General features: G+C 41.0%; 1 protein-coding gene and 13 non-coding genes across 14 annotated transcripts; 5 read left to right on the forward strand and 9 right to left on the reverse strand.

The window, feature by feature from the left end:
* Positions 1–54,664: 54,664 nt before the first annotated feature.
* On the forward strand, positions 54,665–54,735 carry TRNAG-GCC (transfer RNA glycine (anticodon GCC)). The gene has a single exon. It is a non-coding gene; the product is annotated as a tRNA-Gly (tRNA).
* Positions 54,736–60,892: 6,157 nt separating this feature from the next.
* TRNAG-GCC (transfer RNA glycine (anticodon GCC)) lies at positions 60,893–60,963 on the reverse strand. The gene has a single exon. It is a non-coding gene; the product is annotated as a tRNA-Gly (tRNA).
* Positions 60,964–64,630: 3,667 nt separating this feature from the next.
* TRNAQ-UUG (transfer RNA glutamine (anticodon UUG)) lies at positions 64,631–64,702 on the reverse strand. The gene has a single exon. It is a non-coding gene; the product is annotated as a tRNA-Gln (tRNA).
* Positions 64,703–65,732: 1,030 nt separating this feature from the next.
* Positions 65,733–65,803, reverse strand: TRNAG-GCC (transfer RNA glycine (anticodon GCC)). The gene has a single exon. It is a non-coding gene; the product is annotated as a tRNA-Gly (tRNA).
* A 9,765-nt stretch (positions 65,804–75,568) lies between these two features.
* On the forward strand, positions 75,569–75,639 carry TRNAG-GCC (transfer RNA glycine (anticodon GCC)). Its single transcript has one exon. It is a non-coding gene; the product is annotated as a tRNA-Gly (tRNA).
* A 3,937-nt stretch (positions 75,640–79,576) lies between these two features.
* On the reverse strand, positions 79,577–79,648 carry TRNAQ-UUG (transfer RNA glutamine (anticodon UUG)). Its single transcript has one exon. It is a non-coding gene; the product is annotated as a tRNA-Gln (tRNA).
* Positions 79,649–80,577: 929 nt separating this feature from the next.
* Positions 80,578–80,648, reverse strand: TRNAG-GCC (transfer RNA glycine (anticodon GCC)). Its single transcript has one exon. It is a non-coding gene; the product is annotated as a tRNA-Gly (tRNA).
* Positions 80,649–83,463: 2,815 nt separating this feature from the next.
* Positions 83,464–83,535, forward strand: TRNAQ-UUG (transfer RNA glutamine (anticodon UUG)). Its single transcript has one exon. It is a non-coding gene; the product is annotated as a tRNA-Gln (tRNA).
* Positions 83,536–87,384: 3,849 nt separating this feature from the next.
* TRNAG-GCC (transfer RNA glycine (anticodon GCC)) lies at positions 87,385–87,455 on the reverse strand. Its single transcript has one exon. It is a non-coding gene; the product is annotated as a tRNA-Gly (tRNA).
* A 1,348-nt stretch (positions 87,456–88,803) lies between these two features.
* TRNAG-GCC (transfer RNA glycine (anticodon GCC)) lies at positions 88,804–88,874 on the forward strand. Its single transcript has one exon. It is a non-coding gene; the product is annotated as a tRNA-Gly (tRNA).
* An 8,048-nt stretch (positions 88,875–96,922) lies between these two features.
* Positions 96,923–96,993, reverse strand: TRNAG-GCC (transfer RNA glycine (anticodon GCC)). The gene has a single exon. It is a non-coding gene; the product is annotated as a tRNA-Gly (tRNA).
* A 6,163-nt stretch (positions 96,994–103,156) lies between these two features.
* LOC139696512 (uncharacterized) lies at positions 103,157–107,876 on the reverse strand. Its single transcript, XM_071595302.1, has 2 exons — positions 107,761–107,876; positions 103,157–104,708 (listed from the first exon to the last, which is right to left on the reverse strand). The coding sequence occupies exons 1-2, from the start codon at positions 107,766–107,768 to the stop codon at positions 104,162–104,164; spliced, it is 555 nt and encodes a 184-aa protein (XP_071451403.1). The 5' UTR covers positions 107,769–107,876; the 3' UTR covers positions 103,157–104,161.
* Positions 107,877–110,276: 2,400 nt separating this feature from the next.
* TRNAG-GCC (transfer RNA glycine (anticodon GCC)) lies at positions 110,277–110,347 on the reverse strand. The gene has a single exon. It is a non-coding gene; the product is annotated as a tRNA-Gly (tRNA).
* A 2,844-nt stretch (positions 110,348–113,191) lies between these two features.
* On the forward strand, positions 113,192–113,262 carry TRNAG-GCC (transfer RNA glycine (anticodon GCC)). The gene has a single exon. It is a non-coding gene; the product is annotated as a tRNA-Gly (tRNA).
* Positions 113,263–123,874: the final 10,612 nt, after the last annotated feature.

The following is a 123,874-nucleotide window of genomic DNA, read 5'->3' on the forward strand; positions in this document are numbered from 1 at the left end:
TGGGCCTAATTAGAATATTCAAAAATTACTTCAAATCATGCAAGTCATTTAAAAATCGGATGCAAGGTCCACGTTAAAAATAGGGGATGGTAAAGTTTTTGCAAGCATTCATTTTTTGCTTATTTAAGCTTCCAAAGATTAATACTCTAGCTGTTACAAGTAAAATATTAGAAATGGAACAACATATTCTGAGTATCAATTTTTTAGTTCAAGTGCCTATTAATGGCATTTAGCAATAAACATGTCAATCAGTACACAAATTAAAAAGAATGTACCGGTCAGTTTTAAACATGCTAGGTTTCATTTGACGGATTGCAGGAAAATGTAATGAAAAAGTAAGACAGAGGTGTTACTTTGCTTTAGTTACGCTGCATTTAAAAAATGCAACAATCGTCAGGAATTTATGGGAGAAAACGTAAATTAAGAAATTGGACGAGGATTCTAGAAAAATGAACTAGAATTGTGTAAGACTTGCTGCGAGGAAAGAGTAAATGTGACGGGTATTCTGGAGGAATTATTTAGAGAACCTTTTGATTCACTGAGAAAGTATGGCATGCTTTTATGTGTACGTAGACGATGCCTAATTTTTCTTGCGGCACCAAAAGAAACGAAATGGCACCACAATACACAATAATAACAAAGTCGAACCCGTGTGCCCTAATATATTTAATTGAAGACTAATACTTATATATTATTTGAACAATACTCTATACCTGGTGCAAATAATCATGTATTTGTATACCCGACTGTTTAGTATATTAGTTGATGTACAATATATATATAATGTATGAAGTTACATTTCTGCATGCATAGCTGCCCTCCTAATTCTCCCTGCCACGCACCATTGCGGCCGTTACAAAGGGTTTTGGGTGCATCTATTTTTTTAATCTACAATATTTGGTTCAACTCCACAGTCATAAGAAAATCATGGAAAATAATAGAGATAAATGGACAGAGATACGAGATACACAAGGATTGCATAAAAAGTATCCGTAACATTTTTTTCCCGGCATTTGCACACCATTATCACTGAAAATTTGGCGATGCGAACGATCTGCGACTATCTTGTCCTACCGAAGTTATATGGACGGACTACCAAGAGCAGAGTAGACTGTCTACTTGCGAAGACCTGCTATGGCATCGCGTTGATTCCCCAGCCACCTTAATTTGAACAAACTTGGCACCAGCAAACAATTTCCCATTCCCAAAGGGAAATCATCACTCAAAGGACACCACTATGGGACCCTTAGTGCCGTCAAGGAAGTTCGCACGCCTACCCTTAAGAACCTTCCGGAATCGGCCTCACAGGAACCTACCAGTAAAGGAAAAGCCGCTGGTAAAAGTGTGTCAACGTTCAAAGGATGTACTTTGAAGAATTTTGAGATATTGTAGCAATATCTTAAATAATGACATTTATCCGAATGTTTTTTATAGATACCATGTCTTCATGATTCGTTTCGTTCTTCGTTTCTTGGATTCGTTTGTCAAGGGTCGTTTTCTAATATCTAAAAATGGCGGATTAGAAAAGATGTACAGCATACGCAAGCAGAGCTATCTATCGTGGTTTCATCGTGACTGTACAAGTCAATGAGTCATCTTAGCACATGAAGGAATGACGAAGGATTAAACTTAAGAATGTAACACTCACATCTGTGCATGCGTATCTTTTGGCAGATATGATGCAAAAATTAATGTTAATTCCTTTTGTAATGTGTTCCAAAATTATGTTTCATCTAGTTTAGTTTTTAGGGTCCCACTCGTTTCTTCCCCTAGTTCTTTGAGCAAAGCAGTTTGGTTTGAAAAGTTTCTTTTATATCAGCCCTTTTAGGGCTTGAAGTGCGTGAATTTTTTTATTTAAGGTAAGGAATTAGTAATGCCTTACGATAGGAAGGCTACGCTAATTATAAGTCTAAATGACTTTAAAAAAAGCGCTACCGCCGTAGAGGTCCACCGGTCCATCGGTGTCGAGTTCGGGCTTAAATTGGAAGAGTTGATGGCTATACAGTTCGCAATAACTAGGAAATTTGTCTATATTAAGGTAATTAACGAAGAATTGGTGGAAAACATTTTGAGGTCGAAAGGGAGGCCCATTGACTTTCCATCAGTATCCGAAAAGCTTGGAACGGCGACCCTGGAGTCGGCTTCTAGCAGGGCAACCTTTGTTAAGGTGCTTTCACTCCCTCCCGAAGTCCCTAGATTTGAGGTATAAATGGCGCTGGGGAAATACGGCAAGGTGGTCTCCTACACGGACAACCAGTGGATCGGACAAGGTCTATACAAAATTAGTACAGGCACTAGAACAATCAAGATGTATATAAAGAGCCCCATCCCATCATATATACCTATAGCCGGGCATAGAGCCGTAATACATTACGACGGGCAAAAGCAAACATGTTCCAGGTGCGGGAGTGAGGAACACCTAAGAGTCAAATGCACAATGATGAGGACGAGCACAGCATATTTTTGGATCGACAGAGACAGAGAGACAGATCGGAGATCACACAGAGACAGACAGAGAGGACAGGCAGGACAGGACAGGTTTTCTCTGATCTGGACCGAGGGTTATTCGTAACCATTCTCCCCTTTTCCCGTAAGGGAAATTGGTAAGAGTTCACTCAGGAATTCCTAATCCCAGCTGGTGAGAGAAACTGAGAAATCGCAATTTTAGTGAAACATTTCACGGAACAAGGAGTCTCTAAATACGGACCGTTTGCGCTTGGGGGGGAAGGCTAACTTAGTCCCTTCTTCTCACCCCTGAGTGGTGTTTCGGTACGCCCCATAGGTTGTCTCGTGTTCGTAAACCTGAGAGGAGGGACCTCCCTCATTGCACTCTCAGGGGACCGGCACGGGTCCACTTCTTAGGGAATAGAGAGTAGGATAGGGAGGAACAGGCTTAGACCTGCTGTGCCCGTTCAGCTTGCTGGACGGATCGGCGGGATTCGCCAAGTTTCCTCAATTGAGAACCCCCCCCCCCCCACTAGGTGGAGACTCCTTGCACGAAATTACGCCCCTTTGGGGTGAACATAAAGAGGATGTTTCGATCCCCCGTGAAAAGTACAAGGGTCATCCGGAAAGTAGTACCCGTTCGTGAAATAAAGACACAAAAGTAAATATTAACAAACATAAAAAATTTTATTTGAAAGAGGATACTTTAAACTACTTCTCAACATAATCTCCAAGCAAATTAAGGCATTTGTCATAACGTGTGACAAGTTTCTGTATTCCTGCTGCATAGTCCTTCGCCGCCAGCTCATTGAGATACGCGAGGGACCCATCTTGCACAAATTTTTGCATAATGCAGATGGTGTTTAACAATTTCATGAACAATTGTTCGAGAAACATTGGGAAAATGCTCACAGATGTCATCAATTGTGACGCGCCGATCGTTCCTCACGAATTCGTCAACTGAGCTCACCAGTTGGTCTGTAATGACAGACGGTCTCTCCGAACGCTCATCGTCGTGTGTGTTCCCCCTCCCCATGTTGAAGTTGCGACACCACCGCCGAACAGACGACTCGTCCATTACATTGTCTCCATACACCTCCTTTAATTGGCGATGAATATCACATGGGCGAACGTTTCTTGCATTGAGGAATTTAATCACTGCCCTCACTTCACAACTGGCGGCGTTCTCAATTTTTTTAAACATTGTAAACAATCACAGAAACAACACAGGCAATGCTAGCGTCACGCAACTTGGCTCAGAGAAGGCAGACAAGCCACTGAAGCTATCTGACCTCGTCCAGCGGCTACTCGCGTCGTCAGCACTTCATGCGGCACGAACGGGTACTACTTTCCGGATGACCCTCGTAATACGACTCTCGGGCACGATTCGACAAAAAGAATCCCGATCCCGGAAAGCATTACCTCCATACTCTGCCAGAAGGCAACGAAGGAAGCAGGTATTGAAAAACGTAATAAAGACCTTAACCCGGAGCCAGGCTGCTCGAAGATGACTGCCAATGTAATTCCTGCCGCTAAAATCGACGCCCGCTTGACCGAAGCCTCCTCCGACATGGAATACGATGATTCCTCTTCAGAGGGCGAAACCGGAGGAATCTTCACGACAGTTGAGGAGAAAAAAAGGAAGAGGGCAAAGAAGATCCAGCGCCTAGGACCGGCGGCACCTGCCGCGACAAAGAACCGGTTTGACCCGCTCCTGTCGGAGCATGACATGACTACTGCTACCGAGACGACGGCTTGCACAAGTAAGCCAAAAGAGAGGCGCCCGCCACCTATACTGGTTTACGATGTTAAGGACCAGATGGCGTTTGTGAAGGCCATCAGAGAGAAGGCCAAGGACCAAGGCTTCTCACTGAAGAAAACCGGCGAAGGCTGCCGCATACAGATGACTAACGGAGACGATTACGCCTCAATTAAGTCGTTCCTGACAAACGCCGGCGCCCAAATTTCGACCTGGGCAACAAGAGAAAATAGGGTACAAAAATACCTTATCCACGGGTTAGACAAGGGGATGGATGTGGCATTCATCGTCGAGGACCTGAAGGCGAAGGGCATCCCCGCTTTGACAGCGCGCCCAATGACGAATCGTGGCGACCTGTACACCGTGAGCGTCCAAATGGGAGGAGGTTTTGCGGCAAAAACAATTGGAGAGATTAAATCCGTCTGCCACTACCGGGCGAGACTGACCGTCTTCAAATACCAAGGGCCACAGATGTGCTACAGATGTAACCGGTTCGGACATGGTTCCTGGGGATGTACGGCGGCTCCTCGATGCTACATATGCGCCGAAACCCACGAGGGGCGAGACTGCCCCCTGAAGAAAACGGAGAAACCGAAATGCTGCAACTGCGGTGGAGAGCACGTTTCCTTCGCCAAGAGCTGCCCAGTCTACCAAGAGAAAGCGAAGGCACTCGAAGGAAGAAGGAAACCATTCAAAAGACCACTCCCCCCTGCCCCTTCTAGGCAGACAACCCCTCAGGACAGCGCCCCCCCGAAGGAGAACGTCTGGGAGATCCGAGCACAGGCCGCCAAAAGCGCCGCTGCCCCCGCCGAAGTACAGGTAGTACCCCAGCCACCGGTCAATCAGGAAACGAGTCAGCAGAGCCCACAAGGAGGAATGGAGGATGAACTTCGTTCAATGTTGCGTGCAGTAACGAACGTCATGTCGACCTTGCAGACGCAGATGACGGCAATTCTTACTCTCCTCTTGCGGGCTTTCCCTGAGCAACCATAATGGCTCACACAACCGCCTGTAATGGGACTGCGATCATCGCCTGGAATGCCAACGGCGGACTTCGGGACAAACTTCCTGAGCTTCTAGATAGCCTAGAAAAAACAAATAGCACCGTTTGCCTCCTGAGTGAAACTCACCTCCTCCCGGGTAGCAGAATTTCAACCCCCGGCTGGTCACTCCTCCGAAGTGACAGAGAAGTGCCCCCAGGTCACCCAGGGAAAGGAGGAGTTGCGGTGTTAGTACGGGACGGCGTCCGCTACAGCCCCTTGCCACCGCCAGATACAAAAGATCTAGAAGCTGCTGGCATCCAACTTGATTCCCCCGGCGTGAACATCTTCAGCTGCTATGTGCCACCTTCAAGGGAGCTTCTAGAATCGGACTTGGACTCACTCTTTAACTCCAATGAACCCGCGCTGGCCGCCGGAGATTTCAATGCAAAAAGCTGTCACTGGCACTGCATTAAGGAAAACACCAAGGGGAAAAGACTGAGTCGCTGGGCGAATAACAACGGTGCACAGATCTCCGCGCCCACTGAACCAACACGGCCAGTACCAGGACGCAGAGGAGCAGTAATCGATCTCGCCATCACTCGCCGGCTAACCACTCCCGTCAAGGCAGTAACCATCCTCGGGCCACCAAGTGACCACCTTCCAATCCTCCTCCGACTGGGGTCCGGACCTTGTCTCCCACCCCCTACGGAGCCGAGAATGATTTACGGACTGGCGGATTGGGCGGCTTTCCGGGAGAGAGTCACCTCCTCCCTACCAAATAATCCAGTGCCAGCCAACAGCACGCGCCAGCTCGACGCTATGGCCACGAAACTCTCCGCGGCAATCAAAAAAGCTGCTGAAGCAGCCATCCCCAAGAAATGTCCAAGACCGGCGAACTTCCTAGCTGTCCCACCGGAGATTGCCGCACTTATATCAGAGAGAAACCGGGCACGAAGGCTTCACCTAAGATATGGCACGGCGACGCTCAGGCGAGAGGCAAACCTCCTGCAAAAGAAGGTCCGTGACGCCTTTAGGACTTTAAGGCGGCAAAGATGGGAGGACAAACTTACATCCCTCAGCCTGACGGATGGAAGTGTTTGGAAGCTGGCTCGCAGTTTACGATCAGCGCCGAAAACAGATCCACCGATAGTAACACAGGATCGGAAAAAGAAAATCTACTGCGCCCAAGAAAAAGCTGACCACCTAGCTGAATACCTCAAAGGAGTCTTTTCACCCAATCCGGGAACGGAGGAAGCTGGGAAAACCAATGAACACCTGGAGGATGAGGGAGCCCTCCCCCGGATCTCTCTAACCGATGTTGCAGCCGTCATCAGCGCTCTTCCTACGCGAAAGGCGCCTGGACCTGACGGAATCCCAAACGAGATATTGAAACGCCTCCCTGTGGCGGCCGGCGACTTCCTGGCCTGTCTTGCGACGTCGTCCATCCAGCTAGGACACTTCCCGGACCCATGGAAGACGGCGACGGTGAGATGCATCCCGAAATGTGGACTCCGCGCCTACACGGCAGACAAACTCCGCCCAATATCCCTGCTGTCCGGCCTTGGAAAGACTCTAGAGAGGCTGATTCTCCCCCACCTGCAAAAGATGGTGAAGTTAAAAAACGTGCTCCCCCCGGAGCAATTCGGATTCCGGGAAAAAAGGGGCACGGAACAACAACTGCACAGGGTGGTTGAGTTCGTCGCGGACGGATTCAACAAGAAAGCTCACTCGGCCGCAGCGTTCTTCGACATTTCAAAGGCGTTCGACCGAGTATGGCACGAGGGCATCCTGGGAAAGATGTCCGCGGCGGGCTTTCCTCCTTGGCTGGTCCGTTGGACGCGCTCGTATCTCACAGGCAGGAAATTTCACGTGGACTGCAGAGGCAGAAAGAGCAGCGATCATCCTATCACGGCAGGCGTCCCCCAAGGATCGGTCCTAGGACCTATCCTATTTAACATCTTCACAGCGGATATCCCGAGACCCGAGGGGGACTGGCATACGATTATCGCCCTATATGCCGATGACGCAGCGATAATATGTCGAAGCGTGAAAGCATCTCTGGCCGTGAAGTACCTGCAAAGAGCAACCACCCGACTGGCAGATTGGTACGACAGGTGGCGAATCGCTCTCAACCCAGCGAAGACGCAGGCTGTCTTATTCTCTAGAACAGTCAAGAGAAGCAAATCCCCAGGAAATCTCTACATTAAAGGAGAGAAAATCGAGTGGAGTGAAGCTGCCACCTACCTGGGCGTCACACTGGATAGGAGACTGTCCTTCACCGTCCACTCTAGAAAGACGGTCTTAAAAGCAGCAGGGGCAAGAGCAGCACTAGCACCCATACTAAGGTCAACGGACGTCGACAAACTGACAAAAATAAGAATATATACGGCTTGTATCCGCCCAATAATCACATACGCCTGCCCCGTGTGGACGGGAATGACGACGAAATTCGCCATCGAGAGGATCAGCGGCCTCGAGAGGCGATGTCTCCGGGCCATCCTATGCCCACGCCCAAGGTGCCGCGTTAACGTATATGAAAAGACAGGTGTTGACAACATCCTGTCATTCATGCAAAAACGCTCCCGAGACTTTTTTAAAAAAGAAGGAGAACATGAAGACGACGTAATTAGACGACTGGGCGAACACACTGTGTGCTTCGCCTATGATATTCACAAGAGACCACGCTCATCCACGGGCGAACTGACTGACCTACCTCAGCCCAAGAGGCCGAGGCAAAACTAACATCCCGGTGGATGACCGGGAAAAGAGGAGCGGCTAAGCCGCGAAGAGCGACAAGAGGATAAGCCCCGATGGAGGCAAAACCTCGATTTAGTACATTGATCACACAGCACAGCATACTACCTTGATCAAAAAGTTCCCGGAATAACCACCGTGTGGCGCACCCATCGTTCCGATTTGAGTTCTGTTTTTTTTTGTTAAATTGGTACATCTGTTGTTGATATTCCCTTTAAATCTTAGTGTCATAACTTGACATTTGCAAACGTTACGTAGCCAAGAGTACATCTATCTCTGTGTGTGTTGGCGATTTTTTACAATTTCAGAAATGGATTTAAATTTGCAACAACGAACTTGTATTAAATTTTGCGTAAAAAACGGATTTAGTGGCGCACGGACGTTGGAAATGTTGGAAAAGTGTTTCGGCAACGATTCTCTAAAAAAAACGGTCGTTTACCAGTGGCACGAGCGGTTCAGAAGTGGTCGTGAGTCAATCGAAGATGATGAACGCAGTGGCAGACCATCGACATCGAAAGTCGGTGAAAAAATTGATAAAGTAAAAGAAATGTTGGTCAATAACCGCAAAATAACCATCAGAGAAATAGCGGAGGACTTGAACATTGCCTATGGATCCGCCCAAGACATTGTGGTTAATGATTTGGGTTTCCGTCGTGTAGCAGCAAAGTTGGTGCCAAAAGACCTCGATTTCATGCAAAAAAGAGACCGTGTTGACGTCGCAAAAGACATGATTTGCGAGGCTGAATCCGATCCCACATTCATCAAAAGGATCATTACTGGAGACGAGACGTGGGTTTATGAGTACGACACGCAATCCAGACATCAGGCAAGTGAATGGCGTTCACCAAATGAGCCGAGACCAAAAAAACCACGTCGTTTTCAGTCAAAAAAGAAGGCAATGCTGACGGTTTTCATGGATTACAACGGTGTAGTGCATCATGAATTTTTGCCAGAAGGCCAGACGGTAAACAAAGAGTATTATTTGGGCGTTATGAGACGTTTGCGTGAAGCAATTTGCCGAAAGAGACCAGAAATGTGGGCAGAAAACTCGTGGATTTTGCACCATGATACCGCACCGTCGCACAGTGCTATCATTATTCGTAATTTTTTGACGAAAAATGCAACAAATACCATCCAACAGCCACCGAATTCACCTGATTTGGCTCCCTGTGACTTCTTTCTGTTCAATCGAGTTAAAAAACCATTACGGGGAACGCGTTTTAGCAGCCGAGAGGAAGTAATGGAAAAATCGCAGGAAGCACTGATGGACATACCGAAAACCGAATATAAAAAATGTTTCGAGGATTGGATCAAGCGCTGGCATAAGTGTGTTGCAGTCGATGGGGATTACTTTGAAGGGGACAATATAGATTTAGATGAATAAACTTGTATTTTTAATTTTCTGAATAAATTCCGGGAAATTTTTGATCAAGGTAGTATGCGGATGCATTACAAGGGAAGAAGTTAAACACGAAGGAGGATATTCCGCTGTTGCAAATTCCGGAAGAAGACGTGGATGCTGATGCAATCATGGAGAATAAACGGGCAGAGGATTCTTTTTAAGAGGAAAAGCGGCGAGAACCACGAAAGGGTCCCCGGCGACACTCCCCGACGAGCGAAGAAGATGACTCATGCAGTGACGGACCGGCAGAGGCTAACGGAATCGGTAGGAAGCGGAGGAAGGGGTCAAAGAACAGGGGGCGGGGTAAAAGGATTTCGACATCAGGTACCCTTATGAATCCAATGGCGGCCACCGGCGAGGGAGGGGAAGCCGGCAGAGGGAATCGAGAGGAGAGGGGGAACAGCGAGGCCGGGAATACGGAGATGGACATTCAGGAGGAGGTGGGAGAAGGAAGTGAGGAAATGTTGAAAGACAAACCGAGTGATGAAAAAATGGAATGGAATGAGGAGCACAGGGCAGCTGAGCCAGTCGGAGGGAATGAGAGGGGACCGCCGGGCGACCGTGGAACCCCCGGGAGGAGAAATGGCTCCAGGGCTGACCAGCAGGGATACATCGCACGGCGAGGCGGAAGAGCCGGAGGCAAGCGGGTCCAGGCAGAAAGCAGAGGGAATAGCAGCGGACCACGGACTGAAGAGGGCGGAGGCAGGAGCGAGCAGTGAATTCACCGCGGGGGCGGATCGGCCGAGCCGGCGGGGAAAGGAAAGCGGCAAGAAGAAAGGGGTGTTGCGCGGGAGCGGTACTGAGGGGGAGCAAGGAGAAGAGGCTAGGGGCAGCACCAGTGAGAGCAGTGTTGCGGACGGCCCGGCGGAGAGCACCAGCCGATTCTGGAGAGGGTGTAAAAAGGCGGCGGCAGAGCAGAAGAGGACGAGACGGCCTAGAGGGGACTGCGGCAGCTCTGGGCCAAGTCCGGCAATGGCGGAATGGGCCGAAAAGTTTGCTTATGTTAAAGAAGCTAAATTCAAACCCACGAATAGGGAATTGAATAATTTGAAAAAAGAATAAGCCGTTTCTCACTTAAAGTAAACAGATAGATTGAAGAAAACAGCTAAAACAATGGTGACACAATCTAATACGTTAAAGATAGGGACACTAAATGTCTGCGGAGTAGGGAAAAGAAGCAGAATAAGGAAAATACTCTCGCTCTTCGTCGAATTAGACCTTGACGTACTTTTTCTCCAAGAAGTAGTGGGCACCTATTACTGGGAGGATGGCCCGGGGAATAAAGAATAATATGTATGTTTAATATGTTTTTTAACTAAAATGGCCGCCCCTCCGGAGAGGGGCGGCCATTTTAGTTAAAAAACATATTAAAACCGCAAATATAACAATGCACCCTTCCGGAAGGGCGATAAGTCTAAACACCCATGGCTTAGGTCTGATTAACGTATACGGCCTCTCGGGCACAAGAAAAAGCCAGGAAAGGAAGGATTTTATCACAAGGGATATCCTTCCCATGCTGGAAACATCAAAAAGGGAATGTGATAAAATGGTGTAAAAAACCCGGCACCCAGGACCACAGAGCATTTCAATGCACATCGGAAAAGATAAGATGGGATAAAATTAAAAACATATACTGGAAAATCAACAATTTCGGCGAAGCGGGAATAGGAGATAGAAATCCCATGGTCTTAGATTTTAAACTGTTTCCAAAGGCGAAAATGGAACTTATGATGCGGATAGCAGCGCAACATCTGGCACTAGTCCTCGAAGGAAATAGAGAACCATGGGAGTCTTGGTGGTTAAGGACAAAAAGGGAAGTAAACAACTTACCGGGGAGAGTGAAACCATACTGGCTGGCTGTGAAACAAATAATAGGAAATGGAGACTCAGTGCTGAATATTGCTAAAGTGTAAGTAAATTTAAAAAAATTGTTAATAAGGAGTCATGTGACAAAAATAATAAAATTGTTTTCATATAGATGGAAACATGAGATGTATTAACAACCCATATGCATGCATTGACAAAACAATAATGTATATAACTATGTACAAAAAAAAGAGAAGGGCCTAAGACTATTTTGTGACCACTATCGATTTCAAGTTATAATGTGGATAGTGGTGAAACTTTTGAGAAAATAAGATCGCAAAAAAGCAAAGACCCGTGAGGATTATTGGTGGGTAAATATAAAAAGGTAAGGGAAGAAAAGATTAAGAACCGTGTAACCCGCCGACCCCGGTGGCGGCGGGGTAACGTCCTCGTCTGCCATTCCAAGGGTCGCGGGTTCGATTCCCGCCTGGGTGAGTTTCCCTCCATCTAGGGCTTGGGTGTTTGTAAATGTGACCATTGTTATCGTTGTTAACAGTTCGATGTAAAGGCCAAAATGCGTTTTCGCTGAATAAAATAAATAAAAATAAAAAATAGTAAAGTTACAGTGGGTGAGTGTAAAACTAAAGCTGGTAAAAAATAAATGCCAAGTGCCTGGCATTGTAAAAGCCTAAATTAAAGATTTGTGAAGGAACTTCTTTATGTAAAGAATATTAAAAACAAATGGTAAAAAAACAATTACCTTTATTTAATATCAATGAGAAACTATTATGTTTTATCCAACTCATATTTATTTAATGAGTAAACAAGCATGTAAAATTTTATGTTTAAAAAATTATTAATCATTTTTTAATTGCGAAGAGTAAAAAAATTAATTAAATAAAGAGATTTTATAAATGAAAAAAATGGTGTAATGCTTAGCACTGTGGACTTTGAATTTACATCTACATCTACATAATACCCCGCAAGCCGCCGCAAGGGCGTGTGGCGGGGGGTGTTAGGTCACCAACCGTAAAAAGGAAAAATACCACATGCAAAAAAACAACACGGAAAATTACACCCACAGCAGCGCACACACTCATGCAAAAATCCCTTCATCCAATACTCATGCAAACACATATACCGCAAAACAACTAAAAAACTGCACCCCATGATGCAGCACGAAAGCCATCCTACAACACGGAAGCCAGGACACAACAATCAAGAACGTGAAACTCCAATACCACATGAACAAGCACCAAAAAACACCCCACCCCCAAAGAGTCTGTAAAAGGCAGGGAATGCGACCCAACGTTGCAGGTAGCAGGAATTTGCCCCCGCGGAGAGGGACGAGGGATTGAAAGGGAAACTTAAAAACAGATGAACAGAACATGAATGAGGTCATTCGGAAAGAATGGGTTATTATAGCAAAACACATAAGGTTAGTGGAAAAGCATGCATTTATCCAGCGATCCGAGTTGAAATCTCGGTGGGATCTGTGACATTTTTTTTTAAATTGTAGGTGCGAAATGTAATCATGTCTTGCCAAAAAAACTCTGTCATGTCTGAAAAAATGGCGCGTTACTCACAATAACATACATACTTGTACGTAATTGCTAACCACAGTCTAGCTTGACAATTCGACGAGTGTATGGACTTTCTCATCCAGCGCATCCTTGAATACTTCCTCCGGCCATCGAGTCTTGGAACTCCGGGAGACGAGTAGCTCGTTTCCCCCAAGTGTACGCAGAGGTGCGGCTAAGTGCGCGTGAGAAAAGTGACTTCATTTTAATTGTAGCCGTTCGGTACGGCTGCAATTCAGTGTATTGGTGTACTTAGCGGAAACGCCATACGAGAGGAAAGCCGCTCTCTTGATAGGACTTAATCACTTAAAAGAATTCCCGTCCGCCATTCACGTCCATCGGTTCATAAGTTGCCGAGCTGGGAGTACAGCTTGAATACTTGGTGACAATACAATTCGGTGCTTAGAGAACGTATTTTGATCTACATCTACATCTACATAATACCCCGCAAGCCGCCGCAAGGGCGTGTGGCGGGGGGTGTTAGGTCACCAACCGTAAAAAGGAAAAATACCACATGCAAAAAAACAACACGGAAAATTACATTTCGATGGTGAAGAATGCGGAAAATGTCGAAATCTTAATGAAAGGGAAGGGGACTCGCTTTGCTTTCCATCGGCGGAGGACGAACGCGGCACGGTGACCTTGGACTTGCATCAAGTAGAGCCTTATAGGTAGGTCAAGGTGGTGTCGCTCCCTCCCGAAGGACCGAAATTCTTGCTGGAAGCTGCGCTTGGGAAATATGGAAGGATGGTGTCCTACTCCGAGAATCAGTGGATATGACAGGGATTATTGACAATAAGTACCGGGACTAGGACAGTAAAAATGGGACAGGGTATTGATTCACTCTGACGGACAACGCCAAACATGCTCTAGGTGTGGGAGCGAGGATCGTTTGCGATTGAAATATACAACGCCAAATACATTTGCCAGTGAGTCATTTTAGAAACATTAAAAATATTTAACTCACAAGTCGGAACAAAATTAAACATTGCAAAGATATCGGGTATATTTGTAGGTGCATGTGCATGTTAGTTGGTAGTTTGAGTGTTTGCATGTGTGTGGGTTGTAAGGGGATTTTGCATGAATGTATACAATGTTTTGTTTGTGGATGGTATTCATTTGCGGCTATAGCATGCGGTTTTTTTATTAATTACGAGTGGTGCCCTAAAAACCCCCGCCGCAAGCCCTTACGGTGGCTTGCGGGATATTAAGTAGATGTAGATTACAGCGGAATCGTTCGCGTAAAAACACACTTTGCTTTGTACAGTTCGAACGTAGATCAATGAACTTCAATTACGAGAATTAAAGGGTTTAAGAGTTGATATTCATTCAAATTGATACGAATGGAGTACCAATGACAATCGGCATAATATGAGGACATACTAATCATATAATATTGTTTAGCAACAAAATACTAATGATAATGAGTCATCTTCTTTGATTGATATAAAAATATGTCACACTAACTTGACATATACTTGTATGAAAATAATTTTGGTGCATGTTTACAAGCGCAATTATAAAAAAAACAGGATGGCGAAATAAATCAAGAGAATTTCTAATTCCAACGCTGTTTCTGCATAGCATTTATACGTTCTGAGCCTCACTTAACGGCGTGTGTAAATGCATTCGCTCTGAGGGAAATTGACAGTGAATAAGCGTCCATCACGCCAATTCGGGCTGACAAGAACATCATCCAGCGATTATTTAAATTGAGTATAATTAGTATGCAAGTCAAAGGCGAACGATTTTGTTATCTTAATTTACTATTCACAAAGATTGCGAATTAATTAAATTATAAGTGTTTGAGTGTATGTGCAATGAACGGAGGTCATAGCTCGTAGTTAGTCAATCCACAAGCAATTTACTCGCCGTCACGCCAACACACAGCATGCGATCATTCCATCAAAGCGACATAACTGCCCGTTGCAAATTGAAGAGCGTGATGACACATGGCGACCCTGTTTCCCCGCTCGAAATTCGATCGGGCGGCTTATTCCGCGCCCGCGCACCCCCAAAACGCCTCGTCCCACCCCCACAAACAAACCCCCGTCGGCTTGGCGACCTGCAATCAAATTCTCGACCACAACAGGTGGTTTTGATCAAAGGAAATTTTTATTTCTTTTATATATTCACTTAACCTCGCATACATATTATGTTTGCCCCTAAATATAACCCTCCATGCTTAATTAATACTATTGTGAGGTAATCTACCGGTTAAGGTAGGTTTGGATGGACACGACTACCAAATAAATAAGTATATTGTGACTCTTAACAAAACACAATCAAACATCCCACTCCCTTCATCACGTCCGACGCCCCTGTACCCTATTCCTGCCCTTTCCTTGTTTGCCTAGTATTCTCCCCTCTATTACAGTCTTCAACATCCAACTACCGATCAATACGCCCGTCATCCATTTTTCCTGTCTCCATAGGATTTCTCCCAACAAACCCCTCTCCTCGCCCACCATACCAAGTACTTCCTCGTTTGTTTTCCTTTCGGTCCATTTCACCTTCTCCATTCTCCAGGTACAAATGAAACAACCATGAGGCAAAAAAGCAATGAAACTTGTAAAAAGAGGCATTGAACACGGAAAGGTGTGTGGAGGAAATAAATAGACGACTAACCTATGTACAAAAATATGATTTCTGCGAAAATAGGTTAACAGGAATTGACTTTCCGAATATCGGTATGTACCTGTTGCTGGTACATGTTGTTGCATTGGTCCCATGGTGTAATGGTTAGCACTCTGGACTCTGAATCCAGCGATCCTTGTTCAAATCTCGGTGGGACCTCAATTTTTTCTTCTAGACATTTGCCAAAAGTCAGCCATCATTCCCATTTTCATCAACTTTCTCCCTACCTTTTTAGGTCCTTTTTCTTAGGAATGGCAATAGTAATGTGTAATGTCGTCACATGGCAGTGATCCAACTAACATGAACACTGCAGGCTAAACAACGATTGAGAAGCGTAATTTTTCTTCCTTATCTTGTGAAATCTGTGATGAAATCAATTGCTAGGAGAATTTAAAGATAAGAAACCCGTTTGGATTGCGTGTATTAAGATAGCAGTTCAGTTAGGTAACACCCTTGTGCCCTTCGCATTAGAAGTTGTCCCCTTCATGGAATTGAGTTTCTAGTGAACGTTGATGTGGTTTAAGAGCCATTTATGATAGTAAAAGCTCGTTGAGCTTAACAACTCAAGATAGGACGCGAAACCGAGCCATAAGCGGAATTTCCAAGATGCAACCCTCTCGAGACTCGAGCCTTTGCGAGATTCAGCCAGAAAAGAATAGATTAAACTATGTTGTTTCAGTAGAGCTGAGCCTAGAAGAAAGTTATTTTAAATTTGCACACTTCCATATCTTTAGTTGTAGCTAATAGAATATGCCAGTGTACCTAACAAATTATTATCTTGAAAATATCAAAAGAAAATAATACGCGGAAGTTTTACGGAAAAATCTGATGGGATAAAGTGACCAATGGTCGTCACGAGTTAAATAATTCTACATCTACATCTACTTAATACCCCGAAAGGCGCCGCAAGAGCGTTTACTTTTCGCGTTTTCTTTTCTCCTTTTTCGCGTTTACTTCTCCAATGACTAAACTGTAACCGTTCTGAATACAATGATTCCAATTTAAGTACCAGTCAAATAAAATATAGGTATTATTAAATATAAAAATTATTTTACTTACCATTGTTAGATAGTTTTAGCTTGCTGATTTTCTGAGAGTCAGTTCTTCAAACTGATCGTACGGACCCATAGCCAAACCTGCGGAAATAAATAAAATTTCCCATCAGTCTTACATGACTGAGATATTTCTGACTGGCAAAACAGAAACGCCACTCATTGTATGATATTCGTTGAGCCGAAGTATTTTTAATTTAAACCGATTGTAGAATTAGGATTACGGTGGTTATGCCTTACAATCGTGCCAAAACATACGCGTTTACTTACAGTTAAATGTCTAACTTTGCTGCTGTTGAGACCCACGACCTTGATGGTTTTCCATACAAGAGTTAAATATTGCAATGAATCTTTCATCATAACGGTCCCATGGTGTAATGGTTAGAACTCTGGACTTTGAATCCAGCGATCCGATTTCAAATCTCGGTGGGACCTATATTTTCCCTTATTTTATTTGGTCCTAGATTACCCAATATTCTATTAGTGAATTTATTCTATTACTAAGGTTTGCCTGGGGAATCACGACATGAATATATCGAATGCGTAATAGCATGTCGTGTTTTTTTATTTGAGCGTCCCTCCGGACGTCCGTAAGGTGAAGGCACTGTGTGCTTTGATTCCAGATGAAAGAATTCAATTCTCCTAGGTACTTATATTATCCACGTTGCAGTCACTCCTACCATACATCTACATCTACATCTACATAATACCCCGCAAGCCGCCGCAAGGGCGTGTGGCGGGGGGTGTTAGGTCACCAACCGTAAAAAGGAAAAATACCACATGCAAAAAAACAACACGGAAAATTACACCCACAGCAGCGCACACACTCATGCAAAAATCCCTTCATCCAATACTCATGCAAACACATATACCACAAAACAACTAAAAAACTGCACCCCATGATGCAGCACGAAAGCCATCCTACAACACGGAAGCCAGGACACAACAAGCAAGAAATTGAAACATCACTACCACATGAAAATGCACCACAAAACACTCTACCCCCAAAGAGTCTGTAAAAGGCAGGGAATGCGACCCAACGTTGCAGGTAGCAGGAATTTTCCCCCGCGGAGAGGGACGAGGGACTGAAAGGGAAACTTAAAAACAGATGAACAGAACACGAATGAGGTCATTCGGAAAGAATGGGTTGTTATAAATTACCATATGTCTAATAACATGCTTTTCGTCTTATGTAAATAATCTCGAGGAATTCATATGCTCCATTCCTGACTGATTTTGAAACTTCGAAGTATCTGGAACAACCACATCTATATGACCTTCCTCTTGTCAAGGAAGGACGTGCTCGAGCTGGGAGGGAGGGAATGGTAGTAATAGGTAGTTTAAAGGTCCGCCGTATAATGATTCCATTGAGGGAAAGAGCGCGCCGCGGAGGCGTCGATCAACGGGTGACTGCGTGGTGTATACCAGGCGGAGAAGTCCCTCAGGTGACGATGGCGTTCGAGGCGGCGGGCAAAGGCACGAAGTGCTCTAGGTTACAGGTCGTGACCCATGTGGGCACCGATGACGTCACGGACCGTGGATCCGAGGAGGTCCTCCGTTCCCTTAGGGAACTGAGCTCCGAGGTGAAGCGCGTCCAGGGCATCGAGGGGGTTCGGCTGGGACTAACGGTCTGCAGCATCGTTCCGAGGGAGGATCGCGGGTCTCTGGTTTGGAGCCGAGTGGAAGGCATAAACCAGAGACTATCGAGATTCTGCTCGGACATAGGAGCCTCCTTCGTCGACCTCAGACCAACCCTCCGATCTTGCAGGACTCCCCTTAACCGATCTGGGGTCCATTACACGGCGGAAGCGGCGAGTAAGGTAGCGGATAGGATACTCGAACACTATAGGCCTAATGAAAACTTCGTTGCAATTTTCCACAGTTAAAACTTTATTGCCGACCATGGTTTCGATACACTGTATCATCATCAGGTGAGGAAAAGTACAAGGAGAAGGGATATATATTCTCCTTGTACTTTTCCTCACCTGATGATGATACAGTGTATCGAAACCATGGTCGGCAATAAAGTTTTAACTGTGGAAAATTGCAACGAAGTTTTCATTATGTCTCGATTCCACAACATCACGCCTGACTCTTCACTTTTCGTACTATAGGCCTTTTTTAGGATAGAGGGCAGGTCATTTAGTGTGTCGGTAATATTGGTGGGTGGGACTAGCACAGTTAAAATCATTAATAAGCATATGAAGGTGACGAATACCACTCACATGGATGTAGAAGGACATTTGACGCGCACTTCTCCACAAATGCGTCCTAAATTACTGTCAGATATAAATACGGGCGTCATTCAACATAAAAATAATCTATCTTGTACTAAATTGCAGAAGTCTCAAAAATAAAACAGCGGTTTTGAGTATAGTATATCCAATGTTCCCTCCCAGGACTACAACCTTAACGTGGTGGAAGGGCTTGTGCGTTCCGATGACCCCTAGAGCTGTGCTGGCGGGAGTAATAAAAATTGCTCCTGGTGGGGTCACCCATGCCATATAGGTCGAAGGTTAGGAGCCAGACGAAAGGTAGTCCACGCAGCGTCTGTTCCTCAGTGAGGCGGCTGCAATGGCGTCTGACCCCAGTGGGGCGGCCAGTAAGTGATGGTGTCACGTTAAAAACACTATTGAGGAATGAGACAAAAAACCACCTAAATTATCATTCCCAACATTTAAATGATGGAAAATACAGAGATTTTGAGTCCTGGCAACTATGGGGCTCGGCCCAATCAGCCGTGTGTCGTGCCCGGGAGCGGGGGAGGCAAGGCTTCCGCGGTCGTCATCCCACGAAACCCTTGCAAGGGAAAACCAGCAGCAGCAGGACAGAAGACGCAGGAGAAGAAGACAACATTAGTTAGAATAGGAACGTGGAATGCTAGGACAATGATGAGGACAGGGAAATTGGAGAATGTTAAGCGAGAGATGGAAAGGGGAAATATAGATATTTTAGGTCTATGCGAGGTGAGATGGAAGGATAGCGGGGATTACTGGAGTGATCAGTAGAGAATAATACACAGCGGCGGGGACGAGAGCCAAAGAGAGGTTGTCATAATATTAAATGAAGAGGTAGGAAGAAGCTAGTCAACATAGAGCAGGTAACGGATAGAATACTACTAGTGGAGATAACAGCAGAACCGACGAACTTAGTTATTATTCAGGCATACATGCCACCGAGCAACCATAAGGAAGAATAGGTCGATAGGATATACGATCATTTAGAGGACATGATCGCGTGTGTTCCTGCAGGGAAACATTAGATAGTGATGGGGGATTGGAATGCGACCACATGGAGGAGATGATTACAAAGATGGATGAGCGGAGAAAATGGAAGAATGTAAATGCAGAATTAGGCGAATTGAAGTACAAAATATTAAACAATAAATTGAGGTGGGCAACAAATAAAGCAAAAGAAGCATGGTGGAAGACGCAGTGCGAGGATATGGAAAGTCTGCAGAGGAAAGGTGAAATCGGTGCGCTGTACAGCAAAGTTAAATCTCTATCGGGAAGTAAGAAAGGAAGATCTATGATAGCAGTTAAAGATAAGGCGAGTAAGGTAACAGTTAACGCAGGAAAGATCCAAGAGAGATGGAAGGAATATATAGAAGGACTGTATGGTAAGGAACTTAGACTAACAAAGTTAGACATTGAAAAGGAACATGACGTAGAGGAAGACAGCTTAGGTCCAGGCATACTAGACAATGAGATAGAAAGGGCATTAAGGGAGATGAAACTAAATAAGGCCGTGGGGGTGGATAACATTCCCGCGGAACTTTTAAAAGGCTTAGGAAAATGCGGGAGGAAGAGGCTATATGGGCTGATCCGTAGTATTTACGAGGAAGGAATCTAGCCGGAAGACTTTGTGAGAGCAGTTTTAGTTCCTATTCCGAAAAAGGTAAAGGCTACATCATGTGAGGACTATGGGACAATAAGTTTGATATCCCACGCAGCTAAAGATTTTCTCAGGATTATAAAATAAAGTAAAGAGAGTAGGGCAAATGATTACTTAGGAGATGATCAGTTTGGGTTTAGGAAGGGGAGAGGTACGCGTGATGCCATTGCAGTAATGAGATCATTAATCGAGAGGAATGTAGAATACAACCAGGAGGTATTTGCCTGTTTCGTAGATTTCGAAAAAGCGTTTGATAGAGTGAACTGGGAAAAACTAATGAGTATATTGCAGGAAATAGGAATAGATTGGAGGGAAAGGAGGCTAATCCGCAACCTGTACATGTCTTAGACTGCTCAGGTGCGAGTGGGGAACGGGGAGTCAGGATGGGCAGTGTTAGGAAGGGGTGTAAGGCAGGGTTGCCCATTATCACCGTTGCTGTTCAACCTGTATGCAGAGGAAATGATCAAAGAGGCATGGGAAGAACTCGAGGTAGGAATGAAAGTGGGCGGGGAATTCGTAAAATCAGTTAGGTTTGCTGATGACCAAGCTTTAGTTTGTCAGTCAGCCAAGGGGCTGCAAGCATTGCTTAGTGAATTGGAAATTCAGTGCGACAGGTATGGGATGAGAATCAATATTAATAAAACAACAGTTATGCGATTCTCTAGAAAGAAAAAGGCTAAGCTTAACATTAAAATAGGAGGGCAAAAACTGGATCAGGTGGAGCGGTTTACGTATCTCAGTAGTGTTTTGGTAGGGACGTAAGGAGAAGAATTGCGCTAGGCAAAGAGGCTTTCACAAGGAGAAGGGAGTTGATGACGGGGACGTTGAGTAAGGATGTTAAGAAAAGACTCGTAAAAACTTTGATATGGAGCGTAGCTATGTACGGTGCGGAAACGTGGTCATTGAAGCAGGAGGATAGACGTAGATTGGAGGCTTTTGAAATGTGGGTGTGGAGAAGAATGTAGGAGGTGAAATGGACAGAGAAGAAAACAAATGAGGGAGTACTTGGTATGGTTGGCGAAGATAGGGGTTTGTTGGGAGCAATCCTATGGAGGCAGGAAAAGTGGATGAAGGGGGTGTTGACCGGCAGTGGGATGTTGAAGACTGTGATAGAGGGTAGAATGTTGGGCAAAAGAGGAAAGGGAAGGAACAGGATAGGGATGTAGAGTAGGATGTTGTGTTTTGCTATGGACCACAAATTATTTAATTAGTAATTACGTCCTTCCAGAAACCTACCTTAACCGGTAGATTACCTAAATAAATAATAATATTTGACGTGTTAATTTGCATGCGTGTGAGTTGGATGGATTTTGGCAGGAATGTGTCCACCGCTGTGGGTACGGGTTTGCATATATTTGTTGATTTTGCGTGTGATTTTATTCCCTTTCACGGGTGGTGGCCTAACACCCCCCACCCCACGCCCTTGCAACGGCTTGCGGGGTGTTGTGTAGATGTTGTGTGTGTAGATGAATCACCATGATTCGGGCCGTGGGTCCAAGGATCGCTAGAGTGATGGGACTAGGACGATTGGCCATCCAGTGTGGGAGAGCCCAGGGTATTGACCCGGAGCGATATCCGAAAGTGGTTGGATGAGGATAACGTTCGTGGGTCAAAGGGGATGATGGCTCAGCAGTCGGTGACTGGTAGACGCTAGGGGCGGAGGTCCACCGCATGAATCTTTTTCTTCTCGGGAGTTACGTCGGAATTTGTATTCCTCATTTCCCCACTGTACCACTAAACGGGGTATAAAAACTACCAATCGCTAGACGATCCCCTCTCGCCGCTCGAGCACGGCAACTCTGGGCATTCATCATTGTTTAAAATTCACGTGTCTCATCTTCAAGTGCGGGTATTGATCTTTTTAAGCCCCTTTTTTACAAGAATGTTTAAATATATTCCTCCTGAAGATTACTTCCGATGTAATTTTTTATTTGTTTAAATATTATTTAAATTATTTATTAAATATTAAAGTCAATATAACATTCCTCGTCTAATGGTAAAATGGGAGGAAGAGAAATTAATATTCTGACCCAACTCCCGAGAGCAGTAATCCTCCCGGGTTAAACAAATACGGGGAATATGTGGACAAGCTAACAAAAAAAATAAGAGTTATTAAAAGAGTAGTGGGTTGAATGTGATGAAAAGGTAAAAGATCAATTTTATCTTTCGCTGGTTAGGCCTCATTTAGAATATGCTCTAAATCATAGGATCCTCACGAAGCTGAATTAATTGCTAAAATGGATCGCGTGCAGCGTAGAGGAGCTACGTAGATTTGTGAAACGTCGTTATGATAAGCTTCGTAGCTTATCCAAAATATTAGAGCAGTTGAGCTGGGAATCACTCACGGAGAAAATGTTGAATTACAGATTTAGTCTCTTGCATAAACCAGTACGACGTCAAGCAGTGATGTTGAAAATGTAGCATATTATTACCCCAATCGTACTACGGTAGGAGAGATCATGTAAATAAAATTAGTGAGATCGAAACTAGGACAGACACATATACGTTTTCATTGTTTTCACGAAAGATAAGGGATTAGAATAACATTGTCCGACCTAGGTAGGGTCTCATTCGGGCCAAAATTAGTCTAATGTGTATTTACATCCTGCCACACACCCGAGCGGTGGCTCGTAGGATACTAAAATAAATGCAAAAATCCTTCATCTATCTGAGTAGCAGTGTAATATCTTGGGATTGAATAAAACCTAGAGCTAATTTTTAATAAATGTGTTTCAATAACTTTTTGGAGGGAGTATATTTTACACGAAAACACTGTCGCTATACTGGGAACCGACATAACCCACGAAGGATCTATAAAATACTCGGATGTAATGAGAACTAAGTATATGTCCTGGAGAGAACACATTCATGAAATTTGCAGAATAGCAAATATAAAATTAGGATTCATAAAAAATACTTGGGAATTGTAACTATAGGGTCAAGGAACTTGGTTATTTCACGTTACCCCAATTTGAGCATGCTGTAAGTGTATGGGATCCTCATGAAATAGCCTTAATTTTGGAACGAGATCGAGTGCAATGTAGAACAGCTACGTTTGTGAAAAGTTGTTATGAAGAATGTAGAAGTGTCACGACACTATTGGAAGAATTAGGATGTGAGCCACTAGTTGGCCGTAGCATCAAATATAGGCTAAATTTACTGCCTAACTTTGAGGAAGGTTACTTATCTGAGAATGTTAAGGAGATGTTGCAAGCCACCACTTACAATAGTAGATCAGATCACCGAAGTAAAATCATGGAGCTTTATTGTAGAACGGATAGATTCAATATGTCTTTCGTTCCTCATACCATTACAGATCAAAATATATATCTACACATCTGCATAATTCCCCACAAGCCTCCGCAAGGGTGTGTGGCGGGGGGTGTTAGGCCACCTGTAAAAGAGGACAAACCACATGCAAAATCAACAAATCGGTGCAAACCTATGCCCACAGTGGCGTATAGATTCAGGCGAATACCTTTTTAACTTACACGTGTGCTTAATACGTATACTATCAATTAACATACATATACACCTTGACATGGCTTTAGTCGCATTGGAGATAATTGAAATTGGTAGTGCATATATTTTTCGACACCCTGCATGTTATTATTTGATTAAATGGACCCATCTTTTTAATAGTTCTAGGGCATGATTTGAATTTACATTTCCTGCTATTGAATTTTATGCCAGGCAAATACTTTCTATCGTGTGATTAAAATTTATTAAGTGCATGTTCGAACTTATATTTGTTTTGAGGTAACATGATTTTGTTTGTGCATGGATCGTTGGTGACGGAACACCCCCCGCCACACACCCTGTCTTAGATTTGCGGGGTAATGCGTAGATGTAGATGCAGAAGAATCAACCTTCAAGGCTGCTGCATTGGATAATTTAGGGAAGAGTACATCGTCCCAAATGCACTGAATATGAAATAGCTGGCCATCTCTGAGAACCGTGAGTTATTCGCATGCATAAATCTCTTGCGAATAACGCAATTCGAGCCGCCATGAAATTCAAATGAAGTTTAAGGTGAAGTAAGAGAAGATCCGCGCTGCGTCCTCTCCGGTTGAAATTTCCATCTTCCATTACTCTCGAAACTGCGCCCATAGATGGTGCATCATCAACTCTGGAAAATATTTGGGCAAACCAAGGAGAGGAACTAATAAGGTCCCGAAATAAATACAATGTACGCAAACTCCATCTTTGGATACTGAACCAGGTGGTGTACTCGAAGAAAAGATAGCTATTGACCATCTTTCCGAGAGTCTAATTTTCAATTACCTTGTTGTTAAATATGACTTAGGTGACAATGAAAACATTGTGCACTCCTCCCAAGGAAGGTACGAGTTAGCACTTTTAACAAATTAATTCACAAAATAATTAATAAGAAACGGAAAGGGTGAATGTTAGGGAATGATTGGAAACAATTCGTGAAAATGTGAAAAAAGAGTACGTAAAGTATAAATACAAGGGTTCTGAGATAAATATATTATTTTATAGATTCATATGATAGAGAATCTGAAATTAAAGTTAAAATAGAATTTCGCAAAACACAATGCCTATATTTATATCGTTTTTAAAACGAGTCAATGAGCATGACAAGAAATCACACTAGTATGGTGATGTAAAATTCACTTTGAAATGAATCAACTTGGATTCGAATGGAGTGATAAGGGTTTTCAATTTTTGCATCAAATTTTGCTGCGAATTTCCATCATTTCCAGCCAACCGAGGGTTGTGCACGCAATATTTGAATAGGCACCCAGGAAAGTATACATTTCCTACCTGTGCCCTGGGGGAGGAGGCCGTTATATGTCACATCTCCATGTGGCAGTGGAATTTCGCCTTCTTACTTTTCAAACTCTAGCTTGCACCTTATTGGATATATTTCTTACTACGGGCTAAGGTGCAATTATTTGTTAGATGATAGAATATATATTTGCATGCGTGTAGAATGAAAGAATTTTTGCATGAAGATATACGGCACTGCGGGTATATTTTTGCATGTATCTATTGATTATTAATGAGGTTTTGTTCCTTTTTACGGGTGGGTGACCTAACACCCCCCGCCACACGCCCTTGCGGCGAGTTGTGGGGTATTATCTAGATGGAGATGAAAGTACCTAAAGAGTGTATTGAGGAGTAGATTTTCTTCGGTTTATCTATGTTTAAAGCTGTAGTTTGGAGACTCAGTTTATGAAGAAAGTTTACAGCAATTCTAGCCTCGTTACTATTGCTAAATCTTGGAAACAGGGGCAGACAGAATTAGCATGCCTTGTGTAGCATCATTAAGTATGTTAACTATCGTCTATCACCTCCACAAAGTTATCCAAATGGAATTAGATCAATATTCTAATAGCATGACATCTTCAGGATAATTTAATGCCTTCTGCGTGGACATTTGCCTAGTCATAGTCAAATAGATGTATGCGCTCATTCTTTACTCACTTAAAGTACAGTTCCTTGCAAAAATAAGGAGTAATTTAGCAATAAAAGAAGTACTTAATGACATTTCTCCACTTAGTTAACCCAACTGTTATTAGAACGAATAAAAACTAGGCCAGTGAAACAAAAAAAACGGATACTTTCTCCTGAAATCAATCCTTCCAAATTGCTAACTACATCCTCCTTAGATGTATACACATTGCATTAATAAAAGGTTTTCCTCCTTTCCACTCAAATACTCATTTAGTCGTTTCTCACTGATCTACTCATTGCCACTTCCAGTAACGTTTACCAGGTACTTATTTCGTTCATCATAAAAGTTAAAATATTTTAAACAAAAATTCTCCACGGAAAGGCATGCCGAGTTTTTATGAACTCCACTTAATTTTATGGAGAAAAATCACCGTCAGTTGAAATATTAACTAGTAACATGTAAACCAAACTTCCAGCCATTAGATAAGATTGGTGTAAAAATATTTCATCATTAAAATAATACCATAACGTCAAAAAATCTTTGAGTACAACGTATATATACTTAATAAATGGATGGCAATTTACACTATAATCTCAGGTCAATAGAATGAGCTAAGAGCAAATATATGATGGCAAATTTATCAGTTGCAAGCGTTGCATCTTAAGAAAACCTCTGCCTTAATCACGTAATGTTTTTTTCTCAATTAGTTCCAATCATCTGCATATCATTGTGTGCATAAATCAAACACGGGGAGAGGATAATATTGATCGAAATTTTAACTGCTTTTCCCGCAGCAGTTTCATCGCTATAGAATGTGGAGCGCATTGCCATTAACCTGTCGCGTGGGATGATGTCTACGCGACATAACTCAGCTGCATTGGCCACGCTTTCGCGTTTCCATCAAGCGGATGCACTCTTCTTTCTTGATTATCTTAACCATGCAGGAGACACGGACGGAATGCATTAACTTATTTGGCGACACAACGACTCTTTCGGATTAAGTCAGGACTTTGATCGATTGCCTCCTGCATTTGAAAAATCACCATCATCAGTGACATCAGTATTTCAATCCTACGATTGGTGTACTTCAGCCCTCCATTCCAATCTATTCAATGTCAATACCCTCAATCCTTGATTCCCTCTCTGTTCTACGTCCTTCTTAATTTGTCCTATGTCCTCTTGGTCTTCCTCTTTGAATCCCGTTCCCTTCTATTTTTCCTTCTACTATGTTCCTAATCAATCCATTGAAGGGGGAACCTCCGGCTACCTGCAGCGTTGGGTCACATTCTCTCTTTGGGGAGGAGACCGTTTTATGTCGCATGTCCATGTGGTGATGGAATTTCGCCTTCCTACTTTTCAAATTACACGTTATTGGATAAATTTCTTACTGCATCCTAGGGTGCCATTGTTTATTAGATGGTGGTGTATGTATTTGCAAGCGTGTTGAATGAAGGGATTTTTGCATGAATGCATATGCCAGTGTGGGTATGGTTTTGCATATACAGGGTTCGTCCGGAAAATAAGTGTACTGAGCTCAGGAAAAAAAATTTACTACACTTGTACATATCTTAAGCTAATATTCCTCAAAATAGGACCCTTGTGAGTCGATACACTTGTTCCAGCGGCGTTCCCATTCCTGGAACGCTCCCGCGAAGGCATCATCGGGAACCTCTCGAAGACACGTCGTCACGGCCTCTTTGACGGCGTCCAAAGTCCCCTATCGTGTTCCTTTCAAACTCCTCTTTATCTTCGGGAACTGAACAGTTCTCTAAAAAATGTGGATCATTTTTGCAGTGATCCGCAAGTTGTGTCGCGATTTCCAAACGATTGAGTCTTTGATCATCACTGAGCACTTTCGGCACCAACTTTGCACAAATTTTTCGCATCTGTAATTGCTCCCTAATAATCTCGTGCACTATTGTTTTTGGCACATTACACTGCTCTGCTATCATCCGAACACTAAGACGACGATCAGAGTTCAGTACATCGCGAATTTTTCGCACATTTTCGTCGGTGAGTGTCGTTGATGGGCGTCCAGGCCGTGGTTCGTCGTCGTCCTCTTCTCTGCCCTCCACGAACATCTTGTGCCACAGAAAGATCATGTTTCTGGACATGGCTGACTCCCCGTAAGCCTGGTTAATCATACCGACAGTTTCGGTAGACGATTTCCCAAGCTTTACCGCAAATGTGATGGAATAACGCTGCTCCAAAAACTTCGGCATCGCGTTCCGTGACGTGGGTCGAGCGTGGAGGTTCGCGTTAACAGAGCTCCTCACTACACCACAGCTCAGAGCCGACTGCCTTTTTCAGCGTCGCTTGCCAACATACCCCCCTCTAATCGCAGCCCGTCAGAGCGGTGCTGGGTGCGCCTGGAGCGGCGGGAAAAAATCAGTACACTTATTTTCCGGACGAACCCTGTATGTGTTGATTTTGCATGTGGTTGTGTTCCTTTTTACTTGTGACCTAACAACCCCCGCCACAAAAACTTTCGGCGGCTTGCGAGGTATTATGCAGATGTAGATTTACCTCAATGTAAGCCCAACCCATCTATTTCTTCTTGGCCGTATAATTCTCCATATGGTCCTATCCTCTTCTGCTCTTCTATATAATTTTTCGTTCCTTATTTTGTCTGTCCATTTAATCACCAGCATTCTCCTCCAGCACCAAGTTTCTAGTGCTTCTTTCTTCGCGGATTCACGTTTCCAAAGTTCCAGGTCTCGGAACCATAGAGCGCCATAAGCTTTTTTTAAAAGCAATAGGCTTTTAATTAAGCCATCTTCTAGTTGTTTGGGAGATTGATAAAGTACTTCAATGTCTTCTTTCCATCTATTCCCAATGTCATCATCATCTATTGGTATTTTTTCACTAGCGGCTCGGATATTTTGCGATTTTGTTTTTCTTTCCCCGCATTGCCTCTTAACTAATTTATAAGCCATCTCGATATTTACCTTTTTCATGTTGTCATTAATTCCCTCCCAGCAGCTTTCCATCCATTCTTCCTTTGCCTTCTTGCACTCTCGTAAGACCTGGTTCTGCAACTGTTTGCAGAGTTCTTCTTCACTTTCATTTTCTGGATTCTTGTATTTTCTTCTTTCGTCTATGAGACCCTTTATTTGAGCCGTTATCCATGGTTTCTTAGATATTTCCGCCTTACCCACAAGGAGCCCATCTGCAGATTTGGTAATTATATTCTTCATTACTTTCCATCGAACGTCAGTGCTGGTATTTTAATGATTTCCTTATAAATCCCTTTTGATGGCCGTGGTGAACTTTTGTCATGCGCTCTTTTCTTCCAGTATCTTTGTGTTTCATCTGGGTTGTTGTGTCTCTTTCTTCATCTTCTTGTATCGCAGTCTGCTGTCCAGGATCAACAGGTTGTGATCGCTATTTATATATGCGTCGGGGTAGCTCTTACACTTCTTAACTTGGTTCTTATATATCTTCCTTACAAGGATGTAGCCGATTTGGTATCGTGCTTAGTTTCTAGGTATCTTCCATGTGTATCTTCTTCTCGGATGTTGATCGAAGATGGCTTTGAGGTTGTCCTTCCCTTTAACTGTTCCTAGAACCTCTTCCAGTTGTTCGTATACTTCCCCTATTTCCTCACCTGAATGACAGGACATCGGCATATGTACCTGTAGCTACACTGTATCCGTAGGTTCAGACTCTAACCTTATCATCAGTAACCTTTCATTGTATTGTCAACACGATATTAGTTTCTTTGTCAATTTCTTTTTGTGAGTATGATGCCTACTCCTGCAATTTTCTGACTGCCTCACTAGGATATCACCCTGCAGCCGTCGCTCCAGAAGTCGCTCGCCCACCAAATTTCGCTCACTCCCAAGATATCTTTCCCCAGCCTATCCAACCCCATTTTTGCACTGTCTAATTAACCGCACACCCCTAATGGCCTTACGTTCCATATTCCTATTCTGCATTTATCCACCTTGACTAATGTTCCCCTCCCAGTAGTCCCCACTCGGAGTTCCGATTGGGGGACTAGTTTACCTCCGGAATATTTTACCAGGAGGAAAGCCATCTTGTCCTCTTGTCATATTTTAATGCAAGGCTGCATATTCTAGGGAGAAGAACGTGGTTGTTTCCCGTTGCCTTCCACATCGCAGTACTGCGGCCGATACCATGAACTTCACTCTCGCCCACTCAGTCGAGAGTGAAGGGCCGACCCTGCGCCACCAGTGCCTAATGGTAAAACTGCTGCCTTTCACTATGGGTTCAGGGTAGCTCTTTAGTAGGAGTCCATTTTTTTCGATGTCTCTTTCCGAAATACCATTACTGTGTTTTTCCAGTTAGTATATGGTTACCTCGTTCCGAAAAACCATTTATTCGCATCAAATCTGGGCATACGCAGCAAGAAACTAGCCAAAACGCACGAGATTAAAAAATGTTTCAAAAATAAAAATTAGTTATTTCACTCCCACCCTCTAAAATGGAAAGCATTTTAGAAATTTTATGTTTTATTTTATATAATTTAATAATTTTATAATGCGGAAAATTGATCAGGAACAAAGCATTACGGTGTCGGGAGCTTTAATTTTGAGTTTCAGTGCACTAAAATCGTCAGAATGGCGCGTTCGTCAACTTATTAACGTGTTCTCCGATTGGTTTCCCTTGCGTGGCTTTGGTCGTTTCCCCCAACAACCCGCTATCGGTTTACCGAGCGCAAAAATACTTGCAGGCTCATGTACGATGACCGACATTATTTTCTCCCCGCCATTCTGTTTACATTGTCAGGGATCTTCCTCGATGAGAATGAAAGGATGGACAGTACAAGAGCACCCATCTATGTAAACCCTCTGCGGCCGAATTTACGACGTCACGGAATTGCTTGAGCATTCCGGGAAGGGCACAGGAAATTGAGGACGGCGCAAACGGCGACTCTGCCCTAACGCTGGACCACGTCCTTCGCTCATTGGAGACGTCATTTACAGTGCTCACGGCGAGGCGGGGGAGGGGTGGAATCGGTGGGTCAAGGCGGTGAGGGAGGGTGAGGGTGACGTGGGACCACAGCTAATGATATCTCCCTTAAAATTAAAGGCGATTGGGAATGAAACACACACGAGGAATCCATGGGGAAAAGCGTTAGTTACGGAATTATATAAGGTCAAGATGAAATCCGATACATTTATTAGATTCCACCCATTTAAATCCTAATTCTAACAATATTATCGGAATTAAAAAGGTTGTACAGGGTGCGGTAACGTAACTTCCTTTTTTGATAGCGTTTTGCGTTTGAAAAAAGGAAGTTATTTTGCCGCATCCATTACAATGCTACGAGGATACATCTACATCTACATAATACCCCGCAAGACGCCGCAAGGGCATGTGGCGGGGGGTGTTAGGCCACCACCCATAAATAGGAACAATACCACATGCAAAATCAACAACATGAAAAACTACACCCACAGCGGCGTACACACTCGTACAAAAATCCCTTCATCCAACACTCATGCAAACACATATACCATAAACCAACCAAAAACTGCACCCCAGGGTGCAACACGAAAGCCATCCAACAAAAGGCAAGCCAGGACACAACAAGCAAGAATGCGAAACTCAACCACCACATGAGCAATCAACGCAAAACGCTCTGCCCCCCGAGGTGACTGTGAAAGGCGGGGAATGCGACCCAACGTTTTTTGGGATAGAGAGGAGATCATTTAGTGGGTCGGTAACATCTGGGGCTAGCGCGTATAATAATATTAATAAAAATATAAAAGTCACCGACAACACTGGCATTGATTTAGAAAGACATGTGACACGCACTTCCCCACAAAGGCGTCCTAAATTACAGTCAGTCACAAATAAGGACGTTATTCGAAATAAATATAATTTAACTATACTTGTGACCCCAGGTGGTACAATAAAGACGTTGGAAAAGCCCTTCGAAAGCAGAGAATGCTACACTCTAGGGTAAAGAGGGCAGGCGTTAACACATCATCCCCTGAGAATAAACAATTATGGGACACATATAGATCCTCTAAAATTGAAACCAAAACAAAATTACGTAGCGCTTTACTGGACTTTAAACGCAAAGTACTTTGCGAGCACTTGGACACTGACCCCAAAGCTTTCTGGTCATATGTTAGGGAAGTAAATGGGAGTAAACAAACCGTGGCTTGCTTAAGGGATTGTAGCAATATAATTCATACAGACAGTGAGGGTAAAGCTAACATCTTAAATTCATTCTTCCAAAGCGTTTTCTCGAATGATGTTGCCACCGCATATCTCCAAGAAACAATACATACTCCACCCATGGAAAAAATAACAGTGGACCAACAAGGAATTCTAAAATTGCTTAACGAGATTAAACCCAACAAATCCCCGGGTCCCGAAAATATACCAGCTAGGGTGATAAAACATTTAACTCCAAGCATTGCCCCGTACCTTGAGTTTATATTTAAAAAATCCCTCACAGAGTGCAAAGTACCTAAGATTTGGAAAACCGCGCAAATAACGCCTATTTTTAAAGGTGGTGACAGGGAGGATCCCAGTAATTACAGACCTATATCTCTCACTTCTATCTGTTGCAAAATCTTAGAGCACATAATTGTCAGTACAATAATGAGACACCTTGAAAATATTAACTTTTTAAGTGACAATCAACACGGATTCAGGAAAACCCGCTCCTGCGAGACCCAATTAGGATTATTTACACATGATTTACTTTTATCGGGTGAGAGAGGTAGGCAAGTGGATGCCATCTTCTTAGATTTTCAAAAGGCATTTGATAAGGTCCCACATGGTAAACTCATTCATAAATTAAAGGTCGCGGGTATAAACAAGGGCGCCATAAGTTGGGTTAAAGATTTTCTTTCAGAGCGGGAACAGAGGGTAGTCCTTGATGGCGCTAGTTCCGACAGCATTCGAGTCACGTCGGGTGTACCTCAGGGAAGTGTGATCGGGCCGTTGCTTTTCTTGATTTTTGTTAACGATTTGAACCGCGAAGTGAAAAGTAAAATTAGGATGTTCGCGGATGACACGGTGATCTATCGGGAGATATCTGGGGATGAGGATCGTTTTATTCTAGAGCAGGATTTAGATTGCATTATTAATGGTGTTCTAACTGGAGATTGACTCTAAATTATAAAAAATGTTCAGTGGTAAATTTCTTTAAAAGATCAACGGGATTTGCTTACAAATTAGCTGGAGGTGACCTAGCAGTAGTTGATACGGTAAAATACCTAGGTGTCACATTCACAAGAGACTTAACTTGGGGGACTCACATACGTAAAGTCTGCGGTCAAGCATATAAAAAATTGGGATTCATTGGACGCATTGTCGGCAAAAGTGACTCGAAGGTCAAGGAACGTTGTTACCACGCTCTTGTAAGGCCTCATTTAGAATACGCATGCAGCGTGTGGGATCCGAGTGAAAAAGGTCTCATTCGGGAAATTGAGAAGGTTCAACGCCGGGCAGCCCGTTTTGTAAAAAATTCCTACGATAAAACGCAAAGCGTCACCGAAATTCTCATGGATATGGGGTGGGAATCATTGGCAGAGAGACGATTCAATGCAAGATTGAAATTATTAAATAAATTCAGATCCGCTTGTTTCAGCACCGAGGTTTGTAAATTATTCGTACTCCTACATACATTGGTCGCTTGGATCATGCATATAAAATTCGGGAAATAGATGCCAGAACTAGCCGACTCAAGGACTCCTTCTTCCCACGGACAATACGGGATAGCAACTGCAGGGTTATAGATGGCAAAAATTCCACTTGCCACCCTCAGCGTCTAAAAAATAATTAGTTCTATTTAAATGCATGCTCTTCCACTAACCTTATGTGTTTTGCTATAATAACCCATTCTTTCCGAATGACCTCATTCGTGTTCCGTTCATCTGTTTTTAAGTTTCCCTTACAATCCCTCGTCCCTCTCCGCGAGGGGAAATTCCTGCTACCTGCAACGTTGGGTCGCATTCCCTGCCTTTTACAGACTCTTTGGGGGTGGGGTGTTTTTTGGTGCTTGTTCATGTGGTATTGGAGTTTCACGTTCTTGATTGTTGTGTCCTGGCTTCCGTGTTGTAGGATGGCTTTCGTGCTGCATCATGGGGTGCAGTTTTTTAGTTGTTTTGCGGTATATGTGTTTGCATGAGTATTGGATGAAGGGATTTTTGCATGAGTGTGTGCGCTGCTGTGGGTGTAATTTTCCGTGTTGTTTTTTTGCATGTGGTATTTTTCCTTTTTACGGTTGGTGACCTAACACCCCCCGCCACACGCCCTTGCGGCGGCTTGCGGGGTATTATGTAGATGTAGATGTAGATGTTATAAAATGTAGAAGCCTCAAAAACAAATGAGCGGATCTCGAAAACATAATCCAAACTTATTCCGCTGATATAGTATTAGGGACAGAGAGTTGGCTGTGCAATGACATAAATGACCAAGAAATTTCCCAATATATTTCAAAGTTTACCGACACGATAGAGATACAAGACACGGAGGAGGGGTTTTCGTGCCAGTGAAAAGTCATTTTGAAAGCAGGCAAGTTTCATTTAAAAATAATAACATAGAAAGTGCTTTGTGCACCTTAATACGGACCAATCAACCCAACATAAATTTAGGCTCTTTCTACGGACCTCCAGACTCAGATTTGAAAACGCTTCATACCCTCAATGATCAAATTTACAATTTTACACGTAAATATAATAACAGCATCAACATAATTGGTGGCGACTTTAACCTCCCTGGTATAGATTGGGACAACAATATCGTTAAATCTGGGACCCGCGATCGCGAATCATGCAATTCCATGATAAAATTTGTTCAAAGAAATCCCTCCATCAAGCAGTACGCATGCCCACCCGTGGAAAGAACATATTGGATCTATTTCTTACAAACACGCCTGAACGTATTATTAGTGTATCAACTGATGAGGGCTTGAGTGACCATAAAGTAGTTAATGTCCACTTCGACATAGAAATAAAAAAGATTGTTAAACCAAAAAGAAAAATTTATAATTACCATAAAGCAGACTTTGAAACTTTTGCCAATCAATTAAACTCTTCACTACCCGAGTTCAAAACCCGCTTAAGTCATGTCAACGTGGAAGAAACTTGGACAGAATTTGTCATTATCAAGCAAAAAGGAATCGTAGATTTCATACCTAAAAGATACGTTAAAGCAAATCGCGACCCCAAGTGGTACAATACAGACGTTAGAAAAGCCCTTCGAAAGCAGAGAATGCTACACTCTAGGGTAAAGAGGGCAGACGTGAACACATCATCCCCTGAGAATAAACGATGTGTCCCATAATTGTGCTTTGGGATCAGTGTCCAATTGCTCGCAAAGTACTTTGCGTTTAAAGTCCACTAAGGCCCTACGTAATTGTGTTTTGGTTTCAATTTTAGAGGATCTATATTGACCTGGCTTGCGTGTTGTTGGATGGCTTTCGTGCTGCATCCTGGGGTGCAGTTTTTTGTTGGTTTGTGGTATATATGTTTTCATGAGTGTTGGATGAAGGCATGAGTGTGTGCGCTGCTGTGGTGTAATTTTCCATGTTGTTGTCTTGCATGTGGTATTGTTCCTTTTTACGGTTGATGACCTAACACCCCCCACCACACGCCCTTGCGGCGGCTTGCGGGGTATTATGTAGATGTAGATGTACAGGTAGCGGGCGGTTTCCCCCGCGTAGAGGGATGAGGAGGAGGGATGGATAGGCATTAGAGCAACCGTGACGGATACGTTGAAGAAATTGGGTAGCAACTAGATTCATGAAGAGAGCATCCAACACTTGAGACCTTAAGAGAGGTCGGTCATGTGAGATTTCTTGCGACACAGAGGTGTAATTATTATGACTCCAAATAACAAACTTAGATTCGACAGCAACCACAAAACACAGATTCAAGTTCTCATACTTCCTATGCACGACACCCAAACATAACAAAATCAAACCCAAGAAACCAAATGCATAGTATATGCACTTAAAAGTAAAAATTTAATGTTTTAGTTAATTATTGCATGATTTAGGCTTCATGCATGTTTTTATGCGCTAAACAGGAGCATTTTTGTACATCTACAGCTACGTAACACCCCATAAGCCGTCGCTAGGGCGTGTGGCGTGGGGAGTCCGTGCTCCACCCGTAATTAAGAAAAAAACCGCATGCAAAAGCCGCAAATTTCTACAGTCCGCAAACAAAACATGACATGCATTCATTCAAAAACCCTGAACACCTAAACACATGCAAACACTCAGACTACCAAACAACATGCACATGCACCTAGAAATATATCTGATGCATTTGCAATTTTTAACTTTATTCCAACTTTTAAATTAAGTGTTTATTATCAGGAGGCGTGGGATTGTATGTAATGTAAGTGCAGCGGTACTGAAGAATCTTGAGGATTAAGTATCCTGTAAGCCACCACTAATGAGTAGGTGGAGTGCGATTGCATACCAGATATACTGTATCTAAATGAAATATTACTCAAGTACAAGTTACCAATAAATATGTGGGAGAATTCAAATAATTGAAATAATGTTATCTACGTCTATGCATACACTACCTCGCAAGGACGTGAGGCAGGGGTTATTAGGTCAGCAGCCATATTACACCTAATGTACCTGCGGATGATTACCTAACATCCCCCGCCATACGCCCTTGCGACGGCTTGCGTGGTATTATGTAGATGAGATGATTTCAATACTTTCACCAACACAATTTGCACAGATGTAAACAACGTTGAATCTGAATGCAGAATAATTCTGAAAATAAGCCACTAGAAGGAAGAACAGTAATATAATTGTAAGGTGAAATAATGACGAACCTAATAGGCTACTTAGAACTATTATTCCCTTAGCGCCTTCATTTGCAGTAATTTCGATACTTCTCCGTTTAGCGAGAAAAAAATGGCATCATAAATCTTTCGATCCCAGGCTTAATCTCAATAATCTTACTGCCATGATCTCACCTGAATTACAAAAATTAAATTTTGATGTTTCATCATCCCCCTGCCAAATACTCTGCCGTTGACTTGTAAGGTATAGAAATGCATGCTCTTCCACTAACCTTATGTGTTTTGCTATAATAACCCATTCTTTCCGAATGACCTCATTCGTGTTCCGTTCATCTGTTTTTAAGTCTCTTTCCTTTCAATCCCTCGTCCCTCTCCGCGGGGGAAAATTCCTGCTACCTGCAACGTTGGGTCGCATTCCATTCCCTTTACAGACTCTTTGGGGGGTAGAGTGTTTCGTGGTGCATTTTCATGTGGTGTTTCAATTTCTTGCTTGTTGTTTCCTGGCTTCCGTGTTGTAGGATGGCTTTCGTGCTGCATCATGGGGTGCAGTTTTTTAGTTGTTTTGCGATATATGTGTTTGCATGAGTATTGGATGAAGGGATTTTTGCATGAGTGTGTGCGCTGCTGTGGGTGTAATTTTCCGTGTTGTTTTTTTGCATGTGGTATTTTTCCTTTTTACGGTTGGTGACCTAACACCCCCCGCCACACGCCCTTGCGGCGGCTTGCGGGGTATTATGTAGATGTGGATGTAGAGATGTAGATGCTGTGAAGCCACCAGCCTTAAAAATCAGGCGAGCCCTATACCATCAATCCAACAGTTAAAGAGTCAATGCCTTGCAATTTTAAATGAGAAAACCCAGATCCTAGATTGCAATTCGCTGAATTGCTGAAAACATTGACGCCTCAAAGGGTGGCCCACGTAAATTTGAAAAAATTCCGGGAGAATTTCCATGCAATGTACTAGCCTAGAAGTACCAATAAAACTCTCAAAAATGCTGTAGCCATAGATGCGAAAGGATTTTGGATAATGCCGAGCGATTTGGAAAGTAAAATTGCAGGGGACTCAATGGACGAAAAACATAAATCATTGATCCATAAGTTTAAATTGTTATGGAGTTAAATCGTCGTGGGTTAGCCCTCAACTCGCGCGTCGAAATGAGGCCTCTCTCCAAAAGTCATTTTCACCACATCGCCAGGAGCTTAAGGGTTATTTGAGGTAGAATCTCAAAAGGGTCACGTACCTGGGAAGTCAAGCTTTGGACGGTCGCGACGATAATCTATATAATCTCTTGTTGGAATCTGCGAATGGGAAGTCCTGCTAGCGCTCATTCCAACTTCCCTCCAACCCCACCGATAACCTATTTGTGGGACCAATGCCATTTACCCTCTCTTTTCCTAGAATTTATTCTCCCATTCCCTGAAATATCCTGGCAGTCGGCCATGGCGGGATCCCAAGGTTGGGGCCTCCCCGAAACATTGACCCAGCCCTCCGGAACCCGCTTGAGTTGTCAAACCTTCGCAAGGAGATGAATATCTCTACCAAGATGTCATTGTTCCCTTGCTTACGTAACCTTGGCCGCTACAGAGAGCCTTACCCAGTTTCGTGAAACTCGCACGGCTGCCAATCTACACACTCTGACCGCCTTAAACCTTATTGTTCCCTCGTGTTTTCAAGCTATATAAAAATCTTTTAAAGGTCGGGGAAAGTGAAAAGTGATTTGTTTCCTTAGGGTCTTAAAACCTCCTCTGTCAGGTCAACTCACACCAAATCTCTTTCTTTTTGCTATGGCGGCGAGAAAAACAAACGCTGATCCTTTTCGTGGGAAACATTGGTCAAGTAGAGAAGCGAATTGTGGAGGGACATGGAGCAATAGGGTCAGAAACACCAATTTGCTCATTGGAATGTACTCATTTCTTAGTTTTACTGACCACTTCACAATTATATTCATAAGAAGGGAATACAAGTCTCAATCTCGCTCGACCAATTCGAAATAAATAAATATATTAAAATAAAAAAATAAGATATCAGGTACATTCTGAAAATATGTCGAAATTTCTGAATGAAAAATTGTCTAGTACTTGACTAGACTTTCATCTACATCTACACTACATTTACATATGCATAATGCCCCGCAGCCGCCAAAAGGGCGTGTGGCGGGGGGTGTTTGGTGCAAAAGTACGTACTGGGCATTCACCCTGCAAACCACACGCAAAATCAATGCGTCCATGCAAACCATGACCACAGTGGTGTATACATTCATGCAAAAATCCTTTCCACTTCCACGCATACAAATACATATACTATCAACTAACAAACAATTTCACCTTAGACTGCAGTAAACAATGTATCCAATAGCGTGCCAGATAGAATTTGACATGTAAAAAGACGAAATTCCACTGCCACATGGACATGCAACGTTCAACGGTCTGCTACCCAATTTTATTAATTGTACTTGGCTTTAATATCGGCATTAAGAAGGCAGGGAGGGTACAGTTAGATGTTAAAAAGAGTTTAAAAAGTGACGATTTAGTTTATGTGAATACGAGTAGATCTTACGAAACACAATAAGGTCTTTTCATTCACGATATACTTAGATCTGGAGAAACCACACACAAGTCGATGCAGTATTCCTAGATTTCAAAAAAACTTTCAATAAAGTCCTACACATTAAATTGTTACACAACTTATATGCTATGGATTCAATGGCACCACGGAGCAGATGTTCTCTTCCCTTCTTGGTCAGTGTTATATCACTTTTGTGTTCCCCGGTTGGGTGTGGAGGATCGTTTTGCGCGTTTGTCTTTATTGTACACGCTCTGGAAAAATTCTTTAAAATATCTGCCTTTTTCACGCTATCTATAATAACTTCCCCGTTTTCCGTCTTCAAAGAATGTAGAGTTTACCCTATATTTCCCTAACATAGGACCAGAATGACTTTGGATATTCCTCAATATATTCGCTTAGCATATTAGATTTAAAAGAGTGTAGTGCTACGCGCATGATACTCATTTGACGGCGAAATTCATCTAGTTTCTGTTTGGAAGTATTCACATAAACTTTATCGTCACTTTTTAAACTCATTTAACAATTTAAATGTAGCCTTCTTTGCCATTTTAATGCCGATCTGACTTCCTCGTTGTTCCATCTAGGTTCCTTACGGTCGCATTTAAGTTTGCATGGGATATACGCCTTCATTCATTCGCGTAAAATATTTTCAAGTGTTCTCTATACATATATATAGATGTAGGTGTATACCGGTTGTCTGTGCTTTTGTCTTGTATTATGGTAATTCTTTGTTGAAATATTCTCGTAATCCGTTAACATTTGCCATGTGGAATAAGTATATTTTACTCTTTTTTGTTTATTTTCACGAACTTAGTTTTTAACTCTACATAAAGGAAATAACGACATTTTAAAATATCCGATCTACAATAAATCTCCCTTATTTTACATTACTGATCTGATCTACCATATTAAGTGGTGGCCTGTAATATTTTCTTAACTCTTTGAGATAATTGACCTGCCTCAAATTTACGCAGTAAATGTAACCTGTATTTAATCCTACGGTCAACTAGTGGCTCCCACCATAATTTTTCCAATAATGTCGTGACACTGCTGCCTTTTCCATAACAACTTATCACAAACCTAGCTGCTCTTCGTTGCACTCGATCCAGTTCCAAAATTAAGCCTACTCCATGAGGATCCCAAACACTATACCCCGCAAGCCACCGCAAGAGCGCATGAGGGGGGGGGGGTTGGGTCACCATCCGCAAAGCAGGGCAAAACCACATGCAAAACTCATGCCAATTCACACCAACAAATGCATACCATTGCTGCAGAAACCATTTTAACTTATACACATGCAAATACATATTCGAGGGTAATCCAGAGAAAAACCTCCGCTTTTGTTTAGCTTGAGAACTAGTGGAGGGAGCCGAATGGTCGCTGAATTGACCCACAGAATAGTAGGTCAGCACGCCTCGAGCTGCAGTGGTTGGAAGGACGCGCCGCTTGTTATTTGTTTAAAATAGCAAATCGAAATGAACAATGCAACTGAAATTCCCACCAAATTTGAAGCTCGTTACGTGATAAGGTTTTTACTGATAAAAAAACTTCAAAACTGCTGAAATCCATCGGAAAAGTATTGCTCTCTATGCGGGCCATATGTGATGAGTGACCAGAGTTGCGCGTCAGTGTTGTCGTTCGTTTAAGAGTGAATCCAAATCTCCATGATGGCCTGTGGTGAACAATGAACTGCACCTGAAAATTGATGAAAAAGTTCGTGAAAATCGTTTCAAAACTGCTGAAATCCATCGGAAAAGTATTGCTCTCTGTGCGGGCCATATGTGATGAGTGACCAGAGTTGCGCGTCAGTGTTGTCGTTCGTTTAAGAGTGAATCCAAATCTCCATGATGGCCTGTGGTGAACAATGAACTGCACCTGAAAATTGATGAAAAAGTTCGTGAAAATCGTTTCAAAACTGCTGAAATCCATCGGAAAAGTATTGCTCTCTGTGCGGGCCATATGTGATGAGTGACCAGAGTTGCGCGTCAGTGTTGTCGTTCGTTTAAGAGTGAATCCAAATCTCCATGATGGCCTGTGGTGAACAATGAACTGCACCTGAAAATTGATGAAAAAGTTCGTGAAAATCGTTTTGCGATAACTAAATTCTTTAAAGAGTTTTCCACAGATTACTAGGACTCTTTTGCATGGGAACACGACTGAAAAGTTAGGCTACTACGTATCTTATACAACGGAGTTGACTTTCTGGACGGTTCACTTTGGCGCGAATTATAATTGCGTTGTTCATTTTCACTCGCTATTAAATGAGCAAACAGCAAGCGGCAATGCGACCTTCCAACCACTGCAGCTCGAGGCGTACTGACTTTCCGTGTGTGTCAATACAGTGACCAATCGGATCCCACCACTAATTCTCACGCTGCACGAGAACGGAGGGTACTTTCTGAACAGCCCTCTCAGTAGCAACTAGCAAACACATGTACATGCGAAATGGATGGGTTTGATGTAGATGGGTGTGGTGGGAGGAGATTAGGGAAGAGGGGACTCCACTCCCCTCCCCCTCCCATGGTCCCTCCTCCATAGTTTATTTGTGTGGGTCGGAGAATTCGAGTCGAGAGAGAAGGAGGAATACAAATGAAGGCGTCAAAGGTGTCGAATCCAGTCGGGGAAGGGGAGAGCATTGCGTGGGTGGTGAAACACGTTTGGGATGAAAAAAGTTGACTTCGAAGAAAGCGAAAGGTGTTTCAAAGGTTGAGATGAAAGCGAGACATTGAAAAGGGACTAGGGAGGAAGTGAATGGGGCCTCTAATATTACGTGAGATAGAAAAGAGCAAGGAACGATCCAGGAATTTAAAGACGTCAGCGAACCCACAAGGAAAGAAATACGCATGGTATGCTTGCGAATGGGAGTCACAGAACAAGTGCGGACGCGAATGACATAGAACGAATGGCATTAAAAGAACGCTCTCGTGGTGAATTAATTTTTATTTTTTTGAAGCCGACATTTCGCCATTAGTCTAGAGAAGACCTTTATGAAGGGCGCATTGCAGAGAGAAACAATTATTGAAATCTTGCTCATTAAAATGATTTTGTTTCGTGCATGGAAATTAATCCCTGTAATTACTTCATTTGAACGTAATACCCGAGGAAACCCTGCATGTCCCCACTATCCTGTGAGGCAGGTAATAATTCAACATCATATTAAAGGCTTGCTTAAATGCTAGATACAATTTACACGCATTAGAATTTAAAAAAATGGAGATAACAATAACTACAGGTGTATACACTACTGTACCTCAGTGTGAATACTTCTCACATCCTAAACGAACTACTAAAAACAAGGACAATCAAGAATGCTAGGTAAACTAATGACAGCATACTTGGCTACTTACGGGAATGGCTAATGATAAAATCATATCTTTCCCTTAGCCCTGTCCCTTACAGTTATCCTGGTCTATTATCATTTTTGAGCGCAATGACATTTTGCATCAGTTGGTTCTACATTGATCTGTCTAAACTTACTGTCTTAATCTCAGGCAGTATGGCAGCCTAGATAAAAAGAGAGAGAGCGTGCCGCAACTAGTATCTGCATTTACATCTACATAATACCCCGCAAGGGCGCGTGACGGGGGATGATAGGTCACCACCCGTGATAAGGTAAAATACCACATGCAAAATGAACAGTAACAGGCAAAACTACACCCACAGCGGCGTACACACTCATGCAAAACTCCCTTCATCCAGCACACAAGAAAGGACAGATACCATAAACCAACAAATTATTGCACCCCCGGATACAGCGTGAAATCCATCCAACGACGTGGAAACCAGAATATGAAAAGTAAGAAGCCGAAATTCCGCTACCATATGAACATGCAACATAAAAAGCTCTCTTCCCCGAGGATAACGGTAGGAAACCTAAATCTGTAATCGGCATCTATTGTTTATTGGATGATAGTGTATGTGTTTCCATGCGTGTTGAATGAAGGGATTTCCGCATGAGTGTTCTACATCTACATCTACATAATACCCCGCAAGCCGCCGCAAGGGCGTGTGGCGGGGGGTGTTAGGTCACCAACCGTAAAAACGAAAAATACCACATGCAAAAAAAATCCACGGAAAATTACACCCACAGCAGCGCACACCCTCATGCAAAAATCCCTTCATCCAACACTCATGCAAACACATATACCGCAAAACAACTAAAAACTGCACCCCATGATGCAGCACGAAAGCCATCCTACAACACGGAAGCCAGGACACAACAAGCAAGAAATTGAAACATCATTACCACATGAAAATGCACCACAAAACACTCTACCCCCTAAAGAGTCTGTAAAAGGCAGGGAATGCGACCCAACGTTGCAGGTAGCAGGAATTTCCCCTCGCGGAGAGGGACGAGGGATTGTAAGGGAAACTTAAAAACAGACGAACAGAACATGAATGAGGTCATTCGGAAAGAATGGGTTATTATAACAAAACACATAAGGTTAGTGGAAGAGCATGCATTTAAGTATAACTAATTATTTTTTAGACGCTGAGGGTGGCAAGTGGAATTTTTGCCATCTATAACCCTGCAGTTGCTATCCCGTATTGTCCGTGGGAAGAAGGAGTCCTTGAGTCGGCTAGTTCTGGCATCTATTTCCCGAATTTTATATGCATGATCCAAGCGACCAATGTATGTAAGAGTACGAATAATTTGCGAGACCTCGGTGCTGAAACACGCGGATCTGAATTTATTTAATAATTTCAAGTGTTTACGCCAATGTGGGTACAGTTTTTCATGTATTTGTTGATTTTCGAAGTGGCATCGTTCCTATTTACGGGTGGTGACCTAACATCCCCCGCCACACGCCTTTGCGGCCTTGCGGATGTAGATGAGGGTGAGGATATTATCCCCCCCCCGCACGGTCTATACCGTCCGGGCCCTATTGTGTACTTCACCACACGCGGGGGGGGGGGGGACAAGGGGGTTTGGGTTTAACGCCGGGTGAATGTGTCGGCGTCGTAGCGGCGCTGTAATTGCAACGGAGAAAAGGCTTCGGCTTAGCTTGTGGCAGGTCCGGAAACTGGAGCGGGCTGAACATGATGGACAGTCAAAGCCATTGCAACGGAGCGCACGATATTACCCGCGGACTCGATTAAGTACCCGCGTAATAATTTGCTAGAGCATCGATGGAAAAATGAGAGGTCATCAACCAAAATGATTCGTTCATTAATCCGGCCAGCGTTGTTTACACCTCACTTTGGATACGCGCCAAGCATTCAACGCCTTTACCCTCAGCGTCTTTACCCTCAGCGATTAAAATATCGTAAATAGTGCTTATCACTTTAACTAATCTCGTGTGATTCGTTGTCAAAATCCCCTCCCACGTGACAGCATTTGAATTCCATTAAATAATTCAGAGTTCGTCAGAGTATAGCTTACTCTGCCTTTTCTGTTTTTAAAATTCCCCTTCCATCCCTCGTCTCTCTCTGTTGGGGACCCTCCCGCCAACTGCAGCGTTGGGTCACATTCCCTACCTGTGTCTTTAGGGGGAGGAGACCGTTGAATGCTGCACGTCCATGTGAGAGTGCAATTTCGCAATACTGCTTTTCAAATTCTAGCTTGCAAGTTATTGGACTAAATTTACTGCACCCTAAGGTACAATTGTTGGTAAATTGATAGTATATGTAGTTGCATGCGTGTAAGTTGAAAGGGTTTTTGCATGAATGAGCACGCCACTGTGGGCATAGGCTTGAATGGATGTGTTGATTTCGCATGTGATTTTGTTCTAGTTTTTGAGTGTTGACCGAACGCCCCCCGCTACACGGCCCTTTTGGTGGCTAGCGGGGTATTCTACATCTACATCCACTTAATATCCCGCAAGCCGCCGCAAGGGCGTGTGGCAGGGGATGGTAGGGCACCAGCCGTAATTAAGTAAATAAAACCGCATGCATGCATTTTGTGGATGTAGATGGTAATCTGTTCTCCATAGTAAGCATGATCGATACGTACCCACAGATAGGTGTTTGCATGAGTATTGGATGGAGGGATTTTTGCATGAGTATGTGCGCTGCTGGGGTGTAATTTTCCGTGTTGTTTTTTGCATGTGGTATTTTTCGTTTTTACGGTTGGTGACATAACACCCCCCGCCACACGCCCTTGCTGCGGCTTGCGGGGTATTATGTAGATGTAGATAGAAGTTGACTATTTAGTGAAAACACCGTCACAAACAAACAGTGATCATCAATTTATTATTCACAGGTCAGGTCGCACGCAAACTGGAAGTACGCATATCACATCCACGACTTAAGGTATTATGTGAATTCAATACAATAGAGTTTGAAGGTGACCCACGGGGGGAAAATGTATGGAAAATGCATGGTCATGCATGGCCATGCATCTCATTGTTACTTTCCTGTTCTGCATAAACCGTCTTTGAAAGCTTGAGGTATATTTGCATGGCAGAGGTTTATTAGGGTCAAAAAGAAGAAGGGATCTTGTGGTCTCAATTTTGCTCGAATGAAGACGGTTGTCTAACCATCTATCGTATTAATGGTCGTTCTTCTTTTTTATTTCCTCCTTTCTCGCAAGCAGAAGGAAATTTTAACTGGCTGAAATCAACGCTTGCTTGGAAATAGGATTTCCGCTAGCATGAATACAGATTCGAGCGTCTTTTTTTGTTTAAATGAATGTTTTTCCCTTTTCTTGACCCTTCAACCACCCTTCCTCTCCCTTATACTTTCCCCATTCCAATTGGTTCTTTCATGGCCCCCTACCACACGCATTTTAGGTGGATCGCGAGGTATTTACGTAGGTTTAGATGCAGTAAATGTTAATAGTCACCAATTACGCTAACTTAATTTCTGCTGGTCGTTGACATAACAAAACCCGTCACGCGTTCTCGACTGATGCGGTAGCTCGTCCACTAGTTTCCGTAAGAGAAGATCCAGATTCGATTCCTGGTCTTCCCAGAATGCTCCAGAGGTATCCCAATCCCCACTTAAGGTTCAACGGTGGATTGAAAGCACTTAGATCGGAATACGTCGTCCGTTGTATCGGACATCAATGTGTGTGACCCATAGGCGCCTTTTTCATTCGAGTCGGCCAAAGCCGACGCTGCGTTTCTCTCAACATCTTTCCATCTCACCTCGCATAGACCTAAAATACCTATTTTTCCCCTTGCCATCTCTCGCTTAACATTCTCCAATTTCCCTGTCCTCATCATTGTCCTAACATTCCACGTTCCTATTCTAACTAATTTGGTCTTCTCCTGTGTCTTCTGTCCTGCTGCTGCTGGTTTTCCCTTGCAAAGGTTACGTGGGATGACGACCGCGGAAGCCTTGCCTCCCCTGCTGCCGGGCACGACACACGGCCGATTGAGCCGAGCCCCGTAGTTGCCAGGACTCAAGATCTCTGTATAGTCCATCATGTTAATCTTGTGAATGATAATTGAGATGGTTTCCCGTTGCCTTCCTCAATAGTGTTTTTAACGTGACACCATCACTTAATGGCCGCCCTACTGGGGTCAGACGCCTTCGCAGCCGCCTCACTGAGGAACAGACGCTGCGTGGACTACCTTTCGTCTGGCTCCTAACCTTCGACCTATCTAAAAATAGAAGATGTGGAGCTATTGGCTGTTGAAGAAATTGTCACAAGAAGAGAGTCCTATAGCCAATAAAAATAATTAAGAAGAACTCCAATACTGGTATTTCGGTCACCTGGTGACCATCTACGGGGAGAATCAAATGGGGCCTTGAATTTGGAAGCATGTGCACTGGGCACTGTCCAAAGTCAAGTGGGTGTTCAGGTCGGGGGGTGGGGTATATATACCCGGAGGGACAAGGGGGGAGGGGGTAAGTGATGGTCGGTAGGTGGGGGGGAGTTTGTTGAGGTCACGTGGCAAGGAGTGGGGGAAGAGTGGTGGCTATTAGGAGGGGGCCGCCTATTTTTGAATTGCCTAACGAAGTTAAAAAGTGAACTTTTGATGATGCCTGGTTCATTGTTCATAAGTTTATTCTTGTTTTAGTGAATGTGTTAACTCTCACATGCATCGAGTTTACAGTGCTGTATCGGTTTTAATAATGTTAAGTCGTTTGGAGTGATGGAGTGTTCAGTTTCAAATATGTGTTTGGCGACAGCTGATCTTTCGAAACGTCCGTTCTTAAAGTGTGCTATGTGTTCCTTAAATAAGATTTTGGGATTACGTTTCGTCTGTCGAATGTTGGAGAGTTGGCAGTGCGAGCAAGTTATTTCGCAAATACCCGATTTGTCTAAATGTGGTGTTATGTCTTTCGGGTTCCCTAAACACGTAAGAAGAGTGTTACGGTTCGAGTAAGTGACTTTGGTGCCAATTTGTTTAAAGACCTTATCAATGCCTCGGGTTAATATGGGGTACAAAGGTAATGCGATAAATTTATTACTGTTGCCTTCCCGCTGTGGTAGGAGTGTTGTATGTTTATCGGCAAGTTTTCTTTTTTTGTTTCTAACTAATTTGTCTATAATTTGGGGTGTGTATCCGTTGTTAATGGCTATTTGTTTGATGTTTTCAAACTCTTTGAATAACGTTGTTTGTTGAGTGGTGTCGTCAGTAATCTATGTATGAGAAAATTAAAAGCTGCCATTTTTTGTTGAAAGGGTTGGTGTGAATCTGCTTTGATGTAGTTGTCGGTGTGGGTCTGTTTTCTAAAAATGTCAAACTCTAAGACCTCTTGGTTTCTAATCACTAGTATGTCCAAGAAAGGCAGTGAGTTGTGTTGTTTGACTTCAAATGTAAATTTTATGGAATCTTGTTTTTTTGTTCAGCCAGTCCAATAAGTCATTTATGTCACACTTGCTGGTGTCAAAAATGGCAAAAATGTCGTCTACGTACTTCAGTGTGGAGCCAATCTGCGATGTTGTCAAGGGCAATATCAATGGGTACGCTCGGGAAGAGTTGTTCCATGTCAAAAGAGACAAGAATCTCATGGGGCTGGATACATTACACCCATTGAAATTAAAGAATACGTTACCCTTACTAAAACTTGCATGGACATAACATACTTTAAATTCAACCAAAAATTTTACAAACAAACGCAAGGCACAGCTATGGGAAATCCTCTTTCCTGCTTTGTCGCTAACATCTTCCAACATTACTTTGAAAAAGACTAGACACACGTTTGACTATTTCCCTAACACTTAGATACGTACGAGGAGACGTACGCGTGATGCCATTGCAGTAATGAGATTATTAATCGAGAGGAATATAGAACACAACCAGGAGGTATTTCCCTGTTTCGTAGATTTCGAAAAAGCGTTTGATAGAGTGAATTGGGAAAAACTAATGACTATTCTGCAGAAAATAGGAATAGATTGAAGGGAAAGGATGCTAATCCGCAACCTGTTCATGTCTCAGACTGCTCAGGTGCGGGTGGGAAACAGGGAGTCCGGAAGGGCAGTGTTAGGAAGGGGTGTGAGGCAGGGTTGCCCATTATCACCGCTGCTGTTCAACCTGTATGCAGAGGAAATGATCGAAGAGGCATGGGAAGAACTCGAGGTAGGAATGAAAGTGGGCGGGGAATTCGTAAAATCAGTTAGGTTTGCTGATGACCAAGCTTTAGTTTGTAACTCAGCCAAGAGGTTGCAAGCATTGCTGAGTGAATTGGAAATTCAGTGCGACAGGTATGGGATGAGAATCAATATTAATAAAACAAAGGTTATGCGATTTTCTAGAAAGAAAAAGGCCAAGCTTAACATTAAAATAGGAAGGCAAAAGCTAGAACAGGTAGAACAGTTTACGTATCTCGGTAGTGGTTTGGACCAACACGGTCAAAGTAGTAAGGACGTGAGGAGGAAAATTGCGCTTGGCAAAGAGGCTTTCACAAGGAGGAGGGAGTTGATGACAGGGACGTTGAGTAAGGATGTTAAGAAAAGACTCGTAAAAACTTTGATATGGAGCGTAGCTATGTACGGTGCGGAAGCGTGGTCATTGAAGCAGGAGGATAGACGTAGATTGGAGGCTTTTGAAATGTGGGTGTGGAGAAGAATGGGGAAGGTTAAATGGACAGAGTAGAAAATGAACGAGGAAGTACTTTGTATGGTGGGCGAAGATAGGGGTTTGTTGGGAGAAATCCTATGGAGGCAGGAAAAGTGGCTGAAGGGGGTATTGACTGGCAGCGGGATGTTGAAGACTGTAATTGAGTAGAGAATGTTAGGCAAACGAGGAAAGGTAAGAAACAGGATAGGGATGTTGGACGGGATGAAAGGAGGAAAAAGGTACTCAGAGATGAAGAGGGACCTGATATAGAGTAGGATGATGGATTTTGTGTTTTGTTAGGAGTAATAAAATGTTGGTTTGGTAGTTGTGTCCATCCAAAAACCTACCTTAACCTGTAGATTACCTTAAAAAAATCTGCATAAATTTATAATCCTCTGTGGGTTTGCTCTTATATGTTGATTTTGCATGTGGTTTTGCTCCCTTTGACGGGTGGTGACCTATCACCCCCCGCCACACTCCCTTACGGAGTCTGGCGTTGTATTATGTAGATGTAGATGAAATGTATGCATAGTTGGAAAATGAAGCGACGAGAAAAGCGAAGGAGATGTGTTATTTTTCTTCAGTAAAGCCCTACATTAGGAGTATGATTCGAGAATATGGTAACCTTCTCAAAAAACACTCACTGCAGGACTGAAAAAAGTGTTTGCCAGGTATGTGTTCTTACATGAATGTGTGACGTGTTTTTTTGTGGATGCATAAATTTGTGGCTTTTGCATACGGTTTTGTTTCTTTTTCTTTTCTAAATTACGGGTGGTGTCCTAACACCCCCCGCCTCACGCCCTTACGGCGGCTTGCGGGGTATTAATTATATGTAGATGAAAAAGGAACAAACTAGAACCTGATTCGTTGAAAATTCGTGTGAAGAAACACAAAACGTCAGGCATTTAGTGCAAGATCAGGGATGGGAACTCATAGGTATACTCGTACGAAGACTCATATTAAGATTAAACCATTGGCAAAGATACCAATAGTGTGGCTTTGCATTCGACACAGAAGAGTTATTTCATATTTCAGACCTTCAGATTACATAATCAGGATAGACAATTGTAATAAAATGATAGTCATGCAACCGATTGGAGACTTCACACTTTTTTTGTGGACCGCCGGGTATTTATACATATGTGAGGGCAAATAAATTGCATCTACACCAATGTACTGCCTCGCAAGCCGTTGCAAGGATCTGTGGCAGGGGGTGATAGGTCACCGGCCATACGAAAAGCTACTCCAATCCTTCCTTTATATGTGGAGAAACTAACCAGGAGTAAATATGTATTAGAAGTGTTCTGGGTAAATTTGATGACAAGGTTGAAGAGAAATTTTATCATTTATATCATGGCTAGGCATCATTTAGAATATGCCGCAAGTATGTGGGATCCTCACGAAGATGGATTGATTGCCGAATTGGATCGCGTGCAGCGCGGAGGGGCTAGATTTTTAAAACGTTCTCATAATAAACTTAGTAGTGTATCCAAAATATTAGAGGAGCTGGGCTAGGGAATCCCCCACGGAGCGAAGGTTAATTACAGATTAAATCTATTGCCACGTGTATTGGAGGGACGTCTCTTTAGCGGTGATATTGAAAATGGTTTATTACCACAATCGCACTACGGTAGGAGAGATCATGCCAATAAAATTGGAGAGATTAAGTGTAGAACAGATAAATTTAAGAAGTCATTTTTTCCACGAACGATAAGGGATCAAAATAACAGTGCCCGACGCGGTACAGTCATATTCGGGTCAAAATTAGTCTTTTGTGTAATCACCCCCTGCCACACACGGACTAGCGGTGGCTTGCAGGGTACTAAAATATCTAAAACACACGCAGCGGAGAGCTGCAATAATTAGTCGCCCGTCGCGTCGGCGTGTCTCGTAATGTCAGGCATTTGATATTCCCTCCAACCTTCAAGTTGATGGCTTTCCCGCACGCAGCAGCACTCTCTGGCCGTCCTAAAGAAAGCCCTTCGGTCCCGCACGGGGAATGATGGCGCTGCACGAATGCTGATTCCGCAAGGCCCACCGCTCTCAATGTTATGCTTTGGCCCCTTCTACCTTTATGAAACCATTGTCTACGTTACTTCCATCCATCGCAACGATGCAGCGGATGTTAATGTATGCCGTCACGTTAGGAAGTGAAATAACTTGTCACCGTGAAATCAACGTTTAAACACTCGCGTTCCATCCCAATTCATCGTGACGGCGTTGAAACATTTACTCGGGGACATCCGTTCGAAAAATCCCCTCCAAAAGTGCACTATTATGCTCGTGTTTTGGAACCATTCTGAAACCGAAGCGATTGTGACATGTCAAAACACATCAAAATTATGCATATCACTGTGGTCTCCAATGCCAGTATTGCAGTGAAAAATTACGATGAGCGTAATTTTTTTATTATTTTATTCTAGTACCTTGCGAGTCAGCGCTAGGTTATGTGGCAGGGGGATGAATACAAAAAACACTAATTTTGATCCGAATGATGTCCTACCGCGGTCGAACAATGTCATTATGTTCCCCTACAGTTCGTGTAGTCTCAGCGTCTTTCAAATTCCGCCTCGCACCGTCTGGAAATCCGCTGCTACAAACCATCTGGGACTATGAGAGAAACTCACTTATACACTGCCTAAAGATATTACTCGCCTATGAGTCTTTACTATGTCTTTTGATTTTAAATTTCCTTCATAGCAATAAACCGTTTCAGGGCTGGACGGATCTCTTCCTCAGTCCTCTAAGTTATTTCAGTATCATTTTATCCGCTTCACGGTCTTGCTGTCACCCGCTTCCTCAAGCCCAAGTGTAATTTCCCGCTGTGGGAAATGGGCGACCCTCGCCTCCGCTTCCATTTTGTACCGATCTATGCTCAGAGTGTACCGGTGGGCAGTTAGTGCTTTTAGTGACGTACTTTTTTTTTTCTTTTTTGTAAAAATTCGTCCCCTGTCGGCTTTCCTTTCTTGTTAGATTAAGAATTCATATTTTATTCCCAGTTTTAAGTGTCACTTTCTCGCAAACCGTACTTCCACCTCAGCCATGTTTCTTTCTTCAATGCCATGCGTTTCTTATGTACAATGACCGGTAAAGGTGGGACTTCACTCACCGGGACGGTTTATACTTGCCCGCTTGGGCAGTCAATGAACTTTTGTGTGTGTGTGTGTGTGTAGTGTGGGGCCATTATAATTCCTTTAGTGTCATCGTGAAACTCGTTTGTTCTGAACCTCTCTAAAAGTCTCGCTTGTTCTCTTCGTATTTCAAGTGGTTCCCAGCCTAAATCCCCCCAGAGACCTGTCACACTTGTACCCTTATTATAACAATTTTTAACGAAACTGGCGAATTTTCTCTGGACTTTACCTAATTCTTTTCGTCATATTTTCTCCAAAGGATCCCAAATACTTGCGGCATATTTCAAATGAGGTCTAACTAGATTAAAATAACACCTCTCTTCAAGTTTCTTATTATATTTCCCCACCACCCGTTTTATGAAGCCGAGTTTCTTTAAAGCGGGTCCGCATATTGTCTTGACATCTACTCAATACCCCGCAATCCGCCGCAACGGGGGTGTGGAGGGGGGTGTTTGGGCACCACCTGTAATTGAAAATTAAATGAATGACGTATGATAGTATACAAAATTTCTATATTTTATTTATTTTAGTATCCTGCAAGCCACCGCTAGGGTGTGTGACAGGTGGTGAATACACACCAGACTAATTTTAACGCGATAATGATCCTACCGCCGTCGGACAATCTTATAAGACCATGAAAGTTTCTTGAAAGTCAAATTCATATAAAATAGACCACGAAGGAAAGACGTGCAAACAAATAAACAAACAAGTTACCGAAATAACTTTCCAGGATATTAAGCGAGAAATAAAAGGACGTCATCTTTTGGAAGACAGAAATCGACAATGCTTTCGAGTGTTTGAATGATTCTTCAAGAAGCAATTCAATTACACAATTCAAGAATTTTATGCCTCCCGTGGAATCTTTCTTTTATCTAGTTTAGAAATTGAAATTTTACGGGCCCGTAAATCTACATCTGCCAATTGCCCCACAATCTGTCGCGTTTGCATGCGGCAGGGGGGAGGGGAAGCTGCCGGGCACACAACTATCAAATATTAGTTCACGAATGCATTTGGGTACATAATTATATATATATATATATATATATATATATATATATATATATATATATATATATATATTACATATAATATTATATAATATATAATATATATATATATATATATATATATATTATATATTATATATATATATATTATATATACACATATATATATATATATATATTTACATATATATATATATATATATATTAATATATATATATTAATATATATATAATACATACATACACATACGAGGGTGATTCGAAAAGTAAGGTCTCCTATTTTTTTTCATGAAAAATCAAATTGATTCTCACCTTTGCGTGCATCGTTGGAAAGATTGAGCAATTAGCTATTTTTTTACATGGCCGCTTTGACGATCAATCACTTTTTGCATCCTTGTAAACAGCTTTTTAATACCAGCGTCGAACCTTGCTCCCGCCGGGTCACGGAGCCAACTGACGACTCGACATTAGAGGTATCCAAATACAGCTGTGGTTGTAGTGAAAGTGGCAATCATTTTAAACTAATTTGTTTTGTAAACACCAAAATTCTTGAAAACATTTTATTGGTATGAAAGATGACAATAATTAACAATTTAAACTGATGAAGTAAGCAACTTTCTAGTTTTGCCCTAAGATTTAAGGTTACACCTAAACCAATCAGCCCGTGGCTTCGTGACCGCAAGCATTGACACTACATTTTAAAGATAAAAAAGGTATAATATATATAGTATGCCTTGATAAAAACAGCTTCTCTCACCACTTTCCTATTCTGTTGACCCCTCCAATTGGCCTTGAGAAGTGACTTCGTCGAAGATTCCCTCCCATGTGATACAAATCATGCTATTGAATAAGATGTACCTGTAGATGAAATAAGGAGCGCATGGAAGCAAGTTCATATGTATTTTTCCTGTCTAACACCTCGCGATAGATAGGCATGAATCAAAAATGGGTATCCGTTATAAATACAAGAATAATTCATTTAAACGATTTGGTTTTACAAACACACAAACTGCCAACTAACATACACATGCACATACAAATATACCCGATGTCTTTGCATGGTTTAATATTGTACCGACTCGAAAATTAAATGAATGACGTGTGATAGTATAAAAACAAGAAATATTCATTTAAACTATTTGGTTTTATAGTTACATGCTGGAAGTTTCTGTTGAAAACAATTTAAATATTTACTTCAAAAAAGAAGAGGGTAGATACTGACTTTTTATTTTGAACGGCAAGATGTGAAGATTTCGCGAAGCACGTCGAAAGGGGATTAATGGGAAAGAAAATATGAATAACTGGGAGAAAGAATGATTAAAAACGTCTAATCCGTCAAAGAAGGGAATAGAATGTCTTACCAAGGCAAGGGTGTTGTAGTGTGCGATTCGCAAGCACACCATCCTCGATGAATGAGCTCGATGTGCTGCGTTGGCTGGTGCTGACTGCAGGTGAAAATTATATGGGAAAAAACGGTTTGCCTGAATGTAATACAATAGACTTATAATATTACAATGAGCTTCGGTGGTTCAGTGGTAGAATGCTCGCCTGCCACGCGTGCGGCCCGGGTTCGATTCCCGGCCGTTGCAGTATTTTTTTCTTGAAGAAACTGGGTAATTAATAATGTGGTGCTAATATTTTCCTATATTTATTTCATAATTTTAACCCGTTAATCGATGTTTAACAGTTTAACAATACACGATTTTTACATAACATACGTTCTCGCTGTCGAAGAGCAAATACTATATATCCTTTGTTTTGAAGGAGTGTGGTGCTTGAATTAAAGTGTGTATATAGGTACAGTTTTTTAAAAGTCCCAGGCAGAAAACACTATTTCTTTTCCTCAAAATTTCATCAGTTACTTTTGGGAGTCCTGAGCAGCAACCGAAAGCTTTTTACAAGTGTGTCGTATTTCAATAACCCCTTAAGTGATACACGATGTTCCATTAGTCTCCCCACCCATTGAAAGTTCTAATATTACCACGTTAGATCCTGATTAAATCTAATTTGAGAAAACGTATTCAAATAGGTATAATTACGGTAAGGTATAATGACTTCTACTTTCAAAAATTAAATTTAATAAAATAATATGCCTAGAATGGTTTGAGGCGTTACTTTGTGGAAGCGACTCATATCGATAGATAAAATAATTTGACCTTCCACATATAATATATGTGTGGGAAAACAAAGTATTACCTTTTCCAAAAATAATATGCCATTTTTATTTTGAGCTAAACATTTTTTAAATGCCTTGTGTGGGCTTGGGGTTTTTTCAAGATCGTTGCAATTGAGATTATGATTTGTAAGATTTAATCTTAAATCCCTTATCTTCCAAGTTCAACGTGTTTTTGGCTTGAATGGTAGTGCGTTGCCGTGGTTACATCCAGTTGAAGTATATGTAAACTGGAAGATGTTAAATACCAGGGTAATATTGTTGTTCATCGTACTTAGTATGTATTCGCATCTGGAGACCCTTTTTCGTCCTGTGGGCATCGTAAACGCAAGAAAAACTTTTACCACGATTTCAGACAGTCCATAAGAAATCCCACGAATGCTACAGATTTTCCGGCGGGACCTTACTAAAGGGCAATCCTGCAATGAAACACTGTTTTAATCGCGCATGATTACGTAACCATGCAATTAGTTGAACTTTTACACAAAGTAATATTTGAAAATCATATCATAGGAGTTAAGGCGTTGTCATTGATACTCTTGGCAGTGAACCGGGAATTTTCTCAAGCCATAATTTTGGAGAGAAGTGTTGGCAAATGTTATTCACTTATCTTAATCAATAAAAAATGCAGTGTGTGCTCAGATCAACCCGTTTGCATAGAAAAGTCTTCGTTAGAAATAAATTATAATATTCGCGTAGTAGCTTAGGTAAATTCAAATTTACTTTTTTATTGATTATCCTTTCTTGCAATATAGTTGAATTATCTATCTCATTGAATTTTATGTAGGGCAATAATATATGTTGAACGAATGAATTGAACGAGAATGAAGGAACAGGATAGGGATGTTAGACAGGATGAAGGGAGGAAGAAAGTACTCAGAGCTGAAGAGGGACCTGATATATAGTAGGATGATGGATTTTGTGTTTTGTTAGGAGTAATAAAATGTTTGTTTGGTAGTTGTGTCCATCCAAAAACCTACCTTAACCGGTAGATTACCTTAAAAAATATATATATAAATACATATATAATATAATATACATCATATATATATACATATATATATATACATATATATATATATATATATATATATATATATATAAACACCATAATCAACCCGAAGGTCGGTTTAGTAGGTGATGGTAGAGTAGTGCATCCAGTACTAAGCCCTATACGGCGTGTGAAATTCACACATCAGGGTAGGGGGGCCAGTTCCTTTCCCTGTGCCGGTTATGGTTTCCCAGGAAGACTTGGTACCAGAAAAATCACATAGCTTGGGTGGAGCCATTGGTGCCCAGAGTGCCTCGCCCGGGAATCGAACCCGGGACCCTCCGGTCAGTATTCCAACGCTCTACCCACTGGACTACCGCGACCCATATAAATATTATATATATATATATATATATATATATATATATATATATATATATATATATATATATATATATATATATATAAATGATGTTGTACCACTTACAAGAGCAATATAACATTTGGACGGCAAAATAGAACACAAATAAAATAGATTAACTTATAAGAACACTCACATTTTAGATCGTTTGAGCTTTCGGCCTTCTCTGAGGCCGTCTTCAAGTGAGAATGAAAAGTTTCGGAGAGAAGTCAGGGGCCTGGTGGAGGCCAAGGTGCAGGGGATGCTGGGAGGGAAATTAAAGATGGCGGTTAAGGGTAGGAATTTTAAAAGATCGGAAAGCTAGTTAATAACGTCCTCAAGACACAACATCCGCGGAAACATTAACCTTCGTAACGAGGTAGCATTTATTTTACGTTTTATTTAAAGTATTTTTTGGAGAGCAATATCATGCATGGTCCACGAATATGCGTCAAAAAGGCCTATTTTGAATGACTAGACGACCATTGAGGTACATAGAGGTATTTTCAAACCTATAAATATCATTATTCAACAGAGGGATGCTATCTCCCAACCCGCACGCGGATAAAAAAAAGGTCAGCGCATTGGGAAGCGCGGCGTCGACATAGTTCATCACATCCCCAAATGGCGCTGGTGAATGAAGCTGACTTATCCGCGCGCGGGAAGATCGAATGAGCTGAGAGAAATGATGAGAGAAATGATTCGTCCAAATGGTTTGTCGAAACAGGCTCGTTCAAAGGGAGGAGAGGAAGGTTTTTTTTCGACGAATGCCACTCTAGGTCATCATTATCTTTCATCTGAATCCACTATTCATAACGTTGTCCTACCGCGCTTGGAGGGAAAGGTATTTTTGGTCAAAAGTAGTCTAGTGTGTAATCACTCCCTGCCACACACCCTAGAGGTGGCGTTCAGGCTACAATGTAAATAAAAATTAAAATTAATGTGACAACATATCTTTCCCGTGCGTCATTACATACTCATCCTGTATTGTGTGACGTTTTGAAATATGATATTTTCATTATCATGAGATCCAAATCAATGGTCAAAGGTATATGGGGACGAGGTAGTTTCACACCTGGAGCAAACAAACAAATTGAAAGAACATAGCTTTTCCTCATTAGGTATTTCCTTATAAATGGATAATATATTGAGATCCAGGTGCAAATAACTTTACATTATTTCTGCAAATTAGTTCTAATAAGATCTGAGTCTTACAGGAATTACTCCGCGTTGGTCTTCTCAAATTTCTCATAGTTTCTATAAAACTTTTCATTTCACAAGCCCACCCCGTCATTTCAATTTTACTGTCTTCAGCGTATTTCAACTAATTCTGTTCAAAAACCGGCAAGGATATCTTTCACCAGCACTAGGAGAAATTACTTTAGGAACGTTAAAATGAAATACGTACGTAGGGTCGGCAGCAATTAGAAATCTTAATAACAGAACGCGTTTTAGCAAAAGATGAACCTAAGATGCGGGGATCCCAGATTTCTGGATGCCTGTGAACCTGGATATTTTAAAACTTGACTTTCGCGAACTTGGTAATGTTTAAACCCGGCTTTCATAAGCAAAAATTTCCATCTATTTAACAGTAAGAGTTCTTTGTTCCAAAGCTTAAGGCAGTCACACCTTTCTCGGGAGCCATCGGAGGAATTCCAAAAGGAGGTCATATATTCTTATAAGTACAGAAGTTCAATAAGACTTTTAAGCGTCTTAGCCAAGTTATGAACCAAGTGACAGATTGATTAATAACAGAGGGCATTTTAATAATGTAGATAAGGAATAAACCAAATTTAGAACATCTGAACTAAACAAGTAAAACAACAGGTAGATACTATAAACAAATTCAATTCTCTTTCCGATTAAAAAAATGGGTTAGATTCAATTTTCGTACACGTCTTGGTATTCACAGTATTTTTGCATGGCATAGTGATTAAATGATATGAAACGTGGATTTAAAATATTGGATAAGGTCCAGATGAATTCGTTTGGTTATTTAAAAATTTCTTTGAGAAGAAATTATTCGTGATTTTCGCAACAATTAATGTGATTTTCATCGCAATAGTTTTTGGATAAAAATTAAATTTTGCGTGCTCACCAAAAAATACATACAAATTTACGCCATGTGAAGGGAGTTATCCTCTCTACCCCAATTACCTGGAATTGTAATTCGAAGTACCTATTTAATCATTTATCCACGTTCAACCTCCCCTCCAGAGAAGTTCGATGGTAACGCACTCGTTTTATGGGAACGACTCAGAATGTTTTCAATAGATGTCTGCTTTGGTAACATTCATACAGTCTGTGTTAAATCTGCCAAGAGACATGTGCATAAGACAAATGAAGAAGGACGTAAAACAGGGAAGGCATCAGGGATTGAGGGAATCGACTTGAAAAAGAGTAGAGGCTGCAGTAAACCAATCCTAGGATTAGGATAATGACAATGATGATGATAGAAAAAATAAACACAGCGATTTCACAATTAATATATTTATTGCCGACCATGGTTTAGCTACTGTGCGGCATCATCAGGTGGTATCATCCAATGCTGTTTCTTTTTTTATACGTTTTGAGCTTTGAAGGGGGAGGAGATGAATGTAGTACAAGCAGTCCCATACCGTATGCAGCTAACTGACAAATAAGGATTTATATTTAAACCTTAGAAAATATACAATACTGGAGTTTTTAAATAAAAGAAAAGAACTACAAAGCGTATATTATAAAATAAATGGGATCAAATCGGACATCTCAAAACAGATAAAATACTCGGGGTGTAACAATTACATCAAACCTTTCATGTGGTACACGTTGCAGCAGAATATGAAAGCTAAACTTGAAGAAGCTGGGCTTAACAAGACGGATTGCAGGAAAATTGATGAAAAGGTAAATGGCAAGGGAGGGGGAGGGATGTTAATTCGTTTCATTCACGTTTATGAAACGTAGTAAGTAACAGGGACCCAATTGGAGAAAACGTTCATTGAAGAATAAGATAAGGTTTAGAGAAAATCCGCCATATTTGTTTAAATTTTCTACGAGACAGAGTAAACATTACAGTTAGTACTAAAGGAATAAGACTGGGAGTCTCTAAAATTGGGCTGGGAACCTTTGGAATTAGACTGGGAGCCTCTTGAATTAGAGTTGGATACTCATGAATTTGCTCTTGATCCACGAAGAGAGAAGGTAAAATTTTTAGAAAATTGCAGCGCACCAGAGTTTACTTGAGAAATTAATGGGAATTGCAGCGGGAACAAATTATACCGATAGCATCGACCACCGTAATAAATAAGAGAGAGAGAGGCCGTCACCGACATATTCAAGCGCCCGTTCTTCCCACGCACCATGCGCAATCAAAGCAAAATGGAGCGTAGCTATGTACGGCGCGGAAACGTGGTCATTGAAGCAGGAGGATAGACGTAGACTGGAAGCTTTTGAAATGTGGGTACGGAGAAGAATGGAGAAGGTGAAATGGACAGAGAAGAAAACAAACGAGGAAGTACTTAATATGGTGGGCGAAGAGAGGGGTTTATATATATAATATAATATATATAATATATATTATATATATATATATATATTATATATATATATATAATTAAACGTTTTCCTGGGGTAATCTCCGTCGTACTATAAAATACGCTTGAGTGCATATAGAAAATGTATTATATTCATCTTCAAACTACAAATCTCTGCTATTTTATACGTAGTCACCACACGGATTTAAACATTTGCCATATCTCTGGCATAGTTTACGAATTCCTTCAGCATATAATTCTGCCGCTTATATCAGCCAATCGATCAGACGGCATCTCTCGAAGTTCCTCGTTGAGACGAGCACAAAACATAATGGCCTGATATTTCCGTCGTGTTTCCGAGCAACAGAGTCGTCGAAATATATGGGAAATCTTAGTAATATTAGAGCTTTAAATGAGAAAGGGAGACTGCTGGAACATTGGGTACTACTAAAGTGGTTATTGGCATTTTAAGTTTGCAGCTGCTACTCAAGACTCGCAGAAGTAACCCATGGAAATTTGTGGAAAAAATTAGTGTTTACTGCCTTTGCAAAAAAAATACATGCACAATGTTCGATCGTGAAACGTCGATTAATGATTTAGAAATATGAAAAAACTACTGGAACATATCATAACCGGATATTTACTTTCGTTTCGTAAGGAAAAAAATGCATGCATCGGCCGGGAATCGAACCCGGGCCGCCCGCGTGGCAGGCGAGCATTCTACCACTGAACCACCGATGCTCCTTACTTTGATTGTTATATCCCGTGTTCCATTGTCTTTTTTCCCATATAATTTTCACCTGTAGTCAGCATTAGCCAACGCAGCACATCGACCTTGATACTTTCACCCTGCGAGGCGCGTTTGAACAGGGATGGTGTGCTTGCGAATCGCACACTACAACACACTTGCCTTGGTAAGACATTCTATTCCCTTCTTTGACGGATTAGACGTTTTTAATCATTCTTTCTCCCAGTTGTTCATATTTTCTTTCCCATTAATCCCCTTTCGACGTGCTTCGCGAAATCTTCACATCTTAAATTTTTAAAAGAAAAAGTCAGTCTCTACCCTCTCCTTTTTTGAAGTATATATTTATATTGTTTTCAACAGAAACTTCCAGCATGTAACTATAAAATCAAAAAGTTTAAATGAATATTTCTTGTTTTTATACTATCACACGTCATTCATTTAATTTTCAAGTCGGTACAATATTAAACCATGCAAAGACATCGGGTATATTTGTATGTGCATGTGTATGTTAGTCGGTAGTTTGTGTGTTCGCATGCGTTTGAGGTGTAAGGGTTTTTGCATGAATGCATACCATGCTTTGTTTATGGATTCGCGTAAGTTTTCAAAATCTATCATTTTTTTCACATTCTAAAGCATGACGCATTTTCTCGATAGCTTCATCAGAGACACTCCTACTATTTCTCTAAAAGGACTGTTTTAGGAAAAATGTTCATATCTAGTTGATTGATATCAACATATTAATCCGTGTTCAAACTAAGTCCAACTTTCGATTGGATCCATGATTTCATATATTTTAGTAGTTCAGTCTTTGGCAAAGAACTTATATTTCGATGGTACAAAGTTCAAAGAACTTATATTTCCGTAAAGGCAAATCCTTAGAGTCACAACTTTTGCTTATGATATTCTTGTTTCGGGAGAGAGCAATTTTCCAGTGAACGCGATTTTTCTAAATTTTAAGAGAGCCTTCGACAATGTAAATCATAGTAAACTACTCGAAAAGCTAGAAGCATACGGCATTGAGAAAAATATTCGGGTATAGACTGAAGACTTCGTGAATGGTCGCGTTCAAAGATAAGTGATAGATGCAGTTAGCTCAAATGCAGTCGAAGTTGCGTCGGGTGTTCCCCAGGGAAGTGTTATCGGACTTCTTTTATTCCTACTTTACGTTAACGACATTGAATCCGTAGTCACAAGTACGAGTGAGATAAGTGAATTTGTCGAAGATGCAGAGGTTTACCGTGATATCCGTGATCCTGAGGACACAGCATCTTTTTCAGATGACCTTAATGCTACTCAACGCCGGTGTGACACTTGGCAATTAGAATTTAACTTAAAAACCTACGTAGTCATAAATTTGCTATATTTGTAAAACGTTGTTATGATAAACTGAGTGGTGTATCCAATATATTAGAGCAGTTAGGCTGATAATCACTCACGATGCTAAGCTTAAATTAGAGATTCAATCTCTTGCATTAATGGAAGGACGTCTCTTTAGCAATGGTGTTGTAAAAATGCTTTATTACTCCCATAGTGCTGCGGTTGTAGGGATCATGCCAGTAAAATTACAGATATCAAATGTAGAACAAATAGATTTAAGATGCTATTTTTTCCACGAACGATAGGGGATCATAATAACATTGGTCGACCAGGGTAGGGTCATGTTAGGGCAAAATTTCCCTGGTGTTTAGTTCCCCCCCTGCAACACCCCCTATCGATGGCTTGCAGGGTATATAAATAAATATATATATAATTAAAGGAAGGCAAGATTTATTAGAAACCTGAATTATCTCTAATGGGCAGCCATAAAATTTGATTTTGGTAAATCGTAATTAGACTCATTAATATAAAAAGGTCACTATTTTCCTTAGTATTTTTAGTGAAGAGTCAGGCGTGATGTTGTGGAATCGAGACATAATAAAAACTTCGTTGCAATTTTCCACAGTTAAAACACTTTATTGCCGACCATGGTTTCGATACACTGTGTCATCATCAGGTTATGAGATCAGATCATCAGATGATGACACAGTGTATCGAAACCATGGTCGGCAATAAAGTTTTAACTGTGGAAAATTGCAACGAAGTTTTATTAATATTTTTTAGATCATGCAACCAAAAAAGATAGAAATTAAAAAAAGTACCGTGCTCAAATAAAATGATAGTGGTTATGGCAATGGAAGGCATTCTATTCAACCGTAGGAAGTTCAAATATTTGGGATATGGGTGAGGGGTAGAAGATGGGAGGTCGAAAGGAGTATTGAACGAAATGAGGATGCTATTTGCCTCAGTCGTCGATTCACGAAAGAACTGAATTTATACTACAAAGTGAGGACGTGTGTAACTATAACTCTGCCCATACATGCATGTATATTTTTTCCACGAACGATAAGGGGTCAGAATAGCATTGTCCGACTGCGGTAAGGTCGTAATCGGGTCAAAATTAGCCTATGTATATTCAGCCCCTACCACACACCCTATCGGTGACTCACAGGGTGCTGAAATAAATAAATATATGCAATACTAACATACCAGGTCGACTTTTACCGAGCTAGAAGAATTGCATTTGCGTCTCCCCCTTCACTAGACTCTAAATTCATTCATCTATCAGGTATAATATTCGACTGGCTCCACTGCCATTCTTCCTTCACCAGCAAATTAAAGTAAACTTAAACCTTTCTCAACTTTCGAAGTAAGTGGTTTGTTTCCATTCCACCGCTGACAAACCTCTGGTGTAGGTTCTGGTTTGATTAATTGGAATGCCGTTAAGGGCAATCACATTAAACGTACTATCAAGAGCGCTGACAGGTTTTCAAGTCCTTTAAAAAGTTCTTTCCTGACACAAAACGCACACTATAACGAATCTAATATTATTTTTAGGACAATGAAAGTCAACTTTAGAATGCAGGTTTTCGGCATTGAACCACGCCGTGATTTTTTTATGGTGATATTTCTCCTACTGTGTCTACTCTAGGCGTCTTCAGGCCAGGCTTAAGGTATCCCAGGCCACTCACGTGCTCTAGATGTCCACTTCAGCCCGGCCTGAAGATAGACACACCAAAGTGGAAGGAATGCTGGGCATCAAGAATGTGACGACGCGGTGCAGTCCAGAACACATATGGTGTAATGTATAAGGCCGGGAAAACCATCGTCTAATAGAGTCAGTAGAACAGCCAATGAACTAATATTGTTCCTGAAGGCGGAAAAAATGCCAAATAAACCTTTCGAATATGAATCATCCCCGCTATAGATGGAGGATAATCGGTCAATATCTCAATTAAAAACTCTGCGGAAGGTCCGGAAAAATTGACGTCCGCTGAGAATCGAACCTCAGTCGCCAGCAAGCAGGTGTCGCCTATGAGTAAAAACAAAATTTCAGTGCAAATAATGTCAGTGGGTCTATTTTGGCTAATTTATTTTCCAATAGCATAGAAAATAATCAGAGAAAAAGCATATGCTGACAGAGAACCAATAACGTACTGGGGATGAAGAAATATGAAGATGTCACAGTGAAGTGAAATATTTTACACATAAAAAATGTCTTTAACCAGGGCAACAAAAATCCATTCATTCCCATATTACTTCAAAAGTATGTGCTTCTGCATCACTAAAATCAAGGTCTAGGACGGCGCGTAATAACGCCAACGTCACCCATTAGGAAAAAACAGGTCCCACCGAGATTTGAACTCGGATCGCTGGATTCAAAGTCCAGAGTGCTAACCATTACACCATGGGACCTTGATACTAATATTATGGAAACCGGGAATCAAATTAACCCAATTAATCATCATCTTCTCTACCCCACATTCCTTTTGGAAAAAATTCGTATTCGTTCCACAAATGGACTCTGTATTTCATAATATAACTCCCTGTCCAGATGGTTTGCCCCTACAATGATAGGGTATGCGTGCGTTCCATTGATCTATAGATATTCAGATGGACTCGATGGACTTTCAAGAATATTTGATGAACTGACGACTTTTTTAAATTCCTTGTTTATTTCTCGGGTAATCGTAATGAGGGTAAGCCTAAGTGTTTATTAAACCTTGAATGATCATTCATTGGTCCCATTAAAAGCTTAAGAATACTTGAAAATCTTTCTTCCACAACTTCTTAACTTCACTTCTGAGAAAATGGGTTAAGGCCTTTGAAAAATGTCCGCTGTGGCCAGTGAGTTGATTAATGAGCGTGGTGCCTATGTCTGGGGACAATTGGATTTTATCATGCGATGTAAAACTCGCTAAACCTATGCATCATAATTCATTTCTTGCATTTATCTTGAAACTCAAAACGTTTTTCACGTTATTAAACATTTGACACGTTATCTATGAATTGAAACACCTATTCCCTCAACTAGTTCCTCTCTGACTTCCTAGTAATCTCGACAATCAGGTGGTCCCTTGAACCTGCCGAATAGGAAAGCTTACATGAAACACAAATTAAAGAAAAGGCGAACAAACTTCACGAATGATGTTAACACGCAATTCACATCAAGTCGTGTGATCTTGAGATCATTTATTGTCTTTCATTATAATAAAGCGACAAGATAAAATACCCAAAATGGACTCGTAAGACATGCAATTGCCCGTGCACCATCTATCTTCCCTATAGGACCTGGTCCCTCAGCCTCTAAGAATTTGTCTGAAGTCATTTTATAGACAACGGTATGGTAAGGACACAGCAAAAAGAGTGAATAGTGAAAAATAAAGATAGTAGTTGAAAACATATGAAAACTCAGAGCAAGTATCTTAAAGTGTAAATAAAAAGTTGCATCGGCCGGGAATCGAACCCGGGCCGCCCGCGTGGCAGGCGAGCATTCTACCACTGAACCACCGATGCTCTATTGTTTCCGCAAGGATGCTCCTCTTTTGTAACGAGGTCAACAGAAAAATATATCTCTTCGCATTTTTTCCTTCACTCGACACGCCGCTCTTCTGCCAGCTCATCGGAAGGCCCGACTCCCCGCGGAGTTCAAACGGAATAAATATTTACGGGTCCCTTGATCGCTGGTAATTCTTCAGCATTTGGGACTCCTCACGCATTTGTGACATTCCGAAGCCGATAATAGTGTCGAAGGATCTCAGGTTTTCCCGGCGTATGGTATTCAAGAATTTCTCTCGGGTTTCCCACCGGGTCAGGTTTCAGTACACCGACGTTTCGAAGGCTGACTGCCACGTCTTCAGGGTGAAGACGTGGCAGAGTCAGCCTTCGAAACGTCGGTGTACTGAAACCTGACCCAGTGGGAAACCCCGAGAGAACTTCTTGGATAATAACGTCGTTTGTGAAGCCTCCGTGGTGCATGCGAGAGATACTATATATCTACATTTCGCACATCTATTAAAAAATTATTTTAATATAAAATGTCCCATGTCCCACCGAGATTTGAACTTGTATCGGTTGAATATCAGAGTCCGGTATGCTAACCATTACGCCATGGAACTGTAATGTTTAAATGATAATAGTATGTTTAAATATTTTGACCCTTAAAACCAGATTTTAAACATTTTTCTAAAATTTTCCGTTCAATTTTATACTGTACGGAAAATATAGAGCACCTTTCATTTCAATAATTCGAATCAAACAATTAGATCCGTGAAAATTCAGAAAACCTAATTATATTGGGAAGGGTAGGGTAGGTCTTTGGAAAATGGCTTGAGGCTATAGTGTAGGCGACGGCAGGTCCCCAAATGACCCAAAAATAATTATCAGTGAGGCTACTTTTGAAGAAACAAAGAAATCATGCGTTGCTTTAAAGGTAAGTGACCAATAAAATCTTACTTTGCGTCGGACAAACGCCTGTGTTTCGTAAAAACGATGAACTAAGCACATGAAGAACTGTCGACGAAATTTCCCTCGTACGATATCCAATTGCAGGGCATGTGGGCTCACAAGAAGCTTTCGTTAGCTAGTGACAAGTGAATGTCATTACTTACGAGTAAGAAGACATGAGAAGCATCTTTGAGGTAAACTTGATCACCTTACTCGGCATTTACCTTAGATGTTGCAGATATGTGTAAAAGCAAATTGATCAGAAACCATTTAAAGATCCATAAAAAACTAGAATGAAGGTGCCCAAGAGATAAATTGTCATATAAAATTATGAGAACAAACGAGAACAATATGGGAAACACTGTAACAAACAAGGAAAATCTATAATCACACCAAGGGCGTGTGGCGGGGGTGCAAGGGCATTAGTCCAAATGTCTTAGTGGATCGGAGGAATTCGAGGGCCTCTTAAGGGTAATATTTGGAAGGGAAATTTGCCAGAAGAATTGGGGAAGAATACCGATATATAGGAATTTATACGTAGAGGTTAGGTAGGTGGCAGGTATGGAAGATGTCAGGTAGAGTCCATATGTGTAAATAAAGACTAACTAAAGACAGTAACCAACGGAAAAATAAAATACCTCAGAATCAATCAACAGATCAACAAGATTATAGCGCGTAGGTTACACGAACACGTTTCGAGGGTTTAGCATAGCTGGTAGGCAAGAGCGTAGGTCATATATTGGGAAAAATAAAGTAGAATCCAGCGCTTTTTGTCAATTCAGTTCAGGTTATGCCTCTCAAATCCCCAAAAAAATTGAACAAACAAACACTTGCGTTAAAACAACATATAACCCACGTAAATTTAATTAAATTGGTGCCTCTACATACATAACAGATAGCAATGCAAGTGAATGTAATTCTTTTGTCTCTGTTCACCACGAATCGTCTCAAAACAGTTTTGTTAGCGTACATAAAACCGAAAAACAAGAAGTTATTAGCCATATTAAAATTATAACATTAAACTGCCGTAGCATTTGAAACAAAATATCGGATATTGAACATATTTTTGTCAGTACAAACGCAGACATAGTAGTTGGAACGGAAAGTTGGCTCACGGGAGATATAGCAAACAATGAGGTTTTTCCCAACGGTTTCACAATTTACAGAAGGGACAGACCAAATAGGTTGGGTGGGGGAGTATTCATTGCAGTAAAGTCACATCTTAGTAGCCAACGATATGAATGCGACGTAGATGACATAGAAAGCGTTTGGTGCAACATTAAGGACTACAACGGCAGAAGCCTATTCGTGTGTTCATTTTATAGACCCCCAGATTCTAACACAGATGTCCTACACAAGCTCGACGAACAAATATCCACTATCAGCAGCAGACAAAGCAACGGTATTACTATAATCGCTGGTGACACAAATCTACCGTCAATTGACTGGGACAACTACTGCGTAGGAAAATCTGCCAAAAACAGAGATTCATGCCAAGAACTCCTTCATATATTCACAAAACACTCCTTAGAACAAATTGTTAAATCACCAACATGGGGGCCAAAGCATACTAGACATCTTTGCGACTTCTATGCCCGAAATCCTAATACCCCCCCGCCACACGCCCTTGCGGCGGCTTGCGGGGTATTATGTAGATGTAGATGAATCATTACTGACATTGAAATAATAGACGGAATTAGTGACCATAAGGCTATTATTGTAGAGTTAAAAACTAAGTTCGTCAAAATAAACAAAGAAAGGCGTAAAATATACCTATACAATAAGGCAAATTTTAACGAACTAAGAGAATATTTAAACATAAAAATACCAGAATACATCACAAAAACACTGACAACCAATTCAGAGAACACTTGGAATTATTTCTTAAATATTTTACGCGAAGGAATGAAGACATACATCCCGTCCAAACTCAAATGCGACAGTAAGAAACCTAGATGGTACAACGGGGAAGTCAGATCGGCATTAAGAAGGCAAAGAAAGCTACAGTCAAATTTTAAAAAGAGTTTAAAAAGTGACGATATAGTTTATATGAATACATCCAAACAGCAACTAAAAGAATGTCGTAGTAAGACGAAAAGTATTATGCGCACAGCACTACACTCTTTTAAATCTAAAATGCCTAGCGAATATCTTGAGGAAAATCCAAAGTCATTCTGGTCCTATGTTAGGGAAATACAGGGTAAACGTCCCACTGTTCACTCTTTGAAGACGGAAAATGGAGAAATCATTACAGATAGCGTGAAAAAGGCAAATATTTTAAACCATTTTTTCCAGAGCGTCTACAACAAAAACACAAACGCACCATATGATCCTCCACACCCACCCGGGGATCACATGAGCGATCTTACACTGACCAAGCAGGGAATAGTACATCTGCTCCGTAGTATCAAAGCACACAAGGCACCTGGTCCGGAAGAAATACCTGCTAGAATATTAAAGGAATTAGCTGACGACATTGCCCCATTTTTACATATTGTTTTTCTAAAATCGATAGAAGAAGGCTCAGTGCCTCGCGACTGGAAGCTAGCCCATATAACTCCCATCTATAAAGGCGGCGATAGGGATAAACCAACCAATTACCGACCCATTTCTTTAACATCGATCTCTTGTAAAATATTGGAACACATTATTGTCACTAACATTATGAGATTTCTTGATAGTAGGAAAATACTAATCCACAACCAGCACGGATTTAGGAAAAGCAGATCTTGCGAAACACATCTTGGTCTCTTCATTCACGATATACTTAGATCGGGAGAAAACAACACACAAGTCGATGCAGTATTCCTGGATTTCAAAAAAGCCTTCGACAAAGTCCCACACAATAAAATGTTACATAAACTGAAATACTATGGGATCAATGAGAAAATAATTAATTGGATTAGAGACTTCTTTTCAAACCGCAAACAAATAGTAGTCATAGATGGGTTGTGCTCAACCGATGGAGATGTAACTTCGGGCGTCCCCCAGGGAAGTGTAATAGGGCCTCTTCTGTTCTTAATATACATAAATGACTTAAGCACACATGTTAGTAGCAATCTGAGGTTATTTGCTGACGACACGGTGGTATACAGGGATATAAGGAGCCAACTAGATCGCGAGCTGCTCTCTAGAGACTTAGACAATATCTCGGAATGGTGCAATAAATGGGGATTAACACTTAATATAGATAAATGCGCAGTTTTGAAATTTTGGAACAAAGGAAGCGAGGAACAGGATATAAACTACAACATAGAGGGTTCAGTATTAACTACGGCAAATCAAGTTAAATATTTGGGGATTGTTCTAACACCACGCCTTTCATGGGGAGCACATATCAGGACAATATGCGGATCAGCTTTAAAGAAACTTGGCTTCATAAAACGGGTGGTGGGGAAATGTAATGAAAAAGTTAAAGAGAGGTGTTATTTTGCTCTAGTTAGACCTCATTTGGAATATGCCGCAAGTATTTGGGATCCGTGGGAGAAAATTTGGCAAAAAGAATTAGATAAAGTCCAGAGAAAATCCGCTAGATTCGTTAAAATTGTTATGATAAAAACACAAGTGTGACAGGTCTCTTAGGGGATTTAGGCTGGGAACCACTTGAAGTGCGGAGAGAACAAGCGAGGCTTAGACTTTTAGAAAGGTTCAGAACAAACGAGTTAAACTATGACACTGAAGGAATTATAATGGCCCCACACTACTTAGGTAGATCAGACCACAAAGATAAACTAAGGGAGATAGATTCCAGGAGAGATAGGTACAAATACTCATTCTTTCCCCGAACAATCAGAAATCATAATAGTAAGAAACCGAAGTCACTTTAGAAATATTGAAAACATTGAATTTACAAGTCGGAGCAAAGTTAAACACTGCAAAGCTGTTAGGTATACTTTCAAGTGCATGTGTATGTAAGATGTAAATTGAGTGTTTGCATGTTTGTGGGGTATAAGTGTTCATGCATGAATGTATGCCATGTTTTTTTTGTGGATATGTGATTTTGTGGTTGCATGCGGTTTTTTTTCTCTTTTTCTTTTCTAAATTACGGGTGGTGTCCTAACACCCCCCGCCACACGCCCTTGCGGCGGCTTGCGGGGTATTGAGTAGATGTAGGTGTAAAGGAAAGAATACGTTAGCTTCTTAGAATCGATAGGCCATCCAGACACTTGAATAATTGTAAAATTTTGAATCTTCTCGCGCACCCAGCAAAAAAGGGAAATCAACAAAAATACAAGATTATTAGAGGTAGAAAGCCCACTCTGCGCCAAGTAATCTTATTTTTCTCCTGCGCATTGTCAAACGTCCGCACGCGGATTTGCTTTAATTAACGCACCGCACTTAATTTTAAGAAATCATATTTGCAGGTTGAGAATTCATGATTGCTATATAAAACTTACCCCATAGTTCTGCCTATTGCATACATGTATGTGAGATTTCCTTTTTAAGAATGGAGGAATAGCTGAAGCAGCAAGAATAGGAGTATCTCCAAACGTGAGGGCAACGAGCAAGAATAGGAATAAAATCAAGAAACAGGCGACTCGATTTCACTCTTGAAACAGAAAATTGAATGTGTACGAAACGTATTGGAATTGTGGCACGTGGACAGAGGGGTGGAAGGTGATAGCACCGATAAATTCTCCTTTCGCACCATAAACACAGTAATCAACCCGAAGGTCGGTTTAGTAGGTGATGGTAGAGTTCACCCAGTACTAAGCGTGTACTACGTGTGAAATTCACGCATCAGGGGAATGAGGGGGGGGGGGCAGTTCCTTTCCCTGTGCCGGCTATGGTTTCCCAGGAAGATCTAGTACCCGAAAAATCACATAGCTTCGGTGGAGCTGCAGGTGCTCAGAGAGGCTTGCCTGGGTATTGAACCTGGGCCCTCTTGAAGAATTCTGCATGTCCGGGTTTTCACCGCGTTGCTGTTTGAAGCCGACAACAGTTTCGCCGAAGTTTCATCCGGCGTCTTCAGGTCGAAGATGAGGGACTCAGTTTCAGTTCAGTTTTAAAGGTTTTTATTTCCGTATTACAGAGTACAGATTGTAAAGAGTATATAAACAATATATAAACATAACAAAAACAACACGGAAACCCCGTTATAGGATCATGATCCTCTTCGGGGTGGAAAAAATAAATAAAAATAAATAGGTGCTGCTCTCTGATTGGTCCTTTTTCGGAGGACTCTCTTCCACGCGTTGTGGAGATGGTAGCCTTCATCTCTATTGAAATTCGCCGGGTTTTTGGCTATCTCAATAGCTTCTCTGATTAGGCGTGGGTAATATCTAATTTCTTTACTTATGATTGTAGCGTCATGGAATAGAATATCATGGCCGGGTTCACTCCACTTATGCTCGGAGATGGCCGAGAGGTGAAACTGTTTGTTCGTAGTAGCCCGGAGGTGTTCTTTCATCCGAACTTTCATAGCTCGGCATGTTTCCCCGATGTAGGCTTTCCCACATGAACACGGTACTTGATAGACCCCTTCGTATAGGTCTTTCGAGATTTTGTCCTTCGGTCCGGGGAGCGCGTCCGCTATTTTCTTGGTGCAGTTGAATCTTGTCACCACGTCGTGCTTTTTAAGGATTCTGGCTATCTTCTCGGATGTTCCCGATACGAAGGACGGCCAAAATCTGAGTCCCTCATCTTCGACCTGAAGACGCCGGATGAAAATTACTTCGTATCGGGAACATCCGAGAAGATAGCCAGAATCCTTAAAAAGCACGACGTGGTGACAAGATTCAACTGCACCAAGAAAATAGCGGACGCGCTCCCCGGACCGAAGGACAAAATCTCGAAAGACCTATACGAAGGGGTCTATCAAGTACCGTGTTCATGTGGGAAAGCCTACATCGGGGAAACATGCCGAGCTATGAAAGTTCGGATGAAAGAACACCTCCGGGCTACTACGAACAAACAGTTTCACCTCTCGGCCATCTCCGAGCATAAGTGGAGTGAACCCGGCCATGATATTCTATTCCATGACGCTACAATCATAAGTAAAGAAAGTAGATATTACCCACGCCTAATCAGAGAAGCTATTGAGATAGCCGAAAACCCGGCGAATTTCAATAGAGATGAAGGCTACCATCTCCACAACGCGTGGAAGAGAGTCCTCCGAAAAAGGACCAATCAGAGAGCAGCACCTGGACGGGACCACCTATATAAGGACGGCCAAAATCTGAGTCCCTCATCTTCGACCTGAAGACGCCAGATGAAACTTCGGCGAAACTGTTGTCGGCTTCAAACAACAACGCGGTGAAAACCCGGACATGCAGAATTCTTCAAGCCACCGCCGCGAAAATCTACGCAGCCATATACTGGGCCCTCTTGTTAGTAGTCCAACGCCCTACCAGAAAGATCTGGTACCCGAAAAATCACATAGCTTGGGTAAAGCTGAGGGGACCCAGAGTTGCTTGCCCGGGAATGGAACCCGGACCCTCCGGTCAGTAGCCCAACGCTCTACCCCCTGGACTACCGCGACCCACAATAAACACTATCATGTAGAAAAAGGATTACCCTAATTTCGATTAGCCGAAATAACAATGAGGAATTTAAAAAAAGTCAATTACATCTACGTTTCTATGAAAGGCGTTTGAGAAGAAGAATTGTTTGAAAGTTCTAAATATCCTTCAGAGAAGAGGAGTAGATTAGAAAGACAGGAGACTTATTCACAGCGTGTACGTGTCTCAGGCTGTTCAGGTGTGTGTAGGAGTTGGAGAGCCCAGATGGACGGTTTTAGGAAGAGGGGTAAGGCAGGGGGGCGTTTTGTGATTAGTATTGGGCATCATTTTTGTTTCGGGAGAATTGAATGTTTTGCGTGATGGTGAAGAATCGATTCGTTCGTGGGAAAATGTATCCCTCTGAATAAAAGGAAATATCAGTCTGTTAAGGAGTCAAGTTAACTTTATTCTTCGTCATAATCTCGTCTGCCAATATTATGCGGGACTAGATGTTTTTTCTCACCACACATAAATTATATCCTCTGCGGGAGGGATTAAATTCTAAAAATTTATTTTATCTGAAAGTATAATTCCTGAGGAAAACCCTGAATATAGCAGAAGCTCCTGACCGAAACTATTCGATAAAATTCAACGCTTTCTAATCTGACATTAGGATTCTTTCGGAAACGAGCAGCTTTTCCCCTGGTAGGTTAAGATTAATATGAGAGAAAGGATCGCTCTGAGGCGTCGTAGAAGCGAGGGAAGTTGATTTCCCTCCTTCCAAATTCCACGCCCACCTCTCCCAATCTCCGCCTTCGTGATTTCTTTCGTAGAAGACTACTCTCGCTCGTTCAAATCCCTTGAGAGACGGCGTCCGTAAACTGGAGCCTTTCCCCTTCGCCTCCTCCCACTCGAAAACCAAGTGCCATATCGCCGAAGGGTCGAATAGGAAGCGACTGGGAGTGAGGGGGAAGAGTGTATGCACACAAAACAGAAATCCGATGGAGGTAAGGCGGAAGGAAGTCGACAGGCGCCCGCCTTTCCCTCCGGCGAAAGAGGCAAGTCATGTATCGTCTCCGGCATCAAAGTACGCTCCTTGCTCCAAGTACTCCGAGTGCAAACAGTTATTCCGACTAGTTTGCATAACAATTTCGGTGACAACTAAGGCTGAGTGATATTAATCTCCCAATAACGATATAAAATAAATGTCGATTTCCGGAGCATTTTTAGAAAAGGCGATAATTTTTAGTAGGTATACAAGGATTAGATAATATCTAACACAAAGGGTATACTAAACTATATCAACCGTATTGTTAGAACAACTAATCATCTATTTCGTGTGTGTGTATATATATATATATATATATATATATATATATATATATATATATATATATAATACAATATTACGTGCATATAAGATTTATTTACGAGTTTGACAAAATAATCGCGTATGATAACCAGAGAGATTATTCCTATCTCATATGACAATATTTACCACATATTGATTGAATTGAAGTCTTACGACTAGCAGTATTGAATAAATAAAAATCTCCAATAGCCGTAAACATTTTACCTATCTAAAACAAAGTACCAATGAGGATAGTTGGCTAACGCCACAAGTTAAAGGAAGGGGTAAAAGTTACGGCTACAAAGTAGCTCTCTTCAGCGTACTGAAGGTAAATCGTCACGAATACACAAGTTGAAGTGAGAACGGCTTTATTTCCATTCCATTTCAAGTGTTTATTCATCCGAGATGGTGTTCATACATTTAACAGGTAACAATTGTAACAATAACATTTAATAAAGCATAACAGTGGCCCTGTACTAGGCAACACGCCTCTTTAGGGTCTTTTTCCACTGAATTTTAAAGTCTGTGTTCAGCAATTGCAAAAAGAACATTCGTCTAGTAATCTCGAACTCTTTTCTTCGGGGTGGCATTGGTCTGGCATTTGCCCGCGGCGGAGTCACTTGCATAATATAGCAGATAAATAAATAAATAGATAGTTTAACTTTCACTGAACATTTCCACATTAACACTGATCGCTATCACTTTTTGCTGTCCTGGCCATCCGAAGAACATATAGGGAGGAGTGAGGGTAATAGTGTGAAATGTGGGAGGGGGGTGAAAAGGACGGGAGCCAATAGACTGAACTGACGGTTGAGGAGCTCCAGGAGATTGGGTATACAGGAATGTTGTGAGGGAAGGGGGAAGTGCATAACCGACCGTTGGAGAAGAAGGGAGAGGAGTGAAAGGGAGGTGGATACACTTCTTCTTCTGGGCTTATCTCTTGGACAAAGCAGCGCCCCGTACATTTTGTCAGGGATGGCGTTCGGAAAAATTATTTCTGATGACCTCAATTCGTAACAGGAGCATCCCCTAATAATACTTTGAGCATCGGTGGTTCAGTGGTAGAATGCTCGCCTGCCACGCGGGCGGCACGGGTTCGGTTCCCGGCCGATACAACTTTTTTATTTTCGCTTGAAGATACTTGCTCTGAGTTTTCATAAATCAACAAGTTTAATCTTAATTTGCATAACTCACTCTTTTTGCTGTGTTCTTACCATATCGTTGTCTATAAAATTACTTCAGACAAATTCTTAGAGGCTGAGGGACCAGGTCCTATAGGGAAGATAGATGGTGCACGGGCAATTGCATGTCTTACGAGTCCATTTTGGAAAACGTTTATCTTGTAGCTTTATTTTTATGATAGACACTAAATGATCTCAATATCGCACGACTTGATATTAATTCCGTGTTTACATCAATCGTTACGTTTGTTCGCCTTTTCTTCAATTTGTGTTTTATGCAAGCTCTCCTATTCGGCAAGTTCAAGGGTCGAGATTAATAGGAAGTCAAAGAGGAACTAGTTGAGGGAATAGGTGTTTCACTTCATAGATTGCGTGTAAAATGTTTAAAAACGTGAATAACGTTTTCAGTTTCGTCATAAATGTAAGAAATACATTATGATGCATCGGTTTAGCGAATTTTATATCGCATGGTAAAATCCAATTCTCAATAAAACTGAGCTCCTCTTCTTTTAATCGTTTAACTTGCCAAAGTGGACATTTTTCAAATGCCTTAACCTATATTCTGAGAAGTACAGTAAGGAAGGAGTGGAAGACGGATCTTCAAGTATCGTTAAACTTTTGATGGGACATATTAGAGATAATTCAAGGTTTAGCAAACACTTATAATGTGGAAAGAGGCCTAGCCTCATTTCGATTAGCCGAGAAATAAATAAGTAGTATAAGAAAATCCAATTTACTTCAATTAACACCTCTAGAAAAAATTATATTTATCTGTTTAAAAATAATTGTCTGTTATACAATCTAAAAATTGGTACAGTCTAACAAAATATCCTTTCCAATCCTAGGAGTTATCTAAATCTAGATAAAATCTTATGAAACTTGAAATGATCACACGTCCTCTATCACAATACTATATTTTGGAAAGATTTTTTTATGAGGAACGTTATTAATTTTCCCAATGGATGCATTATACTGGAGAACGAAAAAAATACATACCATGGTCAAATTCGGGATAGACGGGATGACGAAATTCAATTTTGGAGGTATAATATTTCAAAATCGTCCATGCATTGAAATTGTGGTATTTTTATTTGATTTCGTAATTTTTCGCAAAAGGTTCAAATTTTATGGTATTTTCTCATAAGTTTCGTCATTGCATGAATTTGACGACAATTTTTAGATTAGAATGGTACAAGATTCATCCTATAGGACAATTACCAAACAATATATTTTGTTTATATTTTATTTATCTTCCATATTTCTCGCTGTCAAGGGAGAATCCATTGAGTTGCAAACAATGCGGTACCAATATTTTAAGGTATGTGTGTATATATATATATATATATATATATATATATATATATATATATATATATATATATGTGTGTGTGTGTGTATAAAGAAAACGGATAGCAACACATATAAAGGACGAACACAATAGAGGTGGGGAAGGCGGAATCGAACGGATCATGAGAGTAAAAGTTGTGTTCGTCCTTTATATGTGTTCCTATCCGTTTTCCCTATATCTATTTCCATGTGAATGAATATTTGTTCGTCGTATGCCGGGATTTTGTGTTTGAAAGTGTATTTGGCCAATGTGGCTCATCTCTTTTTTCTGGCTCTGCGTGCCATGAAACGCACTTTTCCTTTCCTGTATGATGTCGTATGAATCCTAACCCACTGCCCTTTATAAATATAACAACAAATATTAGTTCGTCCATGCACTTGACAAACCTTAATAACTCGAAAGAAAGTCCATACATGCAACAATTCATGTAACAACAGGCTACGTATATTCAAATTATACTGCGGATCTGTTGAAAAGATAGTCTTTTAAAAAATAAGATTAAATGAAGAAAGAAACATGCAGGATATTGAAAAAAGATACACTGCCAATTATAATTATCTTATCTAATCTAATCAACGCGATTGCTTTCATATCTATTTTGATATCTAATTGTACGAGAAAAGAACGACATTTTAAAACATTTCGTGCTACAAAAAATCTCCCTGATTTTACGTTGGTCATCTTATATACCATAGTATGTGTTATAGTATAGGTTATAATGTGACTTTAACATCCTGAAATAAGTGACTTACCTCAAATTTACCCATTGTGCCTCACTTACTCAAGTCCCAGGGTGCGTGGTCACGCCTGGTCAGCAATATAAAAATTAAATATATATTGAAACGTTACGGTCTTTTAAATGTCCTCTTCCGCCTATCCTGATGACAGCGATGACACCGATTATGTGCACGAGTATATGGAATTCCAACATCAAAAATGGGAAAACGCATTAGATTCAATAAAACATCTATTTTAATACGGGAAGTAGTGAAAAACTTCACCCAAAAATGGCAATATCATTACCAATGAACAATTTTTCCCCTAAAACCTTTGTAATTTTTAGCATTCCCGCTGTAGAATAAGGAATAATCCTCATTCTACAGCGGGTCAATATCTCCATTATAAAAGCTCCACGGGAATTCTGCAATCATTGGGTTCGACTGAGGATGGAGCCTCAGTCACCGGCAAGCAGGTGTCGCCTATGAGTGAAAAGAAAATTTAAGTTCATATCATTTTAGTGTGCCTATTTAGGGTCATTTCTTTTGTCATAGAAAATACTGAATAAAAAAGCCAATTCTGTTGGATAACCCACAACGTATTAAGGATGAACTTAGAAATGGTTTCTTTCCACTGTACAGCAAATCTGAATATGCTGCAGTTCAATGAACTATTTTGCAAATAAATAATTTCCTTAATTAGGGAAACAATAAGATAATCATTCCCATGTTTCTCCATCGGTATAAGGTCACTCAATTATCAGCTACTCAATTATCAGCTACTCAATTATCAGCTACTAAAATGGCTAGAAATGCCCTCTCCGACTCATTGCAGATTAGCATTGTTGCAGAGAATGTATTTGCAGCATCTAATAAGTATTGTAAGCGTCGTCCAAATCATTTCAAATGATTTTATGGAAACTTAACGAATTATTTTTTAAAAATAATTCCGATTCCGGTGAAAAAAGCGTAAGGTTTCAAGGGTTGATGAATTGTTTGTATCAATAGGAGGTCAACTTGTTAAATAGGTAATGTTGCAAAGATAAAACAAATGTATTTATAGAAAAGTTGTGTCATTTATGATGAAAATATTTTGAAGAGATTTCATTAGGATTCAAACCAGTCAATTATAAAAAATGTCCATCCTCCATGAGGAAAAAACAGGTCCCACCGAGATCTGAACTCGGATCGCTGGATTCAGGGTCCAGCTTGCTAACCATTACACCATTGGACTTTGAAAAATACAAAACTGGAATGAAATTGCCCTACAACATAATGCCGGGAAAACCTTCGTCTAATAGAGTCGGTGGAACAACCTATGAACTAACATTGTTCCTGAAGGAGGAAAAATGCCAAATAAACCTTTCGAATCCGAAGCACCCCCGCTATTGATGGAGAATTATCGGTCAATATCTCAATTAAAAACTCTGCGGAAAGTCTGGAAAAAATGACGTCCGCTGAGAATCGAACCTCAGTCACCAGCAAGCAGGTGTCGCCTATGAGTGAAAACAAAATTTAAGTGCAAATAATGTCAGTGGGTCTATTTTGGCTAATTTATTTTCCAATAGCGTAGAAAATAATCCGTGAAAAAGCATATGCTGATAGAGAACCAATAACATATATGGGATGAAGAAATATGAAGATGCCGCACTGAAGTGAAATGTTTTACACATAAAAAATGTCTTTAACCAGGGAAACAAGAATCCATTCATTTCCATATTACTCCGAAAGTATGTGCTTCGGCATGACTACAATCAAGGTCTAGGATGGCGCGTAATATCGCCAACGTCACCCATTATGATAAAACAGGTCCCACCGAGATTTGAACTCGGATCGCTGGATTCAAAGTCCAGAGTGCTAACCATTACACCATGGGACCTCGATACATAAATTTGGAAAACGGGAACGAAATTACCCAATGACTCATCATCTTCTCTATCCCACATTCCTTTTGGAAAAAATTCGTATTCGTTCAACATATGGACTCTGTATTTCATAATATAATTCCATGTCCAGAAGGTTTGACCATACAATGATAGGGTATGCGTGCGTTCTATTGATCTATAAATATTCAGATGTATACTCGATGGACTTTCAAGAATATGTAATGAACTGACTTGACTTTTTTAAATTCCTTGATTATTTCTCGGGTAATCGTAATGAGGGTAAGCCTGAGTGTTTATTAAACCTTGAATGATCTTTCATTGGTCCCATTAAAAGCTTAAGAATACTTGAAGTACTTTCTTCCACAACTTCTTTATTTCACTTCTCAGAAAATGGGCTAAGGCCTTCGAAAAATGTCCGCTTTGGCCAGTGAGTTGATTAATGAGCGTAGTGCTTATTTCTGGTGAGAATTGGATTTTAAAAAAAACGATAATAATCTCGCTTAACCGATCCATCGTAATTCATTCATTATATTTATGATGAAACTAAAAACAATAATCACATCACTAAACTTTTTATACGTTATATATTAAGGGAGACACATACCCCTTCAACTAGTTCCTCTTTGACTTCCTAGTAATATTTATCATCAGGTGGTCCCTTGAACATGCCGAGTAGGAAAGCTTGCATAAAACACAAATTGAAGAAAAGGCGAATAAACTTCACGATTGATGTCAACACGCAATTCACATCTAGTCGTGTGATCTTGAGATCACATATTGTCTATCATAAAAATGAGGCTACAAGATAAACGTTTTCCAAAATGAGAAGAACACAGAAAATAAAGTGAATGGTGCAAATTAAGATTAAACTTGTTGATTCATGAAAACTCCGAGCAAGTATTTTAAAGTGAAAATAAAAAGTTGCATCGGCCGGGAATCGAACCCGGGCCGCCCGCGTGGCAGGCGAGCATTCTACCACTGAACCACCGATGCGCTGCATTCCACGGAGGAAACCTGTTCCGTCCTGAAGTCATCAGAAAAATCCCACTCGCTAGTTCCCTTCCCTCGACATGCCGCTCTTCTGCCAGCTCATCGGAAGGCCCGACTCCCCCCGCGGAGTTCAAGCGGAATGAGCATTTTCTGGTCCCTTTACACTTTATTCTTCAGCTTTTTTCAGGTTGAGGGACTCCTCACGCATTTTGACCATTCCGAAGCTGAAAATAGTGTCGTTTGCGATGCCTCCGGGGTGCAGGCGAACCCATTTGGATCCCAAAATCTGCCATCTTCATCAGTATTTCAATCCCACGATTGGTTTACTGCAGCCCTCCATTCCACTCTTTTCAATGTCAATACCCCCATTCCAGGATAACTTCTCTGTTTTACATCCTAGTTAAATTGAAGTTTTATGTTCTTCTCACGTGATAGATATTAGCAATTACCTCAATGATAGAAGTAAGTTTGGGCAAAGGAATTATTGGATCGGTGTGTGTCCCCGCACCAAGAGAGACAGGAGGACGGGAAGGATTCAGGTATAAGCAGACACGTTCGGGATGGATAACAACTTATATTTTGCGTGTTTTCCTTGATTTATCATCGTACATCTTGCATTTAAATACTTGGAACTTGAAACATTGGAATAGTGGACCAGCGAAGAATAGAAACCTAACAGACATGTTGCTTGGAGAGAATGCTGAAGATTAAATGGACAGACAAAGTAAGGAATGATGAAGTATATAGAAGAGCAGAAGATAGACCAAAGGACCATATGTAGAACTCTACGGCAAAGAAGAAATAGACGGATTGGACACTCATTGAGGCACAATGGATTGATTAGGAATATATAAAGAAGGAAAAAAAGAAGGGATGGTTCCACGAGGAAGACCAAGGGACATGTGCTTAGTAAAAATTAAGACGGACGTAAAAAAGAGGAGGTATCCTGGATTGAGGGTATTGACATTGAAAATAGGAGGATTGGAGAGCGGTAATAAACGAATCCTAGGATTGATATGCTGCAAAGGTTTGTCTGCACCCCGGAGGCATCGTAAATGGCAACATTTCCTTCTTCGGATTGGCCAAAATGCGTGAGGAGTCCACCTGACTGAAAAAAGCAGAGGAATTACGCGTAGTCGATGGATCCAGCTGTTTATTCCGTTTGAACTCCGCGTCCAGTGAAGGGAAAGTACGTGGAATTGTTCTAATGACGTCAGTAGATAACAGGAGCAGGAGATGGTTCAGTGGTAGAATGCTCGCATGCCACGCGGGCGGCCCGGGTTCGATTCCCGGCCGATGCAACTTTTTTATTTTCGCTTGAAGATACTTGCTCTGATTTTTCATAAATCAACAGGTTTAATCTTAATTTGCAAAACTCACTCTTTTTGCTGTGTTCTTACCATATCGTTGTCTATAAAATGACTTCAGACCAATTCTTAAGAGGTTGAGGGCCCAGGTCATATAGGGAAGAAAGGTGGCGCACGGACAATTGCATGTCTTACGGATCCATTTGGGATGACGTTTATCTTGTCACCTTATTTTTATGAAATACAATAAATGATCTCAAGATCACACGACTTGATATGAATTGCGTGTTAACATCAATCGTGAAGTTTGTTCGCCTTTTCTATAATTTGTGTTTCATGTAAGCTTTCCTATTCGGCAAGTTCAAGGGACCACCTGATAGTCGAGATTACTAGGAAGTCAAAGAGGAACTGGTTGAAGGAATAGGTATTTCCCTTAATACATAACGTGTCAAAAGTTTAATGATGTGATTCACGTTTTTAGTTTCATCATAAATTTAAGAAATGAATTACGATGGATCGGTTAAGGGAGATTATTATCGTTTTTTTAAATACAATTCTGAACAAATATAAGCACCTCGCCTCTTAATTTTTCTTAGAAGTGCAATAACGAAGGAGTGCAGGAGAGATCTTCAATTATTCTTAAGGTTTTGATGGGATCTGTGAAAGATCATTCAAGATTTAATAAACACTTATAATGTGGAAAAAGGCTAACCCTCATTTCGATTAATGAAGACATTATTCAAATATTTAAAAAAGTCAATTTTATTCGTTAAAAGCTTCTTGAAAGATATATCAATCTGAACATCCGTCTGAAAAGTTCCCGACCCAGCAAAGACAAAAGACATTTTTTCTGAAATTTTCAGACCACCCTCGTAGAATACATGCTCGTACATGGACCTGATCGTTGTAGGGTCAAACCCCCTGAAAATGTAATAATATTATGAAATAAAGCATTTGCGTGATGGACATAAGGAAATTAAAATATGAAGAAGCATAGTTGCCAATTCGACTCATATTTGGACATATACCTTAAACCATTCGGTATGTCACCAGGCCGTGTAAATAAGCTGGGTAATCACCCAGGTGAATGGATGTGTTTGACATTCTAAGAGTCACGTTCTTCGAAATCAGAACGTGGACTATTAAAAAAGAACATACTCTTTCCACGATTTACTCGTGAGTCCATATTTTTAACGAATGAGGCTTTTTTCCAAAAAGAATGAGGGGTAAAGAAAATTATTTTTAATTCAGAAATTTTGTTCCCATTTTCCCTACTCATTTGAACCTGACGGCTTCTACGCTGTTTCTCAAATACTGCCGCCAATTATCCTTTATTTAAAGGTTTCCTTAACTTTTCCGTTATCTAAATGCGTTATTTGCTTTAGTCAATGGACGGTGCTCTATATTTTCGAAAAATTAGTAAAACGAAGAGAAAATTAAAAAGTTTTTAAGGTCAATGATCTGGATTTCAATTAATGATCAAGTGTTTGTATTTTTGGTGAGTACACTAAGGCCCCATGGTGTAATGGTTAGCACTCTGGACTTTGAATCCAGCGATCCGAGTTCAAATCTCGGTGGGACCTGTTTTTTCCTCATGGAGGATGGACATTTTTTATAATTGACTGGTTTGAATCCTAATGAAATCTCTTCAAAATATTTTCATCATAAATGACACAACCTTTCTGTAAATACATTTGTTTTATCTTTGCAACATTATCTATTTAACAAGTTGACCTCCTATTGATACAAAATATTCATCAACCCTTGAAACCTTACGCTTTTTTCACCGGAATCGGAATTATTTTTTAAAAATAATTCGATAAGTTTCCATAAAATCATTTGAAATGATTTGGATGACGCTCATAATACTTATTACATGGTGCAAATACATTCTCTTCGATTATCCTTTTTCAACAGCAGTATGGCTGAAAATTCGAATTTTGGCATTGTTACTGCTTTTAGGGACAGTATTGTTCATTGACAATGAACAAAAGGCAATAGCCTTTTTTACGAAGGTCTTATCTGCGTCCCGTATTAAAGTATATTTTTCTGGATTCCACAGCGTTTTCATATTCTTGTTGTGTCGGAATTCCTTATACACATGTATTGGCGTCATCAGGTTAGGCTGAAGAGGACATTTACAACACCGTAAATTTTCAATAACATTTAATTTTTATATTGCTGACCAGGCGTGACCTCACACCCTCGGACGTAAATGCGTAAATTTGATGTAAGTCACTTATTTCTGGATGTTATAGTCATTTTACAAGCCCTGACATACGTATATCAGATGACCGACGTAAAATCAGGAGATTTATAGCAGAACGAAATGATTTAAAATGCCGTTCTTTTCTCGGACCATTAGAGATCAAAATAGATATGAAGGAGAGAGTTAGAATTAGTAGCATTTTTTATTTAATAGACTATATTTTAAACATTTCTACAGTATGATTTGAATATACGTACCCTGTTTTTATAAATTTTTGCATGTTTGCACTTTCTTTCGAGTAATTAAGGTTTGTCGAGTGAATGAACAAACTAATATTTCTGTAGAGGTAACATGATTTAGTTTTGTATGTGGTTTTATTCTAATTTACGGGTGGTGGCCTTACATCCCCCGCCACACGCCATTGCAGCAGTTTGCGGGGTATTGTGTAGGTGTAGATGTACGGATGGTTTAGATAGTACTTTGGACACAGATTGGCTTCAAACTCAACAATAGGATAGATAGATATTAAACATGAAGGTTAGAGCATACTTCAGTTTTTTTACAGGTGCATGACGCTATTTTCATCATATTTACAGGGTCGCACCCAAAAGTGGTAGGACTGATTTTTTTACAAGACTTTTTTTGACGATATACTTACCTCGACTTAATAATCTTCAAAGTATGCTCCTTGAGCTGCTGCACACTTAGTATAACGTCGCTCCCATTCCCCGTACGCCCGCTGGAAATTTTCTTTGGGGATGCCGTTGATGACCCTCGTCAAAGCCTCTTGAACGGCCTTTATCGAGTCAAAACGTCGTCCCTTGAGCTGTCTTTTCATCAGGGGGAAGAAGAAGAAGTCCGGTGGTGCCAGATCGGGAGAATAGGGCGGGTGCGGCGACGTGGCAACGCCGTATTTGGCCAGGAGCTGTCTGACGACGAGCGCGCCATGGCATAATTTTCGGCACCATCTTGGCGCACACTTTGCGCATGGCCAAATCCTGTGAAATAATGCGTTGGACGTTGGATGCAGACAGACCCAACTGGTCTGCAATTTCTTCACTGGTTAAGCGTCGGTCTGTGTTCAGCAGTGTCCTCACTCTGTCCACATTCGTGTCGGTTCTTGCCGTCGACGGCCGTCCGGAGCGATGGTCGTCTTCAACGAGCTCCCTACCCTCTTAAAACAACTTGTGCCACTCAAATACTGTGGAACGGCTTAAGGCAGTGTCCCCATAAGCCTGCTTGATCATATCGAGGGTCTCAGTTGCCGTCTTCCCGAGTTTCGCACAAAACTTCACGGAATAACGTTGCTCTAAATTCAGATTCATTTTGTTTCTCGACGCGGACAAAAAACTTGCTTCACTAAAAACGGTGTCCTCACTCAACGACAGCCCGCAGGCGACTAAGGCTGATGTTGGTCTGTTGCTAAGAGCCCCCTCCACCTTACCCTGCCAGGTAGAACCCCCTCCACCGCTCCGTTCGCGCCAGAGAAAATCAGTCCTACCACTTTTGGGTGCAACCCTGTATTTCCTTAAATTTCTAAATATTTTCTCGCTCCTCAAATACTATGGATTAGAAATGTTTACCCAAGTGGGGGTTTAACCTGGACAAATTGTGCTTTTCGTAGTTGATGTTTATATGCTGTGTCTCACTCTTGTGATTGAATATGAATTCAGAGGATTTCCTTTGAATTAACATTTAGTAAATAAATATTTCTAACCCGGGTCTCAATGTTTAAGTTATATCATATTTGAAAACGGTCTGATGGTGAAATAATTACCCTAAAGTTTATAAAAATGAATATTACTCAACTACTTATTTGGTGAAACCATCTTATTTTGACAACTCATGCATACATACCTTAAAATGTTGGTACCGCATTTTTTACAACTCAAACGATAATCCATGCATCGAAAATCAATAAGATATACATATGCAGAAAATGTAGTTTGCAATTGTCCTAGGTTGAATCCTGAATCAGTCCTTTCTGAAAATTGTCGTCAAATTCATGCAATGACGAAACCTTTTGCAATAAATTACGAAATCGAATATACATATATATATATATATATATATATATATATATATATATACACATATATATATATATATTGTGGTATATATATATATATATATATATATATATATATATATACCACAATTTCAATGCATGGAGGAATTTGAAATATTATGCCTCCAAAATTGAATTGCGTCATCCCGTCTATCCCCGAATGCGACCATCGCATTATTCTTTCGTTCTCTAATGCAATGCATCCATTGGAGAAAATTAATAACTTTCCTTGTGAAAGAAATCTTTCCTTAAACATAGTATTGTGATAGAGAACATATAATCATTTCAAGTTTCATAAGATTTATTTGGATTAGTATAACACTTAGCATTGGAAAGAATGTTTTGTTAGACCTCACCAATTTTTAATTTGATTGGAAATGAAAAAATAGTAAATTTGTGATTCCACTGAAAATTTATTTCGATACGACCCGGGTTTCGACGTTTAGCGTCATCTTCAGGTATTCCTGACACATTTATAATTTTTTAATTTTCAATATGAGTCGATTCCATAAAGTTACGCCGGAAACCATAAATTATTTAGTTTGATTGACTGACTTTTATTATTGAACAGATAAATATATTTTTTGTAGAGCCGTTTATTAAAGTAAATTGGCTTTTCTTATGTTCCTTATTAATTTCTCGTCTGATCGAAATGATGGTAAGCCTCTTTCCACATGATAACTTTTTTATTAAACCTTGAATGATCTTTCATAGATCCCATCAAAATCTTAAGAATACTTGAATATCCGTCTTCCACTCCTTCCTTATTGCCATTCTCAGAAAATAGGTTAAGGTCTTTGAAAAATGTCCGTTTGTTCGCCTTAATGAAAAGGCGAACCAACTTCACGATGGATGTTAACACGCAATTCACATCAAGTCGTGCGATCTTGAGATCATTTAGTGTCTTTCATAAGAATAAGGCGACAATATAAACGTTTTCCAAAATGAGATAACTCTTCGGCACGCAATTGCCCGTGCACCATCTATCTTCCCTATAGAACCTGGTCCCTCAGCCTCTAAGAATTCGTATGAAGTCATTTTACAGATAACGATATGGTAAGAATACAGCAAAAAGAGTGAATAGTGAAAAATAAAGATAGCAGTTGAAAAAATATGAAAACTCAGAACAAGTATCTTCAAGCGAAAATAAAAAATTGCATCGGCCGGGAATCGAACCCGGGCCACCCGCGTGGCAGGCGAGCATTCTGCCACTGAACCACCGATGCCCGCTCCTGTTACCTTTTGAGGTCATGAGAAATAATTTTTCTGAACGCTATCCCTGATAAATGTACGGGCCGATGCTCCTGTTACCTACTGACGTCATTTGAACAATGCCACGTACTTTCCCATCACTGGACCCGCTGCTCTTCTGCCAGTGCATCGGAAGACCGAACTCCCCGCGGAGTTCAAACGGAGTAACCAGCTGGATCCATCGACTACGCGTAATTCTTCAGCTTTTTTCAGTCCGGGGGACTCCTCACGCATTTTGGCCAATCCGAAGAAGGAAATGTTACCATTTACGATGCCTCCGGGGTGCAGGGGAACCTTTGCAGCCTTTCAATCCTAGGATTCGTTTAGTACCGCTCTCCAATTCTCCTATTTTCAATGTCAATACCCTCAATCCAGGATACCTTCTCTGTTTTACGTCCGTCTTAATTTTTACTAAGCACATGTCCCTTGGTCTTCCTCGTGGAACCATCCCTTCTTTTTTTCCTTCTTTATATATTCCTAATCAATCCATTGTGCCTCAATGAGTGTCCAATCCGTCTATTTCTTCTTTGCCGTAGAGTTCTACATATGGTCCTTTGGTCTATCTTCTGCTCTTCTATATACTTCATCATTCCTTACTTTGTCTGTCCATTTAATCTTCAGCATTCTCTTCAAGCAACATGTCTATTAGGTTTATATTCTTCGCTGGTCCACTTTTCCAATGTTTCAAGTTCCAAGTATTTAAATGCAAGATGTACGATGATAAATCAAGGAAAACACGCAAAATATAAGTTGTTATCCATCCCGAACGTGTCTGCTTATACCTGAATCCTTCCCGTCCTCCTGTCTCTCTTGGTGCGGGGACACACACCGATCCAATAATTCCTTTGCCCAAACTTACTTCTATCATTGAGGTACTTGCAAATATCTATCACGTGAGAAGAACATAAACCTTCAGCTTAACTAGGATGTAAAACAGAGAAGGTATCCTGGAATGGGGGTATTGACATTGAAAAGAGTGGAATGGAGGGCTGTAGTAAACCAACCGTGGGATTGAAATACTGATGAAGATGGCAGATTTTGGGATCCAAATGGGTTCGCCTGCACCCCGGAGGCATCGCAAACGACACTATTTTCAGCTTCGGAATGGTCAAAATGCGTGAGGAGTCCCTCAACCTGAAAAAAGCTGAAGAATAAAGTGTAAAGGGACCAGGAAATGCTCATTCCGCTTGAACTCCGCGGGGGGAGTCGGGCCTTGCGATGTGCTGGCAGAAGAGCGGCGTGTCGAGTGAAAGGAACGAGCGAAAATGGGATTTTTCTGATGACCTCAGTATGGAATAAGAACTTTCCATTACTTCTTTCAACGCATCGGTGGTTCAGTGGTAGAATGCTCGCCTGCCACGCGGGCGGCCCGGGTTCGATTCCCGGCCGATGCAACTATTTATTTTCACTTCAAAATGCTAGCTCGGAGTTTTCATACCTCAACAAGTTAACACACTCTTTTTGCTGTGTTCTTAAAGTATCGTTAAGACAAAATCTTAAGAGGTTGAGGGACCAGGTCCTATTGGGAAGGTAGATGGTACACGGGCAATTGCATGTCTTACGAGTCCATTTTGAAAACGTTTATCTTGTAGCCTCATTTTTATGATAGACAATATGTGATCTCAAGATCACACGACTTGATGTGAATTGCGTGTTGACATCAATCGTGAAGTTTGTTCGCCTTTTCTTCAATTTGTGCTTTATGCAAGCTTTCCTACTGGGCATGTTCAAGGGACCACCTGATAGTCGAGATTACTAGGAAGTCAAAGAGGAACTAGTTGAAGGGGTATGTTTCTCCCTTAATATATAACGTATAAAAAGTTTAGTGATGTGATTATCGTTTTTAGTTTCATCATAAATTTAATGAATGAATTACGATGGATCGGTTAAGCGAGATTATTATCGTTTTTTTAAAATCCAATTCTCACCAGAAATAAGCACCACGCTTATTAATCAACTCACTGGCCAAAGCGGACATTTTTCAAAGGCCTTAGCCCATTTTCTGAGAAGTGAAATAAAGAAGTTGTGGAAGAAAGTACTTCAAGAATTCTTAAGCTTTTAATGGGACCAATGAAAGATCATTCAAGGTTTAATAAACACTCAGGCTCACCCTCATTAGGATTACCCGAGAAATAAACAGGGAATTTAAAAAAGTCAAGTCAGGTCATTAAATATTCTTGAAAGTCCATGGAGTATTCATCTGAATATCTATAGATCAATAGAACGCACGCATACCTTATCATTGGATGGTCAAACCTTCTGGACATGGAATTATATTATGAAATACAGAGACCATATGTTGAACGAATACGAATTTTTACCAAAAGGAATGTGGGTTAGAGAAATGATGATTAATTTGGTAATTTCATTCCCGTTTTCCGTGGTCCCATGGTGTAATGAGCAGCACTCTGGACTTTGAATCCAGCGATCCGAGCTCAAATCTCGGTGGGACCTGTTTTTTCCTCATGGAGGATGGACATTTTTTATAATTGACTGGTTTGAATCCTAATGAAATCTCTTCAAAATATTTTCATCATAAATGACACAACTTTTCTATAAATACATTTGTTTTATCTTTGCAACATTACCTATTTAACAAGTTGACCTCCTATTGATACAAACAATTCATCAACCCTTGAAACCTTACGCTTTTTTCACCGGAATCGGAATTATTTTTAAAAAATAATTCGTTAAGTTTCCATAAAATCATTTGAAATGATTTGGACGACGCTTACAATACTTATTAGATGCTGCAAATACATTCTCTGCAACAATGCTAATCTGCAATGAGTCGGAGAGGGCATTTCTAGCCATTTTAGTAGCTGATAATTGAGTAGCTGATAATTGAGTAGCTGATAATTGAGTGACCTTATACCGATGGAGAAACATGGGAATGATTATCTTATTGTTTCCCTAATTAAGGAAATTATTTATTTGCAAAATAGTTCATTGAACTGCAGCATATTCAGATTTGCTGTACAGTGGAAAGAAACCATTTCTAAGTTCATCCTTAATACGTTGTGGGTTATCCAACAGAATTGGCTTTTTTATTCAGTATTTTCTATGACAAAAGAAATGACCCTAAATAGGCACACTAAAATGATATGAACTTAAATTTTCTTTTCACTCATAGGCGACACCTGCTTGCCGGTGACTGAGGCTCCATCCTCAGTCGAACCCAATGATTGCAGAATTCCCGTGGAGCTTTTATAATGGAGATATTGACCCGCTGTAGAATGAGGATTATTCCTTATTCTACAGCGGGAATGCTAAAAATTACAAAGGTTTTAGGGGAAAAATTGTTCATTGGTAATGATATTGCCATTTTTGGGTGAAGTTTTTCACTACTTCCCGTATTAAAATAGATGTTTTATTGAATCTAATGCGTTTTCCCATTTTTGATGTTGGAATTCCATATACTCGTGCACATAATCGGTGTCATCGCTGTCATCAGGATAGGCGGAAGAGGACATTTAAAAGACCGTAACGTTTCAATATATATTTAATTTTTATATTGCTGACCAGGCGTGACCACGCACCCTGGGACTTGAGTAAGTGAGGCACAATGGGTAAATTTGAGGTAAGTCACTTATTTCAGGATGTTAAAGTCACATTATAACCTATACTATAACACATACTATGGTATATAAGATGACCAACGTAAAATCAGGGAGATTTTTTGTAGCACGAAATGTTTTAAAATGTCGTTCTTTTCTCGTACAATTAGATATCAAAATAGATATGAAAGCAATCGCGTTGATTAGATTAGATAAGATAATTATAATTGGCAGTGTATCTTTTTTCAATATCCTGCATGTTTCTTTCTTCATTTAATCTTATTTTTTAAAAGACTATCTTTTCAACAGATCCGCAGTATAATTTGAATATACGTAGCCTGTTGTTACATAAATTGTTGCATGTATGCACTTTCTTTCGAGTTATTAAGGTTTGTCAAGTGCATGGACGAACTAATATTTGTTGTTATATTTATAAAGGGCAGTGGGTTAGGATTCATACGACATCATACAGGAAAGGAAAAGTGCGTTTCATGGCACGCAGAGCCAGAAAAAAGAGATGAGCCACATTGGCCAAATACACTTTCAAACACAAAATCCCGGCATACGACGAACAAATATTCATTCACATGGAAATAGATATAGGGAAAACGGATAGGAACACATATAAAGGACGAACACAACTTTTACTCTCATGATCCGTTCGATTCCGCCTTCCCCACCTCTATTGTGTTCGTCCTTTGTATGCGTTCCTATCCGTTTTCTTTATATATATATATATATATATATATATATATAATGTACAACACTTAGCACTAGTGGAAACAGACAAAAACACTGAAACACACAAAAAAGAGACTCACTATTTTTCGACTTTTCGGTGGTCATTACCACCTTTATCAAGGAAGAGAGGGACAGAACTGAAGGGAATACGAGGGCTGGAGCGATGGATGGAAGGGGAAGGTGGGGAGAGAATTCCGAAGGGACGGGTTTGGAGGGGCAGCGTTAGAAGGGTGGGGAAAATGTAGAAGGTGATGGGGGTGGAAGGGGGATGAAAATATAATTGGAGCAGGGTAATTAATGCCTAATATTGATTCCTGGCCAGTTCCAGGACTCCAAGAGCCAGATGAAGGATTGCTCTAATGTTTTCAGTTTCAGTGGAGGATCAAAGGGTGGGAGGGATGCTATGATGGATACACTATAGCATTTATCAAAGGGAGTGTTGTGTTCGGAGGCGTGTTTGGGGATAGGGAGCATAACAATTAAGGGAGAGTTTTTGCATGAGGCTCGGTGGTTGTTGATTCTGATATTGAGGGGTGTGGTGCACTGCCCAATATAATAGGCAGGGCAAAGTTGGCACTTCAGAAGGTCCACTACATTGCTAGATGTGCAAGTAGAGGAGGGAATTGGTGGGAGAGAGTTAAAAAGCGGGTGGGAGAGGGATGGGATTTTGGTTTTGAAAATAGGGCATGTTTTGCATCTGGGTTTATTGCATGGCGTTGGAGTGGTTATATATATATATATATATATATATATATATATATATATATATATATATATATATATATATTTAAATTTGTTTTTCGTGTTTGAATAATATATTCAAACACGAAATCCCGCCAAACGGCGAATAAATACTCATATATACAGAAACATATATAAGGAAAAGGGATAGGAACACGTATAAAGGACGAACACAATAGAGGTGGGGTAGGCGGAATCGAACGGATCACAAGAGTAAAAATATTTCCTCAACCGGGTCTCGAACACCGGATCTTTCCACTTTCCGGGCGGATGCTCTTAACCACTTGAGCTATGATATAAATTATTTTATTCGGTTCAGAATACTATATTACAGAGTTTGTTAGCATTATGCATAATATCAGGTCACAGATTATGGGTACATCATGTTTTTCTTTAGTATAAGTGTATACATGGATACATATATGATACATATACCACATACATATCCACTTGTACATACATACGCACACATGCATATCCACACGCACATACATAAGCATATGCATACAGACGCATACTCGTGAATTTGACCATTAACATTTAGAAAGAAAAAAAAGAAAGGAAGACAAGGTCCACAGATATTAGGAGGGAGATTTTAGCTAGCAATGGAAAATTATGTATTGTAAGAAATTATCAACGGCAGGGTTGAAATTATCGATTCAATCAGTCATTCAGCAAAAAAAAAACTCTTCAACGATGGACGAAGTGTGTCCGGCACCGGGTGGCTACCGGACATCACTTCCCAGAGTTCTGATCGTGGCTAGCGTCGCTCCGGTCGCGACTCGACCCCGGGCGACGAGTGCTTCGCCGTTTCCCGGGACGCCTCGTCCAACGGGTCGACGAGCGAGGACGCGGCATTTCGCCGCATCCCTCCCCCCCGGCCTCATCCGAAGAGGAAGAGCCAGCCGTGGTCTCCACGTAGAGCGGGTAACTCGGCAGCGTTCCACAGGAGGCCCTCTTCGAAGGAGCACCGCTGGGGGCCGCCAAGGGGCAGGACGCACCCTCGGGGAGGGTCGGAATGGCGGACTGGGGCTCATCTGCGGAAGGGTTGTGGTCGGGAAAAATCAGGGGAGATAGTTGCTTGTGGTCCGTATCTTGAGAAGCGCTGGGAAGATCGTCGACACATTGACTGTCCTTAATGGGGAAAGAAGATGGGGTATGTGGGATTTTTGACTTTGAGAAACTTGTATGCGGGTCGACTTCCGGGGTCGGTGACGCTTCCTTTATAGTCAATGATAAAGGGGTCGAGGGATGAGCTGTTGGGGACCGGAAAACATCGCAATCAGATGCATCCTCCTCACCTGTCACCAGAGGTTCTTGGGGTGTTTGAAACCCGTGATGCAAGGATTGCGTAGCGAGGGCGTCGATGGCGAGAGCGGGGGGAAGGGGGGCGAAAGACCATCCCTCCTCATTTGACGAGCTCACGGAGACGGGGGCTGGAGGTCGTGTGATATTAGGCGAGGTGGTAGGTATGTGAACCATTTGTAGAACGGTATTCGAGACCAGGAGTTTGGGTTTGTCTGTCCTCTTCTTTTTCGGTTCCCTTTCCTCCGTTGACGATTTTCGCTCCCGCTGACATTTCCCTCCAATTGAAGGGAGATGCGGGGGACCAACGGGAGCAGCCGGGACCGCACCCTCGATGAGTAGAAGCGACCGCGCTCTCTCCTCCACAGCCACTTCGGGCTGATCCATCTCCACGGCGGCGTTAGGGTTGGAGGGCATCATCATTGCCTCCACATAGCTCTTACCTCCCTGGTTCCGAGGGCAGGTCTTGCGCTCGTGGCCTTCTTGATTACAGCGGGCGCAAGTGCGGCGCTGACCCTCATAGATGATGATGGCCCGGTTGCCGCCGATGTGGAGGTACGAGGGGATATTTCTCTCGACCGTCATCCGCACAACCCTGGTGCCAGTAAGCACCCGCGCCATATTTTCTCCCTCCCACCTGTTCTCCCACGAGCGATGTATTTTACCAAAGCGTTGGAGCTCGCCTGTTATGTCTTCCAATGGGGTCTCCACGGGGAGACAAAGAACCCTGACATTACACGGGCTGCCGGAAGTCTCGTCAATTGTTATTGTCGTCCTCTGGTCACTTAAAGACGGAAACGGTAGTTTCCGCGGAGTATTGTCTAAAATCCTAGTCATTGTAGCTTCGGTTGCCAACTTCAGGAATATCAAATGGCGATTGTATCCAAATTGGATCGCCACTATCTCTTCGGGTGTGAGGCCCAGCGACTCTAACGTGAAGAGGTGGACCTCCAACGGGGTAGGGGGCTTCGCCTTCTCGTCAACTTGCAAGGCGAGCGTGTTTAAACGGCGCACAGCCATTTGAAGAAATCAAATTCAGCACACTAGCATGAAGAAGGAAAGCGCAACAAAAAAAAAACGAGCACTTTAAAGGGAAATAAAACACTCACGAACGCTCCCTCCCCGCCACACGCACCCGGCGGTAGCAAACAAAAGGAGCCTAAGCTCTACACCAGGCGTCAAGGTCAGTCTTGATCCACTAAACAAAACAAAAGTACGGCCTTCCCGGCGGAAGAAGTCGAGAGTCAAACTGCGCGCTTCTTGATGAACTAGGCGGTCAACCGCCGCTCGAAACAAAACACGATCGGAACCTCGATTTCCGAGAGAGTCCGGCAGTGCCGCTCTCCAAACCCCGGCGACCGAAGCCTCGGACGCCGGCGATTTTAGACACTCGGTGAACACAGGCACGTCCTGCTATCAAGGCAGCTATCGAGGATATGCAATTTACCTTGAGATCCGTGGGTCTTATATGTCGCCAAGCGCCCCGATTCTTTAGCCAAGTGATGGCGTCAGGGGGCTGTTTCACCCACCAAAGGAGAAATAGACAATACACAAGAGGAAAGGACAGTGGTTAGAATTCATACAACATCATTTTTACATACAACATAATTTTACTCTTGTGATCCGTTCGATTCCGCCTACCCCACCTCTATTGTGTTCGTCCTTTATACGTGTTCCTATCCCTTTTCCTTATATATGTTTCTGTATATATGAGTATAAATATATATATATATATATATATATATATATATATATATATATATATAAATAAAATATAAACAACATATGCTGTTTGGTAATTGTCCTATAGGATGAATCTTGTACCATTCTAATCTAAAAATTGTCGTCAAATTCATGCAATGACGAAACTTATGAGAAAATACCATAAAATTCGAACCTTTTGCGAAAAATTACGAAATCAAATAAAAATACCACAATTTCAATGCATGGACGATTTTGAAATATTATACCTCCAAAATTGAATTTCGTCATCCCGTCTATCCCCGAATTCGACCATGGTATGTATTTTTTTCGTTCTCCAATATAATGCATCCATTGGGAAAATTAATAACGTTCCTCATAAAAAAATGCTTTCCAAAATATAGTATTGTGATAGAGGACGTGTGATTATTTCAAGTTTCATAAGATTTTATCTAGATTTAGATAACTCCTAGGATTGGAAAGGATGTTTTGTTAGACTTTACCAATTTTTAGATTGTATAACAGACAATTATTTTTAAACAGATAAATATAATTTTTTCTAGAGGTGTTAATTGAAGTAAATTGGCTTTTCTTATACTACTTATTTATTTCTCGGCTAATCGAAATGAGGCTAGGCCTCTTTCCATATTATAAGTGTTTGTTAAACCTTGAATTATCTCTAATATGTCCCATCAAAAGTTTAACAATACTTGAAGGTCCGTCTTCCACTCCTTCCTTACTGTACTTCTCAGAAAATAGGTTAGGGTATTTGAAAAATTTCCACTTAGGCAAGTTAAACGATTAAAAGAAGAGGTGCTAAATTCTATTGAGAATTGGATTTTATCATGCGATATAAAACTCGGTAAACCGATGCATCCTAATTCATTTCTGGCATTTATCTTGAAACTCAAAACGTTTTTCACGTTATTAAACATGTCACACGTTATGTATTAAGGGAAACACATACCCGTTCAACAAGTTCCTCTTTGGCTTCCTAGTAATATTTATCATCAGGTGGTCCCTTGAATTTGCCGAGTAGGAAAGCTTACATAAAACACAAATTGAAAAAAAGGCGAACAAACTTCACGATTGATGTTAACCCGTAATTAATATCAAGTCGTGCGATCTTGAAATCATTTGGTGTCTTTCATAAAAATAAGGCGACAAGATAAACGTTTTCCAAAATGGATCCGTAAAACAACTCTTCGGCATGCAATTGCCCGTGCGCCATCTTTCTTCCCTATAGGACCTAGCCCCTCGGCCTCTTAAGAATTTATCTGAAGGAATTTTACAGACAACGATATGGTAAGAACACAGCAAAAAGAGTGAAAAATAAAGATAGTAGTTGAAAAAATATGAAAACTCAGAGCAAGTATCTTAAAGTGTAAATAAAAAGTTGCATCGGTCGGGAATCGAACCCGGGCCGCCCGCGTGGCAGGCGAGCATTCTACCACTGAACCACCGATGCTCTGAAGTCTACAAAAGGGATGCTTCTCTCACGTACTGTGGTCATCAAAAAAATTTCCCTTTCGCATTTTCCCTTCACTCGACACGCCGCTCTTCTGCGAGCTCATCGGAAGGCCCGACTCCCCGCGGAGTTCAAACGGAATAAGCATAACTGGGTCCATCGATCACACATAATTCCTCAGCTTTTGGGGCTCCTTACACATTTTTGGCATCATGACGATGCCGCACATCAGAAGGTGATTGTTTCTGCGATGAAAGACCGGATCTGCAAATAAGATCAGGTCCACAAGGGCAAACATTGTGCCTTCCCAAACAAAATGTACGTGGCGTTGCCTTGCCCATGAGATAATCAGCGCGAAAAACTATTGCCAGCTACGATGACCCCAGGGTGAGTGCGCCCCTGATAGCTGAAGCTTGAACTTCATCGTCAACTGAAATGTCCGACTGACGTAGTATTTGCAAATGATCGAAAGACAAAAATACCCCCAAAACAACGTCTACTTCAGCAAATTTCATGACACATTTTTAAGAGTAACATGGTGGAAATCCTTCATGAGGAAATCCTTCCAGAAAATGCCAGGCTATAACGAAACCTAAGTCGTCATTTAAAAATTTTTTTTGGAAAAGGAAAGTGCTTTCTTTTATCATTCAATAAAGTTACTAAAAAAATAATCCACCTATTATGCTTGTTTGCCAACGTATTGCCTATGTCATTGAGTACAGACAGGCCTTTAAGCGCGATAATTCGCATTTTTTCGTAAGATTTAGGAAAATACTTGTAGGTCTTCGCACAAAGATTACTCATGGGAAAATATTTTTCAGTATTTTATTTTTAAACTTTCATTCCGATCTTGCGTTTACTAAGGTGTCCTAATAGTAAGTATAAGAAAGTTCATCACAGTAAAATTTACGTGTTTAGCCTTTATCTTTGTGGGCAGAATGAAATATTACATTATCACTGAATAAACAAACAGTATGTTTTCACACAAAAATACTAAGTTTATGCTAATACTTTTCATACTACCAATACTATTTTTTTGGTTAAAAAATACTAAGTTTCTTTATTCAGTAATCACAAATTTTCACATAATAGAGCCTCAAAACCATCGAATTCAAAATCTTTCAATAACCATGCGCCGAGAGACACCTTTGAAATATATTTTGTCATACTTCTCGATGAATTCATGGGAATGTCTCTCTCGTCCGAGTACCCGTAATTATTTCTCATGTAATTGTGGCCGTTCCCCTGCAAGTTTTCGATTTGATTATTTCATTCAGCGTATATAATTGCTATGGAAGCGCGTGGCCCTGTTCATGTCAACTGGCCGGCTCTGAATACAACCCCCGCAGTTGCGCAACTATGCCATGACTTCGCACGTGGAGGAGAAACCGATCTCAAAACATGACGGGTTGAAAAAAATTAAATCGCTTTCACGAAGAATCGGAGCATTAATACGAGCACCAAATCACGGAGGCGACGAAAGACGACCATTCACGAAAGTTCCGGGGTGGTGGTGTAATTATTCTTTCACGTGCTATTCTGAAAGTGAAATGAATATACGTACTATGCTCCTCTAACACGACAGGAAGCGACGGACCTCTTCAGCAGTTATTCTCAACCTCGCGTCAACTCAGCCGCAGGAAGCGAACGCCTCGAACGGCGACTCATGAATTCATTACCACCGCTCCTTTGTCCTGCGGGTCGGGCGTGAATTTCCCTATCACGGCGTTTTTCTGATTTGCTTTGTTCCATGCCAGCCACCGCTTGTCTATTTCGCAGCCGTCGACCAACAAGGGCCACGAGTGAATGCCGGGCTAAACCCAACTCTTTCCCTCTCTCCTTCCCCAAGGTCCCCCTCCACATTAAGACACCGGTGTGTAATAGCCGCGCTAAAGACGTATGGTTGAAGTTTCGTATGCAAGGAAGAATGGCGCGACGCCGGGGAAAGTGAAATATTCGAAAGAAAAGGCGATCGTGACTGCAGAATTCCGAGCATACGTTATTTCTGTCCCTATTGGTCACGACAGTGACGTCCGAATTGTGAGCAAGGACTCAACGGGCGGGAGAGGTATTGAAATTTTTTCGGGAACGTTAGGTCTTACAAAAAATTATACCCGAAGTAACGGGTAGCATCAAAATTTTATAGAATTCGCGTGTTTCCTCCTTTTCTTTGATGAAAATACATAGAGAGGTAGATGACCTTGAATTAATTTTCTACAACTACCTTGTGGCCTGCCGGCCACCACAATGGCCTATTGCAAGGCGTTAATTAATATCAGCCAAGCAACATCAAAAATTAATTTGCTGTTAACGATTATTTGAAATAAATAACTAAAATAATTAAATTAATAAAAATAAATTACGGGCACATGCGCAGCGGTATCTAAGGGTCAAATACTTATCTACGCGTGGTAGACAAATGCTAACAACAAGACGGGCAATAAAATAAAGGTTAAATGAAACAATGAAAATTTGCTGGGGCACTTAGAATGAAAGATGTAAATTTCTTTTTTACCATCACTTAAATTTGTAAACTTTGTATTTTTTCTCACTAAATTGTGTAACACTACTACCAGTGTTGACGCATATACGGTATAACAATATCTGATCATGTCGTCTATGCCTATAGTATTGTTATACATTTTAGTGTGAAAAAACATTTTTTTCCACTAGCGTGATCGTCTACTGTTACTTTGATCCCTATATTTATACCCGTAAAAGCTTGTATTGTAATTATATATATGTGTATATATATATATATATATATATATATATATATATATATATATATATATATATATATATATATATATATAATTAAGAGATTAATAAAGTTCCAATGAATAGAATTTTGTATTCCTTCATGTGTGCAGGTTCCACATTTCTTAATTACTTTAATTCGATTATTTAGAGAAGAAAATGGAAAAATATTTCTAGGTAAAACAAGTGAAGATAAATGAAAAACTATGGAGAGTTCAGATGAAAAAGATAATTTGTCAAATAAGACACGGTTTTATAAAGACACTGACTCAGGCATTACTTGGGGGAAGTATTTAATAGTAAATGAATGAAGACTAACTTTGCTATTTCAATGACTAACTTTGCTATTTCAATTGTACTTTTAATTTTTAATGGCCATGGTTTCGTTGCATTACAACATCCTCAAGTCCGATGATGTTGCATTGCAACGAAACCAAATGGTTGTGAAAAATTAAAAGGTCAAACGGAAATTGTAAAGATGTTATTCATTCATTTACTGAGACAAGATCATTCAACAATGCCCCACATCCTCAGGGAACATAGGAAAATGCTAAAAATATTTTTTAGATTGATCAGCCAGCAAATAACAAAGGTAACCTAAAATTGAAAACCACGTTTGAAAGTAACAATAAGGGCAAGGGTGAGAGTGAACCGTTAACTCTTACACACTCGTAATGAACGGCTATGAAAAATTGTAATTACAGATCCATTTTTTCTCCGGGTAAACGAAATAACTGAAGCATTAATGGTCATTACTAAACAGTGAAGCGCCCAATTTGAAACCTCTCCCCAATTTGGAACAAATAAAAAAATTAAAAGTTTAATTTTAGCCTCTATGCTCCTAGGCACTCTCTAAAATCGTTTATTTTGCTTTCATTCCAACTTGTAGCTACAGGTAAATGTTAGGTCGTTGTTTCCAGCTGAGGGATGCTCGCTTCTTTCATTTACTGGGCTCATATTTCCCAAATTTGAGCGAAAATATTCCTTTTGAATTGGCATTTTCAAATCTGCAATGCTTGCAAATCTACAAGTGTTTAGATTAGACCTGTTCAACTGCAGTTTTTTTTAAAGAAAATGCCAAATTGTTGAATATATCTGAAAACATGTCCAATATCTTACACGATACCTTTCAAATCGTGTAGAGTAAAAATAATATTTCAAAAAATGAAATCCCACAAACACCTTAAACTCTTAAGTGAAACTGAAGACTGTAGTAGATATTGCATCTAATTTAAAAACTGCTTTTTTACAAGTCCGTAGAAGAACTGATATAGAAAGCTCACGATAGAGAGGACCTTAGTAATTTAGGCCGATTTCTTTAGCATTGCTATCCTGCAAATTCTGAGAACAAATCTTTGTCACCAATGTAATGACCTCTCTCAATAGCTATAGCATAATTTACCGCACCCATCAAGGGTATAGAAAAATTAGATCATCTGGAACAAAATTTAGTCTTTTTATTTGTGATTTCCAGAAATTGGAATCGGATCGGAATGGAAAACTAGCGTTTGTGCATTACGCCAAATGCCTGCAAACCGTCCCGGCCATACGCCTTTGCGGCGGAACGTGGAGTTTCGCAAAAATATATATTAATTTAGGATCCTTACGAATACTATGGGCGCTAAAAATGGGTGCGAATTATTAATCATTTATTCGTACCCGACAGAATAATTTCTGTTGCTCCAAGTTCCCTATCCATCGCTAGAAATATTGACTCAAGATGCTGTGGCAGGCTAAGGTATGTTATTTTTTAAATCACCTGTACTTTTATAATTAGTTGAGTGAAAATAATTTTTAATTTTTTTTATTTCCATGGCTGAGCAATAAGAGAGAGGCGGCGGGTTAGGAAAAAGAACAGAGAAGCATTAAATGGATTGAAAAGGAGGGATTACCAGCAGGCTGTAGAGAAAATCATGGAGGATGGAGAAGAGCTGAGTACTATCGAGGAAAAATGAAAAGATGTCAAAAAAGGGATATCGAAAGCCGCAAGAGAAACTATAGGAACTGTTAATGGGAAAAGGACAAGGAAACGATGGATTACGGATGAGATAATTAAAAAGATGGATGAGAGGAGAAAATGGCAGAATGTAAACACAGATTTAGGCAGAGTGAAGTACATAGAGTTAAATATTAGATCGAGACGGGCTACAAATAAAACAAAAGAACTATGGTTGAAGAAGCAGGGCAAGGATATGTAAAATTTCCTGAGGAAGGATGAAACTAGTACTCTATACAGCAACGTTAAATCACTCTTGGGAAGAGGCATGGGAAGCACTGGAGGTAGGAATGAAATTTGGGGGGAAATTTCTAAAATCAGTTAGGTTTGCTGATGACAAAGCCTTAGTTTATCAGTCAGCCAAGGGGTTGCAAGCATTGCCGAGTGAATTAAACTCAGTGCGACAGGTATGGGATGAGAACCAATATTAATAAAAAAAAGGTTGTGCGATTTTCCAGAAAGAAAAATGCTAAGCTTAACATTAAAATAGGAGGGCAAAAACAAGAGTAGGTAGAACAGTTGACGTATCTCGGAGGTGTTTTGGACCAACACGGTCAAAGTAGTAGGGACGTAAGGAGAAGAATTGCGTTAGGCAGAGGCTTTCACTAGGAGGAGGGAGTTAAAGGCCGGGACATTGAGTAAAAATGTCAAGAAAAGACCCGTAAAAACCTCAAAATGGAGCGTAGCGTACGGCGCGGAAACATGGTCACTGAAGCAGGATGATAAAGGCAGAATGAATGCTTTTGAAATTAGGGCGTCGAGGATGAAGAATGTTAAGTGGATAGAAATGAAAACAAATGAGGAAGCACTAGGTATGGTGGGCGAGGATAGGGGTTTGTTGGGAAAAATCCTACGGAGGCAGGAGAAATATCGGCAGCTGGATGTTGCAGACTGTGGTAGAGGGGAGAATGTTAGGCGAACGAGGAACAAGCAGGAATACGATAGGGATTTTGAACGGAGAAAGTAAATGCACCTATATGAAGAGGGACTTGTAGAGTAGGATATTGGGTTGTGTTTTGTCAGGGGAAATAAAATATTTATTTGTTAGCTGCATCCATCCAAACCCTACCTTAACCGTTAAATGGCATAATAATAGTAGCCAGGTTAATTTTAAGAACCATAAAGAAATTTTCGAAAGAGAAAAAAATTGAAGGGCAATTGTAACTTTAATTTCAATTAACGATGATGGTATATACTTTCCAACTTAGGTTTTTGTAGCTCTGTAAATTTCATTGATACATGTACATGCTCTGTTTTATAATTGACGACAAAAAACCTGAGCTGAATCCGCAAATTGGGGGATCCAAGAGTAGACTGCGGGGTTAAGAATGAGGGTATATTTTAAGATTTAAATAAGGCGTCACAGTTTTCACCCATAAATGGAAGCTTTTAATAATGTATATAAATATTTTTAAATATACCAACATAAATCTTACAACAGTCTGTCTAAATGAACAAGTCTTTGTAACATAACATAGCATGCACAGCGATAAAAATATAGTCTTAATCTCTAAAGCTTTCATAGACATTTAAAATGCTGGTCGTCCATTTCGTATTCGTCAATTAAACTTTTGAACGCCTCTCATTCTCAAATGATGCACCTAATAATCTTAATATTAATGAACCCAACCACTAATGAAAAATTAAAATTTAACAAATATGCCACATTATTAATGACACAAAATTAGTGGCAGACTATCATTAATAATACTTTTTTATATTGATATCAAAGGATGCCGCCTAAATTTTGAACCACTATTAAAGTATCTATTTGATGCATTATCAATAAACATCTTCAGTTTAAAAAATATCATAATTCATTTGTATTCGGAAATTAAATTTCATTGCACTGGTCGTTTCAAAAGAAAGAAAATCAAATGGAAGGGAAGGAGTCGTCGTCAACGAGTCTGAATCTATAAAAATATTCACATCAATCAAACAATATAACTGACAATAAACTAATCATGCATAACTCAATAAACTTTATAAGTCTTAATAGGGTCAACAGTGTTGACATCTTCACCAAGAACCCAAAGAAACATATCGATAAACATCTGATATATCAACAATTTTCAGTAACAATTTTTATAATATTTGATTTCAAAAAATGGCCTCGCGTGTAAATCGAGAAAATTCTATTTCCCACATCTCCCACGGCGCATTCAGTTTATTACTTACAGAAGGAATAAACTTACAATAACCAGCAAATTTGCACCGTCTACGATACCATAAGAATATTTTCAGAGAAAATGAAGATTTGGGTGTATCCACCGCGTCACATAAATATATATCAGTCTTCTTGTTCCCTTTCTTCTCTCGTCCTTCGGCCATTTTCATCATCACATAAACTCTGGCAAGAAAAAGATAAATTATGGTTTGAAACCAATCCTCCGCTGACAAGGACGAACACTGTCACAACCGGAGGCCACCCCTGTTGTCGTTCAGTATCTTGCACATGCTCAGTTTCTTCTTGGACACCATGAACCTCTTGACCATCGCCCGCTGCTTCTGGATGTACCTGGCGGGCCTGGGCCTGCAAGGGCTCGGCCCGAGCGTCGACCCGAATCCGTCGGACGCCGGCGATTGATGCTGGACAGGCGGGGAGCGATCCTCCCCGTCCGCCGGAGAGTTTGCCAGGATCCTCCGGTTTATCCGGCGGCGCAGGAGGGGCGTGGTCGTGGTGGGGGTCCGGTCCGCCCAGGGCCCCAGGGAGGGCCCAACGTTGGGGGATCGTGCCGCCAGGGGCGTGGTGTTGGTTTCGGAGCGGTCGCTCAGGATTGAGGACACCTCCCACTCCAGGAGTTGCTTGAAGCAGGACGAGGCGGGGTTGCGGGGGGAGTGGTCGAGGGGGGTCGAAGTGTAAATGGGCAACGGCGAGGTCACCGAGCGCCACCTGGACGGCGTCTTCCTTCCCGGGGTCAACCTGCATCCGTGACCTCCGAGGCCCGTTCCGACAGGACTGTGAGAAGAAGGGAACACGTAAGATTCTTTATCTCCGTGAGGAAGAAAATTTTTGAGTTGTCAAATACTTCTACATTGCGAATAAAAAACCAATCCAAAAGAAACAGTTTCTGGTTGGAGGTCAAAAAGGAAAATCTAAAAGAACACAATACTCCGCGTATCATGGCAGGGACGTGTGACGGGGGATTAAGAGCACGCCAACCGCTTTTTCTTAATCATTCACTTAAAATAATTATGAATACATATTTGAACACATACATAAACCCACACGCCACCAACCGCAGCTGTGAACCTCAAGGTTGGTTGGATGGGTGAAGGTAGAGCTAACCTAATAGTAAGTCTAACGTATTTCGAAAGTCACACATTAGTAGAGTAATAAGGATAGACAGTTACACTTATTCCCTGTGCGCCGCCTGTGAATTCCCAGGAAGACTCCATAACCGAAAAATCACACAGATTAGTGTGAACAGAGGTGTACCCGGGTATCGAACCCGAATACTCTACTCAGTAGCCCAGAGATCTACCCACTAGACTACCACTTCCCGATAAACTCACGTGCTAAAAAACACAAACATGCTATTTGCTCTACACAATAATGGGCCTGTTCGAGTTGCCTTTCAAATTTTGATTTATTAATTGAAAATTCAAAATTGGTTACGTTTGATTTTGATGTGATGTCATATCGTGGGAAGGGAGACCTGTCAATGGCATTAGCTACCAACATATTTTCTCTTCGTTAACCAAGGGGCTCCCAGCCTAACTCCTCCGACAGATGCGTCACTTTAATACTTTTCTCTCAGCACTTCTTTTAAACACCATGCGAATTTTCCCTTTAAATTCTACAATTTCTTAATTACAATAATCTAGAGGGAGGGCCAATTACTGGAACGAGGAAAAGAGTTAATATTTTGGGGGAGCAGGACAATCCTGGGCAAATGATTAAAACTGAGGTGAATTCAATGATAACATTTTTATGGAACCAAGTATTCATATGTGTTTCTTCAAACTATGGAATAAGTGAACTCATATCCGAGGACACGCGGTTAATTTATTCAACCAAAAAACACGCTCGATTTCTAGAAATATTGTTTTTTTTTGTACTGGGGTGTTTTATTTTCGGATAAAAATCCAAGATACGAGATTTAAAAAAAAAGCGTGTATTGGGTTATGAGCAGTATCGTATTGCAAAAGACGTCTACGGTTAATTAATGTCCTTTAATACAAAGTGTACGCGATAATGCCAAGAAAGGTTATCTGATCTATAGGTTCACGCCAAAGATGAATATTTAGGTTGAATTTTCATGAAATTCCAACTTCGACTCGGACCAGATTTTCACATTTACTCATTTGAAATCGCGACAATCTTGTATCTATAATGCAATCTGCGACGAGACAACTGGATGTTTCAGTGGGTGTCAAGGCATCAATACTTAACAATTTAAGGTAAATATAATTTGTTTGTTGAAGAACAGAGAGTTTACAATTTGAACTCCTAGCCAATGTTTTTGGATACTTTGCGGTTAGGTTTCTGATCAGGAATTTTAGGCAAAAGAAAGATTATTTAAATCTATACGTGCAGGAGTCTACTTTTCACGATAGTCTCATCTACTGATCTACTGTGGGGTTTCATAAATTAAATCAGTAATCATTAATGATCTTTTAATCAGTATTTGCGCTTCATTCTTAGCTAAATCACTGTTGTCATTCACATGGAAAAAATAAATGGGAAGAAAAATAAAATTAACCAAAATATTTAAGGTTACTTGATTTAATGATATAATGAAATGGTATTAACCAACTACTGGAATTTAAAAAAATGCTAAAAAAGTCTGCACAATTAAATTCCATATTTATTCGATTTTGAGTATTTGATAATGAATTCATTTCCCTGGAGTGACTTGCTCTTTGTAAATCTAAGGACGACATTTTCTTCGTCGTCATCTTGTGAGTGTATAAAAAAAATCATTTTCGATTGGCGGATCAATCGGAAACTACAACGATTATTTCATGCGTTATGCAATGGAAAAAGGCGTTAGAAATTCATTTTGAATCCAATTTTGACGTGTTACCTCCTCCATATAGTAAAACGCTAATTAAGAACTTAAATTTAAGTGGAACGACTCGGCAATATTCTCTCTCTGGGAAAATCACGGAGTAAGTAATAAATGCTCAATGCTTTCTGAAATTTTGCGAAGAATTTCAATTCATCAAGCTCTTAGTTATCCTTCTCCATCGTCTTAGGGAATAACGGTCTCCAAGGTTATAAAAAGCGGTGGTATCTATTGTCTAATGGAGTTTAAAGCACGAAAATTCTAATGTCAAATCGGATCGGTAAACCTTTAAAATCCGATGCCTCAAAATTTCACATTAAATGAAAATAAATGGTGAACTAAAAAATAGAAATACTGTAATCCAAGATTAAATAAAAATATTGCAGAATAATTTAAAACTTTTAATTTCAGGAAAATCAGCTAAGTACTTGGTAAACATTTTGTATAGCAAGAAATGGAAGAATGTATATTTAAAAACTCACTCACGATATACTACAGGTCGCCATAAATTTCAACGATTGGGACTTTAGCTTGGTCTTACGTCAAACATATGGCTTTTGGCATTAAGAAACTACTAAACACATTGACATACTACGTATTAAAGTTATTCTTCACCTAATTAGCGTAAGAGTGAACTCTTTCCCGAGGGACGATACATGGGTAATAGCCTCAATGAAAAATCACTTCCGAATTTTACAAATTCGAGAAACAATGATACATTTGATGTTAATGGTGAAATATTAATTGTGAAATTTCAGCACTACGTTTAGCCTAAGTAAATGCAGTGTCCTTAGGTGACATCATATTGACTCACCTAAAGTTGATTTCCACAAACAACACACGCTTGTACAAGTGATATAACAAAGAGGAACAGTATGAGCAATCAAATATCACTTAACCAGGTTTTATAACACGAAATGCAACTTGAATAAATGTTAATCAACGACCAAAAGCACTGTCGTGGGGAATCAAAAAAATGAAATTAAAACAAAACATTACCTCTCCATTTTATCTCGCAGCAGGCTTTATAGAAGTTCTTTCACTATTCCAGCAAAGAGCGCACACCGGAAGGGACGAAATAAACATATAAGGCACCACACAAATCACACTCCTCAGAGTCCGCTTACACCGGAGGTTGAACGCTTAATGAGTCCGTGCGCGACAACCGCGCGTTATTTATGAAAGTGCAACGCAGTCCCTCGCGACACACGCAAGCGATCGCCACTCCTCCTCCTCCTTCGCTCCCCCCTGCCCCCCCCCCCCAAACGCACGCCGCTTGGACGGCGACTAAAGGTTTGCGTCACCTCCCTTCCCCCTCCCCCCCCCCCAAAGTCCAACGTGTATAAGTCGCATGCACTCGTAATAGACAAGGACGACTCGGGGCCCGGCTATCGCTCGGGGGAATCCGCCCTTTCTCCTCATCGCCCCCGCCAACGCATCGTGACTCCCCTAAATTTCCGGGAAAGGTTTTGGGGGAAGGAGGAGAGAGCGTTGACCCAAACCCATCAGCTCCGAATGCCCGCAAATAGAACGAGCTGTGTATACGTTCTGCGTCTGCAAAGTGGTCGGTTGTACGTCCGATCCCTTTTCCCACGAGCTCTTGCCTGTCGGTGGGCTAAAAGTATGGCGTTTATACACTTTCGAATCCCCTAATCGCATTCCGAATTGGGATTACAAGGGAGATAGCAGAGATATGAGTGACTTCGCCCCGTACGCCATTACGTCGTCTGCGGCGACTTCGTCGATAATGCGACGCGGCTTCCGAGGCATTCCTCGTCGGAGACGGACGGGTGATTTCAATGACCGCATGTACTCTAAAATCGGAAGGGTTTGCGACACTCGGAAAACGTGAATGGCGTCACGGGGGAAATATGGACGCGTTGGATCATTAGCTGGCAAAGGAAAAGAGACATTTTGTGCCCGCGCGCTTGAACCTGTTTGCAACACGACACGTAAGCTAAATTTTTAATTTAAATTACAAAGGGTGATATATATATATATTTTTTTTAAGTTAATCTACCGGTTAAGGTAGGTTTTTGGATGGACACAACTACCAAACAAATATTTTATTACTCCTAACAAAACACAAAATCCATCATCCTACTCTATATCAGGTCCCTCTTCATCTCTGAGTACTTTCTTCCTCCCTTCATCCGGTCCAACATCCCTATCCTGTTCCTTCCCTTTCCTCTTTTGCCCAACATTCTACCCTCTATCACAGTCTTCAACATCCCACTGCCGGTCAACACCCCCTTCATCCACTTTTCCTGCCTCCATAGGATTGCTCCCAACAAACCCCTCTCTTCGCCCACCATACCAAGTACTTCCTCATTTGTTTTCTTCTCTGTCCATTTCACCTTCTCCATTCTTCTCCACACCCACATTTCAAAAGCCTCCAATCTACGTCTATCCTCCTGCTTCAATGACCACGTTTCCGCACCGTACATAGCTACGCTCCATATCAAAGTTTTTACGAGTCTTTTCTTAACATCCTTACTCAAAGTCCCTGTCATCAACTCCCTCCTCCTTGTGAAAGCCTCTTTGCCTAGCGCAATTCTTCTCCTTACGTCCCTACTACTTTGACCGTGTTGGTCCAAAACACTACCGAGATACGTAAACTGTTCTACCTGCTCTAGTTTTTGCCCTCCTATTTTTATGTTAAGCTTGGCCTTTTTCTTTCTAGAAAATCGCATAACCTTTGTTTTATTAATATTGATTCTCATCCCATACCTGTCGCACTGAATTTCCAATTCACCTTGCAATGCCTGCAGCCCCTTGGCTGGCTGACAAACTAAAGCTTGGTCATCAGCAAACCTAACTGATTTTACGAATTCCCCGCCCACTTTCATTCCTACCTCGAGTTCTCCCCATGCCTCTTTGATCATTTCCTCTGCATATATATATATATATATATATATATATATATATGTGCAGAGTGTCCATCCAAAAACAACCTTTACCGGTAGATTACCTAATAATACTATATATATATATATATATATATATATATATATATATATATATATATATATATATATATATATATATATATATATATATATATATATATATATAGCCAGTAACACAGTAATCAGCCCGAAGGTCGGTTTGATAGGTGATGGTATAGTGCATCCAGTACTAAGCCCTATACGGCGTGTGGAATTCACACATCAGGGAAGGGGGGCCAGTTCCTTTCCCTGTGTCTGCTTTGGTTTCCGAGGTAGATCTAGTACCCGAAAAATCACATAGCTTCGTTGGAGCTGCAGGTGCAGGTTTGCCTGGGTATTGAACCTGGGCCCTCTTGTTAGTAGTCCAACGCCCTACCCCTAAAACCGCGAGGCGAACTCGATAAAAAGTGTTGTCTTAGAACCGCGGGAATATGTAGCGCACGTTACTATGCATTATATTTTTTATGAAATAATCAATACAGATGGCCCAGGAACATATTTCAAAAGTATTTCAACGCTCAGATTTTTAACTAAATGAAAAAAACAATTAACTTTTTTTGCAAAAATTGCATCGGCCGGGAATCGAACCCGGGCCGCCCGCGTGGCAGGCGAGCATTCTACCACTGAACCACCGATGCTGTTGTGTAGGAGGTAGTTATAATTAGCACTTTGTTATATTTTGCTCTACAATTCGCGCCAGTTGCATCATTCCGCCCGCTCATCTCGGGGACTCCGTCTTGCTTGGCGATCGAGCGAAGTCCACTCGAGCGCTAACCAGCTCGAGTGGACCTCTCGGAAATAAAATCTCTACGTCCATTCACGAAAAAACCATTTCATGAATGGCACGCTTTGGAAATGAAACCTTAGGCGGAGTTGATTTCAGGAAAATTTCACTTTTTTGCACACAGTAACTTTAACCTTTAATGAGTTGTCATATAAGGCTTTGCGGCGTTAGCGTACTTTTACACGACTAATAAATGACTTTCCCTTTGTTACTGGGGCGAAACGTATTTTGGAGGCCATACTCCCTGGGTATCGCTTCCAATCAGGGTTGCTAGGATTCTATACATAAGACTTTACAGGGTAACCTTTCGACTTTCGAAGCCATGACGTTTTGCTACTGCGAGAAGCAACCACCTCAAAAGTGCAGCCGGCGATTCATTCCAAAAGAGTCCAATTAAAGAGCATTAGAAACAAACAGCAAAGGCTAATTATTACAACCCATGTAAAAGGGGGGAGTTAAACGACAGATGTGAATGTACTATCAGTCCCATCACACTGCGGTATGAGATATTAGGTCAATAAAATGAAGAGATTATATCATTTAAATATCAAGATATAGATCAAGTTCGTAACAAACAGATACATGAACATTAAAAATGCAATTTTTCCCAAGAATAATAAGGCATTAAAATAAATGTATCGGGACACGCCAGGGGGTAAAGTATTTTTCCCTGTAGGTAGCCTATTAGATCATATAACCTAACAGTTCTTTAGTATAAGTATCAAAGCGTATATTTCTTCGACACCGTAATACACGCACCTTTGTTGAAAATCATGCTCCAAAAAACCATAAACATACGAGGGTCATCCGGAAAGTAGTACCCGTTCATGCCGCATAAAGTGCTGACGACGCGAGTAGCCGCTGGACGAGGTCAGATAGCTTCAGTGGCTTGTCTGCCTTCTCTGAGCCAAGTTGCGTGACGCTAGCATTGCCTGTGTTGTTTCTGTGATTGTTTACAATGTTTAAAAAAATTGAGAACGCCGCCAGTTGTGAAGTGAGGGCAGTGATTAAATTCCTCAATGCAAGAAACGTTCGCCCATGTGATATTCATCGCCAATTAAAGGAGGTGTATGGAGACAATGTAATGGACGAGTCGTCTGTTCGGCGGTGGTGTCGCAACTTCAACATGGGGAGGGGGAACACACACGACGATGAGCGTTCGGAGAGACCGTCTGTCATTACAGACCAACTGGTGAGCTCAGTTGACGAATTCGTGAGGAACGATCGGCGCGTCACAATTGATGACATCTGTGAGCATTTTCCCAATGCTTCTCGAACAATTGTTCATGAAATTGTTAAACACCATCTGCATTATGCAAAAATTTGTGCAAGATGGGTCCCTCGCGTATCTCAATGAGCTGGCGGCGAAGGACTATGCAGCAGGAATACAGAAACTTGTCACACGTTATGACAAATGCCTTAATTTGCTTGGAGATTATGTTGAGAAGTAGTTTAAAGTATCCTCTTTCAAATAAAATTTTTTATGTTTGTTAATATTTACTTTTGTGTCTTTATTTCACGAACGGGTACTACTTTCCGGATGACCCTCGTAGTAATCAGTCCGAAAGTCGGTTTGATTGGTGAGGGTAAAGTTCACCCAATACTAAGGCTAAAGGCTCGTGAAACCCGAAAGATCACGAAGATCGAGTGAAGCTGAAGGTGTCCGGAAACCGAACCCCGGCCCTCCGATGTAGTAGTCTTACGCTCTTCTCCTGGACTATCACGTCCGCAGTATGTGTGCGTGTGTACACATACACACACACACACACACACACACACACATATATATATATATATATATATATATATATATATATATATATATATATATATATATATATACATAAATTGAATAAAAGCAAATTGAATACTTCTTCTACCTGGGCAGCAGCATAAAATGGGATGGAGGAAGTTTGACCGACATCAAGCGAAGAATATCCCGAGCTAAGAACGCCTCCATGAGGAAGAGACAAACACTATGTTCAAGGAACCTAAGGCTTGAAACAAGGAAGCAGTTCGTCAAGACTTAGGTGTTGAGCATGGGGCTATATTGTTTCGAGACTTGAAACATTGGAAAAGTGGACCAGCTAAGAATAGAAGCCTTTGAAACGGTGCTGGAGGAGAATGCTGAAGATTAAATGGGCAGACAAAGTGAGTAACGGGGAAGTAGCAGAAGAGGAAAAGACAATATAGAGAACTCTGCGGCAAAGAAGAAATGGATTGGGCACACATTTAGGCGCAATAGATTGATTAGGAATACAATGGAAGGAAAAATAGAAGGGAAGATTCCACGAGGAAGACCAAGAGACATGTACATAGGAGAAATTAGGAAGGACGTAAAACAGAGAAGGTATCCTGGATTGAGGGTATTGACATGGCAGCATTAAACCAATCCTTGGATTTATATACTGATGGTGATGACAGATTTTGGAATCCAACTCCGCGGGTCTAGGCAAGGGTTCCTATGCATCCGGAGGCATCGCAAATTATACTATTTTTGGCTTCGGAATGGCAAAAATGCGTGGGAAGTCCCAAAAGCTGAAGAATAAAGTGTGATCGAGGGACCCGGAAATGCTTATTCCGTTTGAACTCCGCGGGGAGTCGGGCCTTCGGATGAGCTGGCAGAAGAGCGGTGTCGAGTAAGTGGTGGGAAAGGGAGATTTTGTTGATGACTTAATAGGAGCACTAACTTCACGGAGCATCGGTGGTTCAGTGGTAGAATGCTCGCCTGCCACGCGGGCGGCCCGGGTTCGATTCCCGGCCGATGCAACTTTTTATTTTGGCTTCAAGATACTTGCTCTAAGTTTTCATAATTTATCAAGTAGTATCTCAATTTGCTCTATTCACTCTTTTTGCTATGAAAAACAGAAGGTATCAAGGATTGAGGGAACTGACATTAAGTACAGCAGAATGGAGGGCTGCAGTAAACCAATCCGAAGATTGAAAGACTGATTATATATATATATATATATATATATATATATATATATATATATATATATATAATCATCTATAATAGATATATATAATATAATAATATAATAATATATTATAATATAATATAGGCATTCATCAACTAAAATTGTTTATTTTTTATTTTTGTTTCTCTCTCTCTCTCTCTCTCTCTCTCTATATATATATATATATATATATATGTTTATTTATAGCAACAAAAATTTAAGAAAAACAATGTACGTTGATGAATGCCTGATGTTGAATTACCTCCTGCCACGCATCCTAGAGAAGGCATTCATGGTGTCATGTAAAAACAGGAATGATCATTCGGGGAATCAATGTATGTTGTTAAACCAGCAGTAAACTCCGGTATTGACAGATAATAAGATTGCCTATGTTATGACTCTCAGTTTTAATTTGCGTGTTTTTCTTTGATGTCAGTCGAATTTCTTAGGAGGAATGACTAATTTATCCGTGAAAACTAGTTCTGACCAGGCATTCAGTTGCGGATAGCCACGCCAATCAGCCAGAGCTTTAGGAGGCGACCCATCGGCAAGGGCTTCCAAGTGACTGCTGATAAGGCGGGTTGCTGTTGCCCTGCGGAACAGATAACGCGAAGTGACCCATGGAGCGAGGCAAACAGCATAACGTGGGCCTTCGAAATTCCTCGATCCAAATCATTTCCGCTTTAAGATCATGCGATTAAGTTCTGTAAGCATTCAATGAATCAATGGCTAGAGTAGATAGTAGTAGTGGTAGTATTTAGGGGAGGCGACCGACAGCTGAGGTCATTTACCCCATGCGGGACGGAGAGGAAAGAATGAAGGGTGGAGTGAAACTCGGCGTCAGCATTAGCCTACTCTTAACGAAAGGCGCCAAGGGATCCAAAGTTTTAACACCCCAACTGACGGACGGCGTACTCACTCGAAGTGCTCTTTACAAAGCACCTCAAGTAGGGATCCAGATACCAATGAAAAATATCTGCCACCTCTGGACTTTGTACCCAGGTCTTCTAGGTAGAAAGCCAGTACGTTGGCCACCGCACCATCCCGATCCTTCTATAGTTGGTGGAGTAGATAATAATTAAAGATGTGAAGAAGAAATTGGTAAAAACCTTTACAAGCATGGTGCGTAGCGATGAATATAAACTCTTGTCTCTGAGGAAAGGCCATGAGTGTAGATTGGAGTGCAAATTTAGAAAATGGTAATTAACAACTATCAATTTCTTACAATGCTTATGTATCAAGCTCAAGTACAATATAGTTTTAAAATTTATTTTTCAACATAATCTCTTTTCAGCTCTATACAATTTTCCCAGTGATTTTCAATAAGTTCGATACCCTTTTTATAATAAGAACTGTCTTGCTCCTCAAAATAGCCATTAACTGCCGACATCATTTCTTCACGGTTGGAAAATATTTGATCCCCGAGCCATTTTTTCTAGTTTTTGAACCGAAATTACGAGGGGGCTAAATTTGGTGAATAGGGTGCATGAGGCAGTAATTCAAACTTGTACTCATGAATTTAGGCCAATGCAGTAACGGATTTGTGAGCTGGTATCTTGATATAGCAACACTTTCTTATAAGCCAAATGTGGATGCTTTTGCTTGATATATTCGCTCAAACGTTGCAATAAGTTCACGTAATACTCGCCTTTGATAGGTTTTCCTTTTTCAAGATAGTCAATGAAAATTATACCTCGTGCATCCCAAAAAACCGACGCCATGATCCTGCCTTCAGATGAAACGGTCTTCGACTTCTCTGGAGGTGGTTCTCCCTTTTGAATCTTTTATTTTGATTGTTCTCTTCTCGAGTGTGAAGTAATGGACCCATATTTCATCCATTGTTATGAAACGGGGCAAAAATTCTGCTCTCTTGTTGTGAAACTTTGTCCAAATTTTCAGTTGATATGCAATGTACCGCACTTTTTGACATGCCTACTATGTCTACTAGCTCGCGCACTTTCAGTCTATGATCATCCACAATCACTTTGTGGATTTTCTTCACCGTTTCTGGAGTCGTCGCCTCACTTGGTCGACCAATGCGATGCTCGTCTTGACAGCTCGTAACGGCCTCGTTTAAACTCTGCTTCCCAATATTTTACTGTTGTAAACGAATGAGCAGATTCACCCAGAGTAGAATAATCCAGTTCAGCTTATATATTGGTTGGGCTGAGGCCTTTCAAATAAAAGTATTGTATCACATAACGATGACCAATTGTCTCCATTTTCACAAAATCACTGAAAACTTTCATTGTTGATGGCTTCCAAACAAATACTAAACAACGTAGCGTCTTCAAACTTGAATCACATGCTTTATAGTTTGGGTAATTTTTAATATAGAGATATTTTTCAAGCATTTACCGCCATCTCTTGGTCAGGTTATTCCTGGGGCCACTCTCGTATATTCTGCTAAATCTATGTGCGTAGGTGTTGGTGGAGTGAGTTTAGTTGGGAGGGATTGGAGGAGGGAGGTTGTGTAAGAAGCGACGGTATCGGTGGTTGTGCGGGGATTTCCGTTATCAAAGGCTTGGAGGGTCGTCGCTAAGAAGGGAGAAGGGTCGCCAAAAAGCAAGGTCAGTCAAATTTTTCCCTTTCTAATTCTGCTGCACTATTCCCAATTGTTCCATTAGCGAAATAGCTGAGGAAAATTACAATTAACATTATTTTGCATTATTGTGAAGTTTTTAAAAACTTAGTACCTGCCACTATTGACGCGTAAAATGAAAACTTGTGGTCTGTGATTTTGACGAAGAATGGAGAAAATAAGAAGAACGGAGAGAGTAAGGTTTCAATGTGGTTGGTGGAGAGAAGAAATTGCTGTGGGGGGGGGATACCCGGAAAAGACAGAAAAAGTAGTTTTATGGAACATCGAAAGGTGATGGCATGTTGAAGGTCGTGATAGGGGGTAGAACTTTGGGCACGTGGTGTAGAGGAAGGAAAAGAATAGGATTTCTTTAAACAGCAAGACGGCATTACGGAGAAATGAAGAAGGAAATATTGTAGGGAAAACATAAGGAAGTTCGCATGATACGTAGGATACAATATGGACTGCCCCAAGCTTACCTTAACTGGAAGAATTCCTCAAGTGAATCAATCTAATGAAATCGGAAACCTTTCTCTCCTCCTTACCCGTAGATACATCGGTGTAGACTGAAAATGTTGGGTGAACGGTACGAGCACGAGTATATAATTCTGCCGACATTGCAAACCACCTGAATAAGCCATTTTTTTAAATGATGAATAGCATCGACTTACTCCAGTTTTCTATTAATTTCATTATAAGTCTCATATTGAAGACGAAGATATACATTCCAGTCGCAATGATTATGCTTCTAAGGGAATGTTGCAAATTTATTTTTGGAGTCTTTATTCCTTAGTTGAATAAAATCCTGAAGCCAAAAATAAGAAAACTTTAGAAAGCTCCAATGACATAATTTCGGTCAGTTGGTGTCCGTCGACGGGGAGAGGTAAGGGCTTGACAGCCAGAAGATGTCAGTACCGTAGTATTGTGAATGATCTGGATGGTGCATTGGCTAACGTACAGGCTTCCCACCGAGAGGGTCCGGGTTCAAATCCTGGAGACAACAAATATATTTCAGTGGTATCCCAATCCCTACTTGAGGTGCTTTGTGGAGAGAGATACTCGAACTTTGAGGGAGTACGCCGTCCGTCGGATGGGACGTTAAGCGGCAGACCCCTTGGCGCCTTTCGAAAAGAGAATGCTACAGCCTACGCCGGGTTTCTCTCCACCCTTTCTTTCCCATATATCCCTAAAGGTGCAAATGACCTTGCATCAATCAAATGTATTTGATTTTGATTGTCGAAATTGTTTTTAACGAAACGGACCACCCTGCGTTGGACCTTCTCAATTTCCCGAATGAGGTATTTTTCCGTCAAGTTCCGTAGACTAGCATACATGATCTAAATTGGACTTCAGGAGAGCATTCTATCAACGTTCCTTGAATTTTTATTCGCACTATGCGTCTAATGGATCTCAATTTTTTGTTTGCTTGCTCACAGATGTTACGCGCATGAGGGATATGTTACCGTATCAACCACTTTAGATTGACTCCAGCAAGTTTGCACAAAAAACACTTTTTTTTAATAAATCGATTTTGAAGATTTAAAGAATCCTTCGCCTTGATCGGATAATGGTTTTTACTCTTTCAAATTTTTACATTTTAATGTACGCACATGAATGGATGACTCCGTTAAACTTCTATCGCGTCTTCTCCCGCAGTTCTTTGACTTTGTTTTATCAATGAAACCAACAAAAAACTGCATGATTTAGTGCTAATCCCCATTTTGGACTCCATTTCAAACTACTATCGGCAAGTTATCAAATTAAACTAACTTATAGTAATCATAAGCATTTTGTTCACATTTTTTTATCTCTCCTGGGGAAACCGATTCTCTGCAATGGAAAATCTACACGCCATTAAATATGAATGTAGTACTGTTAATAAAACCTTCATATTTAATATGGGATAGCAAGTTTAAAGTTCATTGTTCAACGGAAGTATTAACTGGCTACAAGGAATGTAAAACAACAACCACTTCGGCATTCTTGCCGACGTGCCCTCCGCCGAAAACATCCAAGTGGGAAATATGACGTAAAATCAATATCCTTGAACCAATTATTTCAATTAAAAGATCTACCTCTTGATCTCTTTCTAAAAATAGCATTCAATCCAATGTACGTAGTAAATAAACCCTCTTTCCTCTTACTTACCTCAATCCTCGTGCCGAATCATCTCCGAGATCAGGTTTCCTCCATTTCTTCAAGATTGAAGTAAGTCGATGGTGATGCACCTTCTCTTGGCACTCGGTGAAGGCTGTTCCAATCTTCAATTTTACGCAGAAATATCATCTATGCGCTGAACTCATCTCCACAGGTTAATTGAATAACCATGGCAATTAAGTGAACAATAAAACTCGTGAACACATCTCAGCGAGTTGCTTTTATAGCGGGGAAAATTGTCTGATTAACCAAGCACGGCTAACAGCATTTTATTTTCATAAACGGAATTAACTACGTAGAGTACCGATGTACAGATATATCTACACACAATGAGGAGAGGCAATTGTCTCAGCTAATTATACAAGATTCGAAAATGTGATGAAATTTAACGAGATTTCTTCACGACACAAATCTTTGGCAAATGTTTTGGATTCCGTCTAGAATCGTATAAAGTTCAGTGGAAAGCATTTAAAACAAAAACGGTCAACAAGTATTTACCGACACGAAATACAGATATAAACATCAGCATTGTACCCTTCAAGGATGTGTGGCAGGGGGTAGTTTTATACCAGGAATGGAACATCAATCAAGTTTTGTTTAAGGATTAGTTGCAAATAAAAATACAGAAAATTTCAATTGATGGAGATAATGTGAAGCACAACTACATACATTGCTGTAATCAATGGTGTAATACTTCACTACGCATGCAATACAACCTGCCAGCGACAAGAAGTATATTAGAAACAATAACATTGCTTCGTGAAACAATGTCATTACTATAGGTTACTTTATTTCATCCCCTGCCGTTGTCATTTGCAGTTATTCTGATCCCTTATCTTTTAGGGAGAAAATGGTTTTTTAAACCTGTCGGTCCTGCGCATGCAGTGTCGTCCCTCTCTGTTCATATAGTTTTCAATGTACGCTTATTTTACAAAAAATGGTCAACTGTTACCAAACGCTAACACGAAATAATTTTTCACTCCTCAGAAAATAAATCCCAGCGATTTTTTTTTAATGACTCAAAATACTAAAATGCTCCTGCTTGAGGATGACCTATTTTTGTTCCGTATTGCGTACTTTGCTTGAATGCATCTCGCTGGTAACCCAGGTATTCGCCTGATAACCCAGAAGACGAGGATTTGATCCCGGTACTAGATAGATGCTTCCCTACCCAGAGCTTGAATTAACGTGATTTCCTGGTTGCTGTTTCTATTTAATTTTTGTAATCAAAATTTAATGATCCTAAAAAAAAGACTTTTTGGCTTAGCACTGAGCTAATAAGCGATCCATCTCCTCCTCATCCTCCCTTAGAAGTTCCAGTCCATCTATTTCTTGCATGAGATTCTTTTTCATGCCGACGAGTGGGATTTTCAACGAGTGGGAATGCACCAACTTCATGGCCATTTCGTGACTCGGAAGTGGATTTTTGAATCACCCATCCATTATATGCAGAGTTTCAGAGACATGTCGACTTTCGTGACCCGATTACGTCACTACGTAGTTAGGTCAAATACGAATCATATAAAATTGTTTCCTTCGGCGCGGTCCGCCCCTTTGAGGACAATTTGGTCCCTTGGATGAAGAAAAGTATTCACAAATGGGGAAAAAAGAGGGGTTCCACCAGCCTACTTTTTGATACCTCCAGGGAAGATTTTCAGCAATATTCACGCCGCAAACCAAGTCGCTTTAATGAGAGAAATGAACGCTCTAGAAAATTTGATTCCCTGCAGCTGGACTCGAATTGAATCAATCGATTCCGTGCATTGGGTAAGTGTTGTGTGAGATCCATTCGTTGCATCAGGCCGCAGGGGAAACTCCGAATGAAATACGTGTAACACATATGATTGTAGACCACAAACAAAATGATCTTCGAAAGCACTCCTGGTGGCATGTGGAAGTAACATTCCCCCTCAACACGTATGCGCAGGTTTGAGGTCGTTACATTCATCCAGTGTACGATTTGAGAGGCGGAAGTATGGAGACGTGTTCTAGTGCTACGTTAATGCGAGTTAAACAGCGTGACTTAAAAACTGACTCCTACTTAGATTAATCGTCGTTTAAAGGCTGTTTATGATGACGATGCTGTTGATAGATCTACTATAAATCAATGGGTAATAAAATATCGTGGTTGCGAGCCTGGAAGAGCCACAATTGTTGATGGAACACGCAGCGGACGTCCAATCACTGCCACAGACGATAAAAATCGCAAACTCGTCGAAGATTTCATTCAAAATGACGAGGCTAATGACTCAAAAGCGTAGAATACACCTCCGAGGTCAAGTTTGTTGTGTTGAAGGCAGCCTGGCGCCAATAATCTTGCAACGTTACTTCCAATGTTACTTCCACATGCCACCAGGAGTGCTTCTAAAGGTCAATTTGTTTTTGGCCTACAAGCACGTGTGCATTAGTTTTCGGCCCACCCTCGTACGTTGATGAGACCTCGCTTTGAACACACTACAAGGATTTTGACAACCATTTTGATTGAAAATGGGCGTAAACCTATTATTGGACGTCTTGGAACTAAAACCATTGGAAGCACGCAAATTTCATGCCGGGCTTCAGCTAATACATGAATAAAAATCGAATGCGTTCAACGTTGAGACAGAAATATCAATGCTTACCCCGCGTGAAACTGAAGCTGCCATTGAAGAATGAAGAGCTCGATAGAGCATTGCCCGCCGTGCTTTGCTTGTTTCCAATCTTCTCCCTCCATCCCTCGTGCCTCTCTGTGTGCGGGGAGGAAGGGACGCCTCCTTTACCTGCCTGCTGCGGTGCGTCACATTCCTTACCTGTGTCTTTGGGGGCGGAGACAATGAGTTGAATGTCCACGCGAAAGTAGAATATTCCCCTCTTTCTTTTCATTTCTAATTTGCTATATTACTGGAAGGATTTTTACTGCATCTGAAGGTGCACGTGCATTTGTGTTTTAATTGTTACAGGTAGTATATGTACAGGTATTTGCGATCGTAAAAGTTAAAAAGTTTTTCGCATGAATAAACACGCCTCTGCGGGTGTAGATTTGCATGAATTCGTTGGCTTTGCACGCGGTTTTATTCTCTTTTACGGGTGGTGACCTAACATCCCCCACCACACGCCCATGCGGTGGCTTGCGGGGAATTATGTAGATGTAGACGTAGGCGAGACCTAATTAGAAGGTAAATAGACTACAGAATAGAAATAAAAAGGAAGCATTCCTCCCTCTGGCAGCTCGTGACCTACATATTTTATAGAAGTATAAATCATCAAGCACACGGCACTTGAAATAACCCCAAATTAAATTATATTCTAATGCGAACAACTATCGATCACTCCAACGTTTGGACACCTAAAACCTCCTGGCATACAGTATGCTCTCGTGCCGCTTGGCGGGGTAAAGTGTTAAAGTGAATTAGGACGTAGAGGAAGAACTGAGGAAAAGTTAATGTGTTCAAATCATAATCCTCATGTCTCCTAATAGTGGATAATATAGGGTTGATAATTGGATGGCATTACAGCCACGTCTGATTGGCTGCCGTTTTCTCTTTCGAAACTTACTCACACAACAGCTTAATACACTTCTACTCGAAATTCTGACATTAAAATGAGATAACCAATCATTTACTGAAAATAGTTTTGGTTGAATTAATACCATTTCAATCATTCGGAAACAATGTCAATCCTTTTCAATTACCTTCGGAAATTGATCGTGTTAAGGGCGAAGCGGATAATGCAAATGTCCACAACTGCTTTGAATAATGATTACATTTATCGTAATTACAGTCCAACAGAAATTATGAAAAACATTTCCCTTTAACACACTCAAACGATGGATTGCTTTGAATTATGAAGGACAATTGGATTTCACTCTTTGTCATGCTGATCAAAATGCTTTTTCTTTCCCTTACTCATCCCTGATATCCTATCATTCACTAGTTTGTTAAATCCTTCAACATCTACTAAAAATGCCTCATGCCGCAAAGGTGCGTGCCAGGGTGTATTAGGGTGATTAGGTAATTTATGACTAAACACATGGTGAAATTACGCGTACAATATGTGTGCGACAAAATCAAAATGTAGCAATTCTGTTTGTGAATATTAAAAAGTCCCTTCAATGATTTTTACTCAAAAATCGAGGCGTAGATTTCTAAATTGCTTTCTCTCAACTGAAAACCTCTTTTCATCCCAAATCCTTCGGTTTTTAAGATAAAATTTATAGGAGTATGAAGGAGAGCTCTCTTTCTATTGTATTATTTTTTATCTACCTTCATCGACGCGTACATAAATGCCAGGGTCATGAAGAAAGACCCTGATCGAATCCATCGGCGGAAAATTTTACCGTTTCCATTGGTATTTTTGTGGTCCTTAGGCCAGTGGCCTCGCACGGTACAGTTATCGCTCAATGTTGAGGAGAGTGAGCCGAAGGGAAGTGAGAATTGAGGTCGCAATTCGCAAGGGTCGATTTAGTCCCATGGCCACGGGACAGTGACGTTCCGCGACCAGCTGGGAACGATTTGATATCCATGATGGCGATGAGAAGTAAAGATGCATGAATGGACAAATTTGAGCGAATTATTGTGAGTGAATGTGACCGGGAGGATAAGGTGCTTCTGAGCATTGTAAACAGCTAAGAATAACAAAGCGCAATGGTGATGTCGAGGAAAATTTTCGCGAGATCGCAAGCTTTGATTTAGGGTGGGATGAATGAGTTTCCAGGGAACAGGCAAGAATTTGAATCACGGTTTGAGAATGACAAATTGTAGCTGTTTTTTTACCGATGTTGGTCAGTTCAAAAATACTATTTTTATTGTTCATTGGTGGTATTGCCATTCCAAATGATGCTATTTCGTAATTTCAATGTTGCCATGGGTGGAACGAGGTGGTGCAATGGGATAATTGAAATTCAATTGTGAAACAAAATGTGCCTACACTTTGCAGAGACGTGTAACGAAAGTTCGTATCTGTAATGGTTTTCTGGGAACTTCATAAAAAGGGTAGGTAAGGTACCTAAAGGTAAGCTGTCAGTGGTTCTCGTTAGTATTTTTATGGGTAAATGGAAGTTGCCTTCCCTTTCTAATGCAAACTCTTTTACGCTGTGATAGCTTTTGTGAGAAATGTCCGTTATTGCTTCACGAACAAGGTCTGTCTCATAAGTATTATGACTTATTTTTTCCCGGATAGACGGACGAATGGGCGGCGGTTTCTCTGGCTGGGTTCGAGGGAGGGGAGTCCCAGGAAAGGCTGGAGGTCGGTGGTAGTTGACTCCCAGCCTTTTAAGCTCGTTCGTTTGCGAAACCTCTATAACGTGACCTCGTTACGCTCCGTCATGAACCGGTAATTGGAATAACGTTTCATCATCAAATTTTGCGTGAAACTGGTCAACACCGGGAAAGAGACTCATGTCATGCTCAAGGCACCTTATCTTCATGGGTAGGTTGGTTGTTTTTGAGTGATGAAAGTCTTTTCGGGAGGGTAAGGAAGATGTCGAAGACGCCGAACGTTCAGGACGCCCTTCGGCCTAAAAAGTGACGAAAGCCTTGCAAGGGTGAAGGCTTTGTTGACAGGGATCGCGGATAAAGTGTTTGCATGGTTTCTGATGAACTTGGTATCCCTAAGAGTGATGTGTATCGATTTGTGACCGAAAACATGGGCATGAGAAAGATGGGTGCGAAGTTGGTGTCGCGTGTGCTCTCAGGAGAACGAAAGG

The sequence above is a fragment of the Hetaerina americana genome, unplaced genomic scaffold, assembly GCF_022747635.1.
Source record: "Hetaerina americana unplaced genomic scaffold, ioHetAmer1.1.p SCAF_7, whole genome shotgun sequence".
NCBI lineage: Eukaryota > Metazoa > Arthropoda > Insecta > Odonata > Calopterygidae > Hetaerina > Hetaerina americana.